Genomic DNA, 121,896 nt, shown 5'->3' on the forward strand with positions numbered 1-121,896 from the left:
TGCAAAACAGAGAATAGCTAAATAACTCTAAATCATTCACTTTGAAATGGAACTATGCCAATGTTTTGAAATGTGTCTATCCCAAAGTTGTGTGTCATGCTGTCCTGATTCTTTGTCTCTCTTCCTGTGTGTCTCTCTCTGTGTCTCTGTCTCTCTCTCTGTGTGTCTCTCTCTCTGTGTCTCTTTGCTGTTGGTCAGGAGTAGAGGTCCAAAGGCCAAAGCATCAGAACTCCAGTGAGAACGACATTGAGGTGATCTCCAGTGGCACGGGGCCAGACAGTCCTGAACTCTACATAAAGGGCACCACATCTCCCAACCTGACCCCTGAAATTAGCCCTGAGGCCAGCCACCCCTCCTCGCCCCCCTGCAGCCCCACCACCTCCAAGCCATACCGCACCAAGAACGCACGCTTCCTGCGGCAGAGTGCTGTGGACGACGCTGGGGGTGGTGGTGGTGGGGGCGGTGGGGGAGGGGGCAGTGGTGGCCAGGAGATCCAGGTACTGATGGAGGGCCGTGGAGGGGGGGAGTACCTAAGGGCCAACAGCTGGAGCGAGGACAAACGCTCTTCTAAAGAGGGCAGCAGGGGGGGCAGCAGGGGCAGCAGTCGCTCCACCACCCCCTCTGTCCAGGACGAGGCCAGGGGCCGCACCAACGGCCATAAGCACGCCTCCTCCAGTCACAAGTCTCGAGAGCATGGCTCGTCCAATCACAAGGCCTCCAGGGACCGATGGTCGGACTGCCCGTCGGCATCGTGGAGGTCCCAGCGGACGCACAGTGGTGACACGCGGCTGCTGGAGCAGGATGAGGAGAAGCTGAGCAACTACGAGATGGAGATGAGGCCTCTGCAGCCCATGGACTCCAACTCCCAGAAGCCCTATGGGTTGGGAGAGGAGCGCCATGGTCACAGTGGCGAGGCCCGCTCCCACACGCTGCAGAGACAGCGGCCTTCTAAGACCCGGGAGGCCAGGGAAAGGGAGGCGGCATGGCCGTCAGGAGCACGGGAGGGCAAAGAGAGAAAGGAGGGACCGGCCCCAGACTCAATGCAAAAGCTGGACAGTCTGAGCATGGGGGACAAGCTGGAGGCTCGGCCTCTGCGCAGGGATCTTACCCTCTCCCCCCCACAGAAATCCTCACCCATTGCACTAGAACACGACGACGACAAGAAACTAACCCAGCTCAAAGCAAACTCGGTAAGGACGCCTCCTCTCACCCACACATTCATAGCCACACTTAGTCATATAATTTGCTTGTGCACACATGCAGAAAATCACACACGCCTGAGTAACCACTTGCATGCAGATGTTAACTGCATTTACACAGCATTCAGACACAATTGTACTGTAATCAATGATAGAAGAGCTATGAATGTATCATCACTGTGCCATGTACAGACATAATAACAGAATGAACTCATACAGTAGCTATGTACAGTAGTAAGTAGGAGCATCCGGGGCCCTGGTGTAGTCTCCTTATAGGCAGTTGCTCTACACAACACAGACGCTATGGTTGGACACACTAACCTCCCACATCCCCTCCATCGCACCACACAGCCTCAGCTAGCTATCTCCCACTGCACCTTAGTAACAGCAGATTGGCAAAGTAGCTCCTTCCACAAAGCATCCCCGCATTGGCTGCCCCACGCTCTGTTGCTAGGAAACAGCTTATGCCTTGCTTCAGCAGTAGCCAATCAGTGGGCGTGTGATGGTGGGGGGGGGTTGCAGCCGCAGAGAGGCGAGTAATGCAGCTGACTTGTGTAAGACAGGTTCACATGAAACACAGATACATTCATGCATAAGCAGACACAAATTCTGCAAGTGATCGCGTTGTAGAACACTTTTGCACAAAGCTCTCCCCTATAATCTATTCCAGCAGCACAGTTAAACATACAGATATCCATGAGGATACTCCAACAGGGCACATGGAGCTAATGTCCACGTATCACACAGACAAATGGGATCAGTGAACTGAGCCATCTACACAACATGTCTGGCATGGAGAGTGCATCACCATAAAGACAGGGTCACTGGCATATGAAATGCATCAATTATACACAACGTACACGGGAATGATCATTCAGTTGCATGGTGTAGAGTAAACATAGCTGTTGTTCGAGGCTACCAATGAGCATGTGAATTACAGTTTAAAGTATTTTAGATGTCATATTATGGACTCAACTTAAGTAACTGCTTTGATAATTACATAGCTCATTTGTAATGCTCTTTCCCTTTTATGAGTGCTCCAGTCCTATACATTTTCCATGGCAGAGTTACAAAAGTCCATCAGTTAGATGTCCCTAATAGTCTGCTGTTTTAACATGCTGGCTCTCAATAACACTGAGAGACTCATTTACAGTACATGAAAAAGGCAGTATCTCTCAAATGAACCTAATTATACAGAGTAAATGCCAACATTAAATAAAGTATACATTAGCTGTGCCTTTGCTTTTGTGTGTGTACAGGTAGAGCTATGTGTGTGTACAGGTAGAGCTAAGTGTGTGTGTGTGTGTGTGTGTGTGTGTGTGTGTGTGTGTGTGTGTGTGTGTGTGTGTGTGTGTGTGTGTGTGTGTGTGTGTGTGTGTGTGTGTGTGTGTGTGTGTGTACAGGTAGAGCTATGTGTGTGTGTGTGTGTGTGTGTGTGTGTGTGGGACAGGTAGAGCTGTGTGTGTGTGTGTGTGTGTACAGGTAGAGCTATGTGTGTGTGTGTGTGTGTGTACAGGTAGAGCTATGTGTGTGTGTGTACAGGTAGAGCTATGTGTGTGTGTATACAGGTAGAGCTGTGTGTGTGAAGTCTGAATTAACACGTTCTATTCTCTCCCTCCCTCCTCCACAGGGCTCCAGCTCAATTCTGGTCGTCATGGTGATTTTGCTCAACATTGGAGTCGCAATTTTGTTTATTCACTTTTTTATTTAAAACTGGATTGCCTATTAATTCCTATTATTATCTATGCTATTATTATAACATATTATGAGTATTATCATGACTATACAGCCCTTGGCCATTTGACACTATGTAAAGAGTACAGTAAGAGGATTAACAATATGGGGATAAAGCTGGTTCCCAATGCCCAGATTTCAGATAAGCAGTGATCTGCAAAAAAAAAAAAAAAAAATGTAATTCTTTCTCTCCCTGACATTACCTGTTTTTCATCTTAAATCATTGTTTAAAAAAGGTTTGTAACTTATAATTTAACTTATTAATTTGCTCATGTATGATATATTCATTTAAATCATTTTTTATTCCTTACTTGCCTTTTCTCTGTTAATATTGCTGATGTTCTTTTGGTTTAGTTTGTTTGGAATGGTAGACTCAGATGAGCACTTCTTGTATAATGGTGTAGCGGGTCGAATGAGACAGGATATGATGTATCTAGTCTGGTTATGGCTGTGTCCACCTGACCTGGGTTCAAAAACTATTTGACATCATTTAAAATACTTTAGCTGTGCTTGATTGGTCTTGTCTGTTGCAATGGAAACAATAGAAAAGTCTGAAAAGTGCAAAACCCTGCCTACCTGGTGGTCGAGGCAGGCTAAAGCAAATGCTGAAATTATTTGAAAGATTTCAAGTAGTATTTGAACCCAGGTGTGTTGTCCACCCAGGTAATACAAGGTTAAAGGGATGGGAAACGGACCCCTGTCCTACCCACTGCCCTCCAAACCCTCCCCCTTCTCTCCCTCCTGACACGTTGTTACCCTTCCCAGTTATTAATTCAGTCTCTCATCCCCCCCCTTCCTCCCTTCCCGGTTGTCCCCTCATGACATCACGCCATATCCTGTTACCCCCTTTATTTGTTTCATGTAACTCTCCTTTTATTTAATACCACACCATGCTCCCCTGTTCCTACAACCAACCATTTTAACCAAGACTTCCCCAAATAGACCAGAGAATGTCCAAGCAAGTGTTTCATGAACAATGAAACACCATATATATAGATATGATTAAATAAAATAGGGCTACAAAAACACTTTTGCAACTACAGATCCTAGTTAGCAACAGGACATGTTTACAATCTGAAAAACCGGGATGACCAACACAAAATTGCCTCTAACAACTATAGCATCATAAAACCTATCTATGTTAGTAAACCTGTTGCAAATTTAGCAACTTGGGTTACCAAGATTGAGCCATGTGCAAAGAACGACTGTATATCAACTCTAATCTGTCTGCAACTGGAGTAGGAATAGTTTTGTCTGAAAGGGCTTCTAATGTGTAAGATTCTCTTTATAGTCAACATACAACAAAATGAACAAATTATCTAAAGGAAAGAACTCTCAAACACACACACACATTGTACAATACCATGTACACAACAGGTACAATACTCCCACACATACAGTGGTATGTGAATGATGATAAGCTATATTCATATAAAATATTGACATTCCAAAAAAACGTTCTCAATGTCTCTCTGGCCTTTAACGCACAGGTTGAACTTTATATGAGGACTAGCGCATAACATTCTGTCAGTTCTCATCTATCTGCTCCTCTGTCCCCTACAGAGCCGTTCTCTCTCTCGCTCTCTCTCTCTCTCTTTCTCTCTCTACAGTATCATGTCTAAAGGTTTCTACCCAAACCTTACCCCACACACCTGGTCTGGTCTGGAGGCACTGGCTGGTCGTACTGTAAGAGGCCTAGTGCAAGTTCAGAGACTGTTATGTTTAAAACTGCTGCTTTCAAAACAAATGATTTACCAAGACAGAAAAAAATAATATTTTTGAGCTATTTGCAAGACTTCTGAAAAAACGCCTACTGCCTTGTTTTATAAAGTTGAAAAAAAATATCTAAAATGCATGCTCATGTATGTTTTAGTTTTGTATAGATAAACCTTTTTGGGGAAAAATATAAATGTCTCCTCTAGCCCTCTACTGCTAATATTCCATCCTATTGTTTGGAAGATTTAGGCTTTTCTCCTCCTCCACCCAGATTTCTTTGTCGCTAAAACACCAAGGAAAATCTGATATATTTAGAACATTTATTAAGAGGAACATAGTAGAAAAAAAAACACTTTTCATCAGGAAATACAAGTTGGGGGCATAAACTAGTATTTCACTGCCTCTCAAATCTCATTCTTTCTCGCTGTCACTGTCCTCCAGCTCACTGCCCTCACTATCAGAGGGTGATCCTAACTGCTCCATTAGGATACTTTCGCCCATAGAATGTCGCTGTGTCCATTGCATGTGAATGTCAGTGGATATTTTGGCAAAAATATCCATATCCATCAAATTATATGTCTTTCATTGAGCATGATATTGCCCTGAAAAGTAGCCTAACTGCACAATGTTGCCCTGAGGCAACAAAATAAAAACTATATTTGTTTATATATATATATATATATATATATATATATATATATATATATATATATATATATATGTGTGTGTGTGTATATATATATATATGTGTGTGTATATATATATATATATATATATATATATATATATATATATATATGTGTATATATATATATATATATATATATATATATATATATATATATGTGTGTGTGTGTGTGTGTGTGTGTGTTCAAAACCTATCAAATATGCACCTTTACAGGTTCCTACACAAGTAGATATTTTTAATTGTCAAGTTCTCTCTATTTCAACATGCAAAAGAATGAAATATATTGTACACTTCAGTCACACCACGTGCTCAGGTTGCTCTGCTTCCTGAAAGAAGGTCCCTCCCCCCAATTGATACATCATACCAACTTCTGCACCTCATTGGATTGTTTACAGACATGTCATCACATATTATCATAATATGGGGAGGGTGAGGGGCAAAAATATTTTCTGTTGCCTGAGGGCAACGATGTGCAGTAGAGGGCTAGTTTTGGAAGCAGTATAAGAGGGGAGTGGGGGGCTGCACATGTTTTTTTTTATATAAAAAATAAATAAAAGTGGTACTTTACAGGTTTTTATAGCATGTCTGTAAGGGGCTTGTACTCCACCCCGATTCTCCTGGTCCTCCTGTAAGTGATCATCCGGTCTGTGTGTGCTCGCTCTTCTCTTCCTCCTATGCCTCTCCGTTTCTCTATCCAGCCAAGTTAAACATAGCTGCCAATGTGAAGGAATGAAAGTTGGGGCCAAACGTGTGGAGTTTTATTTTTCAACAACGTTTGCTCCCCCAGTCTTGACTACATGAGTTAGTAGGTACTGTTGGAAACTGGACTGATACCGTTAGAGGGTTAAGGCATATTATGGGAAAGGTTTTACTGATTCAAAGAACAACGATGGAAAAGTGTTCCAGTGGCTGTTGATGATACTGAGAGGTGCAGAGGTGACGACTGGTTGATCTACCTGCTCCTGTGGTTTTTCTACCATTCTGACTGGAAGTACCCATCGCCCTGTGAGCCCATCGCATGCCCAAGCATGCCCAGTTCTTTTCTTCTCCTCCTCTCTTTTATTTCTTTACTTTTTGGGGGTCTGTTCGTTTTTGAGTTATGTGGAGAAAATAATGAAAGTGTTTGAAAGAAAACTCCTGGTTTGTGGTTATTGAGTCTTTGTCCTCCCTCCTTCTTCAAGTCTGATTTTACTCAGGTCTTCTTTCCATAATGAAAAAGAGTATTGAAGATATCAGAGATAAAATTCATTGAATGTGCGTGTGTATGCAGGTATACACTGCATATTGTTAAATTGTTTAAGGTGAACAACATGTTAGATACCAAAGTACAACAAAGACACAGGAGTAAACCAAGCTGCTACTTTAAACTGCAGCATTGGAGGGTGGGTCACCATGGCAACCCTGACTCCATCATATGAGGGGCGTGGTCAGACAGACGAGGGCGGGGTTTGTCTCCTGGTACCCATCTTCACAATGAAAGGGAGGGCAGAGAGAGAGAAAAGGCAGAGGAAAATGGTGTATCAAGTTCGACACACGTCCATTTCCCAGTCTTCCCTCTCTATGCCGTTTCAGTCTATATACTCTATCCTATTCTTCTTTATTTCCCATGCTATTGCATCACCATTACCCAGAGAGAAAAAAAAGTCTTCCCCCTGAATAGATTTAAAATGGTACACTCCAGATACACAACTACAGCTTGGCTTGTAGGCTTCATGTCAATAACATTAGTTTGTGTGTGTAGCCTTCATGTTGCTACATCAGACAGCAAGACCACACAACAAATCCAGCAGAATGCAACTTACATACAAACTATATTCTTTAGCTTAGCTGGTATATAATGGCACAAGTACATAAGAACATATCCTAGTTGTATTGCTAGTATTGTCGTACCCCTGTCAACTCCCATTAACCCCCATCTCAGATTCTAGAACCACTGTCCTTTTCTCAGTGCAGTTCTCGGTCTGTCTTGTTGCGTCTCTGACTGCCTCCCCTGTCTGCTCATTGTCTGAAGGGAAGTTAAGCCAATTTCACCAGATTACTGTAATGAAATCACTGTGTGGAGTTTAGCTGTCCCACCACTAGAACAGGATGATGGGTAATTTCTCTAAATCTATTGGAGGAGGTAGAGAGGAGGTAGAGAAAGAGGTAACAGTCTGTCATGGACTCACCAAATATCTGTCCAGCTGGGTGTATGATCACAACTACTCACATAAAACACACAAACAAATGGCTATAAATTGAATTATTTGACTTATCTTGGAAACTGTATTAGCATGTTATGAGTCAGAATACTGGGCCGGAACAGCTTCAGTGCGACAACATTGAGAAGGGTTGATAATGATGATTATTGCACCTAGTCAGTCTAAAAACACCTAATATGGTATTATCAAATAGGAGAATACCAAAAAGATGAAGAAAACAGGCTATGAAATTATACAACTAACACTGACGTAGCCATGCGCTCTGAATGAGTCTCACTCTCACATGGGACCACTGACGAGGCTGTGACGATAACACTTCATGTGCTCCGACACGTCAGCAGCACTGGGCCCCCCAAAAAAGTATATTTTTAGTTATTTATATCGGTCTTTTTTACAGGATTTAAAATTAAAAAATGGGGTCGAAGGCAAATGAAGAAAGGAGTGAGGGAAAGAGTTGGAGACAGTCTGCAGCATCCCAGTAACCTCATCTATCTGCTCTCCATCTATTATTCATCCCTCATTCTTCATCCCTCATTCTTCTCAGGGCTGAGAAAATAGGTCACTCTGGGATAGATAGCTAGCTAGGCTGCGTTTCATTTGGAGGCACTGCTTTCCTCGTCCCTTATCTTGAAGAATTATCTGGCCTTAATGGCTATGTACTCCTATAATCTCCACCCGGCACAGCCAGAAGAGGACTGGCCATCCCTCAGAGTGTGGTTCCTCTCTAGGTTTCTTTCTATGGAGTTTTTCCTAGCCACCATGCTTTTACATCTGCATTGCTTGCTGTTTGGGGGTTTAGGCTGGGTTCCTGTACAGCACTTTGTGACATCTGCTGATGTAAAAAGGGCTCTAAAAAAATTGATTGATTGATACCTGACTACTCTTCTAAAGTATTTTCAGTGTCCTTTTCAAAATCACTCACTCGCTGAATCGTCCTCCCTCTGGAATATACCTTCCTCTCTCCATCTGGAGGAGAGGTAGAGCTAAAACGAAGGAACTGTTTTACCTTTAGCATACAGCAGGGGGAAGTTTGACTATGTGTGACCGCTGCACAGTGCAAGGTAAACAGTTGGGGAGCCAATGTACTACAGTATATGTTCTGGCAAAGCTTTGGTGTAAGTCGGCAGGGTAGAGTGGTTCAAATATGTCAAGAGTTGAGTCAACAACCTATTTTAAAGGCTAAAACATAATCTTCTTATCTTCAATACAACACTGGGAAAGACCAACCAGTACTTATCAAGTTGAGCCATTTTCAACACTAAACACATTGGCCATCACCTTTAAAAAGACTACAGACACTACAGAAGTATTATGGTTGGATGTTTAATGACAAATTGGTTTAGAAAACAATAATCAAAGGGGGTGAGCAATGACAAGGATTTTCTTACCATCTTCTTGAAGATATGAAACTAGAAACTAATTCCAAATACGATACAGTATACATACTGCAGTGTAGTCCAGCTGGCAAAACAGCAGCATACTGCCTTGCAAAGTTAGGCCTACTGTACAAAGGCATGGGGGGTTATGAGGGCAGAAAATGTTCACCAAGCAGAGAGATTATTTCATTGGCCTCTTCAGTTTAAAGCAGTGTTTTCCAACTCTAATAATGTGTCATAGGGAAGAATGAGGGTACTCATCAGTGGTTCCCAACTCCAGTCCTCGAGTACCCCCAACCGCGTACATTTATATTGAAGCCCCAAACAAACTAACCTGATTCAACTCATTGAGGTCTTGATGATTAGTTGAATCAGGTGTGCTTGTCCATGGTGTGCTGTTGGGGAGGAGTACTTGAGGACTGGAGTTGGGAAACACTGATGAGTACCCTCATTCTTCCCTATGATAAACTATCACTCTCACCTGTCCCACACACACACACACACACACACACACACACACACACACACACACACACACACACACACACACACACACACACACACAGAAAGAAGGCGGATACACATGCACATACACACTGGCTCACTGCTGGTCTTCATAGAACACCTTGGCCATGGCTATGCCCACTTTTTGCACCTTCGTGTCCTTAGCCTCTGGGCCCATGTTGGCCCGGGCCTGGCCTACCCAGTATTGCTCTGTACGACTCTGGAAGTCTTCCAGCGCCTCACCTGGCTGCACTGGGGGGTGACCCTCTTCATCTGTAAACACATACACCATACAGAAGAGTGTTACTGCTGGTGTCAACACTACTGCGACTGACATTGTGTTTAGACAGCACTGTCCCTTGAGGCTTTCTATAAGAGGCTTTGGCTTTGATGCAACCTGTTCACTGCTCTAGTGGAGAAGTACATTCTCTGATATACTACGGCTTTCAGCCAATCAGCATTCAGGGCTCGAACCACGCAGTTTATATTGTCTGATATACCACAGCTTTCAGCCAATCAGCACCATTGAACACATGAAGAGCAGAATAAAGTAGGCTTAGAAACATACACTGAAAAGAATAGAGGGATATTTCTCATTTACCTTGTTCGTCACTTTCTTCTTCAGATTCCTCCTCTTCGTCATCACCTCCTTTAGCCTCCTCTTCATCCCCCTCCTCATCGTCCTCTGAGTCAGACCAGTCGTCCAGCCACTCTTGGGTCTCTGCAGAGAGAAGGGGTCAGTGTGATCAGGAACATAACCTCCATCCCACAGAAACACACAGACAGAAAAGCCCAGTTTCCCTCTTACTTACTGGGGTCCATCTCGACCAGCACCTCCCACTGGTCCATCTTGTGGAGGTCCAGACAGTACAGGTCGTTGAGGGTGAACTGGCGGTCGCCCACCTCAAACATGCCCCCATACAAATACAGCTTCCCATATTTCACTGTTGCCATGGCGCTGGAGCGAGCACAGGGCTCGACAAGGATGGCCGAGGCACCTTCCTCACCTTCCTCCTCCTCTTCCTCACTCTCTTCCTCCGCCTGTGTCCCGGGGATTATTTCCTTGATGGTCATGACCGTTCCGTCTTCAGTGACGATCTCCTTGATGACCTCCACAGGTCCCTGTGCTGCTGCTCCTTCCTCCTCCTGACCCTCCCCTGACCCCTCCCCTGTCTCCCCTCCCTTCTTCCCCCGTCGACGCTTCTTCTTCTCCGACTTACAGCCCTGGACAAGGGGAGGGAAAAACAGGTCAACAACAATAATATTAACACAGTTGCTTACAAATGTCCAAGAAACATTATATTTACTGTATGTGCCAAAATGGAAGTTTCCAGAAATTACCTTGAGCTGAGCAGGGAACCAGCGGTGCTTGTTGATGTCATACAGGTAAAGGTCGTTGTAGAAGTCCCCCTCCAGAGTCTCATCTTCCTCCTCGTCACACACCCCTCCGAAGAGCAGCGCCCGGCCCGTGGGCCCCACAGCCAGGGAGAAGCCCGACCGGGCGGGTGGCTTGGAGCCTGAGGGACTCACCCGGGACCACAACCACTTCTCTGAAAGGGACAGGGAGAAAATAAACGTGAGGAACAATGTTATGTGAATAGAAATCCCATTGCCTCTCTGCCCTGCGTGTTATATGTCCAGGCTAGTCTGTAGCCAATAGTAAGTATAAGCCTGAGCATTATACCTTGTTCTTCTTTGCCATCTCTCTTGAGAAGAAACATGTCAGAGTGGATGGTTCCCTTTTCCACATCTTTCTTAGCTTTCTAAAAGGGAACAATAAAACACAACTTTGATTCAAATGTCATGGAGTCATTCAAAGACTTGCTGCATATCTCTCAATATCATATCAAATAACATGAGCAAACGTAAGAACCTGTTGAGTGCACACACACACACCACTTTGGAGTATCCTCCGTAGATGATAACCCCGGAGCCATCGGGTGTAGAGGTCATCTGGCAGGCTGAGCGAGGGGAGGGGCCGGTGCCGGAGGGGGAGAGGCGACTCCAGGTGAAGGAGTCCAGACTGAAGGCGTGTACATCGTTGTAGTAGATAAAATCCCTGCAAGATAAGAAGTACACTATCACCAAAATAATCTAGTTCATTTTGCATATTTCATGCAGCAGCTGTATCTAATATTGTGATAGTTTGACCTCCATGAAGCTAGCCAGAAGGTTCTCTTTCCTCTCCTCTTATTTCCTACAATTACGCCGCCTCTCACCTCTCCTTAACTGACACGATAGCTCCTCCCATCATCTCTCCTTACCTAGCACTTTCGTGGAAGCCTCCGAACACCAGCAACTGCCTCTTACTCAGGACCATACGATGTCCACTCCTACCGGAGGGGGCACCTGGAACCCTGGGTTACAGACACAACACTTGAACTCACACACACACTGACCAACAGGTTCATCTAGTAGCATCTCAAACATACGTTTAACCCACTATTACTACAACAGCAATATGGCTCCCTCACTTGATCTGCTCCCAGGTGTTTGTGGAGAGGTGAAGAACCCAGAGGTCTTTATAGTGGTAGAACTGCTCCCCGTCAGGAGACGCAAACTCCCCCCCAAACAACCACAGCTGCCCCCCTGCCTGGGGAACTACCACTGCCTGCGAGAGAGAGAGAGAGAGAGAGAGAGAGAGAGAGAGAGAGAGAGAGAGAGAGAGAGACAGAGAGAGAGAGAGAGAGAGAAAGATGGAGAAAGTTGGAAGGGAGAGAGAGAGTTATCCGATAGATACCATCTATGTTGGCAATCTCTCAAATCTCTTCATCGCTGTATCAAAGCATAGTCTGTCCCCTGGTGTCCAAAAGGGAGAATGACAGAACAATGGACAGGCTGCCACCTGAGACCCGCAGTGAGAGAAATCACTCATCCACATCAGAGAAAAAGTTTAAAATTAAATGAAATGTGTCAGTAAAGGTGTGACATGCCTTTGAGTTCCCCAGAAGTAGAACAAAGGTGTGAAAACGTTACCCCGAGCTGTCTAAGTGACTAAAGAGTCAAGGTAGACTCCTGGAAGAAGGCAGGGGGGATCTGGTGAGCTCTGTAAAGTACAGGGATGCAAACTGGTGAAGGCCCAAAAAGTTGAAAAAAAATGTTTTGCACGGAAACACACGAGAAATCGATGGAAATGTTCTAAGTGGGGTTGTCTCTCTGCATTTAGATATATTCATACCGATACTATATATCAACCGTATACCCACTGTATATTTGTATATCTGCTCATTCTCTTATAGCTAGCTCTGACTTGTTAGTCATGCTTGTTCTTACAGGCGAAATGAAAAGATACCTATCCACTTTGCTCACCCTGGGAGCTGCTCTAATAATTAAACAAATGTAACAACAGAAACCCCATGACGGTCTGCACACGCCAACCCGCCATCACGGCTAAATAACAGTTTAAAAACTGATGGAGATGCGCATAAAGAACGGCCGGAGAGAAGCAGCTGAGTAGGCTAATGGCTGGTTAGGGGGATACGGCTGACTGCTCACATCTGTCACACGTGATATTGGATGAAGCACTCATTCTGATATAACATATCTGACATCACGCTCTGAACTCCGTCTGATATTCAATTTGTAGGACACGTAGGGTAAAGATGCATCCTGTACTTGTTAATTTAGAGAGAGAAGGCAGTAAACGCAGAGGGAGAAGATCTGTTTGCGCTCTCTCTTTTATAGCTTAATGTGTGATACACTCTACGTCTGCACACTTTGCGTCAGATCCGCCCAACACCTTCCTTTTAAGGATCTACACATTTCACGTGGATGACCTATTTTGAGATCAAAACGGCGAATATCGTCAAAAAGAGAGATGTTTGCATCCCTGAAAGAAAACAGGGGTGGTTGGAGGTTGAAAGGAGGTACATAGTTACCTGGTGAGCACAGCGTCGTGGAGGAGGGTTGGGGATGTCTGACTTCACCCAGGTGTCCTTCTTTATGTTATAGAAGAACAGGTCATTGTAGAGGTACGTCTGAAAGGAAGAAAATTAACCCACTGTCAACCCTATTCATCCAAAGTCGATAAGGACTCATAACAGACAAAAAATTATTCATGTAAATATATGAATACATTAATAAATATATGAATATAAAGGCTCCTGAGTAGTGCAGCAGTCTAAGGCACTGCTTCTCAGTGTTAGAGGCGTCACTACAGACCCTGGTTTGATTTCAGGCTGTATCACAACCAACCGTGATTGGGAGTCCCATAGGGCGGCACACAATTGGCCCAGCGTCGTCCTGGTTAGGGTTTGGCCGGTGTAGGCCGTCATTGTTAAATAAGAATTTGTTCTTAACTGACTTGCCTAGTTCAATAAAGGTTTAATAAAAAAATAAAAGGTGTTCAACGTACACTATATATACAAAAGTATTTGGACACCCCTTCAAATGAGTGGATTTGGCTATGCTGACAGGTGTATAAAATCAAGCACACAGCCATGCAATCTCCATAGGTTAACATTGGCAGTAGAATGGCCTTACTGAAGAGCTCAGTGACTTTCAATGTGGCCCCTTCATAGGATTCCACCTTTCCAACAAGTCAGTTCATCAAAATGCTGTGCTGTTATTGTGAAGTGAAAACATCCAGGACCAACAACGGCTCAGCCGCGAAGTGCTAGGGAAGACAAGCTCACGGAACGAGACTGTAAGCTTGAGTGCTGAAGCGCGTAAAAATCGTCTGTCCTCAGTTGCAACACTCACTACCGAGTTCCAAACTGCCTCGGGAAGCAACATCAGCACAAGAACTGTTTGTCGGGAGTTTCATGAAATGGGTTTCCATGGCCAAGCAGCCGCACACAAGCCTAAGATCACCATGCGCAAGTGGTGTAAAGCTCGCCGCCATTGGACTCTGGTGCAGTGGAAATGTGTTCTCCTGAGTGATGAATCACAATTCACCATCAGGCAGTCTGACAGACGAATGCATAGTGCCAATTGTAAAGTTTGGTGGAGGAGGGAAAATGGTCTGAGGATGTTTTTCATGGCCCCTTAATTCCAGTGAAGGGAAATGTTAATGCTACAGCATACAATGAAATTCTAGACGATTCTGTGCTTCCAACTTTGTGGCAACAGTTTGGGGAAGGCCAAAGCGAGGTCAATACAGAAATGGTTTGTCGAGATCGGTGTGGAAGAACTTGACTGGCCTGCTCAAAGCCTTGATCTCAACCCCATCGAACACCTTTGGGATTAATTGGAATGACGACTACGAGCCAGGCCTAATCGCCCCCAACATCAGACCTCACTAATGCTCTTGTGGCTGAATGGAAGCACATACCTGCAGCAATGTTCCAACATCTAGTGGAAAGCCTTCCCAGAAGAGTGGAGGCTGTTATAACAGCAAAGGAGGGACCAACTCCATATTAAAGCCCATGATTTTGGAATGAGATGTTCGACGAGCAGGTGTCCACATACTTTTGGTCATGTAGTGTATATGAATTGTACCTTTTTGCCATTGAAGAACTCGCCTCCAAACAAGATCAGCTCATCCTTGTCGGGGTGTGCTGACAGAGAGGCGTTCAACCTGAGTGATGAGACAAACAGGATACCACTATCAAATCAAATCACATTTTATTGGTCGCATACAAATATTTAGCAGATGTTATTGCAGGTGTAGTAAAATGCTTGTGACACCTGGCTCTGACTTGAGTTGCCACACCTAACACCAGGCTCATGTTCAGTAGGCACGAAACAGCAAAGGTTTTGAAATTGAAAAAAATCTAAAACGAGACAATTCTTATTGTACAAGATCAGCCATAGTAACTCCCTGGTTTCAACACATTTTGTCCCGTTTTGTGCCCATTGAACACGAGCCAGGTCAACACCTATCAACATCTAGGACAGAGTAGTGGGTCACCTGGGTGAGGGGGGCGGGCAGGCGGTCTCCACAACTGTTGTCTTCTTTGCATCCAAGGACTGAAACTCAGCTATCAGCGCTGCCAGGTCCTCCTGTACCAATGCCAAAGGAAAACAACACAGCAGTGAAAAGTTGAAACTATTCACTCTGTACAATGCCTGTCAGACAACGACACTAACGTCATGTGATTGAGTAGAAGTTAATTGACTTGGAATTTTACACACACACACACACACACACACACACACACACACACACACACACACACACGATTTTATGCAATAAGATGTTATGCTATAAAGACATAGCTATGTCTCTGTTTTAAACTGTAATGTACTGTAGAGCTATCTAGCTAGCTAATGTTAGTAGCTAGCAGTTGAAAGGGGAGACAGACATGCCTATCGTTACCTCTTCTCGTTTGGACCGCTTTGAAATCTTTTTATCCATTTTGGCTGCTGTCTTCTCTGCTCCTTTCACTTTCTTTTGCTCTTTTTTACCCTTTTTGCCCATTTTTACAGGACAGTACTAGCTACAGATTAGCTTTGAATCAGTTGTTGAATCAGAACCACATGGAAATTGTCTAACTAAATAAACTCACATGTACTTCCACAGACAAGCGCGGTTCACTTCCGGCAACAACAGCGAAGTGACATAGAAACATGTCAATACAATATGAAACAGTGCCACCTGTTGGACTGGGTGTAGTACTAGCTCACTCCTAGTAAAATAAGAAGCAGGTTTAGACTCTAGAAATAAATAGTTAGTTCGTGAAAAACTGTAAATCTAAAGGAATATCAACTTGGAAAGTGTAGGCTAGTTCTGTGGACCAGTGATCTGGGAAGTATTGCAAATGTTATTTCACACAATGAGTTCAGTAGATTATGCTACATTTAAAGAAATTGTGTTTCAACTCATATTTGTATCATGTAAGACATAATGCCTGGTATTGTAAAGAAGTATCTTAAAGGGCACGTAAAAGGATTAAGCTTATTGTTTTTAGAGAGGACAAGCCTGCTGCATGTTGTAACATAATTAATTGAGCTGGTCAGGAGCGTCCCAATCACTCATGTAGACTACATATTCCTCCTGGTGGTGTATAATTTAACATCACCGCAAATTGATGAAACGAGCGTCAGTTTACTGTTGAAACCCTGTGACAGGCATAGACCACGTGCACCCGGCAGGCTTCATGTATGGCTCTCACACAACGTGTCTAATCTTGATGCTGTTTTTGGCCACTGCCTTCCTTGGTTTCCCTTTGAGTCCTGCCCTGATCTACAGTTGTAGCATTGAGGTATAACAAGTTAATTCTGGGAACATCACCTTAAGGAACATGGTCAGTATGTCAGCATGCACGTGGAAGTTAGCTGATAGGATGGTTGGTCAGACACATTAGGCAAGTAGTACCGGTTCATCAAGTCTGACATCAACCGCTTCTATCCCCAAGCAATACAACTGATAAATAGCTAATAAAATAGCTACACGGACCAAGTTTATCTTGTATCTATACTGACCTTTTATTTCAATATTTGCACTGTCTCTATGCCCACTCACAGGGCCCTACACACCTACACACTATTCCATGCCTTGTTCACCCAGAGGGATGGCAACCGATAAAATAAGACAAGAGGGAGAGCGGATATGCTGTCTTTCGCCCCTGGCTGAAACCTGACAAGGCTCTGAGAGTAGAGACTAAAGGGCTTTACACAGTCTAAGCAAAGCGAGCTGACGGAGTCCCTTTGCATTGCATTCCAAAAATTCAGCCGCACAAATGTACGTAGAAATAGGTAGAGAGCGATGCAAACAAACCTTCATCTGCTCCATTTGCTGTGTAAATGTAATGACTGTGTAAAGACTGTAAATTAAGGGACGATGGCACTTGGGAGAAAAGTGCAGCTCCTCCATTTTCCCATGTGAGCAAGGCCACAAAAGTGAGCAGCTGCACAGTGATATAAAAAAAATGCGCCGTGCCTCCCCACTGCCTTTTCAGACGGAAAGGAGGAAGAATGGCTCACTTTAAACCCAAGAGAGAGAGGGTAAGGCAGGGAGCCGTAGGCTTTGCTCGCTATCTTCTTCCGCTGCCAGTGCTGCGTCCTAGGAGAGCGGACATGCTGAGTCTAAAGAGCTCTACACGGTCTAAGCAAACGGAGCAGACGGAGGTCCGTTTGCATCGCGTTCCAAAAATTCAGCCACACAAACGTACGTAGAAATATCTAAAGAGCGACGCAAACGCACTTCCATCTGCTCCGTTTGTGTAGACAGTGTAGCACCTGTGCAGCAGCTCACTTTCATGGCGTTGCTCACATGGAAAAATGGAGGAGCTGCACTTTATCCCCAAGTGCCATCATCCCAAAGCCAGCTTGTTGTTCCATCACGGTTGTGAGGCTGGAACGAGCTGCTGGAACCAACAGGCTGTGCCTTCTTTCTTACGTACAGTGCATTCGGAAAGTATTTAGACCCCTTCACTTTTTCTACATTTTGTTGCTTTACAGAATTATTCTAAAATGGATGAAATAGTTGTTTTACCTCATCAATCTCCACACAATACCCCATAATGAAAAAGCAAAAACAGGTTTTTAGAAATTGTTGCAAATGTATAATTTTTTTTGTTAAAGGAAATAACATTTACATAAGTATTCAGACCCTTTGCTCAATACTTTGTTGAAGCACCTTTGGCAACGATTTCAGCCTAGGGTCTTCTTGGGTATGGCAGCACAGCTATTTTCAGGTCTCTCCAGAGATGTTCACTCAGGTTAATATGCGGGCTCTGGCTGGGCCACTCAAGGACATTCAGAGACTTGTCCCGAAGACACTCCGGCGCTGTGTTGGCTGTGTGCTTAGGGTAATTGTCCTGTTGGAAGGTGAACCTTCGCCCCAGTCTGAGGTCCTGAGCACTCTGCAGCAGGTTTTCATCAAAGATCTCTCTGACTAGTCTCCCAGTCCCTGCCGCTGAAAAACATCCTCACAGTATGATGCTTCCACCACCATGCTTCACCGTAGAGATGGTGCAATGTTTCCTCCTGACGCTTGGCATTCAAGCCAAAGAGTTCCATCTTGGTTTCATCAGACCAGAGAATCTTGTTTCTCATGGTCTGAGAGTCTTTAGGTGCCTTTTGGCAAACTCCAAGTGGGCTGTCATGTGCCTTTTACTGGGGAGTGGCTTCGGTCTGGTCACTACCATAAAGGCCTGATTGGTGGAGTGCTGCAGAAATGGTTGTCCTTCTGGAAGGTTGTCCCATCTCCAAAGAGGAACACTGGAGCTCTGTCAGAGTGACCATCGGGTTCTTGGTCACCTCCCTGACCAAGGGCCTTCAACCCCGGATTGCTCAGTTTGGCCGGGCGGCCAGCTCTAGGAAGAGTCTTGGTTCCAAACTATTTCCATTTAAGAATGATGGAAGCCACTGTAACTTTGGGGATATTCAATGCTGCAGAACTTTTTTGGTACCCTTCCCCAGATCTGTGCCTTGACACAATCCTGTCTCGGAATTCTACGGACAATTCCTTCGAACTCATGGCTTAGTTTTTGCTCTTACATGCACTGTCAACTGTGGGACCTTATATAGACAGGTGTGTGCCTTTCTAAATCATGTCCAATCAATTGAATTTACCACAGTTGGACTCCAATCAAGTTGTTGAAATGGAAACAGGATGCACCTGAGATCAATTTCGAGTCTCATAGCAAATGGTCTGAAAAATGAAAATAAGGTATTTCGTTTTTTTATCTTTTATAAATTTGCTAAAATGTCAAATAAAAAATCTGTTTTCGCTTTGTCATTATGGGTTAATGTGTGTAGATTGGTGAGGAAAATGTTTTATTTCATCAATTTCAGAATAAGGCTGTAACTTAACAAAATGTGGGAAAAAACACTACTGTCATACGGCGGTGACATTGGGCCCGAACATTTCCTCCAGGAGGTCCACTTTTTCTTTGTCTGTCAACCTGGACAAACTTAACCAAAGTGCCTGCTCTTCCACCACAGCCAGGCTCATGGTACGACCACAGCCTTGGATGGCATTACGAGAGGTGCTGAGGTTTAGGTCTGTAACTACACAGAGCTCATCCCAAGCATCTGGATTCAGGGTGTCTGAATCCAGTTGATTCCCCACCTCCTCCAGTAACTCAAATCAAATTTTATTGGTCACATACACATGGTTAGCAGATGTTAATGCGAGTGTAGCAAAATGCTTGTGCTTCTAGTTCCGACAATGCAGTAATATCTAACAAGTAATCTAACAATCTAACTAAGCCAACAATCTAACTAAGCCATCAATAAAGAGGTCACGTTGAGTGCTCTGATTGACTGGGCTGAGGATTTGTACATCTTCTGAAAAATGGAAGCAGAAAAGCGTTCCGTCTTTCCAGGGAGGCAGGTACTGGCGTTGTTAGTAACACGACGCGTGGGATGGAGGTGGTCAACCAGTGATGGCTCCACCATGGGGGGGGGGTTGCAAAACCAGGATTCCTCCATATTTTGCATGTCCAGGCTAAGGGATCCCCTAGCAAGGATCTCACTAGTAAGGAACTTTTCCCACGTGCCCTGAGGAAAGCTGTTACAGTGAGAAGCAGTTGTTTAACAGTGGCCATACGGGATGGGAGTCTTTTCCCATCGTACAGGTCCCTTACGAAATCTTGACACCCACCAAGGGAGCCGGCCACACGATGCAGAGTCTGGCCGCGGCTCACTTTTAAACATTGAAGAGCCCAAACTTCAAGTTGGGGAGAGCAGCTCCCCCGTCCTGGGGGCAGGGAGACATAGAGACTTGAGAGGGAGGAAGAAAGCGGTCTTCACCCTCCATTTCAGTCGAGAAGACCCACAAGATTAACCCAGTCGTCATCCCCTAACTCGCCTTTCCCTGACACCAAGTCATCAGACAGTGAGGTGAGGGAACCAAGGCTATCCATAACCTTGCCCCCAGCTGGGCTCAGTGCCCAACCTCACTAATGCTCTTGCAGCTGAATGGAAGCACGTCCCCACCGCAATGTTCCAACATCTAGTGGAATGCCTTCCCAGAAGAGTGGAGGCTGTAATAGCAGCGAAGGGGGGATCGACTCCATATTAATGCCCATGATTTTGGAATGACATGTTCAACGAGCAGGTGTCCACATACTTTTGGTCATGTAGTGTATGTTTTCTCTTGAAGGGTAGAGCCCCAGGCATATGTCCTGAATAGAGCTAGCCCACAGAAGTTCTTCCTGAACACCTGCTGGTCCGGTCACATGGTCAAGACTAACTCCTGGCCCTAAGCAAAGTGCCTATACATATAAATAGAATCACCATGCATGACACGTGGAGATCCCAGTGATATAGGACATCAGAACATCTAGCACCACAGTAACCCCTAGCAAGTTTATCACTAGTGGAGGAGAGCAGGCAACAAGGTCAAGGTTATGGCCACAGCCGGTCAGCCGCACGTGTGATATATCTGTCACCCTTCTGTCACACTTCTGAACAAAACACAGACAGATACACACAAAAATACTGTAGATCCAATGTCTGTGTGGAGGACATAAAGCTGTCTTCCAGGGCCCAGTGGAAATACAACTACTTGGAATTTCCTCTGTGACAGTCTGAATGGCCTGAATGCAGAAGATGAGTCCTTATTAGACCCCTACAAATCAGGGGTTGGAACCGATTTAGAGAATACTGTAGAACCGAAAACCTGAAAATAACAAAACATTTTGAGGAACAGAATCAGAATCGGGAACGAAAGAGATCTACAATGTTCTGGAACAGAACCGTTATTTTAAAAGCATGGGAACGCTTAATAAGTTATTTTATGTCCCGGGCAGTTCCAGTCCCACGAAAAAAGACAGAAGCGTCTATGCAAAGCCCTTATTTTGTCACTCAGAAATGTATTCCAGTGTCTGCCAGCTGAAAATCTTTGCCAGTGTGTGTGGGCTACCTGCCCTTCCCCCTCTGAAGCATAGGATACTGCCTACTGACGTTACAAGCGTGATTCAGGAATTACGGTGAGAGATTTTTGCTAGTTAAGGATACTATCGCATTAGATTTATTAACTACAAAAAGGTAAGACGTGTTGTTATTTTAATCACACAAGCATGTTAGCTAGTCTAACGTTAAGCTAACTCTCTGAAGGTAAAAGACATTCAAAGTGCTTTCATAAAATCAAATCAAAGTGTATTTGTCATGCGCGCCGAATACAACAGGTGTTGACCTTACAGTGAAATGCTTACTTACAGGCCCTAACCAACAGTGCAATTTTTAAGTAAAAACTAGGTATTAGGTGAACAATAGATAAGTAAGGAAATAAAAAAATAACTGTAAAAAGACAGTGAATAATAACAGTAGTGAGGCTATATACAGTAGCAAGGCTATAACAGTAGCGAGGCTATATACAGGCACCGGTTAGTCGGGCTGATTGAGGTAGTATGTACATGTAGATATGGTTAAAGTGACTATGCATATATGATAAACAGAGTAGCAGTAGCGTAAAAGAGGGGTTGGCGGGTGGTGGAACACAACGCAGATTGTCCGGGTAGCCAATGTGCGGGGGCACCGGTTAGTCGGGCTAATTGAGGTAGTATGTACATGAATGTATAGTTAAAGTGACTATGCATATATGGTAAACAGAGAGTAGCAGCAGTGTAAAGAGGGGTTGGGGGACACACAATGCAAACAGAATCCGGTCCTCCGTAGGTATAATTCTGTGGGCCTGATTCAGGTAATGCATGTTATAACAAGATGCCCAGCGCTTCAAGTCAAGTCTCCTCCTCCACCCTCTCTCAGCTCTCTCGCCACCTGCAAACTTTCAGTTGCATTTCGCGACCTACACTTGTCTGTCCATTGCCCGCTCCATAGCAAGCTGCTCTATCTGCACTGATTGGTGAAGTCATTTAATGTTGAGCTAAATATGAAAGAAATTTAGATTTCAGAGGTTTAAAAACAAACAGAAAGAAAGAACAATAGAAACCGTAACTTTTTGGGGTTTCGAACCGGTTCCGAACATTATTTTGCTGTTCGGAACAGTGGAACGGAACGAAACAAATTATGATTCTGTTCAGAAATGTAACGATCGTCTTGAAGAGGGGACCAAGATGCAGTGTGGTAAGTGGTCATAATGATTTTTAATGAGACACTTCAAAAACAAACAGGGAAAACAAAAGCCAACAGTTCTACCAGGTGAACACACACAAGACAGAAAACAACTACCCACAAAACCACAAAGGAAAACAGGCTGCCTAAGTACGATTCCTAATCAGAGACAACGATAGACAGCTGCCTCTGATTAGGAACCCTACTCGGCCCAAAACAAAGAAATACAAAAACATAGAAAAAGGAACATAGAACGCCCACCCAATGTAACACCCTGGCCTAACCAAAATAAAGAACAAAAAACCCCTCTCTATGGCCAGGGCGTTACAGTACCCCCCCCCAAAGGTGCGGACTCCGGCCGCAAAACCTGACTCTGAAGGGGAGGGTCCGGGTGGGCCTTCCTACGGCGGCGGCTCAGGTGCGGGACGTGGCCTCCGCTCCACCCTCGACTTCGCCCACTTAGGTGGCGCCCCTGGCTGTGCCGGAGGACTGGTGGGCGACCCTGGCTGCGCCCGGCTGGCGGGCGACTCTGGCTGCGCCCGGCTGGCGGGCGACTCTGGCTGCGCCCTGCTGGCGGGCGGCTCTAGCAGCTTCGGGCTGGCGGGCGGCTCTGGCTGCTCCGGACAGGCGGGCGGCTCTGGCAGCTCTGGCCCAGGATTCACCAGGCTGGGGAGACATGAAGGAGGCCTGGCTCTGGGCGAAGGCACAGGACTCACCAGGCTGGCGGGCGGCTCTGGCGGCTCCGGGCCGGCGGGCGGCTCTGGCGGCTCCGGACAGGCGGGCGGCTCTTGCGACTCCGGACAGGCGGGCGGCTCTGGCGGCTCCGGACAGGCGGGCGGCTCTGGCGGCTCCGGACTGGCGGGCGGCTCTGGCGGCTCCGGACTGGCGGGCGGCTCTGGCGGCTCCGGACTGGCGGGCGGTTCTGACGGCTCCGGGCTGGTGGGCGGCTCTGGCGGCTCCGGACAGGCGGGCGGCTCTGGCTGCTCCGGACAGGCGGGCGGCTCTGGCAGCTCTGGCCCAGGATTCACCAGGCTGGGGAGACATGAAGGAGGCCTGGCTCTGGGCGCAGGCACAGGACTCACTAGGCTGGCGGGTGGCTCTGGCGGCTCCGGGCCAGCGGGCGGCTCTGGCGGCTCCGGACAGGCGGGCGGCTCTGGCGGCTCCGGACAACCCACAGGAGGCCTGGTCCTGGGAGGAGGCACAGGACAGACCAGGCTGGAGAGACCCACTGGAGGCTCCGGGCTGAGGAGCGTCTCTGTCGGCTCCGGACTGTCGGCCGTCTCTGTTGGCTCCGGACTGTCGGCCGTCTCTGTCGGCTCCGGACTGTCGGCCGTCTCTGTCGGCTCCGGACTGTAAACTGTCGCCGGAAGCTCAGGACGGGGAACTGTCGCCGGAAGCTCAGGACGGGGAACTGTCGCCGGAAGCTCAGGACGGGGAACTGTCGCCGGAAGCTCAGGACGGGGGACTGTCGTCAGAAGCTCTGGACGGGAAATGCGCACTGTAGGCCTGATGCGTGGGACTGGCTTTGGAGACGCCAGACTAGTAACACACACCTTCAGGCTAGTGCGGAGAGCAGGAACAGGACGTACTGGAGAGAGAGTGCGAGAGGCAGACACCTGAAAAGCATGGGTAGTTGACTCAGGCCTCACCCCTAGTCCAGCCGAACTACCCGTGTGCCCCCCCTCTCGTTCTTCCCGGGTAGGCTCCGATATCTTTCGATCACCTGGCCCCATGTCCAGTCTTTCCTCCCCAGCCACTCGTGACGAGACCAGGTGTCCATCTCCTCCCGAGCACGCTGCTTGATCCAGTTGTGGTGGGTAGTTCTGTAACGATCGTCTGGAAGAGGGGACCAAGATGCAGCGTGGTAAGTGGTCATAATGATTTTTAATGAGACACTTCAAAAACAAACAGGGAAAACGAAAGCCAACAGTTCTGCCAGGTGAACACACACAAGACAGAAAACAACTACCCACAAAACCCCAAAGGAAAACAGGCTGCCTAAGTATGATTCCTAATCAGAGACAACGATAGACAGCTGCCTCTGATTAGGAACCCTACTCGGCCCAAAACAAAGAAATACAAAAACATAGAAAAAGGAACATAGAACGCCCACCCAATGTAACACCCTGGCCTAACCAAAATAAAGAACAAAAAAACCCTCTCTATGGCCAGGGCGTTACAAGAAAGAAATTAGTGGAAAATGATTTAACTTCTAACCCATTTACATTACATTTTTAAATTTAAGTCATTTAGCAGACGCTCTTATCCAGAGCAACTTACAAATTGGTGCATTCACCTTATGATATCCAGTGGAAGAACCACTTTACAATAGTGCATCTAAATCTTTTAAGGGGGGGGGGGGTAGAAGGATTACTTTATCCTATCCTAGGTATTCCTTAAAGAGGTGGGGTTTCAGGTGTCTCCGGAAGGTGGTGATTGACTCCGCTGTCCTGGCGTCGTGAGGGAGCTTGTTCCACCATTGGGGTGCCAGAGCAGCGAACAGTTTTGACTGGGCTGAGCGGGAACTGTGCTTCCTCAGAGGTAGGGAGGCGAGCAGGCCAGAGGTGGATGAACGCAGTGCCCTTGTTTGGGTGTAGGGCCTGATCAGAGCCTGAAGGTACGGAGGTGCCGTTCCCCTCACAGCTCCGTAGGCAAGCACCTGCCTAACCCCTGCCTACAATACAGTGCCATCCATCTACTGCCACTGTGTCTGCATGCACGTGTCTGTGTCTAAGTCTGTATCTCTCTGTTATGCGATAAGGAAGTGGTGATATCTGTATGATATGTAACAACATCATCACACTACCTGTGTTAGCCTGTCATATATGATGCAATACACTAAACTGGCACAGTGTGGCAGCACTAATAATGAAACTATGAAATGTAGAGGAATGAGAATCTGACTGCAATGATAGCTGGGGCTAGGTAGGTAGAGCACTTTTGCACAATAATTGTCTGAAATCATTCAATTAATTGATTTGAAAACATGCTGTAAATCATGATTTATGGAGGTAAAAATGTACACACATTCACACTTTTCCTTTATTGTATTTACAAGAAATTGTAAACCCCTTTTTCAAGGGTAGGCGTATTGTAATATTACAAACACGAAAGTTAATGTTCTTTCCCCTTTCCTGCCCCATAGACCACATGACTGCTCCCTGCCTTCTACTCCTACCTCCTGACTGACCATTAACCTTTTTCTGTGAAGGCGGCATTGTGAGATTTGTGTGAGAGAGTGTTTGTGCTCGAGCGTGGATGTTGGTAGCTCAGAGGGTAGTCACAGACTTTATCACAAGCTCCCCTCACGCTGCCCTGTGGGTGCCCTTGGGGAGGGGGGGGACACACACTCTCCTCCATGCCTCCCCTGTTCCCTCTAATGAAGATGGACAGACATCTGCTTTGCAAACTATGAGTCCTTCCTTTAACTTATTGTTTCACATTTAGAGAGCTTGTTTCCTCTCTTTGATTGTTTGTTTGCAAGGAGCAAAAGTGGCGATGGTTGAGAATCGTTTAAAGTGTGTGTGCTCACACGCACATGTGAATCAGCACAACCTGTGTCAATAATAGTATAGCAGTTAGAGCACAGGGCCAGTAAGCGAAAGGATGGAAGTTTGAATCCCTTAGCCGACAATGTGAAAAATATGTTGATTTGCCCTTGAGCAAGGCACTTAATCCTCATTTCCCCAGGGTAGCTGTTGATAATGGCAGATCCTGACTCTCAGGGGGAGTAGGGATATGCAATGAAACACATTTCCAATTCACACGTGTACATGTGTGAAATAGGACAAATGTTAGCACCCACCAAATGATTCTAGCTGGGTGCAGGTCCCTGGTGTCTGTCCTCTCAGAGCTGAAAGGCTAATCTATCTGCCCGTGATGAATGGGGCTGTAAGAAAGAGGGGAGATCAGGAGTAATAGTGTTATCTGACTTGATAGGTGTTCCATTTCTTATATATGAATGTTATCGCATATAGACCCATACACACAGGAGAAATAACCTGCTATTTCCTTGTTGCCCAGAAACAAGGCAAGCCGTGGTCACGCTCAATTACTCATCTAAACAATATCCCTTTCTCTCTCTCCCACAGACAAGCACACACACTCATTTTACGATGACAGCCACCGCTTTCAAATCTAATGGTGGACATTAATTGCGTCCAGATTGCCCTGTCCTTGTATGATGAGTAAGACTGGTTATTGAAGGAGAGTAGACGTGGGATATAAAGTGAAGGCATCTCCATGGTGATGATACCAGGCCGAGGCACCTGCCAATTCTGCCCACTGACAAATAATGAAATGTATGCATTCACTACTGTAAGTCGCTCTGGATAAGAGCGTCTACTAAATGTCTAATTGAAATGACAAACTCAGTTCCTCAGAGACATGTTGGGAAATGTTGTACTGGAGGTAACATATAAATAAAATGTTATGTGAAAGGAAGTGGTGATATCTGTATGATAATGTTATGTGATAACATAACATGATATGTAATAACATCATCACACTACCTGTGTTAGCCTGTCATACATGATGCAATACACTAAACTAGCACAGTGTGGCAGCACTAATAATGAAACTATGAAATGTAGGGGAATGAGAATCTGACTGCAATGATAGCTGGGGCGTTGCTCACATGGAAAAATGGAGGAGCTGCACTTTATCCCCAAGTGCCATCATCCCAAAGCCAGCTTGTTGTTCTATCACGGTTGTGAGGCTGGGACGAGCTGCTGGAACCAACAGGTTGTGCCTTCTTTCTTACGAACAGTGCATTCGGAAAGTATTTTGACCCCTTCACTCATAGCAAATGGTCTGAATAATGAAAATAAGGTATTTCGTTTTTTTATCTTTTATAAATTTGCTAAAATGTCAAATAAAAATCTGTTTTCGCTTCGTCATTATGGGTTAATGTGTGTAGATTGATGAGGAAAATGTTTTATTTCATCAATTTCAGAATAAGGCTGTAACTTAACAAAATGTGGGAAAAAACACTACTGTCATACGGCGGTGACATTGGGCCCGAACATTTCCTCCAGGAGGTCCACTTTTTCTTTGTCTGTCAACCTGGACAAACTTAACCAAAGTGCCCACTCTCCCACCACAGCCAGGCTCATGGTACGACCACAGCCTTGGATGGCATTACGAGAGGTGCTGAGGTTTAGATCTGTAACTACACAGAGCTCATCCCAAGCATCTGGATTCAGGGCGTCTGAATCCAGTTGATTCCCCACCTCCTCCAGTAACTCAAATCAAATCAAATCATTTTATTGGTCACATACACATGGTTAGCAGATGTTAATGCGAGTGTAGCGAAATGCTTGTGCTTCTAGTTCCGACAATGCAGTAATATCTAACAAGTAATCTAACAATCTAACTAAGCCAACAATCTAACTAAGCCATCAATAAAGAGGTCACGTTGAGTGCTCTGATTGACTGGGCTGAGGATTTGTACATCTTCTGAAAAATGGAAGCAGAAAAGCGTTCCGTCTTTCCAGGGAGGCAGGTACTGGCGTTGTTAGTAACACGACGCGTGGGGTGGAGGTGGTCAGCCAGTGATGGCTCCACCATGGGGGGTTGCAAAACCAGGATTTCTCCATATTTTGCATGTCCAGGCTAAGGGATCCCCTAGCAAGGATCTCAATAGTAAGGAACTTTTCCCACGTGCCCTGAGGAAAGCTGGTACAGTGAGAAGCAGTTGTTTAACAGTGGCCATACGGGATGGGAGTCTTTTCCCATCGTACAGGTCCCTTACGAAATCTTGACACCCACCAAGGGAGCCGGCCACACGATGCAGAGTCTGGCTGCGGCTCACTTTTAAACATTGAAGAGCCCAAACTTCAAGTTGGGGAGAGCAGCTCCCCCATCCTGGGGGCAGGGAGACATAGAGACTTGAGAGGGAGGAAGAAAGCGGTCTTCACCCTCCATTTCAGTCGAGAAGACCCACAAGATTAACCCAGTCGTCATCCCCTAACTCGCATTTCCCTGACACCAAGTCATCAGACAGTGAGGTGAGGGAACCAAGGCTATCCATAACCTTGCCCCCAGCTGGGCTCAGTGCCCAACTTCACTAATGCTCTTGTGGCTGAATAGAAGCACGTCCCCACCGCAATGTTCCAACATCTAGTGGAATGCCTTCCCAGAAGAGTGGAGGCTGTAATAGCAGCGAAGGGGGTATCAACTCCATATTAATGCCCATGATTTTGGAATGACATGTTCAACGAGCAGGTGTCCACATACTTTTGGTCATGTAGTGTATGTTTTCTCTTGAAGGGTAGAGCCCCAGGCATATGTCCTGAATAGAGCTTGCCCACAGAAGTTCTTCCTGATCCCGTGAACCCCTCCTGGTCAGGTCACAAGGTCAAGACTAACTCCTGGCCCTAAGCAAAGTGCCTATACATATAAATAGAATCACCATGCATGACACGTGGAGATCCCAGTGATATAGGACATCAGAACATCTAGCACCACAGTAACCCCTAGCAAGTTTATCACTAGTGGAGGAGAGCAGGCGACAAGGTCAAGGTTATGGCCACAGCCGGTCAGCCGCACGTGTGATATATCTGTCACCCTTCTGTCACACTTCTGAACAAAACACAGACAGATACACACAAAAATACTGTAGATCCAATGTCTGTGTGGAGGACATAAAGCTGTCTTCCAGGGCCCAGTGGAAATAAAACTACTTGGAATTTCCTCTGTGACAGTCTGAATGGTCTGAATGCAGGAGATGAGTCCTTATTAGACCCCTATAAATCAGGGGTTGGAACCGATTTAGAGAATACTGTAGAACTGAAAACCTGAAAATAACAAAACATTTTGAGGAACAGAATCAGAATCGGGAACGAAAGAGATCTATACTGTTCTGGAACAGAACCGTTATTTTAAAAGCATGGGAACGGTTAATAAGTTATTTTATGTCCCGGGCAGTTTCAGTCCCACAAAAAATGACACAAAGCGTCTATGCAAAGCCCTTACTTTGTCACTCAGAAACGTATTCCAGTGTCTGCCAGCTGAAAATCTTTGCCAATGTGTGTGGGCTACCTGCCCTTCCCCCTCCGAAGCATAGGCTACTGCCTACTGACGTTACAAGCGTGACTCAGAAATTACAGTGAGAGATTTTTGCTAGTTAAGGATACTATCGCATTAGGTTTATTAACTACAAAAAGGTAAGACGTGTTTTTATTTTAAACACACAAGCTTGTTAGCTAGTCTAACGTGAAGCTAACTCTCTGAAGGTCAAAGACATTCAAAGTTCTTTCATAAAATCAAATCAAAGTGTATTTGTCACGTGCGCCGAATACAACAGGTGTTGACCTTACAGTGAAATGCTTACTTACAGACCCTAACCAACAGTCAGGGGCGGAAATCCCGGGGGGGACGGGGGACACACGACCCCCCCCATCCTATGAAAAATATGATTTGTCCCCCCCAATATATCACTGAAACATAACTATGTAATTTAAATAATATTAATAATACACAATGAAAGCAATTGTGCTGATTATAGACACTTAATAGCGCGTTTTTACGTTTCAAAAGATTGCGACCCCCCCACCCTTTGCCTCACAATGGTTTGATCCACTGCCAGTTCCTTAGTTGGCAAGGTAACAGAGGGGTGGTATCCACTGTCTGAAAGGCACTCAATGAACGTAACTGACATGAGGTTAATCCAGTCAATCGCGCACACACACTAGCTGAATATGCAGAGCTAGCGGGCAAATATTAACTATTAAGCTAGCTAGTAATTATTCCATTTATGTGGCCTTGTCAAAGATGGAATCTTTGCTATCGTCAATTTATTCCAAGATCAGCATGCAGATGATGTAAGTTAGTGCTTCAAAATCCCTGTGATAAGGTTAGCGATAAACTGAAGTGCAAACTGAACAGAACTACACTCTCTTCTACCATTTTCTTAAATATATTTAATGGTCTCGTTGCAAAAGCTAAATTGTCGCAAGGGAACTTTTATTTATTTATTTTATTTCACCTTTATTTAACCCGGGTAGCAAAGATTATAGCAAACACCACTGAAACGGAATTGGTGCTCGCTAGCTTTGCAAATTCAGCTATTGTTGGAAGCCAGCCAATATGAAACAAACTATTAAAATTACAAAAGTTTGCAGCATATGTTGTGTAAATGGTGAACTCATACAGCTGTCAACTCTTGTCATTTTAATCCGTTTCACATTTGCTAGCTACCTTTTAGATCGAAGCCCAAATAGAATGATAAAAGATAAGATGATAGAAGCCCATCTCCTACTGTAAATAACCTACATACTGTGTGTGTGTGTGTAGCCAGCCAGCCAGCCAGGTAGAAAAATGGCAGAAAAATAAAAGACGGACATCAGAGTATTTTTCAGTACACCAAAACGCAAAGTAAGAACCCTAGTAGCCTAATATCTCAAAGACTAGTTGATAAAATATTCATAAGAAATAAATTAAATTCTAATGGAAATGTTTCACAATGTCATTAGGCAGAGCAGGCAACAGATGGCACACAGACAGCAGAGTTGGGGACAGATATGCAGGGACAGACTGGCAGAGACAGAAAGTCTCAGGTAAGTTTGTTGAGTCTTTGTTTGGCAACATTATGAAAGGTTCTCAATTTTTTTGACTTGTAAAATTGGAACATAATTGGAAAATGCCATGGATACCCCCACTCTCAACTTAAACTGGTGACTGAACTAAGATTTGTTAAAGGCAATGGTATTGCTGTTGTGATTAGTTGTGTAGTTTTGGGTGCCGGTAGTTAGGAGTATGGAAAACACCTTATTTCTTTGGTTCCTCAATATACATTTACCATATTACAATGTAGGCTATGTGTTACAGCACTACTTTTGGTGTCCCCCTCAGGAATTGCTCTTGAGAAAATTTCATGTAATTGTCCCCTCCAAAGTTGATATCAGATTTTCGCCCCTGCCAACAGTGCAATTTTTAAGTAAAAAATAGGTATTAGGTGAACAATAGGTAAGTAAGGAAATAAAAAACAACAGTAAAAAGACAGTGAATAATAACAGTAGTGAGGCTATATACAGTAGCGAGGCTATAACAGTAGCGAGGCTATATACAGGCACCGGTTAGTCGGGCTGATTGAGGTAGTATGTACATGAATGTATAGTTAAAGTGACTATGCATATATGGTAAACAGAGAGTAGCAGCAGTGTAAAGAGGGGTTGGGGGACACACAATGCAAACAGAATCCGGTCCTCCGTAGGTATAATTCTGTGGGCCTGATTCAGGTAATGCATGTTATAACAAGATGCCCAGCGCTTCAAGTCAAGTCTCCTCCTCCACCCTCTCTCAGCTCTCTCGCCACCTGCAAACTTTCAGTTGCATTTCGCGCCCTACACTTGTCTGTCCATTGCCCGCTCCATAGCAAGCTGCTCTATCCGCACTGATTGGTGAAGTCATTTAATGTTGAGCTAAATGTTAAAGACGTATTCCAGTGTCTGCCAGCTGAAAATCTTTGGCACTGTGTGTAGATTTCAGAGGTTTAAAAACAAACAGAAAGAAACAATAGAAACCGTAACTTTTTGGGGTTTCGAACCTGTTCCAAACATTATTTTGCTGTTCGGAACAGTGGAACGGAACGAAACAAATGATGATTCTGTTCAGAAAGAAATGAGTGGAAAATGATTTAAGTTGTAACCCCTGCCTACAATACAGTGCCATCCATCTACTGCCACTGTGTCTGCATGCACGTGTCTGTGTCTAAGTCTGTATCTCTCTGTTATGTGATAAGGAAGTGGTGATATCTGTATGATATGTAATAACATCGTCACACTACCTGTGTAAGCCTGTCATATATTATGCAATACACTAAACTGGCACAGTGTGGCAGCACTAATAATGAAACTATGAAATGTAGAGGAATGAGAATCTGACTGCAATGATAGCTGGGGCTAGGTAGGTAGAGCACTTTTGCACAATAATTGTCTGAAATCATTCAATGAATTGATTTGAAAACATGCTGTAAATCATGATTTATGGAGGTAAAAATGTACACATAATCACGCTTTTCCTTTATTGTATTTACAAGAAATTGTAAACCCCTTTTTCAAGGGTAGGCGTATTGTAATATTACAAACACGAAAGTTAATGTTCTTTCACCTTTCCTGCCCCATAGACCACATGACTGCTCCCTGCCTTCTACTCCTACCTCCTGACTGACCACTAACCTTTTTCTGTGAAGGCGACATTGTGAGATTTGTGTGAGAGAGTGTTTGTGCTCGAGCGTGGATGTTGGTAGCTCAGAGGGTAGTCACAGACTTTATCACAAGCTCCCCTCACGCTGCCCTGTGGGTGCCCTCGGGGGGGGGGACGACGACGACGACGACGACACTCTCCTCCATGCCTCCCCTGTTCCCTCTAATGAAGATGGACAGAAATCTGCTTTGCAAACTATGAGTCCTTCCTTTAACTTATTGTTTCAAATTTAGAGAGCTTGTTTCCTCTCTTTGATTGTTTGTTTGCAAGGAGCAAAAGTGGCGATGGTTGAGAATCGTTTAAAGTGTGTGTGCTCACATGCACATGTGAATCAGCACAACCTGTGTCAATAATAGTATAGCAGTTAGAGCACAGGGCCAGTAAGCGAAAGGATGCAAGTTTGAATCCCTGAGCCGACAATGTGAAAAATATGTTGATTTGCCCTTGAGCAAGGCACTTAATCCTCATTTCCCCAGGGTAGCTGTTGATAATGGCAGATCCTGACTCTCAGGGGAGTAGGGATATGCAATGAAACACATTTCCAATTCACACGTGTACATGTGTGAAATAGGACAAATGTTAGCACCCACCAAATGATTCTATCTGGGTGCAGGTCCCTGGTGTCTGTCCTCTCAGAGCTGAAAGGCTAATCTATCTGCCCGTGATGAATGGGGCTGTAAGAAAGAGGGGAGATCAGGAGTAATAGTGTTATCTGACTTGATAGGTGTTCCATTTCTTATATATGAATGTTATCGCATATAGACCCATACACACAGGAGAAATAACCTGCTATTTCCTTGTTGCCCAGAAACAAGGCAAGCCGTGGTCACGCTCAATTACTCATCTAAACAATATCCCTTTCTCTCTCTCCCACAGACAAGCACACACACTCATTTTACGATGACAGCCACCCCTTTCAAATCTAATGGTGGACATTAATTGCGTCCAGATTGCCCTGTCCTTGTATGATGAGTAAGACTGGTTATTGAAGGAGAGTAGACGTGGGATATAAAGTGAAGGCATCTCCATGGTGATGATACCAGGCCGAGGCACCTGCCAATTCTGCCCACTGGGTGTTCCTCAGTTCCTCAGAGACATGTTGGGAAATGTTGTACTGGAGGTAACATATAAATATATGTATTGGTCGCGTACACCGATTTGCAGGTTTTATAATGCCCTAGAGTTGATTGAAGCACAGGTGTTTCAATCTAAGTACATAATAGATCCCCATCAAAATCCGCCAGTTTAAGATATTACATTGGATGCGTCTCAAGCCACCGCATCCACCGAAGTTGCCTTTCCTCATCTGCGGTGAAAGGTTGCAGACCTTGAGTTGTGTTTGTCAGACCATGAGACATCCCGAAAAATCGGTCTTCTCACAACATCTATAGCATCCAAACGGTTTGACCTACAAAATAATTATGACCACTCTATGGAAACGGGAGACTCACAAACATGATAGGGGTCCCCGTACCTACCCAAAAATGGGGTTCAATATGTGAAAAAATATATATATATTTCCTGAGCTTTATTATTATCTCCTTTTTTTAAAATAATTTTTGTATTTTTGAGACATGTAATTTTTTTTTTTTTTTTTGATATTGTTATTATTGTTACAATAAAAAAATATGACACATCAATACAGGGTCATTCCTGTGAATACAATGACAATAATTTAATAATAGAACACTAGGTGAATAATTCAGCTATGTTGGGACTACAGTATATTCATACACAGTGAGTAAAGAACAGTATATACACATACAGGACAGGAGGAGAGAAAGTAAAACAACAATAAATCACTCTGTCAGTAACTTCCAGTTCCACTCCCCAACAAACCAGCTCAACAACAGAGCTAAACAACAGACTGTAACAAGCACAGTAAACAGACAGTGTTTGAGCACCCCTCCGTTTGTGTTGACACAGGGAAGTGTAAATCAGGGTGACATTGTCTGCCCCTCACACCTGTGACAATCCCCTTCCTGCAGAATCAATATTGGGTGCCTGTTGTTGAGGCCTATCTCATGTCTCCCTCACATACAGCAGGCAACGTTTCACCAGCAGGCTCACAGTGTGGGAAGGAGCTTGATCCTGCACTTGTTTCCCCCTTCCCAACTCTGTCTCTGTGGTGGGTTATCGGGAAGACCAATCAACTAACGTGGTTAGCAATGAACATCTGCCCACTCTGCATGTAGCTCTGAAAGAGGGTATCTACAAACTATCAGTTAAAACAAAAAATTAGGCACTATCAGTGTGGACACATGGAATAACCTCTAATGCACTTTAGTGAATTCACTCTGAGCACTCTAATGGGAAATGCTTCCATGTTTTTACCTTTTTGCCCTGTCTTCTTTGCTCAGTCTCATTGAACTGTGTGACTGGCACTGGCATGTCATAATTAACTGCAACATATTTCATCCTGTTTACCAAATTTTCTAGAACTACCAGGTATGCAAACACATTGATCAGATGTCACGTGAATGCTTCGCAAGATTACATTCACTCCAATGCCACAATTACTTGAATGGAATATACGTGTACAACCTCATATTGTTGGCTAGTTTCTGTCCTACAGGCTTAGCATCATGTTCATTGTCACTTCAATGGGTGACAATGATGGTAAACTGGAGGTGTCTTCAGGAGCCTCAGAGATCAATGGTCAGTTAGGTTAGTTAGGGCCTGCATGTGAAATGTGGCAGCAACCCCAAACGCCATACTACAGATTCCCAAGTAGTTTCATGCACCACACTACACTCAACTTCAAGTGTAAGTTTGGGAGTACATGGACCGACTTGATGACTACATAACTCCACCATCCCATTTCCAAAAAGTCCAGTACCCCATGTGCACATTGTCAGCTAATTCTAAATGAAGAATTCTCTTTCCTAAAGGAAGCGTGTCAAGGCCAATGTGGCCATCCTCTGAACATTCACACCAAAGGAAGCGTGTCAAAGGCCATCCGCTGAACATTCACACTAACATCTATCATGTCATATAACACATCCAGACCATTGTAAAGACAGAAGCATCAAACACAATGACAGAATACACCAACCATGTTTAATCATTAATGATTTGCAAGAACAAAGAAACCACTCCTCTCAAATTTCAACGTCTTCCCTGTGGCTCAGTTGGTAGAGCATGGTGTTTGCAATGCCAGCATGGTGTGTGGGTTTGATTCCTATAGGGGCCAGTACAAAAAAAATAAAAAAGGCATGAAATGAAATGTATGCATTCACTACTGTAAGTTGCTCTGGATAAGAGCGTCTGCTAAATAACTAGAATGTAAATGATTCTAGAGCACTAATCTACTTTTTTAATGCATAAAGCATTTACAAAACAACACACACTATGAGTCTTGTAAGAGAAATACACAATGGTTAATCATCTCTATTTGGTTCTTCAAAATAGGAACAGGTCAAATGAATGTAATAATTACTTACTAAACAAAGAGGCTACACACAGTAAGCTCTGTAATGCAGAGTACTTTACTTTACTCTCAGAGAGAGCTCAGTCCCGAATACAGTCCAGAGGGCAGACAAAGGTACAAGGCACAAGAGCTTTACAGAGACTTAAGCACTAAGAGTAATAAAAAAACGTACAACAGAGCTTTTCACAAAGCATTGTGACAGGAGAGAGGGAGGGAAACAGAAGAACAGAGGCTATGGTTGGAGGAAGAAAACAATCCTGGGCACGGTTTCAAAAAAGCATCTTGAGGTTAAGTTCATCATTAGAACCTTCGGAGGACCATCGTTAAACCTCTGAGCTGTTTCACAAAATCATCAGTGTTAAATTATGAGATTCAGAGTGTTTAATAGTCACATGTACATGGGTTGCAGGTGTGATTGCAGGGTACAGTGAAAATCTTAGGCTCCGAGCTTGTTACGAGAACTATGTTCTCAATGTTCTTAAACTGAACTTCAATTAAACTACTCAGTCTGCAACCCAGAGTTTGTAAGATTCTGGTTGAATGAAACAGACAGTCCCAGCTTACAATAGTCAAAATGTTTATTCACGAGGGCTCTAAAAATCATACAATGCACACAGCCTAAACAGAAGATCTCCGCTAAACATAGAATGGTTTATCCATCTCTCTGTGACCTCCTATACCTGCAGAACAAAGTTGACTACAATTAAAAAGTTGCCAATGTCTTTGATACAAACAAGGGGCATATAAAAATATCCTTCAAATGAAGCCTGAGATGACTGCATAAAAACTTAAACAGTAGGCTATACAGTATGCCTATTTCAATCATATTGAAATACATTTTATGCTCAATTAATTTAGTTATATTTTTCTACTTGTAGGCTACTGTGTGTAATTTGTCTCGATATATTTAATGATGTGTAGCCTAACACGTGTGCAATGATGTGCTGAATCGGTTATTTAGTGCATATTTATTGGGTAAGCACTACATTAGAACAAGCCGCCTCAATATTTGCAGCCGTAGGTGGCAGCTGATCCATCGCCAGAATTGTGAAATAATTATGTTAAGATTTGAATGGAGAAAGCTTACCCGAGAGCAGCGCTCCCTTTCTTTCGATACTATCATGCCACGTTCAAAACAACTGGCAACTGGGATTTGGGTAATCTCCGACTTCAGTGCGTTCTAAACATCTGGGAACTCGGAAAAAATGATCTCCGAACCGTCATCCAACTTGGAATTCCAATTCGGGAACTCGGGCCTCTTTTTAGAGCTCAAACCTGAAGATCACTGAAGTCATGATTTGATCTCGTATTTTTCTGAGGACCCAGTTCTTCTGAACGCCGCATCAGAATCTACACATGCTCCAACGCGTCCGTTCTTTCTGCGTCATGTGTTGGAAAACGTCATTGTAGGAAAATGCATCGTTAAAACACTCGTAAACACGTTTTTCTTTCAACATTTTGAACGCAACACGTTGTTAAAAAAAAGACGTCTTCATTGGGCTTGCCGATAAATTGGGGAAATGAAGGCTTCTAGGGCATAGGTTAACTTTGATTTTGTTCGATGAAAATGATAGACCTTTCAAACGTTGTATGCAACGTTGTATGAATCATTATTGGCAAGTGACTTGATGCGATAGAGTATAACGGGAGTGACGAGTGTGTTGATATAATGGTAATTATTGTCAAATGTACGCTTTTAAAACCATCAGAATTGTAAAAAAAAAAAGGTTATGCATATTAGGGAAAGTGATCGTGTCAAGCAGAATTGATCAAAATTTGTACCACTGGAACATTTGAAGTACAGTCACATTTGATTCACCATGCTTTTCTGAAGCAATGCTTGTTGACAGATGGAAAGATCTGGTCGGATTGGTTATTTAAGCAATAAAGCAGGAGGGCGTGTGGTATATATGAATTTGTTATTAACTGGTTTGCCTAGTTAAATAAAGGTAATATATATATATATATATATATATATACACTGCTCAAAAAAATAAAGGGAACACTTAAACAACACAATGTAACTCCAAGTCAATCACACTTCTGTGAAATCAAACTGTCCACTTAGGAAGCAACACTGATTGACAATAAATTTAACATGCTGTTGTGCAAATGGAATAGACAACAGGTGGAAATTATAGGCAATTAGCAAGACACCCCCAATAAAGGAGTGGTTCTGCAGGTGGTGACCACAGACCACTTCTCAGTTCCTATGCTTCCTGGCTGATGTTTTGGTCACTTTTGAATGCTGGCGGTGCTTTCACTCTAGTGGTAGCATGAGACGGAGTCTACAACCCACACAAGTGGCTCAGGTAGTGCAGCTCATCCAGGATGGCACATCAGTGCGAGCTGTGGCAAGAAGGTTTGCTGTGTCTATCAGCGTAGTGTCCAGAACATGGAGGCGCTACCAGGAGACAGGCCAGTACATCAGGAGACGTGGAGGAGGTCGTAGGAGGGCAACAACCCAGCAGCAGGACCGCTACCTCCGCCTTTGTGCAAGGAGGAGCACTGCCAGAGCCCTGCAAAATGACCTCCAGCAGGCCACAAATGTGCATGTGTCTGCTCAAACGGTCAGAAACAGACTCCATGAGGGTGGTATGAGGGCCCGACGTCCACAGGTGGGGGTTGTGCTTACAGCCCAACACCGTGCAGGACGTTTGGCATTTGCCAGAGAACACCAAGATTGGCAAATTCGCCACTGGCGCCCTGTGCTCTTCACAGATGAAAGCAGGTTCACACTGAGCACGTGACAGACGTGACAGAGTCTGGAGACGCCGTGGAGAACGTTCTGCTGCCTGCAACATCCTCCAGCATGACCGGTTTGGCAGTGGGTTAGTCATGGTGTGGGGTGGCATTTCTTTGGGGGGCCGCACAGCCCTCCATGTGCTCGCCAGAGGTAGCCTGACTGCCATTAGGTACCGAGATGAGATCCTCAGACCCCTTGTGAGACCATATGCTGGTGCGGTTGGCCCTGGGTTCCTCCTAATGCAAGACAATGCTAGACCTCATGTGGCTGGAGTGTGTCAGCAGTTCCTGCAAGAGGAAGGCATTGATGCTATGGACTGGCCCGCCCGTTCCCCAGACCTGAATCCAATTGAGCACATCTGGGACATCATGTCTCGCTCCATCCACCAACGCCACGTTGCACCACAGACTGTCCAGGAGTTGGCGGATGCTTTAGTCCAGGTCTGGGAGGAGATCCCTCAGGAGACCATCCGCCACCTCATCAGGAGCATGCCCAGGCGTTGTAGGGAGGTCATACAGGCACGTGGAGGCCACACACACTACTGAGCCTCATTTTGACTTGTTTTAAGGACATTAAGGACATTACATCAAAGTTGGATCAGCCTGTAGTGTGGTTTTCCACTTTAATTTTGAGTGTGACTCCAAATCCAGACCTCCATGGGTTGATAAATTGGATTTCCATTGATTATTTTTGTGTGATTTTGTTGTCAGCACATTCAACTATGTAAAGAAAAAAGTATTTAATAAGATTATTTCTTTCATTCAGATCTAGGATGTGTTGTTTAAGTGTTCCCTTTATTTTTTTGAGCAGTATATATATATATATATATACACCACTGCTAAGGGTTGTTCTTAGTCACGCAGAGTGCCTTGATAGAGCCCTTAGCTGTGGTATATTGGCCTCTGTGGTATATTGGCCATACACCACAAACCCAGAGGTGCCTTATTTCTTATATAAGCGTGTTACCAATGTTATTAGAGCAGTACAAATAAATGTTTTGTCATACCCCTGGTATACAGTCTGATATACCATGGCTGTCAGCCAATCAGCATTCAGGGCTCGAACCACCCAGTTTATAATTGTCAAGTCTACTCCTGCTAACCCACTCCATCGCTAGACATAGCCGGTCTACTAACCACCGGTCCTGGCAACCTGTCATCATGCACATCTGGCAACCATCATTACGCACACCTGCGCCCCATCATGAGGCACACCTGGACTTTATCACTCCCTGATTACTTCCCCTTTATCTAGCGCTCTGTTGTATCACCCATTAGGCAGCATTGTTTCCTGTTTTCATGTTTAGACGCTACTCCTGTTTTTGTATTCACACGTTTGTTCCTATTAAACTCACCTACTCCCTGCGTCTCCATTACAATAATCCTACATTTGCAACAATGTCAATGAGCGTCATCACTATCTTTTCTTTGTGGAACCTCAAACTGTCGTCATTACAGCTGAGAAACTTTTATTCGTTGATTTTACTCCTGGCTCAGAGTTTGTCTGGGCAATGTCTTATGCTAAAACCTACTCTGAGCTGGCAGTTTGTCTTAATAGACACTGATGTCCCAGGAAGGCCAAAAAGATCATCAAGGACAACAACCACCCGAGCCACTGCCTGTTCACCCAAATATCATCCAGAAGGCGAGATCAGTACAGGTGCATCAAAGCTGAGAACGAGAGACTGAAAAACAGCTTATATCTTAAGGCCATCAGACTGTTAAATAGCCATCACTAGCAAAAAGAGACTGCTGCCTACATACAGACTTGAAATCACTGGCCACTTTAATGGAACACTAGTCACTTTAATAATGCTTACATATTTTGCATTACTCATCTCATATGTATATACTGTATTCTATCCTACTGTATCTTAGTCTATGCCACTCTGACATTGCTTGTCCAAATATTTATATATTCTTAATTCCATTCCTTTAGATTTGTGTGTTGTGAAGTTGTTAGATATTACTGCACTGTTGGAACTAGAAACACAAGCATTTTGCTACACCTGCAATAACATCTGCTAAACACGTGTATGTGACAAATACAATTTGATTTGAAGCATCTGTATGGAATAAAGTGTTTTTGTCAGGACACACAGGAGGCAGATGGTTGGAGTCTTACAATGTTTATTAATCCAAAGGGGTAGGCAAGAGAATAACCCCCCCAGGGACGCCACCTGGCTGTCGGCGGTGGAAATCGGCGATGAGGGCCGGGTCCAAGATGTCTTTAGCAGGGACCCAGCACCTCTCCTCCGGGCCATAACCCTCCCAGTCAACCAGGTACTGGAAACCCCTGCACCGTGGTCGAACCTTCAGGAGGCATCTCACCACATATGCTGGCTGGCCATCGATAACCCGGGGAGGAGGGATGGGCCTGGAGACAGAAGACACGGGCTTAATTCTGGACACATGGAAAGTAGGGTGAATATGGAAGGTACAGTGTAACACAAGACGGACAGCAGTGGAACTAAGGACTCTAGAAATGGGAAAAGGACCAATGAAGCGGGGAGACAGTTTGCAGGACTCTAACCGAAGAGGCAGGTCCCGAGTGGAAAGCCATACCCTCTGCCAAATGCGATAGCGGGGAGCTGGAGTCCGGGGACGGTCCGCTTGCCGACAATACCCGGAGTTGGACTTGAGAAGTGCTGCCCGAGCTCTTCTCCAGGTACAGTGGCGGACAAACATCTAGGACGAGGGTATGCTGACCTCTTGCTCTTGTTCCGGGAAGAGTGGAGGTTGATATCCCAAAGAACACTCAAATGGAGAGAGTCCCGTGGCTGAACAGGGAAGGGTGTTCCGAGCATACTACACCCAGACCAGTTGGTGGCTCCAGGTAGTGGAATTGGTCGAGACTAGGCATCTCGGTGTGGTTTCCATAATCTCATGAATTTGATTGGATACATGTTATTCTGTTTCCTTTGTTATGCAGCACAGACTACCCAGTAAATATACCACTTTATGGTTAAAGGAATTCCTGCCTCTGTCACGTCCTGACCAGTAAAAGGGGTTATTTGTTACTGTAGTTTGGTCAGGGCGTGGCAGGGGGTGTTTGTTTTGTGTGTTTCAGGGTTTTTGGTTTATCTATTTCTATGTGTTTATCTAGCTTTTCTATTTCTATGTTAGTTTTGTCAATGACCTCCAATTAGAGGCAGCTGGTTGTTGTCTCTAATTGGAGGCCATATTTAGTTGTGTTTGTTTTCACTTGTGTTTGTGGGTGGTTGTTTCCAGTATAGTCTGTGCACCTTATTGGACTGTTTTCGGCGTTTTGTTTTGTTTAAGTGTTTTTCCTTCATTAATAAAGAAGATGATCAATATACCCGCTGCATTTTGGTCCACTCCTTACGACGAACGTTACAGCCTCAGTCTCATCCATTCCTCTGTCACCTGACCCATGACCACCTGTTCACCTTCACTGTCAGTCACTCTACCTGTCCAGCTACCCACACAGATTCCACTAATCTTTCAATGCCGCTCTGACATTGCTTGTCCATATATTTATATATTCTTAATTCCATTAATTTCTATTTGTGTGTTGTGAAATTGTTAGATATCACTGAACTGTTGGAGCTAGAAACACAAGCATTTCGCTACATGTGGGCATGCCCCAAGGGTCAATACTGGGGCCCCTCCTGTTCAGCCTGTACATTAATGATCTGCCTTCTGTCTGTACTGGGTCTGAAGTTCAAATGTATGCAGATGATACAGTGATATATATGCATGCAAAGAGCAAACAACAAGCTGCACAAGAACTCACTACTGTAATGGTACAAGTTAAAAAGTGGCTCAGTGACTCATGTTTGCATCTCAATGTGAAAAAAACTGTCTGCGTGTTCACAAAGAGGACAACTGATGCCACTGAGTCAGATGTGTATCTGTCAGGGGAGAAGCTCCAGGTGGTATCTGATTTTAAGTACCTTGGCATCATACTTGATTCCAACCACTCTTTAAAAAGCAGGTAAAAGGTAATTCAAATAACCAAATTCAACCTAGCTCTATTTCCGATTTATACGAAATTGTTTGACTACAGAGGTAGCAAAACTGTACTTCAAATCTATGATACTCCCCCACTTAACATACTGCTTGACTAGTTGGGCCCAAGCTTGCTGTACAACATTAAACCCCACTCAGTCTGTCTACAAACAGGCTCTCAAAGTGCTTGATAGGAAGCCCAATAGCCATCATCACTGTTACATCCTAGGAAGCATGAGCTCCTGAGTTGGGAAAATCTTGTTCAATACACCGACGCATGTCTTGTATTCAAGATCCTAAATGGCCTAGCTCCCCCTCCACTCAGTAATTTTGTTAAACAGAAAACCAAACATATGGCAGCAGATCCACAAGGTCTGCCATGAGAGGTGACTGTATAGTTCCCTTAAGGAAAAGCACCTTTAGTCAATCTGCTTTCTCTGTGAGAGCTTCCCATGTTTGGAATACACTGCCATCAGACACACATAACTGCACCACCTATCACACTTTCACAAAAAACATGAAGACATGGCTAAAGACCAATCAGATTTCTGTACATAATCCATTGTTGTGTATTGCCGCTTCCATGTTGTCTGTAGCTTGTGAGGTGTGGAAACATTTTGTTGCTTTTATGGATTTCGTCTTGTTGCTGTTTGTGCTATGTTGCTATGTCTGCATGCCGCTTCTTGCTTGTCCTATGTTGCTCTGCGTGTGCTCACTGCTCAATGATTGTATGTATTGTAATTGTTTTTAATAACCTGCCCAGGGACTGTGGTTGAAAATTAGCCGGCTGGTTAAAACCGGCATTTTTACTGAAACGTCGATTAATGTGCACTGTCCCTGTAAAAATAAACTCAAACACCTGCAATAACATCTGCTAAACACGTATGTGAAAAATAAAACTGTATTTGATTTGAAGCATGTGTATGGAATAGTGTATTACAGCTAGATTTAGCAGTTTTTGTCAGGACACACCTAGCTGAGAGAATAGTATTCCGTTCCATCCTGGCTTCTGCCCTCAAGGCAGAATCAGGAAACCTGTTATCCTCTATGAGTAGCAGGGTTGTAATTACACATACAGGCTTGTGCAACTTAATGATAATTAGCACAAACCACTGTATAACATATTGGGGTGGTTTCCCAGACACAGATCAATCTTAGTCCTGGACTACCAAGCTATTTCAATAAAGATTCTCCATTGACCATGCTTCTTAGTCCAGGACTAGGCTTAATATGTCTGGGAAACCAGCCTGAAGTGGATAAAAATGTGTGTAATGTATCCTGGGAGGTCAAGGATCAAAGTTGAAAGGATGGACCAAGTCATTGGTGTAGGCTACTTATGTCTTCTGCTTCATCCCTTTAGCAGATCACCTGGTATAGCATATGGGCTACGTACAATCAACATAACACATCTGTTACACAGAGGATTGTATTTTAACATTTTACACGAGAATACTGAAAAACGAAACAACAAATGGACAATACATGCATGGAATAAAACGTAAGATTTATTCATAAAGCACTTTCACAAATGCCCTGTAAAAAATTAAAGACCCCCAAAAATTAGAAGGCTAACAGTTCCTACAATAAATAAATAAACCTACTGTACTATTTAAATGACCTCTGATGTGTGGAGTGTTAGCTTGCTATGCAGCTGTTCTACATACAATGACAGATCCTCCGAGAAACTGATGGGAGACCAGACTCGTGAACGATACGGTTACCACAGCAACCACATGGTCTATAGCACAACACATCATACTCTTTACCACGGTAACGATACAACGTGGAGGAACACGAGTCTGGACAAGCTTCTGGAGGATGAGTTCAGTTAATACAGTACACTACACAGTTTCTTTCAGCAAAAAATAATAAGAATAACAATGAATTCATCTTGTCAACCTTCCCAACCCCCTTTCCACCTCCTGTCCTATGTCTCCACTGTCCCACCCCCTGAGGCATCTGTATCCAAAGACTATGTGGTTTTAACCTCTGCTCTGAATGCCCTGCCTGCCTCCCCCCTTTTGACTGGACAACTACCCATCTCCCACTACCATGGTCCATACCTCATCAAACCTTTACAGCCCAAATCTTATCACCCTAAAATAATGAAATCCTTCAATGAAGTTGGTAGCTGACAGTAGTGACAACATTCAGTAGACCTTTTCTAATGTAGGATACCAAGACACACATAAGCACAGAAACACTAAAACAATATTCACAGCTATGAACCTATTCTTAGACACATGATCTCACACACTCCCGCACAACGGCCCATTCTAACCCAATATCTAAGGTTATTAGCCACCCTTGTCGTCGTAGGTAAAAATAGTGGCTGTGACCTCAGTACTCCTATCGTGGGCCTTTGTTACAACCTGCTCTGTTATAAAAACACTAACTTAACAGTAGTATTATAGCAACAACACCAATGTGCATCAGATGATACCCACAAGATCACTGTGATCTAAGAACAAATGAAGAGTGCTCAAGCAGGCAACTATTATGTTCATAAGCTGGTGTTAATGCCAGTATTAAAAAACCATGATGTTGGATGTGTAAGGTTTACAATCAGCTAGATTATATTCATGTGATACTCGAGGTCCACTGAGCTGAGACATTGTACAGTAAGAAGGCTACTGGTGATTGAGTAACAGACCTTCACAGGACACAAGCAACTTGTATACGAGAAATTGTTGTAATAATAACTCTAATTAAAATGTCCCCTGTATTGTGAACCAGAAATCTAATAGGAATTATCGAATTCCCTGGATTTACAAAATAGTTAATTGACAGCACTAAAAAAAGCTCCACAGCATCTACCTATAAAAATAAACGAATTCAAGTAGAAATTCATATCTACAAAGAATTAAAAAAATAACTGCCAAAGCAGGGATTTCCAACGTGTACAGTCTAGGCGCAGTGAACCAGTCTGGTCTGCCATAGATGACGGAGGGGAGGGGTGCTATCACATAGGAAGTATACCGCTGACACTCCTCCAATCGCTGTTACACGTGCATTTACCTGTCTACCTCTGTCTTCAGCTTCTCTGGGGTCAGATGACTTGTACTGTGTCTGTAGTCGGGGAAATTAATAGCCTTGGCTTCATCAGAGGCACTAGTTTAAGCGAATGTTATCTGTGGGTCCTTCATGTTTGGCTAATTCTTTACAAATACATGAAATACTTCCCGCCCAAAAGCTGAAAACATAAAAGCATACAGAAAACACAAATATACACAGATATTTAGATACACACCCAGATGACAACACATAATGGCTGCATTATATAGTCTGTCAGGTGCTGAAATAGAAGCCATGGCAACACAGAGATGATACCCTACTGGGAAGCAGTTGACTGCCTGACTGGGTAATGGCAGAACTACTGAGAAACAGTGAGTCTACCATGAAAATCTGAACAAAAGTTCTAGCTTTAGCCTACAAGGAATTGGCAAAAAGCCAGGCCACAAGTGTCCATCACAACTACATGAAAGCACAGATTGTAATTACACAAACACACGGATGCTAAACCCTCAGTGAAATAATAGTTTGAACGAGAAGACGTTTCTCTGCAACTCAAATATGAAAAATAAAAGTAACATCATTCTTATAAAAACAACACTTGTGGGTCATGGTTGGATAAGAGTACAAAGATATTCAAAAATACAAATCAACAAAATCTTTAAAAGGTCCAATGCAGCAGTTTTTATCGCAATAGAAAATCATTTCTGGGTAACAATTAAGGACCTTACTGTGATTGTTTTCCATGAAAATGGTCAAAAAGAAGAAAAAAAATAGCTTCTTAGCAAAGAACAATTTCTCAAGCAAGACTTTTGCTAGGACTGACTGGGAATGTTCTGAGTGGGGAGGGGACAACTGAAAACTAGCTGTTGGCTGAGATTTTTGGAACTCTTTCTTATTGGTCTATTAACTAAATTACCGCCTGGTGATGTCACTAGCCAGGCCAAAGCTCCATCCCACCAAAACAGGCAGACATTTCAGGTAGTCTTTTCCAATAGCTCTTACACGAAAAGGGCATTATGATAATTTTCACAATTTCACAGTATTATTCCAACCTTGTAGTATGGAAATATGAAACACAGGATCACCATGTTTTTGACTGTACTGGCCCATTTAAACGGATACTTTGCAGTGAAAACCTGTCTGAATATATCCCAGCACTTATCAAACGGCCTATGAGCAGGGTGGAGGTGGCCGTGCCCCTGCCTGGTGCGGAGGAATGAAGGAGGGGCTCTGACATGTAAACCAGTCTGCAGCATAGCTCTCCTTCACTAGGAGATCAGGGGAAATGATTGGAGTGTGCTTGAAGAACACATCGATAGGGGCTGAGTTAGGGTGTACACTGGGGGCAGGCGTAGGGGTGCAGGGTAGATGAGCAGTTACTGGGTTTTCCGTCTCGAGGGGCTTCATCGATTTATCTCCTCTTTAGGACTCCTGTGGTACCACCTCCATCATCTTCTGGCACAGGGCTGTAGAAGAGACTGGAGAGAGAGACACAAATACACACCGTCAGTTATAAGCACTGTATAATCAGAAACAGACTACATCATGAAGACAGATCAAGAGTACAGTGAAGCAATTCATAAATAAAACTTACAGATGAATTGAAGGAGCCATTTGGGCTTGTTTTGCCACCAAACGCCAATAAAGTAGACTGGCACTCCCGTGGCAATGATGCCAAAGCCGATGGCACACTCCACAGGTGTTTTCCAGATGGACACCACGATAAGGAACATACAAGCCAGGACGAAGCTGATAGGCAGCAGGATATTGACCTGGGGGAAACGTTTCAATGGGATACTGAATACATTACAAACACAGACAAACACATTGAAACTCCAGCTAACAAAATACACAGAGAATGACTGGATTCAAACTAAACTCACTGTGGAAGTCGAAATAGGAAAATAATGTGAAATTGTGTTACCGTAATTGGCAAAGCATCTTTATATACTAAATATATTTTAATTCCAATATTTTGAAAACAGGGAATCCTTTCATCAGCAAATACTCATTTTCATCAGCTTTACTGAGGTACATGCCTAAGGACAAGGGACAAGGGTTAGAGGTGAAATTCTGACTAACCAAATGGCATTCATCCAGAGGACCAGAGAGAGAGGGAGAGTGTTGGTGCTCTCGGTCACACAGTGATCAGAACACTGACTCACATCCAGATGAATGTGGAGCATAAGACCAGTAATCAACTGTCATCTTTTCAGAGGCTGACAAAGGCTTTGTGTGATGTTAAGCCACACAAACTTAATGAGTACCAGCGAGTGCGTATATGAGAGAGAGATATTCAAAGGCCGACAATTGAATGAACAGTGTTGAAAAAAACCCTCCACCCCCTCCTCTATGGTGGCACAGACCAGGCCACTGTACTGTCCTCTGTCCCAAACACACAGGACATATTTATGTGGTCAATAAATAGATACATCTGAACCACCAGCACTGTGCAGCGATGGCCTCTTTCACTTCACTGCCTTTCTCAGCCACTCCCCTCATTAACACATCACCATGTCAACCAGGAATTAGGGGTCCATTTTGAGGGCAGGCAGAGGACCCACAGTCCCACAGTCGCACAAAGGGTCTCTGTGTGCCCAACAGTCCTAGGGCGACTGTATCAGTGCACATGCTGCGCTACCTTCACTAGCCAGCAGCTCATGCCCATGGCAGGTCACATTGCAGCCTACGCTTCCAAGTAACCAGTTCCCTTTATCATTCTCTTTTTCTCCGTCTCCCTTCTCCCTCTCTGGTGCCTGATCAGTTGATAACGGGTTAGAGACATTACACATATTCTCACCTTGATTGGTCGTTCCAGCTCAGGCTTCTTGTAGCGCAGCCACATCATGCCAATGATCGCCATGGCAATACAGAGCCAGTTGAAGAAACTGAAGAAGTTGATGACGGAGAAGATGTCGTTGGAGAAGGCGTACAGCAGCGTCATCAGGCACTGTGAAGGAGAGAGGGAAGTGTGACAGAGAGGTTTGGAATGCAGCAGACAGCAGTGACCAGCAACGACAGCCATGGGAAAAAAGCTAACATGACAATAATACTGAGCCTCAATTCTCGGGATCAATGTTTGACTTCCGATATGTTTCACTTGTTGAATGATGAGAGCCCTTGGTGTTGGAGTGGTTTTGAGAAGCCCCTGGTTGGAGGGAAGTGTGTGTACGTACTGTGAAGATGAGTGACGGCAGAGGGGTCAGCAGGTTGGGGTGGATCATGGACAGCAGACTAGGGAGGTGGCCCTCTCGTGAGCCCACAAAGAACAACCTGACAGAGGACAGGGGTTATAGTAATTCTACATACACACAAAGCAAAGTAGTCCATAAAGGAGCATACTCGTAGTTGGTGTGTGTGAATGAAAAAGTGTGTGTGTGTTACCTGGATGATGTAAAGAGAGAGCCATTGACAGAGCCGAAACAGGACAGTCCCACAAACACAGGGATGATCCAAGCCATGGGACCCAGGTGGTAGTTTCCAAAGTCCTGAAAGACAGACAAACAATTTCAGCAAACTGTCCATCTACCAGTCACTGAGGCTGTGTGTACAGGGACATAGAGCGATGCATTTATAGCCAGAGATTGTGTGTGCTTAAGGGAACATAGAGAGTACAGTATGTGCAGGCTGCGTGGTGTGGTATGGGGGAGAACTCACCACAGCCACTGCCTCAGAGCCGAGCATCTCATCTGGGCTCAGAGTAGTGAAGTAGGCCAGGTTAGTTAGTACGTACACCACCGTGACAATGGGAAGGGAGATGATGATTGCACGAGGCAGGTTCCTGTGGGAGAGGGGGCAGTGAGGGTTACGCACAGTTAAACTCTTCAGCTGTGACATCATACTTCCTATGTTTACCTACGTCTGAAGAAAATCTCATGTAATTCTACATTTAATACGGACTGAGAAAGGGATCGTGCTAACATAAAACATGCATGTACCAGTAATTCTTCTAAATTCATAGAGAGTCATTCTTGACCTCTGGCATGTTACAGGGAACATAGAATAGAGTTGACACTCACTTGTAAGGTTCAATCATTTCTTCCGTAACAAAGTTCAAGTAATTCCTGCAAGATGAGGATGACATGGTTTAGAGACACTAGCTAGGTTCCCATCCAATTGGTGACAGATTTTCGTGCAAATATTCTAGTATCCGCATAAAGAAAATATGTTAATTTTTCCAACATTGGTGGGTTTCCACCAAATGGACTTGTTGCGGATAAAATGTAATGTACTGAATAAAATCTAAAGTTCAATATGTTTGTCAAACTCTACCGATAGTTTTGGCACAAAAACGGTTGCGTTAAATAGAAAATGTGCCTACACTGGGCATGGCATGTGCGCTCTAGCCAACAGCTCACAGGTACAGTGGGGGTAGGCTAGTCTACATGATGAGATTATTATGGATAAGAGCAAGAATGTTTGTAATTGTCAAAAATGGCAGTCAAGCATCGATCATCATGCCACCAAACTAACATGCTGACCAGACCGGACATGTCGCGTGCGCGAGCGTCGCAAAATACATTTAGAAATCCATGTTATTCAATTATTGCACCCACACACCCAGCTTGCACTTGCTAGCTAATTTGTCCTATTTAGCTAGCTTGCTGTTGCTAGCTAATTTGTCCTGGGATATAAACATTGATGTTATTTTACCTGAAATGCACAAGGTCCTCTACTCCGACAATTTGGTCAACCTAATCGTTTCTAGTCATCTCTCCTCCTTCCAGGCTTTTTAATCTTTGAACTGATATGGTGATTGGCATCTAAACTTTTATAGTATTACTAGACCGACTGGCAACACAGTTCATCTTTCAATCACCCACGTGGGTATAACCAATGAGGAGATGGCACGTGGGTACCTGCTTCTATAAACCAATGAGGAGAGGCAGGACTTGCAGTGCGATCTCCGTCAGAAATAGAAAGGAGTTCTATTTTAGCCCTTGGCGCGAGCAGTGTGGGTGCAATAATTGAATTTCTAAATGTATTTTGCGACGCTCGTGCACGCGACGTGTCCGGTCTGCGTGTAATAAACTGCGTGGTTTCCCCGAGTCGTAGTGGGAGGACCACACACCATATCATCGTGTGACTCCCAAGTTTACTTCCTTGCACATAAATACGTTTCCACCGTCATAATACATTTTACAGACACAAAAAGATCCCACCACGTCGAACAAACAAATGATCTGTCGGCATTTCTAAAATTATACCGGAACTTCCTGTTTCCATCACGGCTGTCGTGATTTTACTCACATAGAAACTGTGGATAGAATAGTGGTTACAGACAGAACAGAACACTGTGTGCAAATCTATTGTAGACAGGCTCATTAAGTGTGAGTGAGGATAAAGTATTCAATCATCCAGTAATGTTCATGTCCCATAGAGCAACAAAACTGTGCTAAAAAGATCAGAGGGAAGAGGGACTGTTTGAGGTTGAAACCTGAGCACCATGCATTGGGAGGATTAGTCTGAGCAGAGTTTTCAATTCACTTAGTAGACTTCTTAATTGGTCAGCCCTCCTAAAAAGGGGTTTACAAGTGGATTATATGGAGGACAAAATGCTGCTCTAGTGTTAAATACTCCTGGATGTGTCAGTCAAGCTCTACTTCTCTGTACTTACCAGCCCCCATAGGCAAACAGACCACTGTACAGGGCCAGACCAATGTTCCCAAAATTGTAATTTGAATTCTTGAAAGAATTTTCTGGCAGGAGGTTGACGGTGTCACCTGGAAGAAGGGAAGAAAGAGTTGGAAAGGCAAGTCCAAAGTTGACACTGAATTACTGACCAAAGTGGACAGAATCAGCAGCCCTGTGAATTGTGACAGAGCAGGGTCCTGGAATGACGAAACACAAGATAACATCAATGCACCATGAAAACTAGGATCAACATGAGAAAGTTCAAATAGTGGAAAACTAGACAAATATACCCAGACAAAATACCAGCGTTAATACCAGAGCTAGATTAAAAGGCTGTGAGCATGCATGGGTTCAACCTAAATCCCCTATAATAAACAGTTATGGGGGTTTCACTAACTCCACCACTCAGGGGGGTAGAATGGCGATGGGGTTACCTGTTTTATTAAATGAAAAACAAGACAAATATGTGGAACGTATGCCTGAGGGGGAAGCAAGGGATGGACATTCCAGGAGTACCAGCCGGCCAAAAGAGCCAGACATCCTCTGAACAAACAACTCCCAGAGTGTTGTTTCAGACAGAGGCCCGTGTTTAACCAGGACCGGGCTGTGTCCCTCTTCATGTAGGACCATGACCTTCCACCTTTATTGTCCCCCAACTCCAACCCTAAAGCCTGCATGACACCCCAACATGGAAAGTACACTGAAACTCTACGACACAAATACATAGTAACCACAGTCCTATATACACGGAGTGTACAAAACACTAGGGACACCTTCCTAATATTGAGTTGCACCCCGTTTTGCCCTCAGAACAGCCTCAATTCGTCGGGCATGGAATCTACAAAGTGTTAAAAGCATTCCACGGGGATGCTGGCCCATGTTGACTCCAATGCTTCCCACAGTTGTGTCAAGTTGGCTGGATGTCCTATGGGTGGTGGACCATTCTTGATACACACAGGAAACTGTTAAGCGTGGAAAACCCAGCAGCGTTGTGGTTCTGGTGCACCTGGCACCTACTACCATACGCCATTCAAAGGCTCTTAAATATTTTGTCTTGCCCATTCACCCTCTGTTGGCACACATACACAATCCATGTCTCAAATGTCTCAAGGCTTAAAAAACCTTCCTTAACCTGTCTCCTCCCCTTCATCTACACTGATTGAAGTGGATTTAACAAGTGACATCAATAAGGGATCATAGCTTTCACCTGGATTCCCCTGGTCAGTCTGTCATGGAAAGAGCAGGTGTTCCTAATGTTTTGTACACTCTGTGGCTCTGCTAGGAACTGCTTTGTCAAGTATCGAACATCCCATCAGCGTATTGGCTGCTCTCCACACACACACACACACACACACACACACACACACACACACACAGGTTTCTGAATGCCTTGAGATTGGTGGTGATGGAAAGGTGAGAGGCAGTGTGTGTGAGCGTGTGTCTGGGTAGATGACTGACTGAAAAGAGTCATGAGAGGCTGTGTTGGCCTCAGCTCATGTGACCCACCGACCGCCCCGGGACAGGCCTCAGGAGCCTGCCATCAGTTATTCACATGACTGCAGTACCAGGCAGAGGGAGGGATGCAGTGGCCTTAGGGTCAGGCATGGCAGAAAAGCAGGCAGGCAATGGGCCAGACGGGCCCTAGTGGCAAAATAGCCCTGCGTATTACCAGTTCAGACATGACTCTGCAGAATGCAGATAAGTGTCAGAGCCTCGAGACAGTTTGTCTGAATGGGAGCAACCGCTGTGAACACACCACATCTTTCTGACACACAGTGTACTGTATGTACAGTATGGGTGATCTGTACCTTTCAAGTTTCAAGTTGTATTAGTCAGTTGTACAGGATACACATGGTGTACACCGTCCAGTGAAATGCTTATTTGCAGCTTCCTTCTCGATAATGCAACAACAATAAGAAATAATAAAAGATAAGAATAGGAACATCAAGTAAATGGCTCAGTAGAATAGAATAAACATTTTAGCATGAGTATAATTTATAGTCCAATATTTACACGTGTTTTGGGGAACGGGGCATTGGGGGGGCAAGTGTTTAAATTGTGCATTATTTAGCAATCATAATAGCATGTGTGTGTGTGTGTGTGTGTGTACATATAAATGTCTGTGTAGGTGTGTGTGAGTAAGTGCATGTGAGCTAAGGTGCAGAGAATCAGCAGGTGGTCAGTCCAGTTCCAGTGTTCAGCAGTCTGATGGACTGTAGATAGAAACTGTCCCTGAGTCTGTTGGTATAAGACCTCATGCTCCGATACCGTCTGATGGCTGGTAGATAGAAAGTATCTCTGAGTCTGTTGGTATCAGACCTCATGCTCCAATACCGTCTGCCTGATGGTAAGGGAGTGAACAGCTCGTGGCTGAGGTATGTGGGGTCCTTGATGATGCTGCGTTCCTTCCTCAGGCACCGTTTCCAGTAGATGTCCTGGATGGGTGTGAGCACGGTCCCAGTGATGTACTGGGCCTTATCGTACCAGGCCGTGATGCAACCGGTCTGGACGCTCTCGATGGTGCAGCGGTAGTATTTGTAGAGGACCCGGGTCAGCATGCTGAATTTCTTCAGCCGCCTTAGGAAGTGGAGACGCTGTTGCCCCCTCTTCACAAGAGTGGTGGTGTTGTTGGTCCATGTCACGCCCTCGGTGATATATGTGTGTGTGTGTGTGTGTGTGTGTGTGTGTGTGTGTCATCTATCTCAGGTTTCTCGAGCAATTTCAGGTGAACACATCACTACATCAAACAAGTCTATCCTTGTTTGATGAATAAAGGTTCATTAATTCATACCAGTGAAACATTAGATTACCCTAAAAGAGCTCTCCTCTTGTAAACTTTACCTGCACCTTTCTGCCCGAGAGATTAGATCTCTGACTCACTCCAATAGAGTGGTCTCTATAGCTTTGGGATAGCTGACAGACACAAAGACAGCTAGTTCTTTCACACACATGCTGCCAAAGAGGAGCGGTGAAGGGTTGACATAATAAAATGGGGGCAGCTGGTATGCTGCCTGTATTCCTGAGTTTGTACAGGGAAATATAAACAAAGATGGCTGCCACATCAGATCAGAAATGCATTAGATCATCATGTCCAGGGCGGTGGCACAGAGATGCATGCCCCCAAACCTAATATTTTCAAGAACTCCTACTGAGTAGTAGATGACTGTGGAATAGTACCAGTAAAATGACACAAGGGCTGAGTTTACACAGGCAGCCCAATTCTAATCTTTTCCCCACTAATCTGACCAATCACATCAGATCTTTATCAGAGCTGATCTGATTGGTCAAAAGACAATTAATGAAAAAAAAGATCAGAATTGGGCTGCCTGTTTCAACGCAACCACTGATGGCCAGTACAGTGTACATACAGTACCTTAAGAAAGTATTCATACCCCTTGACTTATTCCACATTTTGTTGTATTTCAGTCTGAATTCAAAATTGATTAAATATATGTTTCTCACCCATCTACACACAATACCCCATAATGACAAGGTGAAAACAACAAATGTATTGAAAATGAAATACAGAAATATCTAATTTACATAAGTATTTGCACCCCTGAGTCAATACAAGTTAGAATCACCTTTGGCAGCGATTACAGCTGTGTGTCTTTCTGGGTAAGTCTCAAAGAGCTTTTCACACCTGGATTGTACAATATTTGCATATTATTATTTTCAAAAATTCTTCAAATTGGTTATTGATCATTGCTAGACAGCCATTTTCAAGTCTTGTAATAGCCAGTTTAAGACAAAACTGTAACTAGGCCACTCAGGAACATTGAATGTCTTCTTGGTAAACAACTCCAGTGTAGATTTGGCCTTGTGTTTTAGGTTATTGTCCAGCTGAAAGGTGAATTGATCAGACTGAACCAGGTTTCAAGATGACTGAACCAGATTTTCCTCTAGGGTTTTGCTTGTGGTTAGCTCCATTCTGCAGCCACCACTATGCTTGAAAATATTTAGTGGTACTCAGTAATGTGTTGATTTGGATTTGCCCCAAACATAACACTTTGTATTCAGGACAAAAAGTGAATTGATTCGCCACATTTTTTGCAGTACTACTTTAGTGCCTTGTTGCAAATAGTATGCATGTTTTGTAATATTTATATTCTGTACAGGCTTCCTTCTTTTCACTCTGTCAATTAGATTAGTATTGTGGAGTAACTACAATGTTAAACAACGTCCATCCTCAGTTCTCTTATCATAGCCATTATACTCTGTGACTGTTTTAAAGTCACCATTGGCCTCATGGTGAAATCCCTGAGTGGTTTCCTTCCTCTCTGGCAACGGAGTTAGGATGGACGCAGTGACTGGGTGTATTGATACATCATCCACAGTGTAATTAATAACTTCACCATGCTCAAAAGGATATTCCATATTTTTATTCTTACCCATCTACCAATAGGTACACTTCTTTGCGAGGCATTGGAAAACCTCCCTGGTCTTTGTGTTTGAAATTGACTGCTCGACTGAGGGACCTTACAGATAATTGAGATGAGAGATGAGGTAGTCATTCAAAAATCATGTTAAACACTATTATTGCACACAGAGTGATCCAAGCAACTTATTATGTAACTTGTTAAGCACATTTTCACTCCTGAAACGCATTTAGGCTCGCCATAACAAAGGGATTGAATACTTATTGATGCAAGACATTTCAGTTTTTCATTTTGAATTAATTTGTAAAAACTTCTAAAAACAAAATTCCACTTTGACATTATGGGGTATTGTGTGTAGACCAGTGACACAACATCTCAATGTAATCCTTTTTAAATTCAGGCTGTAACACAACAAAATGTAGAAAAAGTCAAGGGGTGAGAATACTTTCTGAAGGCGCTGAATATTCTGTCACGCCAGCCAAGGGGAGACACCGGGTTGTTCTGATATAGTGAAGGTCGGTCGTAACTGCTGCCTAACATGTATTTCTGAGTTGTACGGTTAAACAAATACAAACAGGGCTGCCACGTCATCCTGTCAGATCACATAGATGAAATCACACCCTGGTCGTTCTGTGCTCCGCTAATCTGTCTGGAATATAAACAGCCATCTGTCAACCCTCATTTGACACTTCAGTTTAATTCTGATCTGCATAAAGAAACAGGTACAGTAGTTGTCAGGTACAGTAGTTGTCAATGATTCTTCCATGGGAAGAATCATTGACATTTGACTATTTACCCCCATCTTTATCACTAGCGCATTTACATTAACAGCCACCCCTCAGGTAAGGCTAAGCTCTGAATCCACCTCTTCCCATTTCTTTGTCAAGAGATACTGGCTTGGCCTACAAGCAAGCAGTCTCCAGCTCTAGGTTCTCCTAGTTTGGACCAACTTCCGTATTTGGTCAAGATAACAAAACAATGGCCCAGTAGTTTAAAACTTCTTAATACTTAATACAATATCAGTGTATAAACAGCAGCTGGTGGACTGCATGGCACATATCTGGTTTAACCTTTTAAACAAGTGCTTGAAAGGTAGAAACAGGTAGGCCTGATATGATTAGCCACGTGTGTTTGGGGAGGGGTTAAAGTCAGTCACAGCAGCACGGTGAGCAGCTGGGTCAGGTTGTAAATAAACCATTGTGAGATCCCGTTACACTACTGACTACCGTACCTTCAACTGAACCAGCAGATAACATGTGATGGCGAAACCAAGACTGGGCTGCCTCTTTGATAACAAGCCAAGGGGAGAAACTTGTTTTCAAACAGAGACATAGAGACGCACATGCGACACACACAAGAGACACGCAGACAAGGAATGTCCCTACAGAGGACTCAAGACTGGCTCCCAAAGACAAACAAAAATGCTTTTGATTGAAAAGGAACTGTGTCGTTGGAGTAGCCTAATGAGATTATTTTTGTAACAATCCTGTTGTCATTAACCTGGTAGAGCTTATTACCAAATGAAGGAATGACCCAGAATCGTACCCTTCATCCGTTAACCCTAGACGACGGTCTGTTGTAGATAACGGGCATTTTAAAATGCACTGAAGTGAGGATGTCTCTCAGTCAAGAAGAGAAGACAAAGACAAGTGGAGCGTTCATTTGATCTCTGTGGTTAGATTTATTTATCCCACCCAGGGAGTCCCAACCAGACCAGACCAGACCAGACCAGCTCTGGAAGAGCCTCCTCCATACAACAGCCCTGAACTGGCAGCAGGAGGACTCTAATAACTCAATATAGGGATATTTCACAACACTGAGTCAGTCACAGGGCAATAAAACGACTATCACCCACAGACAGATATAGACAGACAAACACACTTAAATCATTTAGCAGATGCTTTACACAGAGTGACTTACAGTTTGTGCATTCAACTAAAGAGAACCACTACCATGATCAACCTTCATAAAAATGAGCCTCTATCTGAAAGATCTGTCCTAGAAAAAAAAGTACAATATTATATGTTTGTGAGGACTTAGCTGAGAGTAAGCAGTGTTGTCCCATGCTCATTGGGGCATGCAAGAGATTAATTGACAAATTCATCGATAGAAAACGATCTTGTTGACACATAGCTCTTCTTTATTAAAATGTATTTTCCCCCCTTCACAGAACCTACCATCCGTCTGTATGTGACTTCTGGAAGAACCATGTGGATGGAGGGGAGGAGAGTGAAGCTGCTGTATTGAAGACAGGAATACAGAGTTATATATTGTATTTATCTCTGAATTATTGCTAGTCTTAAATCCACCTAGCCATCTTAGAATGTTTAACAAAAATATATGTAAGTGCACCACCAATGTTATGGTATATTGAATCTAGTCTGGTGCTTCAAAAGGGGACTCGTTACTCTCTGGCAGCTCGACTTCAGATGTATCCACATTTACTCCTTACTACCACTTCAAACATAGTAATTAGATGTACCCCACCAAAAACACATGATTTCACATGATGGTAAAGCACCCAAATCAGACACAATCATATTCTACAAACATTGACTCAAAGCGCTCAATGCCTCACTCAACAATCAATATCATCAAATTGTCTACATTTTGCCCTGAGTGACCCTGGGGGCAACCTCCATCGGCTGACTGATTCATTCAGGCAAGCTTACGCTTCACTAAGTCACTGGCTCTTCCAGAAGAATGGCCGTTGCTGGTCTGGTTCACTCCAACTTCCGTCAGTAAAGCCTGCCAGGAGTTAATGCAAATCTTAGTGTCTCGTTCTCCCTCCTGCTCACTCTCTCTCTTTTCATAGTCTCTCTATCTCTCCCTTTGTATGTGCTCCGGTTCTGAATGGAGAACAATCCCAGGCAGTGTTCTGGGCACGCCACACCACAGTCAGCAGTTCTGACTGCGGAACAGTTCAGCCTGAGCCAACCTGGCCAATCGCATCCACCAGGCCATAGCTTCAGCCCCAGCCTGCCCAAATTCAATATGTATTTGGTATTTTATTAGGATCCCCATTAGCTGTTGAAAAAGCAGCAGCTACTCTTCCTGGGGTCCACACAAAACATGAAAAATAATACAGAATGACATAAAACAGAACATCATAAGACAAGAACAGCTCAAGGACAGAACTACATACAACTACATACATAAAAAGGCACATGTAGCCTACATATCTATACAGACACACAAACTATCTAGGTCAACCAGGGGAGAGGCGTTGTGCCGCGAGGTGTTGCTTTATCTGTTTTTTTCTTAAACCAGGTTTTCTGTATATTTGAGCAATATGAGATGGAAGTTCCATGCAATAAGGGCTCTATATAATACTGTAAGCTTTCTTGAATTTGTTCTGGATTTGGGGACTGTGAAAAGACCCCTGGTGGCATTTCTGGTGGGATAAGCGTGTGTGTCAGAGCTGTGTGTAAGTTGACTATGCAAACAATTTGGGATTTTCAACACATTAATGTTTCTTATAAAAAGAAGAGGTGATGCAGTCAGTCTCTCCTCAACTCTTAGCCAAGAGAGACTGGCATGCATAGTATTAATATTAGCCCTCTGATTACAATTAAGAGCAAAACGTGCCGCTCTGTTCTGGGCCATCTGCAGCTTAACTAGACTAGAGTAACTCTCCATGGCCCAGGTCACATGGGAGAGGCCACCGACATGGCAAATACTGGGGGCAACAAGGAGAGGGGGAAGAGCTGTGATAACAAGCAGGTCAACAAGAAAGATCCAGGACCAGCAATGGCTACACAGCTGGCCATGACTACACATATTCACCCAACAGAGGGGATCTGGCCCCTTAGGGCACAGGGTTACCTGGGAAAGGTTAGCAGTCTCAGAAATTATTCGATAAGCAGCGGTGCGAATTGATGTACCTTAGACTTTGCAGTCTTGGTACACTGAAGGAGGGTGGCATCTTGAATCACACATTTTCACCCATGCACTGACCACACACGTCTGTAAAGAAATTCGCAGTTGCTAACTTGCTACAGTATAACATCAGGTTACAAAATCTCAGTCGTCTCCAGGACAGAGGTCTTAAGAAGTGCAATTTGTTGCACTTCAATGATACCTTAAATTCGAACATAATTACTTATACACAACATTAAAATCAGCCTGACTGGGGGACTTCAAGGTGGCCCATAAGCCCCTTCTGGGGGAGAAGAAGAAATGTATTGTTTGTATAATGTTACAAAATGGTAGCTGTACTTACCATGAATATGTTTTATTGTATGTAATTTTGTTTTGTATTTGTGCACATGATTCTTCAAAATATGGGCACTGTGCGTCACGGCTGGAAAGGCTACGTTTACGCTGTCAAAATTCATACCATAACCAACCGTGTTACCGCTGAAACTAGCATTTGGTTGGTCTTAAATATTCCTATCAGTGTTGCATGAAACTAGCACTTTGGATCATGTTTTAAGGACACACCTCAAATAGTTCCACCCCGCCTATAAAAATAAAATCAATGTGTTGACGTTGAATCAACGTTCAAAATTGATTGGATTTGTAAAAAGTCATCAATGTTAGGGAATTTCGTATTTGTTTCACCCAACTTTTAACTTAAATCCAATGACATGGTGACATGTTTTGTTGATTTCATGTTGAATTCACGTTAGTTGACAACTCAACCAAATCAAAACTATACTTTGAACTGATGTCTGTGCCCAGTGGGATCACTCTCTAGGGCAGGGGTAGGCAACTAGATTCGGCCAAAAGGCAGATTTTTGGTGGAGCAAATGGTAGTTATAATAATTATAATAATTTGTACACTGCAAATTGACCACAATTAAGCCCAAAAAGAGATTAGTACTAGAGTATAACAAAAATGTCATACCTTGATTACATTGAGAAACGGTCATGACCCTTTTTTTATTTGAGGGAATACTTGGGAACAGATTTCCTAAATTAAACAAATGTTTTGCTGAATCTTTCACCAAAAGATGACATCATAAAAAATAAAGCTGTTTCCCCTCTGTGGGGATGAAAAACCAAGAGGCGCCGCCACTTCCTGTTTCTGATCACGTGACTCAGACTATATCGTTAGCGGCCCTGAATTCCTTTCCTGTCCAATTGCACTTTATGTCTTGTCTGTTTGGTTTTCACTGTGTACCTCCTCCTGTAAAGGGCATTTTGTAGAGTGTGGTAGTGTAAGTGATTATGTATGGCTGTATCTTACCTTTGCCAATCTCCACAAAGCCCACAATAATGATGAGGCCCAAGGCAAGGAGCTTGGCAGCGGCGAAGGCATCCTGGACCCGCGTGGCTGCCTTCACACTGTAGCAGTTTATAGCAGTCAACAGCACTGGGCAGAGAGAGAGACAGAGGAATAGAGAAAAAGAGGTGTGAGTTATTCCTTTCTATTTTTGACTACTGTCTAGATCAGTGGTTCCCAAACGTTTTACAGTCCCGTACCCCTTCAAACATTCAACCTTCAGCGCACTCTCAAATGTAGTTTTTTTGCCATCATTGTAAGCCTGCCACACACACACACTATACGATACATTTATTAAAACATAAGAATGAGTCTGAGTTTGTGTCACAACCCGGCTCGTGGGAAGTGACAAAGAGCACTTATAGGACCAGGCCACAAATAATAATATAATAATCAATAATTTTGCTCTTTATTTAACCATCTTACATATAAAACCTTAATTGTTCATCTAAAATTGTGAATAACTCACCACAGGTTAATGAGAACGGTGTGCTTGAAAGGATGCACATAACTCTGCAATGTTGGGTTGTATTGGAGAGAGTCTCAGTCTTAAATCATTTTCCACACACAGTCTGTGCCTGTATTTAGTTGTCATGCTAGTGAGGGCCGAGAATCCACTCTCACATAGGTACGTGGTTGCAAAGGGCATCAGCGTCTTAGCGCGATTTGCCAAGGCAAGAAACTCTGAGCGCAGCCCTATCCAGAAATCTGGCAGTGGCTTCTGATTAAATTACATTTTCACAGAACCGCTTGTTCTGTTCTCAATTTCGATGAGGCTCTCTTGTTTAGATGTCATCAAGTGCACGGGAGGCAGGGCATGAAGGGGATAACGAATCTAGTTGTTTGTGTCGTCCTTTTCGGGAAAGTACCAGCGTATTTGCGCACCCAACTCACTCAGGTGCTTCGCTATATCACATTTGACATTGTCCGTAAGCTTGAGTTCATTTACACACAAAAAAATCATACAATGATGGACAGACCAGTGTGTTGTCCTTGTTAATGCAGACAGAGAAGAGCTCCAACTTCTTAATCATAGCCTCAATTTTGTCCCGCACATTGAATATAGTTGCGGAGAGTCCCTGTAATCCTAGATTCAGATCATTCAGGCGAGAAAAAACATCACCCAGATAGGCCAGTCGTGTGAGAAACTCGTCATCATGCAAGCGATCAGACAAGTGAAAATTAGGTTCAGTAAAGAAAACTTTAAGCTCGTCTCTCAATTTAAAAAAAACGTGTCAATACTTTGCCCCTTGTTGTGTCCAAAAGGTCAAAAGGTCAGTTGTGTCCAAAAGGTCAAGCTGTCAGGCAGTCGCTTGGCAGCAAGAGCCTCTCGGTGGATGCTGCAGTGTACCCAAGAGGTGTCGGGAGAAACTGCTTGCACGCGCGTTACCACTCCACTATGTCTCCCTGTCATGGCTTTTGCGCCGTCAGTACAGATACCAACACATCTTGACCACCAAAGTCCATTTGATGTCACAAAGCTGTCCAGTACTTTAAAAATATCCTCTCATGTTGTCCTGGTTTCCGGAAGAGGATGTCTTCCTTAATTGACCCCCCATAAACGTAACAGACATATACCAGGAGCTGTGCCCGGCCCGCCACGTCTGTTGACTCATCCAGCTGTAACGCATATAATTCACTGGCTTGTATGCAAAGCAGTAATTGTTTCAGAACATCTCCTGCCAAGTCACTGATGCGTCATGAAACAGTGTTGTTTGATGAAGTCATTGTCTGTATAGTTTTGTGGGCGTTTTCCCCCAGCATTGTCCCAGCCATATCCGCTGCAGCAGGAAGAATTAAGTCTTCCACAATAGTATGGGGCTTGCCTGTCCTAGCCACTCAGTAGCTCACAACATAAGACACTTCTAGCTCCTTCTTATTAATGGTAGCTGTTGCTTTTATACAGTCGAAGTCAGAAGTTTACATACACTTAGTCATTAAAACTCGTTTTTCAACCACTCCACAAATTTCTTGTTAACAAACTATAGTTTTGGCAAGTCGTTTAGGACATCTACTTTGTGCATGACACAAGTCATTTTTCCAACAATTGTTTACAGACAGATTATTTCACTTATAATTCACTGTATCACAATTCCAGTGGGTCAGAAGTTTACATACACCAAGTTGACTGTGCCTTTAAACAGTTTGGAAGATTCCAGAAAATGATGTCATGGCTTTAGAAGCTTCTGATATGCTAATTGACATCATTTGAGTCAATTGAAGGTGTACCTGTGGATGTATTTCAAGGCCCTACCTTCAAACTCAGTGTCTGTTTGCTTGACATCATGGGAAAATCTAAAGAAATCAGCCAAGACCTCATAACAAAAAATTGTAGACCTCCACAAGTCTGGTTCATCCTTGGGAGCAATTTCCAAACGCCTGAAGGTACCACGTTCATCTGTACAAACAATAGTACGCAAGTATAAACACCATGGGACCACGCAGCCGTCATACTGCTCAGGAAGGAGACGCGTTCTGTCTCCTAGAGATGAACGTACTTTGGTGCGAAAAGTGCAAATCAATCCCAGAACAACAGCAAAGGACCCTGTGAAGATGCTGGAGGAAACAGGTACAAAAGTATCTATATCCACAGTAAAATGAGTCCTATATCGACATAACCTGAGCAAGGAAGAAGCCACTGCTCCAAAACCGCCATAAAAAAAGCCAGACTACAGTTTGCAACTGCACATGGGGACAAAGATCGTACTTTCCTCTAGTCTGATGAAACAAAAATAGAACTGTTTGGCCATAATGACCATCGTTATGTTTGGAGGAAAAAGGGGGAGGCTTGCAAGCCGAAGAATACCATCCCAACCGTGAAGCACGGGGGTGGCAGCATCATGTTGTGGGGGTGCTTTGCTGCAGGAGGGACTGGTGCACTTCACAAAATAGATGGCTTCATGATGGATGGAAAATTATGTGGACATATTGAAGCAACATCTCAAGACATCAGTCAGGAAGTTAAAGCTTGGTCGCAAATGGGTCTCCCAAATGGACAACGACCCCAAGCATACTTCCAAAGTTGTGGCAAAATGGCTTAAGGACAACAAAGTCAAGGTATTGGAATGGCCATGACAAAGCCCTGACCTCAATCCTATAGAATATTTGTGGGCAGAAATGAAAAAGCGTGTGCGAGCAAGGAGGCCTACAAACCTGACTCAGTTACACCAGCTCTGTCAGGAGGAATGGGCCAAAATTCACCCAACTTATTGTGGGAAGCTTGTGGAAGGCTACCTGAAACGTTTGACCCAAGTTAACCTTCTCTCCTTGTCCCCCGGACTCCCCTCCCTGTCCCCCAGCCTCCCTCCCTGTCCCCCAGCCTCCCCTCCCTGTCCCCCAGCCTCCTCTCCCTGTCCCCCAGCCTCCTCTCCCTGTCCCCCAGCCTCCTCTCCCTGTCCCCCAGCCTCCTCTCCCTGTCCCCCAGCCTCCTCTCCCTGTCCCCCAGCCTCCTCTCCCTGTCCCCCAGACTCCTCTCCCTGTCCCCCAGACTCCCCATTAAAAATGATGAACTAACAAACACTTCAAAGCACCATAAGCCGTACATCAGCCCGGGCAACAATAGGGAACCCAACAGCCTCTGTGTGGACCCACAGCACAATGAGGGCCTGTGTGGGAGAGTACAGTATAGGCTGGGAAGAATGGTACATAAACGCGAAAGCACACACTCCCGCTGAGAGTGAGAATGAGAGAGCAGAGCAGTGATGTTGCCTGTAGGATCAGGGCAGACAGGCTTCAGATTCTCAGCCTCCGAAACACACCACATGGACTGAGACTGAGGTTTCCCCACAACCCACTAAAGAAGCCATACAGAGCCAGCCAGGGGGTCACTCTATAAAACCTCACTACTGGGACCTACAGTATGCACTAAAGCAGTGACCTAATAACTACAAAGCACTAAATAAATAGATCACAGGAACAATAACTCACAAAGTCTTTCAGCCAAACCCTGTAGCCTAGCACAATAACTCAATAGACCAGCAAATGTGGATAAGAGTGGCTTGGCTATCCAGACTGACCCTGTCAACCACCAAGACCAGAATAAGCAGACTAGACTAACAACATCATGGCTTCAATCCTCTCTCTTTATCTATACATTCGCCCTGGCCTGGCTGCGGCCTTATCTCAGTTTCTATCATGTGGTCACTGGCGATTACACACTTAGAATAGGGATTAGAGACTAGCGCAAGTACTGAACCGTACAACACACACACACACACACACACACACACACACACACACACACACACACACACACACACACACACACAGTCTGTGAGAGCTTTTTCCACCAGGCAGGAGCAGCCATGAGCCTGGCTTGAATTCAATCTGTACAGTACCACAGCCCTGCAATGTATGCCGCTGCCGCTTCCGCTGTCCACACATTTCAAACTGTATTGACAGATGGTACTGTTAGGTCTGGTACTCAGCATCCACTGGGAAGTGGTAATGAACACTGATCACACAATGTCCAAAACCCTCAGTGGGTTAGATGCAGAAAGAGAATCATGGCAGGGTTTGAATAGAATGTTATATATATGGGGGATACAATCTTCCCAGCTCTGTAGATTTTGCTGTGAGGAGGCAGAGTCATTAGATCATTTGTTTTGTAGCTCGTGTTTGGTCACAAGTCCAGGAATGGCTGAAGAATTGCAACATTTACCTAGAGCTAACACTGCAGATACTGTAGCAATACTGGGTGATTTGAAAAGTCATAGTCAATCGATCAATAATATAATAATTATTTTAGCAAAAATGTTTCTTTAATTTACAATCTGTAGAAACTATGAGAATAGAACATTTCATAACTTTTGTGAAGCATTACAGCACAGTTGAAAAATATATGGCAAATAGAAATCCAAAATGGATGGTGTTAAGAGATAGATGGGAGGGGTTGAATGGAGCTGAAGGGTGGGACTAATAACAACAAGCTAACAAATGTAAAACATACAGGGTTTTTAAAATGTATACAGGTTCAGAAATTTTGTGAAATAGCACAGCTTACAAATAGAAATCAGAAATAGAGGAAGGCCAGGACTAAAAACAAACTAAATATAACTATTGTAAAATAGATTGTGTCTGTAAAATGTATATAGTATGTATAAGCTGGAAGTAGAAGCCTAAGTGTTATTGTTTATTAATTTACTCCAATTGGGGGAGGGGTGGTAAGGTTTGCGGGGAATAATAAAGGCAAATATATTCTAAAAAGATGTGTATATGTATGTGTATGCCCAAAAAAAACCATTGATTTTAAAGTTTAACAAACCATGCACAAGGACTACTTTGAACAATTTACAAAAACACATTTATTGGAAGAACTGTGCAGATGCAAAGTTTGGTAACAGAATTACGGTAAAATCTCCTTCAGTTTTTTATGCGACCACGTTCTTCAAAAACGTTGGTAGATATCGACTCCGAATTGAGGATTCAAAGATGTCTGCAGAAAGAATGGGGTGTCAGCTATATAATGACACCTTGAGTTTGAAACAATCTCTTTTGGTTATTGAACTACAGTAAGTGAAGTGGATTTACATCCGTTAAGGTAACAGAATTCTGGTAACGGAATTACATCATGGGTCCCTGATGTGAACTGGGTAATTCCACCAACTAGCTGCCTTTTGAGTAGTGTAACTTGTTTGGGGGAAAAAAACATTTATAAAAAAAAAAATTACATTCTGTCATAAAGAGGTTAATGTTCAACTTAATAAAAAACACTTTCTACCATCTCAAGAGGTTAAATAAATAACAAATCCTATAGTAACTGCCTATTTAGTGCCAAATAAAGTAACAGGGTTGACCATAAAAGGGTATTTGGCGTGGCTATCTATGGGTAACATGGATGACATGTTACACTCAGTTTTCCACCACAAAACACCAGAAAATGGCCAAAAAGAGTAGAACCAGCTCACCTGTTTTTACACTATGATTTGACTATTAGATGTTCAATGTAAAAAAAATAAAAAGGAATAGTTTCACCATATTAAAACAAGAGTTCAGTTCACGTAACAGGGTTGACCTTAAAATGAGGGACAGTTGGTTGTTCGTTTTTAACCTTAAAATGAATTAAATAATATTCAGAAATTACTTTGTCAAGACAACAAAATACCTAGGGTTTACAATGATGGTGAATACTTCAATATAATAACTGAAAAGCTTCAATCTGGTACGTTAATGCTAAAAGATATACATCAAGAAACATGACGCTTATGTGTATACAGTACATTGGATTCAATTGGGGGAATATTAGTGTCAATATATTGACGCCAAGAGATACGCATCAAAGACATGATGCCAAAGTGAATACATTTCATTCAATGGGGGGAAAATTAGTGCAACAATATTGATTCATAGAGCTAGCCATCATAGACAGACGCATAAGTTGCCAACAAAATCCGAAACAGTTTCACATTGTGGAGATTGCTGGTCATCTCAAACAGACTTTTCTTTCTTTCTGGTCTCCCATTCCCACTCAGCGCTTACAGGAAGAAGAAAAACTACAAATCCAAATTTGCTCCATTCATTTTTTGTTTAAAAATATAATTTAGCTAACACCCCATCCACTTTTGTGATTATGTACCATTTGGTTTTGAAGTAGGCTATCATAAGAAGCTTCAACATTTCAACAACATGTCGTAGGCTATTAAACAAGGACTTTCCAGATTATTTGCAGCCGCTGTGTTAAAAAACAAATAGCTTTTTCTCTAATCTAGATTTGTCTTTTTTTAACAATAGCATATATAGACATGAAAACGTCTCCAGTGCTGCTGCATGGGCTCATTCATTGTCTTGCTATCAATTACCCAGGCTATGTGACCTATTTCTTCAACGACTCATAAAATATCTGTGCATTAGTGGTGGGGTAGGCTAAATAAATACAACAGAATAGGCCAAATGAAAATAAGATTGATGGAAGGAAGGAAATTAAAAACGCTGCATGCCCAGAGCTCGTGGCTGAGCAGACGCTTCATCAGGAGCGTCTGCTGAACAATCCCATACGTGAATTGTGTTTCTAGCCTCAACCGCTCTACCGATGTCACTCAAAAGCACCTTAACTTTAGGTCAGGCTTCAAGTGAGGCCTACCTTTTTGCCATGTAGTGGGGGAGGGGTGAAAATAAAAAACAAATAAATATATATTTTTTTACCCCTTTTTCGCCCCAGTTTCGTGGTATCCAATTGGTATTTACAGTCTTGTCTCATCGCTGCAACTCCAATACAGACTTGGGAGAGGTAAAGGTTGAGAGTCGTGCGTCCTCCGAAACACAACCCAAACAAGCTGCACTGCTTCTTGACACAATGCCCACTTAACCCGGAATCCAGCCGCACTAATGTGTCGGCGACCGTGTCTGGAGTCAGTAGTGCGCGATAGGACAAGGACATCCCTGCCGGCCAAACCCTCCCCTAACTCGGACGAAGCTGGGCCAATTGTGCGCCGCCCCATGGGTCTCCCGGTCGCAGCTGGCTGCGACAGTGCCTGGACTCGATCCCAGAATCTTTAGTGGCCTTAGACCACTGCGCCACTCGTGAGGCCGAGATTAACATTTATGTACACTACCGTTCAAAAGTTTGGGGTCACTTAGAAATGTCCTTGATTTTGAAAGAAAAGCACATTTGTTGTCCATTAAAATAACATCAAATTTATCAGAAATAGTGTCGACATTGTTAATGTTGTAAATGACTATTGTAGCTGGAAACTGCAGATTTTTATATCTACATAGGCGTACAGACACCTATTATCAGCAACCATCACTCCTGTCTTCCAATGGCACATTGTGTTAGTTAATCCAAGTTTATCATTTTAAAAGGCTAATTGATCATTAGAAAACCCTTTTGCAATTATGTTAGCACAGCTGAAAACTGTTGTTCTCATTAAAGAAGCAATAAAAACTGGCCTTCTTTAGACTAGTTGAGTATCTGGAGCATCAGCGTTTGTGGGTTTGATTACAGGCTCAAAATGGCAAGAAACAAAGACCTTTCTTCTGAAACTCGTCAGTCTATTCTTGTTCTGAGAAATTAAGGCTATTCCATGCGAGGAATTGCCAAGAAACTGAAGATCTGGTACAACACTGTGTACTACTCCCTTCACAGAACAGCGCAAACTGGCTCTAACCAGAATATAAAGAGGAGTGGGAGGCCCCGGTGCACAACTGAGCAAGAGGACAAGTACATTAGAGTGTCTAGTTTGAAAAACAGATGCCTCACAAGTCCTCAACTGGCAGCTTCATTAAATAGTACCCGCAAAACACCAGTCTCAATGTCAACAGTGAAGAGGCGACTCCGGGATGCTGGCATTCTAGGCATCTTCTGTATACCACCCATAACTTGTCACAACACAACTGATTGTCTCAAATACACAAATTAACTTTTAACAAGGCACACCTGTTAATTGAAATGCATCCTAGGTGACTACCTCATTAAGCTGGTTGAGAGAATGCCAAGAGTGTGCAAAGCTGTCATCAAGGCAAAGGGTGGCTACTTTGAAGAATTTGTTAAACAATTTTCTGGTTACTACATGATTCCATGTGTTATTTCATAGTTTTGATGTCTTCACTATTATTCTACAATGTAGAAAATAGTAAAAATAAAGAGAAACCCTGGAATGAGTAGGTGTCCAAACTTTTGACTGGCACTATATACAGATACAACATGACCAAAAGTATATGGACACTTCCTTGTTAAAGATCAATATGGAGTCGGTCCCCCTTTTGCTGCAATAACAGCCTCCGCTCTTTTGGGAAGGCCTTCCACTAGATGTTGGAACAATGCTGCGGGGACTTGCTTCCATTCAGCCACGAGCATTAGTGAGGTCGGGCACTGATGTTGGGTAAGGGCCTTCCCCAAACTGTTGCTATAAAGTTGGAAGAACAGAATTGTCTAGAATGTCATTGTATGCTGTAGCTTTAAGATTTCCCTTCTCTGGAACTAAGGGGCCTAGCCCGAACCATGAAAAACAGCCCCAGACCTTTATTCCTTCTCCACCAAACTTTACAGTTAGCACTATGCATTCGGGCAGGTAGCATTCTCCTGGCATCCACCAAATCCAGATTCGTCCATTGGACTACCAGATGGTGAAGCTTGATTCATCACTCCAGAGAACGCGTTTCCACTGAGTTCAATGGCGGTGAGCTTTACATCACTCCAGCTGACGCTTGGCATTGCCCATGGTAATCTCAGGCTTGTGTGCGGCTGCTCAGCCATGGAGACCCATTTAATGAAGTTCCCGATGAACAGTTCTTCTGATAACGTTGCTTCCAGAGGCAGTTTGGAACTGGGAAGTGAGTGTTGCAACCGAAGACAGAGTATTTTTACACGCTACAGCACTCGGCAGTCCCGTTCTGTGAGCTTGTGTGGCCTACCACTTTGTGGCTGTGCCATTGTTTCTCCTAGACATTTCCACTTCACAATAATAGCACTTACAGTTGACCGGGGAAGCTCTAGCAGGGCAGAAATGTAATGAACTGACTTGTAGGAAAGGTGGTATCTTATGACGGTGCCACATTGAAGTCACTGAGCTCTTCAGTAAGGCCATCCTACTGCCAATGTTTGTCTAAGGAGATTGCATGTCTGTGTGCTTGATTTTATACACCTGTCAGGAACGGGTAAGGTTGAAATAGCAGAATCCACTAATTTGAAGGGGTGTCCACATACTTTGTATAGTGTATATTTATACTTCGGAATCCGACACTGCTCGTCCTAATATTTCTATATTTCTTAATTCCATTATTTTACTTTTTAGATTTGTGTGTATTGTTGTGTGTTGTTAGATATTACTGCACTGTTAGAGCTAGGAACACAAGCATTTCGCTAAACCCGCAATAACATCTGCTAAATGTGTATGCGACCAATAAAATTTGATTTCATTTGACGCCCTGGAACAAAGCTACTGCCTCAAGCATTGTACACGACTAACAAACATCTACAGGTTGCATGCGCCCATACAGTACCATCTGAGATGCAAAATACCATCTAAGATGCATGCTTAAGCGCTTTGAGGTTCGCAGACCAGGCGCCGTCAGCGCTGATAATCACAGCTGGATGCTTCTCAGCTAGCTAGCCATTGTAGCCAATTTATCAAGTTGAAAGCTACATTTCTTGGTTGTAGTGCTAGCTAGCTAACTCTCCCAAGTTTGACCACTGAAATACTAACGCAATAATATAACACCCCAGACCAGAGCTACTGCACCGACAATTGTGTACTGCATCATCCAGTTTGTATGATATATGTTACGTCCTTTTTTTCGGGTGCAATTCGTATGCTATGTTACGAATCCAATTCATACAATATGTTATGAATTTGTTGTGCTTAAGATCCCAGACTGAATCTTTAACTAGAGAGAGAAAGAAGAGAGACAAAGAGAGGAGGAGGGAGGGGTTGTCCAGACTGCTCCACACTCTCGCTTTGACCACAAGACACAGAAAGAAAACAGTTATGAGCTGAACATAACAGTATGCCTGTGGAAGGGAGGACAGTAGAGGGTGACCCTGTGGTTTGTGACTACTATGATTTGTCATTGTAACCAATTCAATTGCAGTAATTCCATTGATGATTTTTCTGTAATTCTGTTACCGATTTGGTAACAAAAATGGTATCAGTAAAAACACTATAACTAATTGATAGGTCTACCCTTTACTTGTTACTTCTGTGAACTTTCATTATCGGAGAGAAATTCGAAAATGTGGGTTTTTGTTAAAGGCATTAAAAAGCACAAGGCAATGTTTCTTAAACTTACAGAAGGCAAGTCATTTCAAGTGTTGATATGAGATGGCAGGGGTCTTTACTTCAACCGATTGTTGACGTAAATACTTTTTCTGGTAGTCTACATGTTTTCTAAGACCCCTTTTCCATCTGTTTGACCAGAAATCAAAGCCATTACCTATTCCTAATTTTTATGATGGAAAATTGTTGAAAAACTTATCTATGGCTTAATTTCCCAAAAATATAGACTTAGCTTTCATTTGACACCCAATTCAACATGCTGCTAAGAACTTCACATGTTGGTGCTCATGGGTCTTTTCACATGGAAATGACCTGTTTATTGCACGCCTAATAGTGTAACGCAATGTGTTTGAGACAAAAGGCTGAATTAATTGAATTTGCAATCTATTGTAGATTTTTTATTTTATTTGTATTATTCTTATTATTGTCATTATTAATAATGAATTATCTTATCTAAAAGATAAATACAATTTCCGTTTGAGCTTGATGAGACATTTTGGCGTGTGGGTGACGCTGATTCTACAGGCCTACTAACCAAAGATGATGAAATAACTCGGTATTTTTTCAACAGCAGCCAAGTACACCCAGTGCTTCCGTTTGGGTGAGTATCGTGCGGCTGCCAAGAGAACAGTGCATACTACGATTTCCTTATGTGGCGCAATCGTCAATTCAACGTCTATTCCGCGTTGGTTCAACGTAATTTCATTTCATTTAAACAAACGTTCATTCAACCAGTGTGTGCCCAGTGGGATGCAACGTGTAGGCTACAACAGTTTCAACTTCTAATCGTGCTTAGTGTGGTAATAGTGAATTGCATCGGCTTCGATACTTACAGATGCAAAGACAGGCTATCAGCTTCGCCCCATTCTCGGGCACTGGGCAGTCAGGGAAAATGGGCTTGAGGAGGTAGGTAGCGAAGACGTACGCGACAATGTACTGCGATGATGGCCGGATGATGAGCAACTCGATCCACAATTTCAGGAAAGCCGGCAGGGAACCATACACTTCAAGGATGTAAGCATAGTCTCCACCTGATTTGGAAATAGTGGTGCCCAGCTCAGCATAGCACAGGGCACCTATGGTTGAGAACACTCCACACACTGCCCAAACAACAAGGGACAGTCCGACTGACCCGGCTTCCTTTACCACTCCAGTCGGGGTCACAAAGATACCCGAGCCGATAATGGTACCCACAATGATAGCTACGCCGTTCACCAGGGTAATGGTTCTTTCTAGGACAACCTTATCTTCGCCGGGTACAGATACCTTGTCCGGGCTTCCCGGTGCGCCTCCCGTTCGGCTCGAGTTTCCATTCTCCCCTCCGGCCGGAGAGAGCATCTTCTCCGTAACCTCCTTGTCTTCCACATCCCGGTCGACTGACGAATTCGAATTTCTTTTCTTTAAACTAGACATTGCTCGATCCTGTGAGGACACAGCTTTTAGCTTGTTGTCTGTGTCTGTCCTTGCGTAGTTTTTTCTATTCAATGTCTATGATTCTGTCTGAGTCGCTCCTGTAGCACAAAGACACGATGCTGACACGGAAAAACGTGCTTGCTCTGTTCTGTGTATGGGTAAATCTCAAGTGCCTCGTTGCGTCCCCTCTCTTCTCACCTCCTTCCCATTGGAAAAGGTCAGAGGGGCGGGACCTCTGGCTTTCTCATTCAAAGTGTTTTGAGGACGCGACGACGAAGCAGTTGAAATTGTCATATGGGCCAGCCTGCTTCTCTTTTTTGCCTGTCATGACAGCGTCACAAATCCACCTCAAATGATGTTGCTAAATGCGAGACCGAAGCTTTTACGCCCTCTAGTGATGTTTTCGCTGATACAATCTGTTTAAGGGGCCAAACTGCCAGACTATCTGAAATGCTTTTGTTGGCATTCTCTGTTAGGCAGTTAGAGTGAAAACTGATATCATTTTAAGGAAATTACAAACTACAAAAAGGCCATTGTGATAAAGACGCACTAGTTGCCAATCCATGCGCATTCCTTTCATTATGTGACATGTTGGCCTTTGTTTATCAGTGCCACGTTAAATATATCACAAGTAGTCCAGTTAACTTTAATCCTTGACATTTCCCAATAATATAGAATGTTTGTTTATGGTAATTCCTGTTAGTTTATTCAATATATTATTGGGGTATACATTAATTTAGCCTACCGCTTTCATTCTACAAGTGGACATGTTGCTTGAAGAGCTCACAAATTGCGTTGCCTACACTTTAGTGGAATTCGTTTTGGTTCATTAAATTCCATTTACATGTTTTATGTCAATTTCTTAATTGCTTTTTGTTTGGAGCACTTCATGTAGGCCTATGCATTATGTGTGAACGGGCACGCATAAAAGTACCTAGGCTAGAGCTGCCGCTTTCAAGGAGCTTATAAGAAATCCCACTAGGCCCTCGGACGAACCATCAAACGAGCAACGTGTCAATACTGGATTAAGATTGAATCCTACTACGATTGAATCCTACTAGCTCTGATGCTCGTCGGATGTGGCAGGGCTTGATAACTATTATGGACTACATAGGGAAACCCAGCCCCGAGCAGTCCAGTGACGTGAGCCTACCAGACGAGCTAAATGCCTTTTATGCTCACTTTGAGGCAAGCAACACTGAAGCATGCATGAGAGCACCAGCTGTTCTGGACGACTGTGTGATAACACTCTCGGTAGCCGATGTGAGCAAGACCTTTAAACAGGTCAACATTCACAAAGCTGCGGGGCCAGATGGATTACCAAGACGTGTACCTAAAGCATGCGCGGACTAACTGGCAAGTGTCTTCGCTGACATTTTCAACCTCTCCCTGACCGAGTCTGTAATATCTACATGTTTCAAGCAGATCACCATAGTCCCTGTGCCCAAAGAAGAGAAGATAACCTGTCTAAATGATTACCGCCCCGTAGCACACACGTCGGTAGCCATGAATTTCCTTTAAAGGCTGGTCATGGCTCACATCAACAGCATCTTCCCGGATACACTAGACCCACTCCAATTTGCATACCGCCCCAACAGATCCACAGATGACGCAATCTCAATCGTACTCCACACTGCCCTTTCCCACTTCCCACCTGGACAAAAGGAACACCTATGTGAGAATACTGTTCATTGACTACAGCTCAGCGTTCAACACCATAGTGCCCACAAAGCTCATCACTAAACTAAGGACCCTGGGACTAAACTCCTCCCTCTGCAACTGGATCCTGGACTTCCTGACGGGCCGCTCCCAGGTGGTAAGGGTAGGCAACAACATGTCTGCTACACTGATCCTCAACACTGGGGCCCCTCAGGGGTGTGTGCTTAGTCCCCTCCTGTACTCTCTGTTCACCCATGACTGAGTGGCCAAACACTACTCCAACACCATCATTAAGTTTGCTGACGACACAATAGTGGTAGGCTTGATCACCTAATGATGAGACAGCCTATAGGGAGGAGATCAGAGATCTGGCAGTGTGGTGCCAAGACAAAAATCTCTCCCTCAATGTGAGCAAGACAAAGGAGCTGATCGTGGACTACAGGAAAAGGTGGGCCGAACAGGCCTCCATTAACATCGACAGGGCTGTAGTGGAGCTGGTTGAGAGTTTAAAATTCCTTGGTGTCCACATCACCAACGAACTATCATGGTCCAAACACACCAAGACAGTCGTGAAGAGGGTACGACAATGCCTATTCCCCCTCAGGAGACTGAAAAGATTTGGCATGGGTCCCCAAATCCTCAAAGTTCTACAGCTGCACCATCGAGAGCATCCTGACTGGTTGCATCACCGCCTGGTATGGTAACTGGTCGGCATCTGACCGTAAGGCGCTACAGAGGGTAGTGCGTATGGCCCAGTACGTCACTGGGGCCAAGCTTCCTGCCATCCAGCACATATATACTAGGCGGTATCAGAGGAAGGCCCAAAAAATTGTCAAAGACTCCAGTCATCCAAGTCATAGACTGTTTTCTCTGCTACCACACGGCAAGAGGTACCGGAATGGCAAAGGCTTCTTAACAGCTTCTACCCCCAAGCCATAAGACTGCTGTACAATTAATGAAATGGCCATCAGATTATTTACATTGGCACCCCCCCCCCCCCACTTGTTTTTTACACTGCTGCTACTCGCTGTTTATTATCTATGCATAGTCACAGGTGGACTGGGGACAGCAAGGAGTCATCATACCAGGTAGTCCTGAGGCATGGTCCTAGGGCTCAGGTCCTCCGAGAGAAAGACAGAAAGAGAGAAAGAGAGAATTAGAGAGAGCATATTTAAATACACACAGGACACCGGATAAGACAAGAGTAATACTCCAGATGTAACAGACTGACCCTAGCCCCCGACACATAAACTACTGCAGCATAAATACTGGAGGCTGAGACAGGAGGGATCAGAAGACACTGTGGCCCCATCCGATGATACCCCCGGACAGGGCCAAACAGGCAGGATATAACCCCACCCACTTTGCCAAAGCACAGCCCCCACACCACTAGAGGGATGCCTCCAACCACCAACTTACCGTCCTAAGACAAGGCCGAGTATAGCCCACAACGATCTCCGCCATGGCACAACCCAAGGGGGGGCGCCAACCCAGACAGGAAGACCACGTCAGTGACTCAACCCACTCAAGTGACGCACCCCTCCCATGGACGGCATGGAAGAACACCAGTAGGCCAGTGACTCAGCCCCTGTAAAAGGGTTAGAGGCAGAGAATCCCAGTGGAAAGAGGGGAACCGGCAAGGCAGAGACAGCAAGGGCGGTTCGTTGCTCCAGCCTTTCCGTTCACCTTCACACTCCTGGGCCAGACTATACTTAATCATAGGACCTACTGAAGAGATAAGTCTTCAGTAAAGACTTAAAGGTTGAGACTGAGTCTGCGTCTCTCACATTGGTAGGCAGACCATTCCATAAAAATGGAGCTCTATAGGAGAAAGCCCTACCTCCAGCCGTTTGCTTAGAAATTCTAGGGACAATTAGGAGGCCTGCGTCTTGTGACCGTAGCGTACGTGTAGGTATGTACGGCAGGACCAAATCGGAAAGATAGGTAGGAGCAAGCCCATGTAATGCTTTGTAGGTTAGCAGTAAAACCTTGAAATCAGCCCTTGCCTTAACAGGAAGCCAGTGTAGGGAGGCTAGCACTGGAGTAATATGATCAAATTTTTGGGTTCTAGTCAGGATTCTAGCAGCCGTATTTAGCACTAACTGAAGTTTATTTAGTGCTTTATCCGGGTAGCCGGAAAGTAGAGCATTGCAGTAGTCCAGCCTAGAAGTAACAAAAGCATGGATTAATTTTTCTGCGTCATTTTTGGACAGAAAGTTTCTGATTTTTGCAATGTTACGTAGATGGAAATAAGCTGTCCTTGAAACAGTCTTGATATGTTCTTCAAAAGAGAGATCAGGGTCCAGAGTAACGCCAAGGTCCTTCACAGTTTTATTTGAGACGACTGTACAACCATCCAGATTAATTGTCAGATTCAACAGAAGATCTCTTTGTTTCTTGGGACCTAGAACAAGCATCTCTGTTTTGTCCGAGTTTAAAAGTAGAAAGTTTGCAGCCATCCACTTCTTTATGTCTGAAACACAGGCTTCTAGCGAGGGCAATTTTGGGGCTTCACCATGTTTCATTGAAATGTACAGCTGTGTGTCGTCCGCATAGCAGTGAAATTTAACATTATGTTTTCGATTGACATCCCCAAGAGGTAAAATATATAGTGAAAACAATAGTGGTCCTAAAACGGAACCTTGAGGAACACCGAAATTTACAATTGATTTGTCAGAGGACAAACCATTCACAGAGACAAACTGATATCTTTCCGACAGATAAGATCTAAACCAGGCCAGAACTTGTCCATGTAGACCAATTTGGGTTTCCAATCTCTCCAAAAGAATGTGGTGATCGATGGTATCAAAAGCGGCACTAAGATCTAGGAGCACGAGGACAGATGCAGAGCCTCGGTCTGACGTCATTAAAAGGTCATTTACCACCTTCACAAGTGCAGTCTCAGTGCTATGATGGGGTCTAAAACCAGACTGAAGCGTTTCGTATACATTGTTTGTCTTCAGGAAGGCAGTGAGTTGCTGTGCAACAGCTTTTTCTAAAATTTTTGAGAGGAATGGAAGATTCGATATAGGCCGATAGTTTTTTATAATTTCTGGATCAAGATTCGGCTTTTTCAAGAGAGGCTTTATTACTGCCACTTTTAGTGAGCTTGGTACACATCCGGTGGATAGAGAGCCGTTTATTATGTTCAACATAGGAGGGCCAAGCACAGGAAGCAGCTCTTTCAGTAGTTTAGTTGGAATAGGGTCCAGTATGCAGCTTGAGGGTTTGGAGGCCATGATTATTTTCATCATTGCGTCAAGAGATATAGTACTAAAACACTTTAGTATCTCCCTTGATCCTAGGTCCTGGCAGAGTTGTGTAGACTCAGGACAATGGAGCTTTGGAGGAATACCCAGATTTAAAGAGGAGTTTGTAATTTGCTTTCTAATGATCATGATCTTTTCCTCAAAGAAGTTCATAAATTTATTACTGCTGAAGTGAAAGCCATCCTCCATTTGCGAAAGCTGCTTTTTAGTTAGCTTTGCGACAGTATCAAAAAGAAATTTCGGATTGTTCTTATTTTCCTCAATTAAGTTGGAAAAATAGGATGATCGAGCAGCAGTGAGGGCTCTTCGATACTGCACGGTACTGTCTTTCCAAGCTAGTCGGAAGACTTCCAGTTTGGTGTGGCGCCATTTCCGTTCCAATTTTCTGGAAGCTTGCTTCAGAGCTCGTGTATTTTCTGTATACCAGGGAGCTAGTTTCTTATGACAGATGTTTTTAGTTTTTAGGGGTGCAACTGCATCTAGGGTATTGCGCAAGGTTAAATTGAGTTCCTCGGTTTGGTGATTAACTGATTTTTGTCCTCTGACGTCCTTGGGTAGGCAGAGGCAGTCTGGAAGGGCATCAAGGAATCTTTGGGTTGTCTGAGAATTTATAGCACGACTTTTAATGCTCCTTGGTTGGGGTCTGAGCAGATTATTTGTTGCAATTGCAAACGTAATAAAATGGTGGTCCGATAGTCCAGGATTATGAGGAAAAACATTTAGATCCACAACATTTATTCCATGGGACAAAACTAGGTCCAGAGTATGACTGTGGCAGTGAGTAGGTCCAGAGACATGTTGGACAAAACCCACTGAGTCGATGATGGCTCCGAAAGCCTTTTGGAGTGGGTCTGTGGACTTTTCCATGTGAATGTTAAAGTCACCAAAAATTAGAATATTATCTGCTATGACTACAAGATCCGATAGGAATTCAGGGAACTCGGTGAGGAACACTGCATATGGCCCAGGAGGCCTGTAAACAGTAGCTATAAAAAGTGAGTGAGTAGGCTGCATAGATTTCATGACTAGAAGCTCAAAAGACGAAAACGTCATAGTTTTTTTTTTTTGTAAATTGAAATTTGCTATCGTAAATGTTAGCAACACCTCCGCCTTTGCCGGACGCACGGGGGGTATGGTCACTAGTGTAACCAGGGGGTGAGGCCTCATTTAACACAGTAAATTCATCAGGCTTAAGCCATGTTTCAGTCAGGCCAATCACATCAAGATTATTATCAGTGATTAGTTCATTGACTATAACTGCCTTGGAAGTGAGGGATCTAACATTAAGTAACCCAATTTTGAGATGTGAGGTATCACAATCTCTTTCAATAATGGCAGGAATGGAGGAGGTCTTTATACTAGTGAGATTGCTAAAGCGAACACCGCCATTTTTAATTTTGCCCAACCTAGATCGAGGCACAGACACGGTCTCAATGGGGAAAGCTGAGCTGACTACGCTGACTGTGCTAGTGGCAGACTCCACTAAGCTGGCAGGCTGGCTAACAGCCTGCTGCCTGGCCTGCACCCTATTTCATTGTGGAGCTAGAGGAGTTAGAGCCCTGTCTATGTTCGTAGATAAGATGAGAGCACCCCTCCAGCTAGGATGGAGTCCGTCACTCCTCAACAGGCCAGGCTTGGTCCTGTTTGTGGGTGAGTCCCAGAAAGAGGGCCAATTATCTACAAATTCTATCTTTTGGGAGGGGCAGAAAACAGTTTTCAACCAGCGATTGAGTTGTGAGACTCTGCTGTAGAGCTCATCACTCCCCCTAACTGGGAGGGGGGCCAGAGACAATTAATCGATGCCGACACATCTTTCTAGCTGATTTACACGCTGAAGCTATGTTGCGCTTGGTGACCTCTGACTGTTTCATCCTAACATCGTTGGTGCCGACGTGGATAACAATATCTCTATACTCTCTACACTCGCCAGTTTTAGCTTTAGCCAGCACCGTCTTTAGATTAGCCTTAATGTCGGTAGACCTGCCCCCTGGTAAACAGTGTATGATCGCTGGATGATTAGTTTTAAGTCTAATACTGCGGGTAATGGAGTCGCCAATGACTAGGGTTTTCAATTTGTCAGAGCTAATGGTGGGAGCGGTCGGCGTCTCAGACCCCACAACGGGAGGAGTAGAGACCAGAGAAGTCTCGGCCTCCGACTCCGACTCGCTTAATGGGGAGAACCGGTTGAAAGTTTCTGTCGGCTGAATAAGCGACACCGGTTGAGCATTCCTACAGCGTTTCCCTCCAGAAGCCATGAGAAAGATGTCCGGCTGCGGGGACCGTGCGAGGGGGTTTATACTAACGTTACTATCTGTACTTACTGGTGGCACAGACGCTGTTTCATCCTTTCCTACACTGAAATTACCCTTGCCTAACGATCGCGTCTGAAGCTGGGCTTGCAGCACAGCTATCCTTGCCGTAAGGCGATCGTTCTCCTGTATATTATAAGTACAACGACTGCAATTAGAAGGCATCATGTTAATGTTACTTAGCTTCGGCTGTTTGAAGTCCTGACGAACCATGTCCAGATAAAACCTCCGGGGTGAAAAAGCGGAATGAAAAAAGTTGAGTGAGGGAAAAAGTAAAAATATACGGTAATGAAAAAGTAAAAAACCGTCAGGTAGCAAAGTAAGATCGGCAACAAAACGCACAGCAGCGTAAACAAGTCTGCAAGTTGTGACCGGAAACTTTCCAGAGATGAGACTGACAGGCTAAATCTGTACAGTTCATGTTGTTGATCCATCCTTGGTTTTCTCCCATCACAGCCATTGAACTCTGTAGCTGTTTTAAAATCACCAATGACCTCATGGTGACATCCCTAAGCAGTTTCCTTCCTGTCCTGCAGCTCAGCTCAGTAGGGCGACTGCAGCCTATAGCCTAGGTCTACTCTACTCGCTCGGCCATGCATTGAAAAGTCTTTTTAGTGGACAGTGATTCAGTTAGTGTATATTATTAGCCTAAATTCTTACTATTCAATCTACTCATTACATTAGGAATAGTAGGCTATCTTACATAAGTCTGCAAATACAATGATGCATGGAATGCTTTATTATAAAGGTGCTTTTTTTATGGAGAAAATTAACTTCCCGAAATATTTAACCTTTATTTAACTAGGCAAGTCAGAAAATAACAAATTCTTATTTACAATGATGGCCTACCAATGAACAGGAAGGGTTAAGAAAATGAGATGAAACAAGCCCCACTATGAGGGCTTTGCAGAGATGTGCCCTGGAGTTCCCTCACCCAGACACACCACAGACAGACCCTTGCCATAATTGCATCTGGAGCTCAGACAGACAAATATTGCCCCACTCAGACAATTTCCTGTTGTGTCCCCAGAAGAGGAGGACATAGTTAAATAATAGTGGCCAGATTTACCCCTAAGGTCTTCAAGTTATTGGCTCCTCATTTAACACAGCAAAAAGACAGACAGATGCAGGCTTAGCATTTCATATATAGTCTGGGTAGTTTTTTCCTTCCTAAATACCATTTCAGGTCACTGCAGAGAGTTGAAGAAATACATTGGAGTCTGATGTTTGCCCTCTACTTGTGTAATTGCAGATCATATTTTTTGGAGGCAGGACCTATGATCTCCTATTGCACAATATGACATTCCACATTTTTTGAGTTTAGTCAGTCACAAGAACACAGATATTAACGCACTTGGGAAGACTCATTTGTCCAAATTTCTTGCCCGCTTCTCTTTTTGTGCTATCATGAGGTCCAGTTTTTTTTAATTCCCATCTAATTCACCCAGGAATTACGGTGTGTTGCCTGTAAAAAAAGGCAATGTTTATATGACCCCCTTTCAAACTGTCCCATTTTTTTATCACATTCTTTCCGGCATAAGCCTTTTCTATATCCGTGTGCATGCCGGCACTGTTGGCGAGTGGGAGTAGCGGGTGTTCCGTTGTTAGTGGGAGTAGCGGTGTCGGGTGTTCCTTTGTTAGTGGGAGTAGCGGTGTCGGGTGTTCCTTTGTTAGTGGGAGTAGCGGTGTCGGGTGTTCCTTTGTTAGTGGGAGTAGCGGTGCCGGGTGTTCCTTTGTTAGTGGGAGTAGCGGTGTCGGGTGTTCCTTTGTTTGTGGGAGTAGCGGTGTCGGGTGTTCCTTTGTTAGTGGGAGTAGCGGTGTCGGGTGTTCCTTTGTTAGTAGGAGTAGCGGTGTCGGGTGTTCCTTTGTTTGTGGGAGTAGCGGTGTCGGGTGTTCCTTTGTTAGTGGGAGTAGCGGTGTCGGGTGTTCCGTTGTTAGTGGGAGTCTATTTTAATAAATCCATTGAATGCATTTGGAAAGTATTCAGACCCCTTCACATTTTCCACATTTTATAACATTACAGCCTTATTCTAAAATGGAGGAAATGTTTTTTCCCCTTATCAATCTACACACAATACCCCATAATGACAAAGCCAAAAAAGTTTATTTTTATTTTTTTTCTCCAAATGTATTAAAAACAAAAACTGAAATATCACCTTTACATAAGTATCAAGAACCTTTTCTCAGTACTTTGTTGAAGCACCTTTGGCAGCGATTACAGCCTTGAGTATTCTTGGGTATGACGCTACAAGCTTGGCACACCTGTATTTGGGGAGTTTCTTCCATTCTTCTCTGCAGATCCTCTCAAGCTATGTCAGGTTGGATGGGGAACGTCGCTGCACAGCTATTTTCATCACTCTCCAGAGATGTTCGATCGGCTTCAAGTCCGGGCTCTGGCTGGGCCACTCAAGGACATTCAGAAACTTGTCCCGAACCCACTCCTGCGTTGTCTTGGCTGTGTGTTTAGGGTCGTTGTCCTGTTGGAAGGTGAACCTTCGCCCCAGTCCTGAATCCTCTGGAGCAGGTTTTCATCAAGGATCTCTGTACTTTGCTTCGTATATATTTTCCTCGATCCTGACTAGTCTCCCAGTCCCTGCCGCTGAAAAACATCCCCACAGCATGATGCTGCCACCACCATGCTTCACCGTAGGGATGGTATTGGCCAGGTGATGACCTTTACCTGGTTTCCTCCAGACGTGATGCTTGGCATTCAGACCAAAGAGTTCAATCTTGGTTTAATCTGACTAGAGAATCTTGTTTCTCATGGTCTGAGAGTCCTTTAGGTGCCTTTTGGCAAACTCCAAATGGCCTGTCATGTGCCTTTTACTGAGGAGTGTCTTCCGTCTGGACAGTCTACCATAAAGGCCTGATTGGTGGAGTGCTGCCGAGATGGTTGTCCTTCTGGAAGATTATCCCATCTCCACAGAGAAACTCTGGAGTTCTGTCAGAGTGACCATTGGGTTCTTGGTCACCTCCATGACCAAGGCCCTTCTCCCCCGATTGCTCAGTTTGGCCAGGCGGGCAGCTCTAGCAAGAGTCTTGGTGGTTCCAAACTTCTTCCATTTAAGAATGATGGAGGCCACTGTGTTCTTAGGGACCTTCAATGCTTCAGAAATGTTTTGGTACCCTTCCCCAGATCTGTGCCTCGACACGATCCTGTCTCGGAGCTCTACGGACAATTCCTTCGAGCTCATAGCTTGGTTTTTGCTCTGACACGCACTGTCAACTGTGGGACCATATATAGACAGGTGTGTGCCTTTCCAAATCATGTCCAATCAATTGACTTTACCACAGGTGGACTCCAATGAAGTTGTAGAAACATCTCAAGGATGATCAATGGAAACAGGATGCACCTGAGCTCAATTTTGCATCTCATAGCAAAGGGTCTGAATACTTATGTATATAAGGTATTTCTGTTTTTTATTTTTAATACATTTGCAAAAATGTCTAAACCTGTTTTATCTTTGTCATTATGGGGTATTGTGTGTAGATTGATGAGGGAAAACAAACATTTAATCAATTTTAGAATATGGCTGTAATGTTACAAAATGTGGAAAAAGTGAAGGGGTCTGAATACTTTCCGAATGCACTGTACACCATCACAAATAAATTAATTATTAATTTGTTTAGGCAGGTTCTAAGAAACCTTATACGACTAATCACATTTATTTTGAGTTTGTTTATGTTACTAGCATAGAGCTACATGGCAGCACCATGCAAATGAAATTCAACAGACAAGACACACTTACATTCCCCTGCCCTGATCAAAGTCAACACCCACATATTTTATAGCAGGAATATAATGGAATATAACAGAATAAAATATAAATCATATTTTCCAACGCAGCTTGAATGTCACAGGAATGTGTGGAACTGCTGTCATTTAAAACAAAAGTGATATTTTGAGATTTTGTAGGTACTTGTATGTGCTTTAGAAACCTTAAAATCTGCTCTGTCTGATCATGTACAGATAAAAAAGCTAAAATCTGACCTGGATGAACCTCTGATTTGAAAAAGTAACTTATATATTTTCTTTCTTTGCCTCACTCCGCTTTGTTAGATATCATGCACATTATTATCTAACAAAGCTAGCAAACGTCCTCGCCAACTGCTTTTTTAATACAGATGTAGCATCTTAATTAAGCAATAAGGCACAAGAGGCATGCTGTGTCGTGAATACAGTCACATGTAGCCTAAATGGCTTTGTTCGGCCCGACGCTTGAAGGCCAGTCAACCCATTTACCTGTGACTGTATTCAGGATACAGCACTGCCTCGCGTGCCTTACTGCTTTTATAAAACGTTTACCAACATACAGTATTATAACAACTTATTATTTTGATAAGTAAGCTCATACAATTCAATTCTTCCACCAAATGAAACAGTCAGGACAGAAATCTGGTCCGAGTTCTTTTGGTCATGTTTTTACAGACAATCTCTATTCGTTAAAGGTGCTACACATAGGGGGCTCCCGAGTAGCACAGCAGTCTAAGGCACTACATCTCAATGCTAAAGGCAGGGGCGGAAATCCCGGGGGGGGACGGGGGGACCCCCCCATCCTGGGAAAAATATGATTTGTCCCCCCCAATATATCACTGAAACATAACTATGTAATTTAAATAATATTAATAATACGCAATGAAAGAAATTGTGCTGATTATAGACACTTAATAGCTCGTTTTTAAGTTTCAAAAGATTGCGACCCCCCCACCCTTTGCCTCACAATGGTTTGATCCACTGCCAGTTCCTTAGCTTGCGAGGTAACGTAGAGGTCGTATCTACTGTCTGAAAGGCACTCAATGCACGTAACTGACGTGAGGTTAATCCAGTCAATTGCGCACACACACTAGCTGAATATGCAGAGCTAGCGCGCAAATATTAACTATTAAGCTAGCTAGTACCTATTCCATTTATGTGGCGTCGTCAAAGATGGAATCTTTGCCATCATCAATTTATTCCAAGATCAGCATGCATGTAAGTTAGTGCTTCAAAGTCCCTGTGATAAGGTTAGTGATAAACTGAACAGAACTACACTCTCTTCTACCATTGTTTTAAATATATTTAATGGTCTCGTTGCAAAAGCTAAATTGTCGCAAGGGAACTTTTATTTATATATTTTAATTTCACCTTTATTTAACCCGGGTAGCAAAGATTATAGCAAACACCACTGAATTGGTGCTCGCTAGCTTTGCAAATTCAGCTATTGTTAGAAGCCAGCCAATATGAAACAAACGATTAAAATTACAAAAGGTTGCAGCATATGTTGTGTAAATGGTGAACTCATACAGCTGTCAACTCTTGTCACTGCAATCCGTTTCACATTTGCTAGCTACCTTTTAGATCGAAGCCCAAATAGAGTGATAGAAGATAAGTTGATAGAAGCCCATCTCCTACTGTAAATAACCTACATACTGTGTGTGTGTAGCCAACCAGGTAGAAAAATGGCAGAAAAAAGACGGACTTCAGAGTATTTTTCAGTACACCAAAACGCAAAGTAAGAACCCTAGTAGCCTAATATCTCAAAGACTAGTTGATAAAATGTTCATAAGAAAGAAATGAAATTCTAATGGAAATGTTTCACAATGATGTCATTAGGCAGAGCAGGCAACAGATGGCACACAGACAGCAGAGTTGGGGACAGATATGCAGGGACAGACTGGCAGAGACAGGGAGTCTCAGGTAAGTTTGTTGAGTCTTTGTTTGGCAACATTATGAAAGGTAATCAATTTTTTTGACTTGTAAAATAGGAACATAATTGGAAAATGCCATGGATACCCCCACTCGCAACTTAAACTGGTGACTGAACTAAGATTTGTTAAAGGCAATGGTATTGCTGTTGTGATTAGTTGTGTAGTTTTGGGTACCGGTAGTTAGGAGTACAGCAAACACCTTATTTCTTTGGTTCCTCAATATACATTTACCATATTAAACGTAGGCTATGTGTTACAGCACTACTTTTGGTGTCCCCCTCAGGAATTGCTCTTTCAAAATGTAATGTAATTGTCCCCTCCAAAGTTGATATCAGATTTTCGCCCCTGGCTAGAGGCATCACTACAGACTCTGGTTCAATTCCAGGCTGTATCACAACCAGCTGTGATTTGGGAGTCCAATAGGGCAGTGCACAATTGGCCCAGCATCATCCGGGGTAGGGTTTGGCTGTCATTATAAATAAGAATTTGTTCTTAACTGACTTGCCTAGTTAAATAAAATAAATACAAATATAATTTCTGCCCTATGTGGAAGCAGGTGAATTGCAACAGCACTAGGATGCATTGAAAACAAATCTCCCCTTCCGCTGCATCTCATTTCCCTGTAACATTAGTAACGTGCTTGAGCCTTTTACTTTCAGTTTTGGTCCACCAGCTTCAAACAGCTGTAAAAACGAAATGTTTAGTTATTGAAAAGATATTTCACAGCGACTTAGATGGTACAATGATTCCCTACAATATTAACATTGAAATTAAGCGAACAGTGTAGAATTTCAGCAACCAGGAAATAACAGAGATTTCTACATTTGCCGATTGACCCGATTTCCACTAGATAACTCCGCCACAAAGTCAAAACATCTTTCCAATTTTGACAAGGGCACAAAATGTATGTCTTACTGTCGAAAAATGTCTACGGTTCAAAACAGTCTATGGGACCGTTCTGAGACAACAAAAATATAAAACAGCAATGAGGCTGATGCAACAGATCAGACCATTTAGCTTAAAATTTTGATAAAGTTGTATTTTTTCATATTATAACCTGAGTAATGTATATTATAAACTCAAGAATGTGCACATGGCTGTAAGCTACCTGTGAATGTTCCAAAATGCAATTAGTTGGAAAAACTTGTTTTCTCAAAAGTGCACCTTTTGTTTCATGTGACAGATTAAAATATATGTTAGAAATTAAGAAAGATAGTTGATTTTAAGATGCATCAACTAGCATGGGTTCCCAGCAAGCAATGAGGAATCGGCCCAGAAGCGACCCTCTTCCAGGGGGCCGGAACTGATTGAATCGGCCCGGGAATCGGGTGTCGGACTCGGCCGGAATCAAAATGAACGACTTCCCAGAATCGGGCCGTTTCTGTCTACCGGAATTCAGGCAACTTTTCCAACATTTTACCAGAATCCCCCCAGAATCGGCCCGATGCAAATTTAAATAAATGTATACACAATTACCCGATTTAGTAATTTTAAATATTACTATTATACATACAAATTATACCTGTAGTATCTGGGATCTACATCTGTTTATATTAGTTACTATACTGTTACTAAGCAGTGTTACGTTACTAGACCTAATATGAAATGCACATGCGCACTATTGTGCCGGGGGTTTTGTCTAAACTAAAACTAACTACTCACGTCTCCTGCCTGGTCATTTCTCCACAACACAAATATTACAGTTAAACTTCTTAAACGGACATTGCTTGAAGGGAAGAATGTTGCGTGAGTAATGAAACTCAAAATAATTATGTACTTCGTCAGTTATTTTTTTATTTTCTTTCGCCAGTAGAAAAGGCTAAGCACTGCTAGTAGGTACAGTGTTCAGGAGCTGCCAAGTAGCAAGACTATTGGAGTCCCGAATAGCGACACTGCCCTCTGGTGGTTAAATAAAAAAAACTGTCATTGAACCCATTGAAATTAGGCGATCTCAGTGGAGAAATATTGTTTTAAAAAAAAATGGAAGAAGAAACGTAACACAGAAAATTAAGGAATACAAGGAATGAGGAAACTGAACAATTAACGGTGAAAATGGCAACCATTGGTCGAGTACCAGAGTTTGAGGCTACAAAAGAGGATTTTGATTCCTATTTGGAGCGTTTTGAGCGTTGGCTGGCTGCAAATGAAATCAAAGATGAAAAGAAAGCAGACGTTTTTCTCAGTGTTTTGGGTCCAACTGAGTATGGATTGCTGAAAGGTCTCATTGAACCTGTTGGTGCTGACATCTTCAGGACAGGAATACCGGTTTACTTAACGGAGGAATAAACACACATGTTCATCATTGGTGTTTTAACCAGAACGGGGGAAAATGCACTTTATTTATTTTCGCACATGCGCAGTCATACATCTCTCATAGGGCATGACTGTACCAGTGTAAGAACACAACTCAACAACATATTAGTCCACATGCCAACACCCCCACTTGCTCTTATACTGTACAAGTCGTATTCAACCTAACTTTATCAACACATTTAGCTTACAGTTATTCATCTCACAAATGTCAGTTTATATTCCAAACATGTAACCCAAGAATTTTTCATTTTTGAACTTCGTTACAGGTTTAGTCAAAACATCTGCAGCCATGTCTGCCGTTGGACAATATTCAATACTTATTTTACCATCACTGAGTGCAGATCGAATGAAATTATATCTGATGTCGACATGTTTACATCTCTGACGACATACTGGGTTCTTTGACAGAGCAATTGCACCTTGGTTATCTTCAAAGATTGTTACTGGTGTATATTGGCACTCACTATCCATCTCGCCCAATAACTGTACAAGGTACAAACTTTCTTGTGTAGTAGCAGCCAGTGCCATGTACTCTGCTTCACATGTAGATAAAGCTACTGTTGGCTGCTTCTTAGACCTCCATGAAATGACAGGTCCACATTTAGTTAAACTAAAGCAATAACCTGTTATGCTTCGTCTGTCACTTTGATCTGCTGCCCAATCAGCATCACTATATGCTACGAGGTTGAGTTTTTCCACCCCCTTTTTGTAACACAACTCCTGATTCATTGTTCCCTTCAAGTACCTCAACACATGTTTAGCTGTTATCCAGTGTTGCTCTTTTGGTTCTGATAGGTATTGTGACAGCTTGCTGACAATCCAACTGATATCCGGTCTTGTACATGTCATCACATATATCAAGCTGCCTATCACTTCACGATACCTTTTTGAATCAATAAGTTCACCATCACCATCAAAGTTTAGTTTTTGTTCACATGGTGTTGACCTTGTTTTACAGTCTGACATACCAAACCTTTCCAGTATCTTGGTTATGTACCTTGTTTGGTTCATCTTTATTTTCCCTTCACTTTGTGTAAAATCAATGCCTAGGAAATGTCCAAGCCTCCCAAGATCTTTCATCTTAAATTTTTCACTTAACATTTCTTTTACACTTGTGAGTGAGTCACTATCACTAGCAGCGATAATTAGATCATCGACCCAAATGATCAAAATGATCCTTTCTGTTGCAGTTTGTTTGTTATAAACATAGTGATCAGCTGGGTTCTGTGTAAAACCATTTTCACTAAGGTGATCATGCAACATTTTGTTCCAGTTCCTTCCTGACTGTTTCAGGCCGTACAGTGACTTGTTCAGTTTGCAGACTAGTTGCTCACCTGTATCTGACCTGACTTCAAAACCCTCTGGTTGCTCCATGTACACTTCACAGTCAATAGGAGCATGTAGATATGCTGTTTTGACATCCATCTGATGTAACTCTAAGTCATACTGAGCTGCTAGCTGCATCAAACAGCGTACTGATGTCATATTTGCAGTTGGAGAAAAAGTCTCCTTATAGTCTATTCCTGCCACTTGACTATACCCCTTTGCAACATATCTTGCCTTGTATGTCTCAGTCTCATCTGAATTGTTTTTGACCGCATAGACCCACCTGCCCACCACTGCATTTCTACCATCTGGCAGTGTGGTTAATGTGAATGTATCATTTCCCCTAAGGGAATCCATCTCCTCCTTCATAGCAGTAGCCCAAATCTCTGATTTTGGTGAAATCATTGCTTCTTTGAAGGTTTGTGGTGCATTGCACATTACTTTGTAGCAGTATTCAACACTAGGTGGTATCTGGTCATCACATTTCACTTTACACTCATAGTCTTTTAAGTACTGGGGTTTCTTCCTCGTTCTGTCTGGATAGCGTGGACTCTGACCATCTGAAGTCTCAATTTGCACTTCTGAGTTTTGATCTGCCATCTTGGCTTTCGGCATGGGGTTTTCAAATCTCTCCCCATGAAGATCATCACTGATTTCCAAATCTGTCTGAGTTTGGTGTTCGACTACACCTTTTGTAACACACTTGACTAATCTGTTTTTAAGAACTTTCCCAGTGTCTGGGTAGTAGACTAGGTATGCTGGACTATTTTTATCATACCCGACAAAAATACCCTTTTCACATCTTGAGTCTAACTTTTTCTTGTTCTGTCTATATGCATAGCAAACAGATCCAAATTCTTTCATCTTTGAAAGATCAGGCTTTCTCCCAGTAAACATGTAGTGTGGAGTCTGTCCTACACGCTTATTGTAACACCTATTGCGAATTACTGCAGCAGTCATTACAGCATATGTCCACAAGTTCTTTGGTAGGTTGCTTTCAAGTAGCATGCATCTTGCCATTTCGAACAGTGTTCTCCAATTTCTCTCAGCGGTCCCATTTTGATGGGGTGAGTAAGGGGCTGAAGTTTCATGTCTTATGGCGTTCTTACTGAGCAGTGACTGGAACTGTTTCGCTGTGAACTCTGTGCCATTATCTGACCTGACACACTTTATTTTCCCATAAGGGGCCACATCAGCAATAAACTTCTCAGTAGCTTTTACAGTATCACTCTTTGCTTTTAGGAAATACACAAAAACTGCCCCTGAATAATCATCCGTAAATGCTAGAGTATATCTGAACCCATCTTTCGCCTCTGGCTCAATAGGGCCAGCCAAATCAGTGTGCACAAGCTCAAGAGCCGCTTTTGCCTTTTCATCAGGCTCTCTGTTTCTGCTCTGAACAAATTTTCCCTGAGTGCAGATTTCACAGTTGAGGGTAGATTTGTCAATCTTACCTGTGATTTTCATTCCCTCTGTCACATTTTCTAACTTTGACACATCCTCAAAATTACAGTTGCCAAGAATTTTGTGCCATGTGTGAATATCATAGCACCCATGGCATCCATCATCATTTTCATCACTTACAGTGTTAAGATAGTAAAGTCTATCGTACTCCTCGATGTCAAAAGTGGTACCGTTCTTGTGGATGAGCTTGTTACACCCCTGTCGAAAGTTGACTGAAGCTCCGTTGGCTGTCGCTGCTTTAACAGAGAAAATGTCCTGTGGAAACGACGGCACGTACAGCGCCTTCGTCAGCGTTGTTTTTACCCGACGACCCGTCTTGTCTCTCAGGTAAACCTCCGCTGCACCTCTCCTCTCCGCGACACCATTCGTTCTTGTTCCGTCAGCCAGCTCCACGGAATGTTTTTCCGGTTTGAAAGTCTCGTCAAACTCCTTAAACTTCCCGATGTCCGTGACTATATGTGACGTTGCTCCCGTATCAACCATCAGCCCTTTCTGTTTCAGTCCACTAACCTGACAGTCACTTATTCTGAATGCAAATGTGTGGCTTTCAGCATCTGTTGCTTGTTTCACATTCTCTTCTTTTTCGTCTGCAATTTGCGTCAGTATGAGTGGAGCTCTTGCAAAAACTACACCACTGTCTCCGTTCTTTGCGCTCTCCAGTAACGGTACATTCCCGGGCCTTGTGCCCTTTCTGGCCACAGTTGAAGCAGGTTATCTCGGTCCCTTTATCTCTCCCTCTTGGCCAGCTAACTTTAATGTTACTTGCCTTCATCACGTTGTTGTCAGTGGAAATGGCGCTAAACTTCTCGGTGCTTTCATAGCTCCTCAACTTGGTTTTGAACTTGCCAAAAGTTGTCGGCTCGTCACTCTGCGTTATGTGGATGGCAAACGGCTTAAATGATTCGGGCAAACCTTTCAGAATCATTGCAATCAACAGCCCGTCACTTAAAGTCTCTTCAGCATTTCTCAGTGCTGTAATAGCCGTCTCAGCACGAATGATATAGTCCGTAACACTTTCGTCAGCGGCTTTCTGAAGAGAAGTTAGTTCAGTGTAGAGGCTAATCACACGTGGCTTCCCTTTACCTGCATAATGTTCCTTCAATATCTTCAACGCTTTTCTCCCATCATCTGCTGCTTCTCTCATTATCAGGGAAAGACTTTTATCATACAAAACCTGTATCAATTCGGCGTAGGCTTCTTCATTTTTCTCTCTGTCTTCTTCATCTTCATCCACGCTCAATATGGCGGCCTTTAGCCCAAGCAAACGCAAGTGCCCCAAAAACTTTGTCTCCGATAACTCGTCGTTTTTTCATCTCCGTCTAAATATAATCTATTCCATCGGCTTCCATGTTCCCTCCTGGGCACATAACCTGTTGGTGCTGACATCTTCACGACATATAATACCGGTTTACTTAACGGAGGAATAAACACACATGTTCATCATTGGTGTTTTAACCAGAACGGGGAAAAATGCACTTTATTTATTTTCGCACATGCGCAGTCATACATCTCTCATAGGGCATGACTGTACCAGTGTAAGAACACAACTCAACAACATATTAGTCCACATGCCAACAGAACCAATAAAAGCAGTGGAGTTGAACTATGCAGAACTGACTGAAACTCTTTCAAGGCATTTCAAGCCTAAGCAAATTCTCATTGCAGAACGTTTCAGATTTTACCAATGTCACCAGAGTCAAGGGGAAACCGTGGCTGACTACATCCTTGCTTTGAAAAGGCTGGCAAGTACATGTGAGTTTGCACGATGTCTTGATGATGCTCTTTGAGACAAGTTTGTATGTGGTCTCACAGGTGAAGCATATCACAGAAGGCTTCTGTCAGAGGACCTGACCTTTAAGAAAGCCTGGGATATCGCACTTGGACTCGAGCTTGCCCACAGGAATACTATTGAGCTGTCGGGACATGCAGAACGTCAGAAAGGTGTTCACAAGGTCAGTGATGCACGTGATGAAAAAGGCTCACAAAAGTCACACTTTTCTCAGTCCCTTCCTCAAGGTTACACAAGAACAAAGCAGCCCACATCACAAAGGTCTAAGCCAAGTTGCTACAGACGTGGGGGAGATAATTATCAGCCCAGTGAATGTCGATTCCAAAATGAAAAGTGCCACAATTGTGGAAAGGTTGGACATTTACAGAGAGTGTGTAAAGCTCCAAAACGCACAGCAAGAGTGCACAAAGTGTCAGACGCAGCACAAGAAGAGGAAGGTACAACTTAAACACTATTGGAACTGTTCACAGTGTACACACCTCAACAACAAAAACATGGAATCTATCTCAGCATGGAGTTAGCGGGAAAACCAGTACAAATGCAGCTGGACACCGGAGCGTCTGTATCTCTGGTTCCAGAGAGACTCTACAAAGAAAAACTGAAAGAGTGCCCTCTTCAGCCAGCGTCCATCCCCTTTTCTTCATACACTGGTGACACTATTCCTGTGTTAGGGCAGATCCAGGTACCAGTCCAGTATGAGGGGAAGGAGTGGACGCTACCGCTTGTCATTGTTAAAGGAGAAAAATCAGCCTTGCTAGGCAGAAACTGGCTACAAAAGATCAAGTTAAACTGGGGAGAAATCTTCAGTCTGAGAAATGACAAACCAGTGAGTCAGGCTACACTCACTAACATGCTGGAGAAGCACAAAGAACTTTTCAAAGATGGCTAAGGCGAAATACAAGACTTCACAGCAAAAGTCAGAGTGCAAGAAGGAACCAAGCCTATCTTTCACAAACCACTTCCAGTTCCCTATGCTCTTAAGGAAGCAGTAGAGAAGGAACTGAACCGCCTACAAAAGAATAACATAATCACGAAAGTAGCGAGGAGCGACTGGGCCGCTCCGATCGTTGTAGTCCCGAAGAAAGACAAGACCGTCAGAATGTGCGGAGACTACAAGGTCACAGTAAATCGCTGCATACTACCAGAGGAATATCCACTACCAAAAGCTGAAGATCTGTTTGCCACTCTAGCTGGTGGGAAGGTTTGCAGAAAGCTGGACCAGGCATTCGCTTATCAGCAACTGAAGCTGGATCCGGAGTAAGAACAGTATCTGACCATCAATACACACAAGGGGGCTATTCAGATTCAATCGCTTGGCCTATGGAATCTCGACAGCTCCAGTGATATTCCAACACACATTGGATCAGATCTTTGATGGTATAGACAATGTTGTGTGCTTCATGGACGACATTCTTGTGTCAGCACCAACCATTGGAGAGCACCTTCAGCTGAGAAGACCATCAATCTTCTCAGACACCTGTTAGCATCCTTTGGACGAGCCAAGGAGCTCGTATCGGACAATGGCCCCCCATTCACGTCAAACGATTTTGAAATGTTTCTCAAGAACATCCTGTCACCACCTTACCATCCGGCATCAAACGGAGCAGCGGAGAGAGCCGTGCAAACCTTTAAGAAGGCCTGGACTAGACTCGAGGTTCAGTCTGTGCCCACCCACCAAAGGCTTCCCCGGTTCCTGTTTACTTACCGTAACACACCACACACGGTAACGGAATGTTCACCAGCTGAACTGTTTCTGAAACGCCAACCACGTACCCGCCTGACATTGTTGAAACCAGACATGTCAAGCACTGTGGCAAAGCACCAGCTACAGCAGAAGAAAGCTCATGACAGACACTCAAAGAATTCAAAGAGGGAGAGAGGGTGAGGGTACGTGATTTTAGACACCCCAAGCGCCTGTGAAACTCAGGTGTGATCTTGCAACGCAGAGGACCTTTGACTTACCAAGTCCAAATTGGTCATCGCCAAGTCAACGTTCATGTGGCTCATCTGCTACGGTCCAACGCCCCAGCAGAGACATGCCGAGAGAACAAGAACAATAACGACCCCCAGGACTATTCTCCTGACTGTGGACGTACGGGAGAGACAGAGCCTGACCTTCACCCGAACCTGGCCCACCACCGGAAGCCCAGGAGGAGTGGAGATATCCTATTTATTCGACAGCGAAGGGCACCTCAAAAGCTTGACCTGTGAGTTGAGCTGTTTCAGGAGGTAACAGACAGTAAAACTAACTGTCCTCGATAAAAGGAAAGAAAAAATACATTACCTGGGTTAGATATTAGGACACAAACTCCATTTTTGGGGCAGAATAATCCTCTGGATTTGTGTTGGGCTCTGAAAAGTCTGCTTCAACCCAGTAGTTGAAAAATGTTTAAGAATGCATTGTTCAGATATTGCATTAGTAGTTCCCTAACATATTTACCTTGTTCTCTGGGAGTTAAACACTATGGGGGAGGACTGTAGTATCTGGGATCTACATCTGTTTATATTAGTTACTATGCTGTTACTAAGCAGTAATGTATTACGGCAGTGTTACTTTACTAGACCTAATAGGAAATGCACATGCGCACTATTGTGCCGGGGGCTGTAGAGCACGAGAGGTTTTGACTAAACGAAAACTAACTGTACTCCCGTCTCCTGCCCGGTCATTTCTCCACAACACAAATATTACAATATCGATCCACAAAAAAAAACAAAAACATTTTGGGTCGGAGGAAACACCATACACCTGGCGACCGTGTCAGCGTGCATGTGCCTGTCCCGCCACAGCGCGATGGGACAAGGCCATCGCGGCCGGCCAAACCCTCCCTTAACTCAGACGACGCTGGGCCAATTGTGCGTCACCTCATGGGTCTCAAACCAGCATCTGTAGCAACACAGTTTGCGCTGTAATGCAGTGTTTTAGACCGCTGCGCCACAAGTTTTTAATGCTTATCAATTGCCTTGCATAAAGTATCAAAATACTAAAATACTACACAGGAGTCTTAAAGAATTTAATTTCAATGTTCATTGTATTTTTTGATCACAGAAACAATTGAAAAAAAAAATAATGAAATGTTAATTATATAAAGCAGCCCGTGTAATCATCTGCCAGAGAGTAGCCCCAATCGGCCCGAGCCCTAAGTAATACATTTGGGACAGATAACTCACACCGGAATCTGCCCGAGCTCAATCCCCGCAGCCTAGCCATAAGTAATACTGACGAAGGCGGCCCAGGCTCGGGCCATATGACGTCGGCCGAGTCTGACTCAGCGTAGTGCCTCGACTCTCAGCCGGAATCGGCCCAGATCCACTGTGCTAGCTGGGTTAATAATATAACTAGGATTATGCCTTTGGCTGCTGGACAATAAAATAACCTTGATTTGAAAACCAATAGAACATGAGAAAAATGCTGGTTTCAATGGCATATTAAGTGTTTATAAAATAATTCCCTCAACATTTCTATGGTTATAATTTGTCTAAGCTACTTTGAAATAAGGTAAAACATGCTGCATGAAATTAAATAGAACGCCCAGGTTTTAAACAATGAAGTTTATAGTTAAAAAGTAAAAAATGCTGACCGCCTCCCCTCAGATTCAAGGTGGGTGATGTTTAGTGAGCAACAGGGCATGCACTGTCCTTCACACTCCAGCCGTTTGGCCATTTGATCTGAACAAGCTGTGCCTTGAGTAGGCCTGTGTCGACAAAATCAAGCCTTTAGACATTAATGTTAATCATCATTCATTATGTTTGTAAAACATGTCAGGCTTTTTTATTTATGTACATTTATGAAAAATAGATTTGAATATTATTCCAATGTTGGTCTCTGATCCAATTCTGATCCGAGTAATTGTTTGATATTGTGATTTTTTTGTATGGTTTTTTACTTGAATGTATATTCTTGTCTGATTATAATTTTTTTGTTCTTGTCCCAGACAAGAGGACAAGGGTTCATGTCGAGCCCTGAGGAAGGTGCAGTACTGCTTTTCTAGCAGCTTCCCAGTCCCAGCAGCAAAACCAGAGAGGGAGGCAACGGTGTCCCCAGCGACGGTGAGCTCCCTAGCAAAAGTGCACCCCGGCAACGGTGAGCCCTCCTGCAACGGTGACCAGCCCAACGGCGATGACCCCAGTGATGGTGACCCCAGTGGCAGTGACCCTAGCGGCAGTGAGCCCAGCAGCGTGGGTCTCGACACAGGGCAAGGCCACCACCCTGCTGCCTGCGCCAAGGTCCTCACCCTCAACACAGGGCAAGGCCACCACCCTGCTGCCTGCGCCATGGGCCTCACCCTCAACACCGGTCAGAGCCGCCACTCCTCTTCTGGTACCAAGGGCCTCGACACAGGCACCACCAGACCTGTGCTTCAGCCAGCCAAAGGTGAAGAGAAGTAGTGTGCCCTCACTGAACCGTGTGTGTTCCTGAACATTCTTCCTGACATCTCAGGCACTACAGTGGAGAACCCCCAGTCCATAGTGTCAGGAAAGCGCCAACCAGATACCGGCTGCATCCTGACAAAGACTTCCATGACACACCCCACCCACCAAACTTAAAATGGCTTTGTCATGCTCTTTTCAGCTCAGCCTTGCTGAGAGGCTATTTTAAATAAATGACTGGACATGAAAGAAGACAGTTTAGGGTCCTGAGTTCACTTATCTAAGTACTGTTGTATTGTTGCCTTGCATATGTTGAATATTTGAACAGGACATTCAGGATTCACTGGTAATGTTTACTTACCTATTGTTCTTATAGCTTTAACTGTTTACTCTACAAAGTGTTTTTAGAAAATGTTTTATTGTTCCTGCCTTTTTCGGCACTGATGGAGCAGGGCTACAGTGCGACCGATTTACTTGCATATGCGCCTAAAAATAGATGTTTGCGAACTGAAAAAAATCAAGTATGAGCACTTGCGAGTTGTGATTTTGCCATTTTGTTTCATAGCTGGTAGCTAATCACACAAAAAACAACAGAGTCCTATACATCTCACAGTCTCATGAAGCAATAGTGCTTTGGGCGCTGTGCCCACCGGGAGACCATTACGAATAAAAAGTATGAAAATTTATGCACTCACTACTGTAAGTTACTCTGGATAAGAGCGTTTGCTAAATGACTAAAATGTAAAAATGTGCTGAAAGATTAATTTTTAGAAGTGCACAGGCATAGAAGTTGGTCAAATTTACCCGAAAGGGTACTAAAGTGTGACTTAGTCCTCGTGTTTTTGGGCTATTTACAGTTTTGTTCACACACTAGGTTGTTTTTCAATGTTAGCTAAGCTTTGCTCAACTGCTAGTGAAGAAGGAACTGTATGTCGGAGAAAAGAGAGCAATAGTAATGCCGTCTTTTCGTAGGCACCAACTACGCCATGGTTCATTGGACAAAGCCTATGGGTTTTTTGTAGTGTTTTAAGATAAATGCTGAAAATAAGTTCTCTGGTAAACATAAGCATAGGAGATCTTATACTTTTTGTTCTATGAGATATTCTTCATCGGCTTTAATTTTTTGTGAATTTTGAAGCATTTATGTAAAAACAAAAAGCACAAGGCTTCATAATTGATAAAGGTCATGTCAACTGACTGATATTATGTCATAGAACAAAACGTATAAGATCTCCTAAGCCTGTGTTAACCTTGGACCTTATTTTCGGCATTTATCCCAAAACCCTGTTCTTTCCCCATTAATTTCCCTCATAGGAATGGCTGAACGAACCAGCGGTAACTCATTTCCGGGTTTTAGGACTACAAGCTGGTTAGCTCTACATCATCTCTCAAAGACAGACATCTGAGGCCCACCATTACCATGGTAACAGCCAGCCCCTTAAAGGGGCAGCTGAACATTGTTGTGTCACCTAAGTTCACTTTATTGAGCATGGAGCACTCCAAAAACCTTTTCATTAACTTTTAGTCATTTATCATAAAAACACTCTTCCTGAAATACTTTCATTCTGCTCTTAAATGTCTTTGTGTACTACTCATTTATTTTACTTAGGAGCGCATATGAAAGTCAGTGTAGAGCCCTCTGGAGGGGATAGTGTTGGTAATGCAGTTATGCTCTTTTATGCCCCGCCTACTGGGTGGATTGATTGGAAGTAGTGTTGGCCAATCATCTGTCAGCCCCACATTGCCATACTATGTAACTGACAGTTTGCCTTCAGTTTTGTTGTATGGCCCCAGTATGGACACTGTGCTGTGTGATCTGTGCTGAAGCTCAACAGTAACTAAATGTGATTTTTGACCGCAATAAACATCCTAAAACAAGATATAAGGTTGTCATAGACCAGGGTTCCCCAACTGCTGGCCCGCGTTTTTATTTGGCCCTCCATGTTTTCTGAGCAAAAAAGTATAGATTTTTATTTTCATTGTTGGACATAAAAGACAGTAAAAACAACAGGAAATCAGTGATTTTAATTTAAGAAATCTGTTCTCAAGTATAATAGAGAGACACGTAATAATATACAAATGTATGCAAGGTTTGATATGATTATGTTTTAGTCAAACATTCTGTTTGGGCTTCTTGCGGTCAATTTGCAGTCTACAAATTATTTGTAATTGTGTTCTGGCCCCCCAAACATCCGCTCAACAACAACAAAAAATCGTCCCACGGCTGAATCTAGTTGATGATCCCTGTCGTAGACCTTCCCACACCGTCCACACATAAGGTCTGTGTAGATACAAGAGAATAGGCAGCTACAGTACAGTAACGTTAGTTTAGTTCAGCTTGCTAACTGTTAGGCTCTTCAGTCTCCAGATGACCATTAGCTATCTACACTGAGTGGACAAGACCAGCAAATCTACAAACATGACAATAGCTAGGTGAGACCACCACATCACAGTCATTGTAAGTACATTTTTCCTCAATAAAGAAGTTGCCAGCAAAGTCAGTGCCAGTAGAAAAAGACAAGTGCAAGGTTTATTTATTTTTTATTTTTTTGGGGGGGGGGACGACTTATACGTCTTATTTAACATACTCTTTGAATAGGTAGGGCTTCAGACGTTTTTGGAAGATATGCAGGGACTCTTCTGTTCTAGCATCAGGGGGAAGCTGGTTCCACCTTTGGGGTGCCAGGACAGAGAAGAGTTTTGGCTGGGCTGAGCTGAGCGGAAGCTGATCTCCCATAGCGGTGGGACAGCCAAAAGATCAGAGATGGCAGAACGGAGTGCTCAGGCTGGGATGTAGGGTTTGAGCATTGCCTGAAGGTAGGGAGGCGCAGTTCCCCTTGTTGCTCCGTAGGCAAGCACCATGGTCTTGTCGTGGCCTCGAGCTTCAACTGGAAGCCAGTGGAGTGTATGGAGGAGCGGGGGACATGGGAGAACTTGGGAAGGTTGAACACCAGACGGGCTGTGGCGTTCTGGATAGGTTGCAGGTTGAGTTTGATGGCACAAGCAGTGAGCCCAGCCCACAGAGAGTTGCACTAGTCCAGATGGGATATGACAAGTGCCTAGATTAGGACCTGCGCCACTTCCTGAGTGAGGAAAGGTCGTACTCTACGGATGTTGTAGAGTAGGAGTATTCAGCTCTTCCGACGAGGTCTAGAGCCTGCTGGTTTTCTGTTCTACCTGATAATTAATTGCACCAGTTCTACCTGATAATTAATCAGTCCCTGATTAAAGGGGAACCATTTTAAAAAGCAGTGGAACTGGCTTCGAGGTCCAGAGTTGAGTTTGAGGGTTGCAGAGCATGAACCTGCAGGAGCGAGTTACTGTTTTGATGTTTGTGGAGAACGACAGGGTCACGTCAGGATTCTTTGATGAAGGTGCTGCTGCCTCCAGATGTGGAGGTTCTGCTTTTTCTCCTGGCAGGTGATCTAAGGGTGGGACTGACCTCAAATTTCAGGGCTGGTCTACATCAGGAAGAGAAAATAATCATTCCATCCTCTGAATGGAGCCCATAGTAGGCCTGTCAGCATGGGCACAGAGAGGATCTGAGGCATGGAACACTTTTTTTTGTTGAGAGTGTGGTTATTAGGATAAGGAGTCCCATAAACAGTAAACCTCAAAGCAGTGAGGATAGGTGAAAACAATGACACAACTGAATGAATGTTATACAAGACAAAGAACAAAACCAAGAGATGAAGAAATTATCTTTAATTAGACCTTTTCCTTTCATTTTCTAACCACCATTCATCTTGAAGTGTATGGTCAGAGGAAAGAGGTCCACAGGCCTTCATTAGAATGACATTTTACATTGACATTTTAGTAATTTAGTAGACACCTTTATCAAAAGTGATTTACAGTAAGTGCATTAAACTGAAGATAGCTAGATGAGACAACCACATCACAGTCACAGTACATTGTTCCTCAATACAGAAGTTACAGGGCAGATTCAGTGCTAATAGGAAAATACAAGTGTACGCCTTTAAAGGGAAAGGGGGGATACCTAGTCAGTTGTCCAACTGAATCTATTCAACTGAAATGTGTCTTCCGCATTTAGGAGGATACATCTGAGACATCTTTAAGATACTCTTTGAAGAGGTAGGGTTTCAGTTGTTTTTGGAAGATGGGCACGGACTCTGCTGTCCTAGCTTCAGTGGGTGGATTCTCATGCTCTGAATGCAGAGTTGATAGCTATGTGGTGACGAAAATATTTAGACTCTAATCGCATGTTCGTTTAATTCCCCCATTTGTTATACACACTTCAAAGAGCAGGTTCTCAAACTCTCCCACACAATAATGGGAAACCTGCAGCCTTTTGGGAGACAACTCTCATCCCATTTTTATATCCCCTGTGGCCAACCATAATAAACATGAGGGTCTGTTTGAATCAGGTTGAGACAAAACTCAAACCATGTTTCCTAACATATCTGAACATCCACACCCTGGCCCCATTCGGTTGTCTTCAAAAGGTGCCGACTAGGTCTGGTGTGGCGTTATGGGTCCTGGAACCAGGTCCTTATTGCCTGCCCAGGCTCCTGTCTAATGGGGACAATGGAGCACAGCACAATCATTCATTTATAGGGGACAATAGGAACCTTTATAACAACCCAGATCATTGTGACATCATTGTTGTTGCTACTGCAGATATTACTGGGTTCTGGCTGCTGAGCATTACTCAAGTGTAGACCAGCATGTCCCATAACAGACTTAACTACATCACTTTACCCAGATTAACACCCCATTCCATAGAAGCATTTTAATACCACCAGCAAGTCAAAATACTAAAACACAGGCATAGTGTACTCATTTCTTTATTATATTCATCTTTCAAATCTTCTATATAAACATTTGTCAGCAGTGGCTTCCTGGTTGTTCGGCTGGACTGGGCCAATCAGGCACCTGGTAAAAACAACAGGCCTGTTGGGAGAGGGGCCCCAATTTAGCCCTTGAACCACAGCCCCTCAATAGCAGTTTTCATTCTGGCCCATGGGGCAGGAATGTGGCCACCCATTGATAAAACAAATACAACATGTACTACAGCACAACAAACGTAGAACACTCCTCTAGCTCCAGGAAAACACCTGCTAACTAGCAAACAAAGCAAGGGGAAGCACTGTCGAGTTTCCATCTGAGGTGTTTTACCCAAAAGGCTCAGACTTGTGGGCCATGGCTCCGGCAGACCTGCTCTGGCTTGGGCCCAATACTAGGCCGCAGGAACTTTTCAGCTGGCATTTATACTGAACAAAAATATAAACACAACATGTAAAGTGTTAGTTCCATGTTTCATGAGCTGAAATAAAAGATCCCAGAAATGTTCCATATGCACAAAAAGCGTATTTCTCTCATATTTTCAGCACAAATTAGTTTATATTCCTGTTAGTGAGCATTTCTCATTTGCCAAGAAAATCCATCCACCTGACAGGTGTGGCATATCAAGAAGCTGATTAAACAGCATGATCATTACAAAGGTGCACCTTGTGCTGGGGGCAATAAAAGGTCACTCTAAAATGTGCAGTTGTGTCACACAACAATGCCACAGATGTCTCAAGTTTTGAGGGAGCGTGCAATTGGCATGCTGACTGCACGAGTGTCCACCAGAGCCTTTGGCAGAGAATTGAATGTTCATTTCTCTACCATGAGCCACCTCCAACATAATTTGGCAGTATGCCCAAGCAGCCTCACAACCACGTGTAACCGCGCCAGCCCAGGACCTCCACATCCGGCTTCTTCACCTGCGGGATCATCTGAGGGGGTGCTGAGGAGTATTTCGGTCTGTTATTTCAATTGACCGATTTCCTTATATGAACTGTAACTCAGTAAAATCGTTGAAAATGTTGCGTTTAGATTTTTGTTCAGCACACGTAACAATGGCTAACTGTGAACACCTCACAAAGCAACTGTCTTGATGATGCAGAGGTTGTTGATCCTGCTCGCCCCAAGTCTTTAGTGTCACACTCCTGATGGAAACAATGATACTAGAGCTTACATCAACATAAAAACACTGGCGACACAATGGTGTTGGGCAAGTTAAGTGGAAGTTCCGCATAACTCCAATTTACGTAAAACATGTACATCGATCTAGATCATTGTGCATACTAAGTTTGACAAGTTTAAAACAGTCATTGATGGCATATACATGAAAATACAGCAGTTCACCATTGATGACAGATTAAATCATGATCATTAGTCTTGATTAAAGTACAGTCATTACAGTTCAATAACGTACCTTTTAGTATTTATAATTTGAAAACAAAAATACAGTTAAGTGAAAGGAAACATCCCACTGGAGATTAAGGCAGAACATAACTAAACAGATCAAGACAAATAGGAGGCAGAAAATAGGTCCCTTACCACAGTTACAGCAAAAAAAGTTAATCTGTCCTACCATCACTTACCCATAAAAATGCCCACAACAAACCAAGACCTAAAATGTACAACTGTTTCATAACCCCCATTCAAATCCTCCCTGTACCCCAACATTGTTCCCCTAACCCCTGGTGTGAAAAAGTGTCACCTTCAATTTCATAGGTAACGCAGTGAAACAGGCATAAGTGTCAAGTGGGTATGGAGGGCTGGAGTCTTGGACAGTGCTTTTCAGTTTTCAGTACAGGTTATTGTCAAGCTACTTCTCTGCAATTGACCTATTGGGGAGAGGGCCAGGTGGCTCTTTTAAGGGCCAGGCCGTACAGAGAACAGTTTGTACAGGGACATTGTTATTGAGTGATCAAAAGACAACCGTCCTCTCACTTAATGCTTTATAGAACAATACCAAAAGCTCCCTCTATGTCTGCTCTCCCTTTCATTCCGTGTTTATAGAACAAACCAATCCTTTTCTCCTCCAATCTTTTTAGCACCCACTTCAAATAAGCTCTTCACTTTCTCTGAGCACCAAAGTTTTGGGACAGTGCCAATTCTTGTTGTTGTTTTTGGCTCTGTACTCGAGCACTTTGGATTTTAAATGATACAATGACTATAAGGTTATCTTTAATTTGATAGTATTTTCATCCATATCTGGTGAACGGTTTAGAAATGACAGCACTTTTTGTACACCCCCCCCATTTTAGGTGACCAAAAGTATTGGGACTAATTCACATGTGTACTAAACTAGTAATTGGTCCCATAGTCATAGCACACAATAACTACATCAAGCTCGTGACTACACATTTCTTGGATGGATTTGCTGTTTGTTTTAGTTGCTAGAGCTGTCCCAGTCAACTGTAAGTGCTGTTATTGTGAAGTGGAAATGTCTAGGAGCAACAACGGATAAGTCGCGAAGTGGTAGGTCACACAAGCTCACATAACGGGACCGCCCAATGCTGAAGCACGTAGGTCATAAATAGTCTGTCCTCGATTGCAACAATTACTACCGAGTTCCAAACTGCCTCTGGAAGCAATGTCAGCACAATAACTGTAAGGAGCTTCATGAAATGGGTTTCCATGGCCAAGCAGCCGCACACAAGCCTAAGATCACCATGCGCCATGCCAAACATCGGCTGGAGTGGTCTACAGCTCACCGCCATTGGACTCTGGAGCAGTGGAAACGCGTTCACTGGAGTGATGAATCAAGCTTCACCATCTGGCAGTGCGACGGATTAATCTAGGTTTGGTGGACGCCAGGAAAACACTACCTGCCTGAATGCATAGTGCCAACTGTAAAGTTTGGTGGAGGAGGAATAATGGTCTGGGGCTGTTTTTCATGGTTCGGGCTAGGCCTCTTAGTTCTTGTAATAGGAAATCTTAACACTACAGTATACAATGACATTCTAGACGATTCTGTGGTTCCAACTTTGTGGCAACAGTTTGGGGAAGGCCTTTCCTGTTTCAGTGTGTAAGAACTTGACTGGCCTGCACAGAGCCCTGACCTTAACTCCATCGAACACCTTTGGGATGAATTGGAACGCCAACTGCGAGCCAGGCCTAACTAATGCTCTTGTTGCTCAATTCCCCACAGCAATGTCCCAACATCTTGTGGAAAGCCTTCCCAGAAGAGTGGAGGCTGTTATAGCAGCAAAGGGGGGGACTAACTCCATATTAATGCCCATGAGTTTGGAATGAGATGTTCGACAAGCAGGTGTCTGCATACTTTTGGTCATATAGTATATGTATTACAATTGCTATAAAATGTTCTATATCACTTATCATGGTTGTGTGTCAACATAGGGAATAGCAATGCTTATTTTACCGTAAACAACCTTTTGAAATGCTATTAAAGCATAACATTAAGTTCAGGTATGTTTTCAAATTCAAGATACATGTAGTTGGTCCCACTGTAATCCCTGTCCAGCTACCTATATATTTTTCATTTATGAATGGTCCTGCTGTGAACTTAAAAATCATCTCCAAATTATTGCAATATCAAGGTCTGAACAAATAGCAGTTTTCAGAGTACAGTCAAAGCTAAACAGTCTCAAGAAATGACATACAACTATCAGAAGGAGAATGATTCCTGTCGGTGTGCTGCTAGTGCTTCTAAAAGGCAAGTCAAATCCTTCTGACCTCCACCAATAAATAAATACAGAACCAACAGGATGAATAACAGGCTAATGATGTACATGTGACTCCCTCTCTAAACTCTCCCAGTGCTCCTGGACCAGAAACTGGCAAACAATCTACCGACTGCCTGTTAAAAGTCTGCGAGGGGCATAATATTGTCAGTATTCATTAGACCAGACACTGCAGTGAGCTATTGATCTATGAAAACAGAGTTGACCGTGCGTGTCAGTATTATGCATAACATGGAAGGCACTATGGTAGAGTCCTTTTTAGTACAACAGAAGAATTTGATTACAAGAGGAAAATAATCTTAGACACTCATGTTAAAAAAGGTCAATGTTTGCTATAGAATTCAACCTATTAGTTGTAACAAATGCCCTGGTTTCCCTGTGCTTGTAAGGCATTTTGAAGCTGTACACCCTACACATTACTTTTACATCTAAGTTAAAGATACTGAGATGTACATTCTAGTCTACTCAAGACTATGTATTAAAATCCATCAAATCACCTAAAAACATATTGAGCAACAATCATTTGTGCAGTTTGGAGCCATAGCTAGGCCTAAATACAATGAACTAAATCTTTTCGGGTATATGCTGTAAACAAATTTAGAGCTTAAACCATCAAACTAAACCCCCATTCATATATGATGCCCCTTCACCTCAAATACTTTGTCAAGGAACAAAAATGACTGTAGAAGTACTCTTTCCACAAGAGGGTGATATTCATAAGCTTTAGTTTACATAATAAGTGTTGATAGTACGTTAAATTATTCCAGCAGCATCAATCATTGGTTTCTGGAAGCATGTAAAGTTTGACTGTGAATAAGGAGTGAATAAATAAGGTTTACAACTTAAAAACATTAAGAGCTTTCATAAAAATCTCCAACCTGATTCACCTAAGACACAGGAGTTTCAAAAATATGTTAGCGTCGACTACAGCAATACACCTGCCATGTGTTGATGACTTTCAGTTATTGACAAGACAGCAGACAGTGAGACAGATAACAACAAAAAAAGCCTTTAGATCATTGGTATTCAAACTTTTTCATGGGGGACCAACCCTTTTTTTGTAATCCTTTCTCGAGACCCTCCACCCCAGATCTAATGACACGACCTTAAAAAGGAAACATTTTGATTTTTACGTCAACAAATAAACTTCAATTCATTACATTTTTATCTCTTATTAAAATGAAAAGAAACCAATAAATACATTTACTCAAAATAGTATTTTTCAAATTCTTTCTCAAAAACATTTGTATATTGTCAAATAAAATGATCTGTACTCTTAATTTGCTTACTTAAAAAAAAAAAAAAATTGGGGGCGAACCCACAGCAGTTCCCACACAACCCAACTAACTAGAGGTCGCAACCCTGACTTCGAATACCACAGCTTTAGATGGTGACATTGGAATTATAAAATCCCTGTCATTTAAGTGAAATCATTGAGTGCATTATGAATACATAAGGCATTTGGAAAGAAGATGCCAGCAGTATGACTTCTGTAGAGTAAAAAAAAATTAAAAAAATTAAAATAAAAAATGCCTTCCTAGGGTAATTGCATAATTTTAGTTTGAAGGGTCTGAGTGAGTTTGTGTGTACCGGTCAGTGGCCTGCGTGTGGACCTTTTGCAGGTGGCTCCTGCTGCAGGAAGGGGGTGAACGAGGACCGCACAGTGCGGCCCCTCAGGGGCTGCTGAACGCGGAAGTTGTTGACCATGCTCTTCTGCACCTCCTCCTCTGCTGAGGTGAAGAGAAGGCTCCGGAACACTGCCAGCTGAGAAAGGGATAGGGACAATGTGTTACGCAGACCTGAAACTACGGAGTTAAAACACCAAGTTGTAAACCGCTGGTAATGCCATTGATGTTCCCTCCCTGTTCTCCACTAGCAAACAAACACATCCACACTAACCTGGTCATGGCTGACTTCGATGTGCTGCTTCATGATAATCCAGGTCACTGCCTCAGTCAGAGGAGGAGTGGTAAGTGACCCTGCATACGTCCAGTAATCGTCAATGTTAGCAGGCAGTAAGCAGGCTGGGTCAAACCTAGTGAACTCAACAACACTGTCCTAGGGAGTGAAAACGGAAAGAGGAAAGGGTTACATTGTGCTGCCAACCATGTAATAATAATTATTATTATTGGCATTCCCCATCCATAATAACCTTACTGATAGTAGTGGCATGTAATTTGACTCAAGGCCACTAGATGGCAGTTAAAGTTGACCATCTTCCCATCTCTGATCATATTTCAGAATTGTTCCTTTGTGTAATAATTCTGTGGGAGGTAACAAATGGTGTTCTACCCTTTACCACTCCCATATAGCTCCTACACTGTCATCACTCCCCCTCACATACAATTGCCATACAAATGTCACGTGTGCTCCACCTGAGACTTGTCCAGATAGTCAACGTACTGTACGACTCAGTTGGGCTATTTTTGTTCTTACGCTTGGGCGGCCTTCTCAGAAACTCAGCGGCATATACCACCTGCTTGAAATGTGCTGTTTGAAACCTTGGTTTAAAAAAAGAAAAATCACCATGATTTAAGTGGTCAATCCCTGATCTCACCTTGTGTCTGACAGCAGGTAGGACATCCACTAGTTTCTGCAGTCCCTCGTGTCTCTTCCCTATCTGAGGAGTAAAATAATCTGTGTCTGAGTCCATCTGTCAGGCATGTGCTGTGTGTTTACATTCACTGCATGGGGTGTTTACATTTCAATGCCAGTAAATTGTGAAATGAGATATATATGTATGATGTGAATATTTAGTCAAGTGTGTATATGACAGCAGTGGTGGTGGGTTGCATATTATAGGGATGCATCAATAGCTATGTTAACGAGGAGCAATAAATTACCTTGAGGAAGACCCCGATAACAGCCAGTCCATTCTCCTCCATCACAGCTTCCTCAAACCGGCTGTACTTATTAGAGTTCCAGTGGACCATGTGGAGCTAGCAACAGAAAAGACGGAGCATATGTAAATCAAAGTGTGTTTATCCACACGCCCAGAGTCAGGTTGTAGACTTTGGTTGACATATGTCATGATACACTGATTGCATTCAAATGCAATGTGTCACAAATTATATCTGTTGCTGAATAATGATTAACCTAATTCATGTTTAATATCATTTTCAAGATAAATGACAGCCAAAAAGCAGAAGTAAAACAAATTTGGGATCATATATTTCTGAACTTTAAAATACACCCCAAAATACCCATCCTTATCTATTAAACCAAACTGAGCATTGTCTGACCCCCGAGGTCACATGTAGCTCCTCTTTGTTTCACTCTATTTCAGTTCCCAACAATGGCCCACAGTCACACTGGGATCAGGGGAGGTGTACATAAAGAAAAAAGGAGTTACAACCCAATAAATACCCAGACTGTGGTGTGCTCCGATTAGGCACACAGATGGAGTTGTGTTGTAATCGCACCTGGGGAGTGTTGAGAACCCGGACATCGTCAGATTCTCACAGCCATTAACAACAGCTTGGCATGGCACCCTCCCCCAGACAGACAGTAGTACAGTAGTACTCCCTCTATTGTGTAAGTGTGCTTTAGGTGAGTGGAACAATGTGAAAATAGATAACACGTCAAAGGTGGGTCATGAGGATTGACCAGAATGCATTTCACGCAGAGCATTCTGCTTCTATATGTAGAGGTTTCCAACAGCACAATACCCCTCTGTCACGACAATTCCATGCCAATATAGTCATGGATTGGCTAGGACAGCACTATGCCCTGATGTCTAAAAGCAGTCCTACCGTTCAATGCCATAGTCTCCTGAAGACTACAGCTCTACTAGACTTGACATGTTTGAAAAACCTCCTAACTGCATAGAGGCATTCAACAAAGTTAACATTTAAAATACAAAACACTAACTCTTAACCTGTCAAGGTATAGGGGGGAGTATTTTCGATTTCGGATGAAAAGCGTGCCCAGAGTAAACTGCCTAATACTCAGGCTCAGAGTCAAATATTTGCGTATTATTAGATTTGGATAGAAAACACTCTGAAGTTTCTAAAACTGTTTGAAAAAAACAAAAACCTGAGAAAAATCCAACCAGGAAGTGGGAGATCTGAGAATTGTAGTTCTTCTTTTGAATCCCTATCGAAACTTCAGTGTCTGTGGGGTCACGTTGCACTTCCTAAGGCTTCCATTGGCTGTCAACAGCCTTCAGAAAAGTTTTCATCCTTCTCCTGTTACTGGGCAGAAAATAATAGCTCAGTCAATGAGTGGACTGCCTGGGACCAGTGAGTTGTTTACTGCGCGGGCCCGTTTGGCACGCCCCTCCTCCTTTTTCACCTGGAATGAATACGCTATTGTCCGGTTGGAATATTATCACATTTTTACGTAAAAAATACCCTAAACATTGATTGTAAACAACGTTTGACATGTTTTTACGAACGGTAATGGAACTATTTGACTTTTCGTCTCTGGTACTGCACTCGCATGCCTTTGGATAGTGATCTGAACGCACGAACACAACAGAGGTATTTGGACATAAATATGGAGTATTTCGAACAAAAATAACATTTCTTGTGGAAGTAGGAGTCCTCGGAGTGCATTCTGATGAAGATCAGCAAAGGTAAGAGAATATTTCTAATACTAATTCAGAGTTTTGTTGATGCCAGAACTTGCCGGGTAGCTGTATAGCTTGCTTTGATGGCGAGCTATGTACTCAGAATATTGAACAATGTGCTTTTTCCGTAAAGTTATTTTGAAATCTGACAAAGCGGTTGCGTCAAGGAGTAGTGTATCTATAATTCTTTCAATAACTGTTGTAAATTTTATCAACGTTTATGATGAGTATTTTTGTAAATTGATGTGCACATTCACCGGGAGTTTTGGTGGGAATACATTTTCTGAACATTACACGCCAATGTAAAATGCTCTTTTTGGATATAAATATGAACTTTATCGAGCAAAACATACATGTATCGTATAACATGAAGTCCTATGAGTGCCATCTGATGAAGATCATCAAAGGTTAGTGAATATTTTAGCTGTACTTTTGATTTTTATGATGCATGTCCTTGCTTGGAAAATGGCTGTGTGGATTTTCTTGTGAAGTTTATGCCCTAACATAATCTAATTTTATGCTTTCGCCGTAAAGCCTTTTTGAAATCGGACAATGTGGTTAGATTAACGCGAGTCTTGTCTTTAAAATGGTGTAAAATAGTTGATTGTTTGAGAAAATGAAATTACGAGATTTTTGCTGTTTTGTATTTCGCGCCATGCTATTTCACTGGCTGTTGAATAGTGTGGGAGGGTCACGTCCCACCTAGCCCAGAGAAGTTAAGGAAGAGGATGTGCAGTAGCTACCTCAGCAGGGAAGAGGCGGCGGTCCACTGTGTGCTCGGAGCCCCACGCGTTGCTCTCCCCCCAATGGAAGTGGAACTGACACAGCCGGAAGTTATCCTCCAGAGGACCCCCTTTAAGTACTGAGTGAGGGATGGATAAGAATAGATAGATCCTTCGGTGTTATATTAGAGACCCAAGAATGGGAAACAGTAGCTAGTACATAAATAACAGCTGAGTGGGGGTTAAAAACATGATTATATAAACATACATGCTAAAACAAAACATAACTCTCTCTTCACACAAAAGCAGAATATTTTTTTTGTTACAGAATAAGCCTATTGTATAATTATTAAATTACATAAATATTAATGTATAAAGTATATTATTAAAGCAGTGAAACAAAATATACATTTCTGAAATAACATTCAATTGAAAATGAGAAATGTGTAAACAATACATTTCAAGACAGAGTGATGTTGAGGAATAAGCCTAGGGCAGGGATACTTAAAAAGTTAATCAAAGTCACATTCCACGTGGTGGGCATTGCGTTTTTAATGAGGCACATTGCAGAGCAGAGAGTCCTTACTGGATTTGTCGGTGGTGTCGTCGTACTCAACCAGGAATGAGTACCCATTGTTCCATATCTGTGAGCACGTCCCGGGGTCGTAATCCGGGGTCAGCGGCTTGAGGTGCGGATCAAAAACGCTCTTGCGCACCCGAATATCGATAGGAGATTGTCTGTTACCCCCTGGAGCAACGAGTGGTCCCTGCCACATTGGATGCACTGGAGTCAAAGGATGAGAGAGGATTTTAATCTAGGCTGACAGTAAAATTTGTGATGAATAAAGCCCAACCAGGAATTACAGGGCACATGTGTAAATCACATTTGATCCCATTGCTTAGCCCACTAAAACAAAGACAAATGCTGACACTTACTTTTCATTGTGTACTCTCCAGCTTCCTGCATTATTATTTGGCTATTATAGTCAAAATGCCAAAAATAAAATATGATTAAAATGTCTCACAGTACACAAGCAATTGAACAGACTTCGAGTTAGACCAGTAAGCCTCCTCCCTACATTCCATTTAAAGAAATGAGTAAAGCAGAGGAGGAATGAGACACTTGGGTTATTCCTCATGAAACTAGGACAAAAAAAAAAAAAACATGATTTGGCAGATTTTCACAACATTCAATATACAGAACAGTCCTTTGGAGGAAGGTATGTTGACATATTTGACATTTGTAACAAAGCATAATTGAGAAATCATTTGTGAAAGTTTGCATATTTCTAAACATTTTGTCCTTACCCAGGCCTCCTTTAAGACTCCATAATTTATCTGTAGGTGCTACAAAGCAAACACTGGTATCATATGATTGTTTTCCCCGCTTGCTCAGTAATAGGAGTAGTATTTTGATTTCAATAGAAGTCTTACATTAAATTTACAGATATTGAAAAATCTAAACATGAATAAAGAAAATATACCAGTTAAGACTTGGCACATTTTTCAATATAGTGTTAAAAAAAATATTCTCTACAGGAATATCAAAAATATTCATAAATTGATGTAAGAAAATTATTATTGAAATCAAAATACCACTCATTCCAGAGCAAGCCGCAAAGCTTCATATGACACCAATTTTTGCTTTGTAGCACCTACATATAAAACATTACGGAGTCTTAAGAGGCCTGGGTTAGGCAAAAATCTCATAAATATGCTAACTTTGATGAGTTATTTCTCAATTATGCTTTTAGATACCAATGTTAAATGTATGGCAAAAATGCTTCCTCCACAGGACCATTCTATGGATTACATAATCATGGGTGGGGGGGTCCTGGTTTCGTGAGGAATCACCCACTTCCTTCCTCTAACTCGTATTCAAAGGAAATTGCAGAATAAGCAAAATGTGGGTAGGTTACAGAAACTGACTCACTGAATGTATTGGCAGCCCAACAGGTCTTCTCCACAGAAGGAGAGACAGTAGTTCAGTTCTGACGGAAAGTTTATTAAATCTGCATTTTCTGGCATTACAATAAATCTACTAGGACCGTTGGAAAAGGTATTTTCAATGGGAACAATTATTTTTAAATGAACCTTTTTGCTACTGTACCCATGGCTCTAATGTGTGACTTTGCTGTGTATCCTGCAGTTTTAATTTGGGAACACCAATGCGACAACAAAACAATGTATTTTTATTATAATTGTTGTAACAAGGCTCCACTGTACCATTGTTTCCCGAGCGCAGATTCATTAGCTTCATGCTTGCACCCTTACTACAGCGAACACGGATGTTTCCTACTAGCACAAACAGTTTAAAAGATCGGACTCATTAACCAGGGCAACGTTTATTTTTCTTCCTGTCGAGGATTGGAAGCCGCATTTTACATTCCTAAAAACTATGTCACCGGCCGTTAACCATTCGTTTTAAACCTTGTTTAGTCATGTTTGTTACCTGACTACAGTAATTTCCGGACTATTAAGCGCACCTGTATATAAGCCGCACCCACTGAATTTAAAATAAATTATTATTTTGAACATAAATAAGCCGCACATGTCTATAAGCCGCAGGTGCCTACCGGTACATTGAAATAAATTAACTTTACACAGGCTTTAACGAAACACGGCTTGTAACAAAAATAAGGCTAACGAAACACGGCTTGTAACAAAAAGAAAAAATTTGCAGTAAGCTTTAGTTGTCTTTTTGCACTGAGTCAATTCCTCACGCTGCTGTTTCCAACGTCTTATCATCGACTCATTAAGACCAAGCTCCCGTGCAGCAGCTCTATTTCCTTTTCCAACAGCCAGATCAATCGCCTTCAACTTGAAAGCCGCATCATATGCATTTCTCCGTGTCTTTGCCATGATGAGGGTGACAAAATGACTACCGTAATCAGAATGATGGGAAGTTTGAGAGCGCTCGATTTAATCTAAACAGTAAACAAAAAAGTTGTTTGACCGTAACCCGTTCGGCAATTTCATTGGTCTAATGAAAGCTTCATGCCGCCAAAAAACAGAGCACGTCACAGAATGTGTTTTTTTGGAAGAAAAAAATTTGAAAGCGGGAAAAATCCATATATTAGCCGCGTCATTGTTTAAGCCGCGAGGTTCAAAGCCTGGGAAAAAAGTTGCGGCTTATAGTCCGGAATTTACGGTAACTAGCTAGCTAACAACCTGGTATCATTACCAGCATTTACATTTTTCTAGGGCATAACGTGTTTCAGATCTAGCTAGAATTCATATAGGGCTGCTATATCTCAATAAATGCTATGTTGTGCTCCTAACTTTTTAAAAGTTGTGAGCACCCGTGCTAACAATGCATTTTAGAGCCCTGACTCTACCTGATTAAAATAAAGAGCTATTCTAACTACAATTTCTTTTTAATGCAGCCTAGTTTCCCATCATGAGTAATATAAATTGTGACAATGAAGATCATAAAATATGTCTGAATTTTTTACAAGTTTACTTCCTGTACTGAAATGAGCTATGGATTTTTGTATAATCCACTCTTCATAATCCTCTATAGCTCATGAATAGACAATGTGTTCTAATTCTGTGGCCCAGTGGATCGCAGGGAGATACATCTGCCACAGGATTCTCAGTAAGGTATGCAGGGTCATGGGTAGTAAAAATAGGTTTAACACCAGTAGGACTCTCATAGCAGACATTAACATTGTGGTTCTCACCATAAAAATCAACCATGTTCATTATCTTCAACAGGATTTGAGGCATTATGCAGATTACAGGACCTCCATGTGTTTCTGAAAAGAAACAGGACTGCTTTTTCTGTGCCCTAAACTGACTCATTTGCTCTAGAAAAACTGCTTTTGGTGACTCATCACAAAACCAGGACAAAATAAAAACGATATATATATATTTTTTTTTACACCATTTAATCCATAGAATGGTCCTTTGGAGCAAGGTTTCCCAAACTCGGTGCTGGGTTGTCGTGAATCAGCTGTGCAGTGCTAGGGCAAAAACCAAAACATGCACCCAGAGGTAAACAATTAATCAAAGTTGGCATATTGAGGACATTTTGGCCTTATGGAGTCTTAAGGCCTGCGTAATGTTTGATCTGTAGGTGCTACAAAGCAAACTTTGATGTCAAATTAAGCTATACCACTTGCTCTGTAATAGGAGTAGTATTTTTCAGTAACAATTCTTACATTCATTTATGAAGATTGAAAAATATAAAACATGAATATTGAAAATACATTTTTGGATTAAGCAAATGTTTCAATACATTGTTGATAATATACTCTACGGCAGGGATCATCAACTAGATTCAGGCATGGGACAATTTTTTTCTTGAGCGGATGGTCAGGGGGACAGAACATAATTACAAATAATTTGTAGAATGCAAAATTGACCGCAAGAAGCCCAAACAGATATAATATTTGACTAAAACAATTTAAAACCCATGCTTACATTTGTATATGATCACACCTCTCTATTATGCATGGGAATACTTTGGAACAGATTTTTAAAAAAAATTTTTTAAGTACAATATGTTTTATCACTTGGAGCCAGTTTGCTGCCATTTTTACAGTTGTTTACGTTTACACAAGGGGTAGGGGCAAATAAAAATAAAATACAAAAAAAAACATAAAAATAAAAATAAATAAATAATATTTTTTTTAAATTACAAATAAATAAATAAAATAAAAATCGCCCGGAGGACAAAATCCCAGGGACAAATTCCCAGTTGGGGAAACTTGCTCTATGGCCATATCAAAGTTCCAGAGAGGGATCTTTGCTACTTTTAGAGTTATGATCATATTTGTAAGCATGACCAACAGAGTGAATGTGAAAATTGATAAAATAGGATTTCCCTCTGCTGGTGATTTGCAGGATGTCCAATGACAAGTAAAAGAAGGGCTGTGAATGGTTACATTGCCTACTATACCAATTTCACTATGAAATGGGCCATCACTTCAGAACTACCAGAGACTCCACTCTGGAACTTTGTTATGCCCATAGTAGAGTATAATGGCTCAACAATATATAGAAAAATATGAATATACAAATTTTATATATTCATTTTAATAGTTTTCTATATTCAATGACTAAGAAAATTGTTATCAAAATACCACTCATATTTCAGAACAAGCGGTAAAGCTTCATATGACACTGATTTTTGCTTTGTAACACCTACATATGAAACATTGTGGAGTCAAAGGACTGAGTGAGGCTAAAATGTAAACTAGGCCAACTCTGATTCCTTATTTCACAATGAATAATGCTTTTAGATACAAATGTCAAATATGTCAACAATCCTTCCTCCAAAAAGGACCATTGTATGGGTTAAATGTTGTCAAAATGCCCTAAATCATGGTGTTTTTTTGTCCTGGTTCGTAAGGAATCACTCGAGCGCCCAAGTGTAGCTTCCCTGGAAGGCAAACGTTTTTACTTGCATGTTATTTTCCACTCTCAATGGATGCACCCCCAAAAAATGGATGGGTTTGCCTGGGACTGAAGAAATTAAAACATAAAATGCAACTCGGTGGGGCAGTAGTTCTTGACAAACATGATTTTACAGTTGAAGTCGGAAGTTTACATACAAGTTTTAATGACTCCAACCTAAGTGTTTTTCAACCACTTCACAAATTTCTTGTTAACAAATAATAGTTTTGGCAAGTCGGTTAGGACATCTACTTTGTGCATGACACAAGTAATTTTTCCAGCAATTGTTTACAGACAGATTATATCATTTATAACTCACTATCACTATTCCAGTGGGTCATAAGTTTACATACACTAAGTTGACTGTGCCTTTAAACAGCTTGGAAAATTCCAGAAAATGATGTAATGGCTTTAGAAGTGTCTGATAGGCTAATTGACATCATTTGAGTCAATTGGAGGTGTACCTGTTGATGTTTTTCAAGGCCTACCTTCAAACTCAGTGCCTCTTTGCTTGACGACATGAGAAAATCAAAAGAAAATCAGCCAAGACCTCAGAAAAACAATTGTAGACCTCCAAGTCTGGTTCATCCTTGGGAGCAATTTCCAAATGCCTGAAGGTACCACGTTCATCTGTACAAACAATAGTATGCAAGTATAAACACCATGGGACCACGCAGCCGTCATACCGCTCAGGAAGGAGACACGTTCTGTCTCCTAGAGATGAACGTACTTTGGTGCGAAAAGTGCAAACCAATCCCAGAACAACAGCAAAAGGATCTTGTGAAGATGCTGGAGGAAATGGGTACAAAAGTATCTATATCCACAGTAAATGCGTGGATATAGATATAGCGTGATGCTTCATGTAAAAAGCTGGTTTTTGATATAAATATGAACTTGATTGAACAAAACATGCATGTATTGTATAACATAATGTCCTAGGAGTGTGATCTGATGAAGATCATCAAAGGTTAGTGCTGCATTTAGCTGTGGTTTTGGTTTTTGTGACATTATATGCTAGCTTGAAAAATGGGTGTGTGATTATTTATGGCTGGGTACTCTCCTGACAATCTAATGTTTTGCTTTCGTTGTAAAGCCTTTTTGAAATTGGACAATGTGGTTAGATAAAGGAGCGTCTTGTCTTTAAAATGGTGTAAAATAGTCATATGTTTGAGAAATTGAAGTAATAGCATTTTTAAGGTACTTGAATATCGCGCCACTCGATTCCACTGGCTGTTGACTAGGTGGGACGATTTCGTCCCACATACCCTAGAGAGGTTAAAATCAATTTTTATGTGATTTTTCTTGTAAAATAGCGATAATATTCCAACCGGGCGACGACGTATTCATTCAAAGAGAGAAAGAAAAACATGGAGTCGTCACATGCACGCGCACACCAGTGTCATTGTTCTCAGAAGGACCACTCTCCAAAATCCCTGCTGTTTTTCGCCCAGAGACTGCAGAGCTATCATTCCATGTTCTGGCGCCTTCCTAGAGCCAATGAAAGCCTTACAAAATGTCACGTTACAGCACAGAGGCTGTATTTTCGATAAAGAGGCTAAAGAAGGACAAGAAATAGTCAGACAGGGCACTTCCCGTATAAAATCTTCTCAGGTTTTGGCCTGCCATATGAGTTCTGTTATACTCACAGACACCATTCAAACAGTTTTAGAAACTTTAGAATGTTTTCTATCCAAATCTACTAATTATATGCATATTCTAGTTACTGGGCAGGAGTAATAACCAGATTAAATTGGGTATGTTTTTTATCTGGCCGTGAAAATACTGCCCCCTATCCCAAACAGGTTAAACTTCCTTATTTGACACAGACATAAAAATGGTATCCACGAGTTCTTCCACAGAGTCAGAGTTACATAATGGGCCTCATTGCCAAAATCCCGGAGTATACATTTAAGATTATTATTCTGTTTGTTTATCAGTAACCATCCAGAGTTTGAGTGTAAAGTCATACCATATAAAAAAAAAAAAAAACAGCTGTGATGGAAACAGGTAATTTCGATACAATTTTATAAATGGCGACATTATTTGTTTGTTCTGCATGGTGGTATCTTTTTGTGTCTGTATTATGTGAAAAAATGGTGGTGGAAACAGCTTTATGCGCAAATATTTATACAATAACCATTATATTGAAGTAAACTTGGAGCCACACCATGATATGGTGTGTGGTCCTCCCACTATGATTTGGGAAACAATGCAGTTTATTAGGATACAGATTGAATAAATGATGATTAACTTTACAGGGGGGTGAAAGTGCACAGTCTTTAGCGTGATGCTTCATGACAATAAATATTGAGGGTCTTATTCTGGTGACATGATGGTCGATACTTAGCTGCCGTTTAACAAATTATCTCGGTCTTTTGTCCATAATAATCTCATCACGTAGGCTATACCCGCAAGCTGTTGCTGTTGGCTAAAGCGCACGTGCCAATACCAGAGTGGGCACATTACCTATATAACGCTGCATTTGTGACAAAACCATTAGTCAGGTTGAAAATGCGATGGAATCAAAATTTTTATTTAACCTTTAATCTAGGCAAGTCAGTTAAGAACAAATTCTTATTTACAATGACGAACCTACTTGTAAGGCACTCTCTAACACGGATGACTACACTTGTATTTCTTAATTCGGTACATGGAGTTTAACCGTAGAAGTTATTTTTATGTGCACTACGTCATCACTCACAGCCTTTCATCTGCAACAAGTCCCTTTGTTGGAATTACATCACTGGTGAGAATTTTCATTTTTTTAATGCAGATTTGATTATATTAGCATAACAATCTGTGGCCAATTGGTGAGAGATTTTCATGCAAATATTCTCCAATCTGCATTAAAAATGAGCATTTTCTCACCAGAGAACAGCTTGCGGGTATAGCCTACATGATGAGATTATTATGGACAAAATAGCAAGATTATTTTTTATTTGTCAAACAGCAGCCAAGCATCGATCATCATGTCACTAGAATAAGACCCTCGATATTCATTGGAATGGAGCATAAAGCTAAAGGCTGAGCACTTTCACCACCCTGTGAAGTTCATTTCTTTCATCTGTAGCATAATAAACTGCATGTTTTGCCGAGTCATAGTGGGAGTACAACACATTACATTAGTTTAAAGACCCATTCGAAAGACAGGGCAATGACCCCAATCACTGCCTTGGGGAATTGGGATAATTTTTTTTGACATTAGGGAAGAGTGCCTAATACTGGCCCTCCAACACCACTTCCAGCTGCATATGGTCCAGGGACTAACCAGGACCAACCCTGCTTAACTTCAGAGGCATGCCAGCAGTGGAATGCAGGGTGGTATGCTGCTGGCATAATGAACCACATTCACTCATGCAGAAATCCACTCCCTGGTTTCCATGTATTCTTTGTGCACGCATTGCGATGAAAACAATGTCATTATCCCTTTAGTAACGTAGCCACCAAGGATGTATATACATAATTGGTAGCCATAGTGATGTTGATTAAAACGTTACAACTGCTTGATAAGATTTAAACAGTTATTTATCATGTCTTGTGTGGAATTTGTCAGCTTCGCTGCCAGCTGGACTGAGTGACTAGTAGTGATAATAGCACTGACTGTTCTAGTCTTAAATATATATAGCCTACATCTAGCAAATTCAACTGTACTTAATATAATGATACAAGCTACTTGAAAAGTCGACACTTACAGGCAGAAAGCACATATTTGCTTGAACATGCGGTGAGGTTGCATCTTCGCACAGGTATCAAACGTTGACATTTAGTTTGCTTGATGAGATGTCTGTGTATATGCCGAGCAAGTGGCGTTAAAACCGATCTGAGAGCCACCATGATCTCGGATTCTTCGAATACGCTTCTCGAGGGTTGCGAGAGTCAAAGTGAACTGTTATTTATAGTTTCAGGTAAGGCAAAACGTCAAGTCAACTGCTCATCTTGTCCCCAGGTGTTACGGGTTGGTTTCATAGCCGTTTCCACTTAACGGGATTTGCTTTTTAGGGCCCCTCGTCTTTCACATTGTCGGCTAGATGGCTGGTCTCTCTCGCTACCTCTCGTTTGACTTGTAGCAACGAAATGGGCAGGCTTTCACACGATTAAAACACTCACGAACTGACAGTAAATTCCATCCGGTTTTACAGCTTTTCACTAGTCCTGTTGATGCGTGCTCTTACTTGAACATCGCACCCATCGAATTTAGCTTCCTATAGCTATTTCACGCGCCGCATCAACGAAAATAACATATTTAAATGTGTTTACAAAGCAATGTCATTTACGAACAGTTTGCTGAGTGGGGGGGTCCCAAAATTCCCATCCCGACCTATCAGCTTTATCGTCTGAGGGGCGTTTCAATCCACATGCGCGAGACAATGCTGCGTTCATAGCATCTTGTAAATACGAGCATATGACTGAAAAATCCACTTGAACGCCTCTCCAACTCGTAATTACTTGAGGGAAACTCGTCTATCATCCTTGAGCTCCGACTTCTTCCATCTGTACTCTGACGTCACCTAATCAAATTGTATTTGTCACATGCTTAGCAAACAACATGGCTGCGTTCGGGTATGTTTTTACGTTCTGGAACGTTCAATTCAACGGAAATGGTGCTGTACTGAACGACCAGTTGGAACGCTGTCGCACACAGTTTCTAAACCGTGGCGCAACATCGCGAGACTTCCGGGAACGCTTGCAAAACAGACTAAACAGACCAGGCCAGGGTTTGGGGTTTGAGAAGTCAATGAGAGAAGTGAAAGTTCTTCCTTAGTTGTTCATTTTCTCTAAATCTAAAGGCACAACCTCGATTCGAGACAATGTTTTTGGTAGTTCAACATGTTATTACTACAACCTCGTGAAAGTGACAAACTGACACATTTTAATTTTCGTCAAAAACAACTTAATCGAAGGAGTGGCTTTGATTTGAGTGGCATTGGCGTGCACATCGGCAGTTTGGCGCGAGACGACCGTTAGAAACACGTCATCGGATCTACACATGAGTTTAGCTAGCCAATGTCGCCATGCCATTGCCTACAAGTGTTTTAGCATATTTTCATACTATATTATAAACCGGGTGGTTTGAGACCTGAATGCTGATTGGCTGAAAACCGTGGTATATCAGACATCATAAACTGGGTGTTTGAGCCAAGAATGCTGATTGGCAGACAACTGTGTTATATCAGACCATATACCATGGGTATGACAAAACACGTATTTTTACTGCTCTAATTAAGTTGGTTAACAGTTTATAATAGCAATAAGGCACCTCGGAGGTTTGTGGTATATAGCCAATATACCACAGCTAAGGGGCTGTGTCCAGGCACTCTGTTGTCATGCTTAAGAACAGCCTTCAGGTGTGGTATATTGGCCATATACCACACCTCCTCGGGCCTTATTGCTTAAATATACAACAGGTGGGTCTAATCCTGGATGCTGATTGGTTAAAACCGCATTCCAACTGGTGTCTATTCCA

The 121,896-nt window shown here is 43.0% G+C and overlaps 5 protein-coding genes across 10 annotated transcripts in view; 2 read left to right on the forward strand and 3 right to left on the reverse strand.

Annotated features, from left to right (window-relative positions):
- The window catches only part of jph3b (junctophilin 3b), a 58,317-nt gene extending 54,710 nt beyond the window's left edge, over window positions 1–3,607 (forward strand). For 2 of the 3 annotated variants that reach the window (XM_045688139.1, XM_014124406.2), the window contains 2 exons: window positions 199–1,190; window positions 2,830–3,607. In XM_045688139.1, the coding sequence (XP_045544095.1) occupies window positions 199–1,190; window positions 2,830–2,910 (1,073 nt within the window). In that variant the 3' untranslated portion in view covers window positions 2,911–3,607. The remainder of the gene's footprint in view (window positions 1–198; window positions 1,191–2,829) is intronic. The other variant, XM_014124408.2, reaches the window with a different exon arrangement.
- A 5,238-nt stretch (window positions 3,608–8,845) lies between these two features.
- Window positions 8,846–15,925, reverse strand: klhdc4 (kelch domain containing 4). The gene is made up of 12 exons (XM_014124403.2): window positions 15,678–15,925; window positions 15,270–15,361; window positions 14,858–14,936; window positions 13,297–13,395; window positions 11,893–12,029; window positions 11,683–11,775; window positions 11,315–11,477; window positions 11,103–11,181; window positions 10,760–10,968; window positions 10,231–10,642; window positions 10,020–10,139; window positions 8,846–9,691 (listed from the first exon to the last, which is right to left on the reverse strand). The coding sequence occupies exons 1-12, from the start codon at window positions 15,777–15,779 to the stop codon at window positions 9,516–9,518; spliced, it is 1,761 nt and encodes a 586-aa protein (XP_013979878.1). The 5' UTR covers window positions 15,780–15,925; the 3' UTR covers window positions 8,846–9,515.
- A 28,237-nt stretch (window positions 15,926–44,162) lies between these two features.
- slc7a5 (solute carrier family 7 member 5) lies at window positions 44,163–73,387 on the reverse strand. The gene is made up of 10 exons (XM_014124400.2): window positions 72,478–73,387; window positions 60,897–61,022; window positions 51,310–51,415; window positions 49,712–49,756; window positions 49,350–49,473; window positions 49,077–49,180; window positions 48,869–48,965; window positions 48,493–48,642; window positions 47,287–47,464; window positions 44,163–47,170 (listed from the first exon to the last, which is right to left on the reverse strand). The coding sequence occupies exons 1-10, from the start codon at window positions 73,055–73,057 to the stop codon at window positions 47,115–47,117; spliced, it is 1,566 nt and encodes a 521-aa protein (XP_013979875.1). The 5' UTR covers window positions 73,058–73,387; the 3' UTR covers window positions 44,163–47,114.
- An 18,980-nt stretch (window positions 73,388–92,367) lies between these two features.
- Window positions 92,368–99,122, forward strand: LOC106560934 (uncharacterized). 2 transcript variants are annotated; one of them, XM_014124401.2, is made up of 2 exons: window positions 92,368–95,103; window positions 96,807–99,122. In XM_014124401.2, the coding sequence occupies exons 1-2, from the start codon at window positions 94,871–94,873 to the stop codon at window positions 97,258–97,260; spliced, it is 687 nt and encodes a 228-aa protein (XP_013979876.1). In that variant the 5' UTR covers window positions 92,368–94,870; the 3' UTR covers window positions 97,261–99,122. The 2 variants fall into 2 exon arrangements, with proteins under 2 accessions (XP_013979876.1, XP_013979877.1); XM_014124402.2 differs by having other exon boundaries at window positions 92,368–93,037.
- Window positions 99,123–100,932: 1,810 nt separating this feature from the next.
- LOC106560932 (carbonic anhydrase 5B, mitochondrial) lies at window positions 100,933–120,955 on the reverse strand. 3 transcript variants are annotated; one of them, XM_045688140.1, is made up of 8 exons: window positions 120,125–120,955; window positions 111,619–111,816; window positions 111,054–111,172; window positions 108,584–108,679; window positions 108,298–108,360; window positions 107,640–107,798; window positions 107,331–107,504; window positions 100,933–102,473 (listed from the first exon to the last, which is right to left on the reverse strand). In XM_045688140.1, exons 1-7 carry the CDS (start codon window positions 120,264–120,266, stop codon window positions 107,334–107,336), a joined length of 948 nt encoding a protein of 315 aa, XP_045544096.1. In that variant the 5' UTR covers window positions 120,267–120,955; the 3' UTR covers window positions 100,933–102,473; window positions 107,331–107,333. The 3 variants fall into 3 exon arrangements, with proteins under 3 accessions (XP_045544096.1, XP_013979873.1, XP_013979874.1); XM_014124398.2 differs by having other exon boundaries at window positions 100,933–107,504; window positions 120,125–120,954; XM_014124399.2 differs by lacking the exon at window positions 120,125–120,955 and adding an exon at window positions 111,969–112,211 and having other exon boundaries at window positions 100,933–107,504.
- Window positions 120,956–121,896: the final 941 nt, after the last annotated feature.

The sequence above is a fragment of the Salmo salar genome, chromosome ssa10 (genome assembly GCF_905237065.1).
Source record: "Salmo salar chromosome ssa10, Ssal_v3.1, whole genome shotgun sequence".
Classification (NCBI taxonomy): domain Eukaryota; kingdom Metazoa; phylum Chordata; class Actinopteri; order Salmoniformes; family Salmonidae; genus Salmo; species Salmo salar.

Bases quoted from the DNA above. Each gene is read 5' to 3' on its own strand.
- klhdc4 (XM_014124403.2), bottom strand. From the start codon at position 15,779: ATGGGCAAAAAGGGTAAAAAAGAGCAAAAGAAAGTGAAAGGAGCAGAG. The intron at 11,776-11,892 runs GTGAGGGAGCCA...TCTGTAACCCAG, and splicing joins AACACCTGGGAGCAGATCAA to GGTTCCAGGTGCCCCCTCCG. The intron at 10,643-10,759 runs GTAATTTCTGGA...CCCCTTGTCCAG, and splicing joins GGTTCCCTGCTCAGCTCAAG to GGCTGTAAGTCGGAGAAGAA.
- slc7a5 (XM_014124400.2), bottom strand. From the start codon at position 73,057: ATGTCTAGTTTAAAGAAAAGAAATTCGAATTCGTCAGTCGACCGGGAT. The intron at 61,023-72,477 runs GTAAGTATCGAA...CTCTCTGCCCAG, and splicing joins GATAGCCTGTCTTTGCATCT to TGCTGTTGACTGCTATAAAC. The intron at 48,966-49,076 runs GTAACACACACA...GTCCTCTGTCAG, and splicing joins TCTCTCTTTACATCATCCAG to GTTGTTCTTTGTGGGCTCAC.
- LOC106560934 (XM_014124401.2), top strand. From the start codon at position 94,871: ATGTGGCTCATCTGCTACGGTCCAACGCCCCAGCAGAGACATGCCGAG. The intron at 95,104-96,806 runs GTAACAGACAGT...TTCTTGTCCCAG, and splicing joins GAGTTGAGCTGTTTCAGGAG to ACAAGAGGACAAGGGTTCAT.
- LOC106560932 (XM_045688140.1), bottom strand. From the start codon at position 120,266: ATGGTGGCTCTCAGATCGGTTTTAACGCCACTTGCTCGGCATATACAC. The intron at 111,173-111,618 runs GTAAGGACTCTC...TCCCTCACTCAG, and splicing joins CGACACCACCGACAAATCCA to TACTTAAAGGGGGTCCTCTG. The intron at 107,505-107,639 runs GTTAGTGTGGAT...TCCCTTTCTCAG, and splicing joins TCGAAGTCAGCCATGACCAG to CTGGCAGTGTTCCGGAGCCT.